The sequence below is a fragment of the Arctopsyche grandis genome, chromosome 6 (genome assembly GCF_051622035.1).
Source record: "Arctopsyche grandis isolate Sample6627 chromosome 6, ASM5162203v2, whole genome shotgun sequence".
Taxonomy (NCBI): domain Eukaryota; kingdom Metazoa; phylum Arthropoda; class Insecta; order Trichoptera; family Hydropsychidae; genus Arctopsyche; species Arctopsyche grandis.
In genome coordinates this window covers 16,386,208-16,530,386 of record NC_135360.1, presented here as the reverse complement: position 1 = coordinate 16,530,386, position 144,179 = coordinate 16,386,208, and the positions used below count along the sequence as shown (strand labels likewise).

General features: G+C 34.2%; 5 protein-coding genes across 10 annotated transcripts; 3 read left to right on the top strand and 2 right to left on the bottom strand.

Moving 5' to 3' along the window:
* Positions 1 to 847: 847 nt before the first annotated feature.
* Positions 848 to 31,824, top strand: Dmtn (transmembrane and coiled-coil domain 2 protein Dmtn). Of its 5 annotated transcripts, none has more exons than XM_077431777.1 (16): positions 852 to 1,019; positions 20,735 to 22,093; positions 22,446 to 22,573; positions 22,672 to 22,835; positions 23,115 to 23,195; positions 23,650 to 23,784; positions 23,861 to 24,021; positions 24,093 to 24,169; positions 24,243 to 24,373; positions 24,557 to 24,731; positions 27,512 to 27,629; positions 27,707 to 27,817; positions 27,896 to 28,003; positions 28,085 to 28,266; positions 28,587 to 28,661; positions 29,296 to 31,824. In XM_077431777.1, the coding sequence occupies exons 2-16, from the start codon at positions 21,797 to 21,799 to the stop codon at positions 29,435 to 29,437; spliced, it is 2,085 nt and encodes a 694-aa protein (XP_077287903.1). In that variant the 5' UTR covers positions 852 to 1,019; positions 20,735 to 21,796; the 3' UTR covers positions 29,438 to 31,824. The 5 variants fall into 5 exon arrangements, with proteins under 5 accessions (XP_077287907.1, XP_077287903.1, XP_077287902.1 ...); XM_077431776.1 differs by having other exon boundaries at positions 27,686 to 27,817; XM_077431778.1 differs by lacking the exon at positions 28,587 to 28,661.
* On the top strand, positions 18,681 to 21,442 carry LOC143912617 (uncharacterized). Its single transcript, XM_077431911.1, has 2 exons — positions 18,681 to 18,818; positions 20,735 to 21,442. Exons 1-2 carry the CDS (start codon positions 18,681 to 18,683, stop codon positions 21,440 to 21,442), a joined length of 846 nt encoding a protein of 281 aa, XP_077288037.1.
* Positions 31,825 to 35,328: 3,504 nt separating the features above from the next.
* On the bottom strand, positions 35,329 to 42,075 carry LOC143912616 (calsyntenin-1-like). The gene is made up of 18 exons (XM_077431910.1): positions 42,028 to 42,075; positions 41,801 to 41,922; positions 41,513 to 41,721; positions 41,289 to 41,435; positions 40,922 to 41,218; positions 40,654 to 40,836; positions 40,450 to 40,577; positions 40,193 to 40,370; positions 39,978 to 40,115; positions 39,772 to 39,904; positions 39,485 to 39,693; positions 39,240 to 39,415; positions 39,045 to 39,161; positions 38,739 to 38,879; positions 38,504 to 38,660; positions 38,226 to 38,422; positions 38,041 to 38,146; positions 35,329 to 37,946 (listed from the first exon to the last, which is right to left on the bottom strand). The coding sequence occupies exons 1-18, from the start codon at positions 42,073 to 42,075 to the stop codon at positions 37,879 to 37,881; spliced, it is 2,754 nt and encodes a 917-aa protein (XP_077288036.1). The 3' UTR covers positions 35,329 to 37,878.
* A 4,825-nt stretch (positions 42,076 to 46,900) lies between these two features.
* On the bottom strand, positions 46,901 to 127,089 carry LOC143913417 (calsyntenin-1-like). The gene is made up of 19 exons (XM_077433172.1): positions 126,929 to 127,089; positions 54,530 to 54,687; positions 52,130 to 52,251; positions 51,842 to 52,050; positions 51,618 to 51,764; positions 51,251 to 51,547; positions 50,983 to 51,165; positions 50,779 to 50,906; positions 50,522 to 50,699; positions 50,307 to 50,444; positions 50,101 to 50,233; positions 49,829 to 50,022; positions 49,569 to 49,750; positions 49,374 to 49,490; positions 49,068 to 49,208; positions 48,833 to 48,989; positions 48,555 to 48,751; positions 48,370 to 48,475; positions 46,901 to 48,275 (listed from the first exon to the last, which is right to left on the bottom strand). Exons 1-19 carry the CDS (start codon positions 127,005 to 127,007, stop codon positions 48,208 to 48,210), a joined length of 2,934 nt encoding a protein of 977 aa, XP_077289298.1. The 5' UTR covers positions 127,008 to 127,089; the 3' UTR covers positions 46,901 to 48,207.
* A 3,206-nt stretch (positions 127,090 to 130,295) lies between these two features.
* Positions 130,296 to 143,461, top strand: LOC143913412 (lysine-specific demethylase 5A-like). 2 transcript variants are annotated; one of them, XM_077433166.1, is made up of 31 exons: positions 130,296 to 130,723; positions 134,023 to 134,100; positions 134,194 to 134,332; positions 134,417 to 134,571; positions 134,650 to 134,787; positions 134,861 to 134,975; positions 135,084 to 135,292; positions 135,370 to 135,531; positions 135,606 to 135,716; positions 137,040 to 137,151; positions 137,288 to 137,424; positions 137,509 to 137,615; positions 137,694 to 137,846; positions 137,921 to 138,032; positions 138,113 to 138,307; positions 138,386 to 138,564; positions 138,668 to 138,839; positions 138,950 to 139,151; positions 139,234 to 139,424; positions 139,497 to 139,649; positions 139,736 to 139,906; positions 139,994 to 140,196; positions 140,290 to 140,526; positions 140,612 to 140,730; positions 140,802 to 141,157; positions 141,240 to 141,497; positions 141,585 to 141,807; positions 141,880 to 142,010; positions 142,124 to 142,250; positions 142,335 to 142,490; positions 142,566 to 143,461. In XM_077433166.1, the coding sequence occupies exons 1-31, from the start codon at positions 130,502 to 130,504 to the stop codon at positions 142,994 to 142,996; spliced, it is 5,454 nt and encodes a 1,817-aa protein (XP_077289292.1). In that variant the 5' UTR covers positions 130,296 to 130,501; the 3' UTR covers positions 142,997 to 143,461. The 2 variants fall into 2 exon arrangements, with proteins under 2 accessions (XP_077289292.1, XP_077289291.1); XM_077433165.1 differs by having other exon boundaries at positions 135,606 to 135,722.
* Positions 143,462 to 144,179: the final 718 nt, after the last annotated feature.

Below are 144,179 nucleotides of genomic sequence, written 5' to 3'. Positions count from 1 at the left end.
TGTCAATTGCCGATATTTAATATATTCCTATCAGTTCTAGTTAGTAATGATCAAGAGCACCCCCAAAGGGAAAAAGAATAGTTTTTTTAAATAAATTACTTTTCAATGATAAACAGATACACGACAATCGTTAGCACGAAAATCACGAATACGGAATATTTGGCACTCGAGTCCTTGTTAGTATGATGGACTTTTCGACTGCCAGATGTGCCGTTATAGAGATTTTAGTGACTTTTGGGCGAGCGCTTTGTGACCAAAAATCATCGAACCCGCATTTAATATTGTGTGCACATCTTTGACAGTAAACAAAAAAAAATTGTTCATTAAAATCTACATCACGTTCTTGTTGACAAAATACATCCATCCAAATATAATATAGAATATCAATATTTTGAACTGTACAAAAGCAGAATACCAAAATGTAAAAAACTCAGCGTTCGCTTGTATCAGGGAATAAGTAATAACACTTAGTCCAATTGCTGGGTTGAGTAAATGTTTTTAGAACCTTCTTTGACACCTAATAATTCTAAATTTGAGCATTTCACATCTGTACTATTCGAGATATCGTAGTTCCGTATTTTAATACATACTCATATAAAAAAGCATCGTTATTTCATTCCATCGATCCACTCTAAGAAAACAAAAAACAACCACCACGGGTTGCTTAAGTGAATAAAACAAACAATAGAAACTATAATAATCCTTTTTATATGTAATGTTTGTCGTATAAAATCAACAGATGAGGAGATAAGTTTAATCGAAAACATTTTATTTTGAATCGTATATGTGCGAGTGGACACTGCGTTTGGTAGTGACGATCAGCGCTGCCAACTTGTGCAATGCGAACACGAACAGATGAACGACGAACCGGCTCGGTAGTCCAGTCAGTAGCGGCCTGTCAGTGAGGCTGGTCGGTTATCGCGCGTGTGTTGCTCGTCAGCAGCTGAAGGCAGTGGAGCGGTGCGCCGACTACGGGCGCTCCGCCCCGCGCCCCCGTCCCCCGCACCCCCACCGCACACGTAAGCTCGCCCCCGTCCCATCCACCCATCCACCCACCCATCGTTCGTACCCCAACGGGACACCTCCAACGGAGAATACCTCAGTGAACCTCGTTCCAGACCACGGCGCCGGCGCCCTTCGTTTTTGTTTTGACATTACTTTTATTTTTGACAGACGAGATGGCCGCCGCCCACTTATTGCGTCAGTTCAGAACGAGGTGTGTCCATGTTTGTGTTCCCGATGTATCGTCCTATCCCTATGCCGGCTCTCCGCCGTTCGAATTCAATTCGATAATAGTGTACTTTGGTCGACCCTCTCATCTCGCCCGGTTCGAACCGACCGATCTGTGACATTTTCATTTATAAAACCGGGCTCGAAACCGGCGATGACCGATTTGACACATCGAACCGGTTCGCCAGGGCGCACGCCCCAAACTCCCCCCTGTTCGCCGGTACTAAATATAAAACAGGCTCCCTACCCTTATTCCAATTCACTTCTATTAAGTTCATTGCGATCAATTCATTCTATTTATATCCAGCCCAGTATTGTACAAATTCGACTGTTATGTTTTCATAATAATAATTAACACAATAAAGATCGCTTTTAATTATAGCCCAACTGTTCGCCTCATAGTAGGGTTGGGTCGCAAAAATTATATTAAAAAAATGTACCGAAAAAGTACGCTTATCATGTAATGTAATTACATTTGAAGTATTCTGGCTATATTTCGTGGCGTGTGATATAATCGTTAACCCATTGGCGCGCCGGTTTAATTTGGATAAGTAATTAGATTGGATGTGATCGATGATCCTTTAATTTCGACGTTCTAATTTTGAATAGGCAATGAATGTACAGTTGCTTCCGTACTAATATTTACTGTTGTGTACACGTTTGAAATTTTTGATTCATTAAATCGACTGTATAATCAACACTTGGTTCATTATGAATAATACGTGTGTGCAATACGTACTGAGTTCTCGTCAAATATTGATCACAATCTGGTGGTGATATTCGTGTATAACAGGGTCAAATCTGTCCGTGTGTGTATTACAATGTAATCAATCATAATATAAACATAATTGGGGAAAAAATTCGATAGTGTGTCGATAAAGTTTTTATATAAAACTAATTTCAACGTTTTTTTTAGGAAATGTTGGAAAATTGTCTTTTCAATTCGAATTACATTTGTGGATAATCTCAGACAGCATTACTCGTACCAATGTACGTACCGCTTACTCATGTTTTTTTATTGTAAATATTAGTTCTTTAGTCTGTCATTATAATAATCTTTGATTTGATGTCGTATTCATATACACGATTATTATTTTCAAGTCACTCGGCAACAGTCAGTCGCCGAATCTAAACGTACATACAAGAAGATGGAGTAAAATCTGTAGGATTTTAATAGCTTGTAAGTTTTTAAATATTTTTAATATTGTTTACTAATATCAAATTAACTTGAAGAAACAAGCCCTTAAGAAAACTTCATCATATTATGTATAAAAGTATGCAAATTTTAGCCCTTTCCACTTTTGAGTGTGTATAGTCGGCAGATAGTCCACTTACATCTTTATTTATATCTATTTAGAAAAGTTTGCTTTTTCATTGTAGATTTACAAAGTTAAAATGACTTATATAGATTAGATATTTGTAGAATGAAACATAGATATCGCGTTAAGTCAATCATGTAAGAACTGCTAAATCGTCAGGTAGATTAGTAGTGGTGTAATAGACTGAAATCATCGAAAATGTGTTTAATGGTACCTTTATATTATCTGTTGTGAAAATTCTCAGCGTTTTCACGTATGAATTGTTTCGAAATTTCATCAGTATTTTGTGAAATGTAAATTTAATGTATGAAACTTGAAATCTGAGGTTGTATATGTAGAATTTAAGTCGGATATTTTGCCTCAAAGTACATATAATACATATGTATATACAGGTGGTTCTTAAGCTTCGATTTTAGACCGAATTGAAAATTTTACTGTATCAGTTGTATACAATCTTCACTGTGCATTTGTCTGAATCAACTCGGTTTAGATTGGCCATGCCAACTTCGGTGCACGCGCACTTAACAACATAGTACTTTTGCACCGACACAGGGGCGTAGCCCCATCGAATCGACACCACTGATATTATATCATTTTGTATGTATTCAACCCGGTTTGTCGTCTCATGTCCTTGATTCGTTTGAAACTACAATTTTGTGGACCTTGGCTTTACATGCTTCAGTCTCGTGTGTGTACAAACGAGAGCTTGTATATTTGCGGATATGAAATAAATGCAATTGAAATTGTAAATGTTCATTGAGTTTGTGCTCGAGACAACCACACCCAAGTATGGGTTGTAGTGTGCGTATTCACTCGTTCGCTTTGTCTTGCATCAACAATGTGATAATTTAATTAATGTATGCGTTTCATTCTTAAATTGACCTCAAAAGGGTTGACGTCGCATATAACCACTAGTGGCTATTTTCGTTCTGGATTCTTTGAAGTCTAAAAACGTCTTGTTTGTTGACATTGTCCGATTACGAAGGATTAAATCCTCCGACTGTTTAAGTTCGGAGATATTATACAACTTAATCTCTTAAGAGGATGTTGATATCGTTTATTTGATTTGTGTTAACGTATTTTTGATACTTGGTCGACAGATTGCGATTAATAATAGACGACCCGTACGGTTCTGATCCTATCGCTACTTGACCCATAAAAGAAGGGAATTTTCGCAATGACTGGTCTGATATAATCAACCCTTTGCACTCTGATTTCGTTCAAGTTGAGATATTTCTAATTAGAGAGATTTTAGAATTTAATTTTCAATTAAAAAATGAAAATTATTTTTTACTACACCATAGGTGATTTACCGGTAATTCGAGTTTTTTTTTACCAATTACCGGATCACAAAAATAAACTAGTCGTTTTTACCAAATATATATAACCAATCGCCAGTAAACAATTTTTTTTTTGATATACTAAGATATATTTCCCAAAAAAGGAAATGAGTTATTTAGAAATTTATATTTTAAAGGACTCAAAAATAATTATTTTTTTATTCATCGTATAAAAAAATAACAGCGAAGAAAACAGTAGAATTAGTAGCCTTTTCCGTTTTATTACATTTCATCAAAAAAGTTATTTTCTTTCTCACATCTACTTAATTATTATTTTCTTCTGGGTAGGTTCCTTTCCCAAACTGACTTTTATTTCTTATTGCCAACTGAAACCTTTTGTTTACTGATACCGTGAACCGTGATAACGTGCTTTTTCCAGGAATCAGGGTGGTTTGGCTCTATTTACAAAGCTAGAGTACAAAAAAAAGGTTGGGCGAACCTTACAACAATTGAATAATAGCATTTACAACAATTGAATAATAAACGGCGCGCTGTGGATCCGGCCACTACTGATAACTAGAGGTAGGATAACCAAGGTGCCGTGTATTGTTCAAATGTTGTAAATGCATTGTTAAAGGTTTGCCGAACCTTTTTTACATGGGATTTACAACAATTGAACAATGAGCGGCACCTTGGCTATCCTACCTCTACTGATAACACACATTCAGTCGTAGACGGAACTACTGCAATATCATCATCGGAATCAGAAACTGATAGATTTACTACATCTACCCTGTAAATCTGTTCTACATATAACTTCTACTATTATTTTCATTATTGTATATTTTTTTTCCTAGATGAAGCACTGGGTCGGACCAGTGTTGTCTGAACATAAATAAAGGAGAGGAATGCAATAAAGCGCAGCGAATATATTTTGTTGATTTACTGGTAATAAAATACCCAGCTATTGTTTTGGGCCATTAACCGATTTATCGGTAATGGACTCCCTAGTACACAGTATTGATGTTGTACTTACATATATACGGAACAACAATGTTTCTATTGATATTATCAATATTTAAATACATCTGTATTTCGGCTATATGAATTTGTACACGAATTTATGGTGGGTTCAAAACATTAGAAAAATTAAATGTAATTTTAAAGCATTGGGTGAAAAATGATTGTTTACGAAAGACCGCATGCGGTTTCGGAGCCAATTTTTAGCCACTAATTTCTGAGCCACCCTCTACTTGTGCAGGTATTCCGAAATTGATATGTTGCAATCTTACGAAGGCAATTAACTTTTCTGGGAATACTAGTGCCCATGATTAGATTAGCAGGTCATTCCGGAAATTATGATTAAAATATGGAATATTTACATGCTAAAAATCAATTGTATAAATGTTGGTAAAATCAAGGACACCTTAAGAGTGCAGAGGGTTAAACCTTACGTATTGTGAAAGATTTAGAACGAGATTAGAACTGCGATTATTCCGGCAATTTTAAAACCTTGAGAGCTTTACTATATATAATATGTAGGTACGTGTGCTTGAAGTATTTTCACTATAATATTGTAGTATGTACTTAATGACTCGGTAGATTGTCAAGGGTATGTGCTCAATGAAGACCAGAGCTATTTTTTTTTATTTTCGACAATTACCTATACCGCACACATATTATTCACACGCGAACTTGATTACATATATATATATAATACCGTGCAATATAAGTATTAGCAATTTTGTAAGTTGTCAAATAGTGTGACGTGTCATCTCTTGGTTAAATCGATATGCGTGCCCCGTCACGTTATATTTCAACGTATTTCATGCACGACATATCTGAAGAGTAGGCATGTGGGATGTTCAATAAGAAAGCTCTTCATGAAGTATTTATTTGCCGTAGTTAAACAATCCTTCAACCTGTATGTGGTCTCTCCAAATTCGAAAATATCGTTTGGCTGTTCAACCGTGTGTTAGATTATACCTAACCCTCGTGTCCCAGATACGGAGCTTAGTTTGCTGAAACCAGAACAGATTGCGCTGAGCGAGGGGAATGTAATACAAATATTCTCGTCGCCACATTTTTTTCATTTACATTTACAGCCATTCACCATCCACTGCTGGATGAAGGTCTCTCCAATAAGCTTCCGTCGTCTCTGTTTGCGCAACTCTCCTCCATCTCACCTCATATTTTTTCTAATTCTATCCATCCAACTTCCTTGCGGCCTGTCTTTCACCATTTTACATTCTCTCGGGTACCATTCCAGCACTTCATCTGCCAAATTTTCGTCCATTCTTCTAGCTACATGACTTGCCCATTGCCATTTCAATCTCTTCACTCTCTCCACCACATCAACTACCCTTGTTATACTATCGATTCAAAATATACGTTCACTTTATCTACATACATATGTATGTATGTACGTAATAACAATAGATGAAGTTTTGTGATCATGCGAAAATTTGAAATCGAGATTTTGACTGATTCGAACTCAGAATCGATCACTGATCACGTATTCATGGTCTGGAAAAAATGTGTTTTGGAGATTTTTTTAACAATGTTAGTCCTATCGAACTGAAAGTATCAGTCACTGAAGTTAGTCTTATCGATACGACGTAATTTTTAGGTTGACCGGAAGTGGTACCTCCTATTATTTGTAGATGTCCTCTTTTTTAAGTTTTTGGATCCAATTATCTCGTAAGTTTCTCAACGGATAAGACTTAAATTATTTTACATGTAATAGAAATGATAAATTCCATACACTAATATTTTTTAAATATTTTTACCTCAACTGGAATTTTTACCTCAACTCAACTTTTACTCGAGAGAATCGAAGTTTTTATGTTTTTCTCAGAAACCTTTCAGTATATTAAATTGAAATTTCGGTAGTTAATATATAACAGTACAATTCAAATATGTACGTACATATGTATATAAAAATTCAGAAAGAGATTCATTTCATATAATTTATTTAGAAAGCAAATTAAATTGGCTGGGCCAGGTTCTACGAATGCATCATAAAGGCTTACAAAGATAATTTTGAAGAAATCAGATGAAGAAAACAGTAAATAGTATAAGGAGACGAAAAATAGCGGATACCAAATTTAAAAATGGTTAATTTGAAATGATAATTTCAATTTTAGCCGATCATTTAAAGATAACCGGTTATTGAACACCCTGGTAAAATTCTTCAGTCAATAATTTCGTAGCGGTCATTGAGATAGATTGATTTGTTATCAAAATCCTCGGCTGCGACACTACGTGCTACTAATATCTGCTAGGAAGTTGTCGCATCACGTTTTCCGGATAAATTCCATTTCCTTGAACTGCCTCGACTTCGATTCGTCATTATCAAAGATTGTCAACCGTGAATCACCGCTGTGTTATCGTATTTCTTTTTAGGTGGAAGTCCTCTCCATGGCACAATTCTTTTTTCGTCTGAGTGAATCAGGAATACTTACGAAGTTCCTGGAAGCTCATCTTCTTTGAGCAAGTTGAATAGTATGTATGTTCGTAGGATGAAAGACACTGGCTATTGATTCTGAAAATGAGTGTTTTAGCATTTTACTATGTATTATATTGTTATGGAATGGCTAATTTTTCATTAGAATTCTTATCTTATTTTACCGTGTATGGTATATCATTTATAGCATAGCCTCGTTATCGTTTTTACACGTAATGTATGTATGTATGTATTCATGTTAAATTTTTAACGATCAATACTTTTCCGTTTCCACAGGCCGCAAGAGTAGTAGCTATTCTTTGCTGCTTCAGCTGATGCATCTTGACGTAAATTAATGATGATATTATTGCCTTCTTTTGTCGAATTTAAAAAAGAAACGGATTTTTAAGTTGTAAGCTGTTATTAGTTTAGCAGATTAACTTATAGTTTCCAGGAGTTTTTTTGTTTGTGCAGATTAATTGACTCAAAGATTTTATCATACATATTTATTTTCATCTAAAAAAATTCAACTTATTAACAGTTTTGTCTAGGTGAAGTAATGATATTTAAAAACCTGTTTCTTAATAATGTAAAAAAACTCGCTGTTTTTGCATATTAGAATGACTTAAAAATATTAAATGGACTATAGATGTACAGTATTTTTATCTCACTAAGGCTCCTTTCTGTTGGACAAATTCTAAGACTAGACTAGTGTCCAATGATTTTAAAATATATAATATATTCGGTACTTTAATCCAGTCTTTTCAAGGGGCGAAATTACGCATTTTTTACCATTGCACTAAGCAGTATAGTATAAAACAGGAAAAGGAAAATTAAAAAAACAACATTTTTTGGAAATTAGCTCTTGGTATTCGGCTCAGTATAGGCTTCGAATATTTACAATTGAGGAAAACAGATAACTCTATTGTAAATTACGCACACATTTAGATAAAATTTTAAGCGTTAACTTAGTACTTACTTCATATACAATACATACATACCAAATACCAAATAATTGGTTTTATTTATTGTATCAGGTATAATCATATCTATATAAGTGTGTATGTGCCTTATTCACGATTTTATCTTATCGAATGGCACTATTTATACACCTCTCAACCTGTCACCCAAGTCAGTTTACCCTTTTTTTTCATTTCCATTGTGATGTAATATGTATGTAGATATGTACATATGTGTGGATTGGTTGTGCCGCACTCAATACTCCAAATAAGTCAATATGTATATGTACATATAACTTATCATGATGTATGAGGTGTGAGCTTTACACCGGTAAGATCCTGAACCGATAATATCGATAGGGCAAACATGCACTTGACAAAGTTTTGTTTTTGTTTTTTTTTTGTTTGGCAATTTATGTCGGATGCAATGCCCAAGCGTTTTCGTTTACATCGGATTATATCGAGCTGGTTTTTTCTTGGCTTTGCTCTGATAAACATCAGCCAAAAAGAGACGATAAGTACGGCGATGCACGATTGTGTATTTTGTAGGTCTCTTTTCTTCACCTACGTGCGGTTTTTCTACTACTTTCGTTTTGCTCGTTTTTGTAACGGAAGGACTTTAGTTCGAACTCAATTAGTCCAGCATCGGCTGCTATTTACATACATATACATATATATTCGTGTCATATTTTCTTTTTTGTTTCTGTTGCGACTTTTTCTGCAGTGAAAAATGCCACTCATCGACTCGACGAAACGTATAGAGATGAATTTATGTGTGCCACTGGCTATAGTTCAAGTTTTTCTAATTCGAACTGCGGAGAGAATGAAGCAGGAAAAATATCACACTAATAATAGAGTTAGTTGTCTCTTTGCGCAATCTTCTTAACATTTACAAATTTAGTTCCAATACTGTTTTTCTTATCTTGCTAACTTAAATTGTTAACGTCGCTAATGCAATGACCGATTATGATTGTAGAGTTTCGTACTTCTATTCAGCTCAGTAGTTCGTAACTTATGATAAAATCATACATTTTCGTCATTGGTATTATTAACAATTTGTTTAAATTTTATGATTTTTTTTTTACATATCCATTTGCCTTTGGGTACGATTTAACGGTACATTTAAAAAATAGCTTTGCTCTTTAGAACGAATCATTTGAGCATTAGAATAAAAGAAATTGCGCATTAAATAAATATATTTCTGTTAAATAAAAAATGTTACATTGAACAATGTTTTATTTGTGTATGAAATAAAAAAAATATTTTGATCATTTAAAAATGAAAAAGTGCGCAGTTAAAAGTAGACTTGGAAAAATCCCATGATTTCAACTACAAAATTTTGCAGTTTAATTCATTAATACTTAACTTGCTAATTATTAAGATTAAACACCTTATACAAAGTGGGTCAACTTAGACAATTACCGGTTGAGACATTGCCGATCCTATTGGCGAGATCTTTAATGCTCAGCGTTAATGCGAATTTCATTCATTTTTGGTTGCATTATTTTTTTCTATTGTTAAAGTAACTTAAAATTCTGACCTAATTAAAACACTGGATTTGTAATTTTTCAAATGAAAGAATTTTTTAATTTTGTATTTATTTATTAGAGATTTTTTTAGTCTTATAGCTTATTTTTGTACAAATATTATGTTAAAGGAATATAAGACTTTTGTGTGTTCTTTTGTTTTATAATCAAATTATAATGTTTTTCTGTTATTATATTTTTAAATAATATAATATTATTTTCCGCACAAATTTTATGAAATGCTTAAGATAAATATGAATTTGTTTTATAAAATGCTCATTTAAATTTTCCCCTTTGCCTTTTATTAAACTTTGAATTTATTCAAAAAATTGTCGCCAATTGTTCATTTTCTAAGAATGAATGAAAGTTGTATAGGTATAATCGATTTGTAATCCAATTTTTTTAGTGGATGTTCATTAAATGGAAAAGGTTATGTAGCACTGTCCTAGTTCGTTTTTCGACCTTCATACAAAGCATTTGTGTTCATGCTGTCGCAATTTCTGTCCGCTTTTCCCTCAACAAAAGTGACATATCCGCTCTCAGAATTAGCATTGTAAAAATAATCTTTAGTGTCACGTAAACCGAGTACAATAGCGACACGATTCCACTTAAAAAGTTGCCTAATTAGAACCATTTTTAAATCAAGTTTGCACATATGCACAATTTTTTAACACTCTTATATTAATACCTAGTTGAATTATACACGTTCATGTATGTAAATAGCCAAACTTTTAGCCTAGTATACACATAATCAACCCCAATCCCCTTCAAATTAATAATAAAAATAATCAACCACACGCTTCGTCGCGGACATTTATAAACACACCCTCGCGTCGGCGCTAACATTTCGGTACTATGCACCGATAGCGTATTTACGACTTGGCCCACTTTTAAGTGTTTTCCACTAATATATTATGACAAGGATTATATGAACCACACACATCTATTAAAATTACTCTACTTTTCATCAGAATTTTACTTAAATTGCATTTTTTTTTGGTACATTTTGTGGCAAAGTGTCAGATTTACCGGTCTACATTCCTCATATTTCACCTCGTTTCTTAGCTCACAAATCACATCCAAATTGTTCCAAATCCGTGTTACAACAACAACCGTTCTGTTCCACACATCTTGCAATTTAATAACCATTTTTTATATAAGGTTTATGCGTAAGCAATTTTGATCTGTTTATTTTTTGAGTCTGATAAATGCAACATAAGCAATAAATATTTACAATACAGCACAGGTGCCATTAATCTACTGAACAGTCTACTATGATTTTCTATATTCCGATTTGGAAATTCAATATAATATAATTACTGTTTGGATGCATTTGTGCAAAAGTGATTCAACTTAACCAGCAGCATAGACATATAATGCTTTCGAATAAAGTGGTTACGAGTTTGATCCCACTGGTTGCTGCTGGCCAGACTTTGGATATGTGACTCCTATCAGAGTTTGCCAATTTATCTGATTTTCATTGAAACGGTTCAATAAAAATTGGCATCCTGTCTTATCCCTCGAAAAATGCGAGTTATTCAGCATCTCGAATTTTCGCTGATTTAAATAAATACTGCAAATTTGTCCATAAATGTCGTGTATAATGTAAAATGCATATTAATAATTATCTATTTATAATTGATAATTCTTATCAGTATAGTACACTATTCGCATTGGAGCGATCTGTAAAATGAGTGTGCATGACTGGTTGAATAAAAAAATTAAATAAAACATACGAGTAGTGAATTTGTATTATATTTTGACTACAAAAGTAATCAATTGTATATTGCTGCATTTTTTCTTACTATATATTATATTAGTGGTGCTACCCGGCTTCGCTCGGTAAATGGAAAGTAAATGAAAACCACGAAAAAAATGTTTATTTGTTTTTTTTTTTTTTTTACCAAATTGATATATATTTGAATCGACAAAAAAAAATTTAACGACCGACCAAATCACAAACGTATTTGACCAATCCAGCCAATCAGAAATGACTTTGACGAGCGCCAATCAGAAACGAATTACAGACCATTTCAGTTTTATATATCAGAAGAATGGTTTTTTCACTCATTTTTTATTGCACAAAAAATATATGTATATATAGAAGTTGTAGTAATCGAAATAATATTACTCATGTGGATTGAATTCTTTTTATTACAAGGTTTTATTATACTTATTGTAGAGATGCAATCTTCATACTTTACAATACATTCACTCCTACATGCATACTTGCAGCTGCATCCTTTGGCTCTTATGACTAGTCCTTCAATTGAGTCATTTACTCCTACTCTTTTGTCGACTTGTGCAAATATAATCCGACTGGGGTGTTCTTGTAGCAAAACGGAGCTTTTGCGTCGTTTGAAAGTGTTCAAAAAAAAAAATTCCATAGAAGTATTTTCGTAGTAGTGAAAGTGCTACGAGCCGTTGACTGCTTTATAAATCGACTTGCTTTGTGAGTCACACACAGTGACATTTATATCTTACGAAGTTATCAGATTCGTAAATGCATTCGTATGTACATACATTAGTGGCTACTGGTGACACAACGGATGCACTTTTAGCTTAACGATATTTGCATTGTTTACTGTAAACAAGCGCGTGTCATATGATACGACGACGACCTCGGTGGATTGGAAGATCATGGTCGAAGTCGACTGCGATGGCTGATGATGAAGACGATCATATCGATGGATGGATGGATGGATGGTTGTCGGTGTGACCGAATATGTCACAATGCGTACCAGGAACGGACGAGGACGAGCCTCGTCTTCGATTCTGAACGCGCGCGCGTCGCAATAATATGCATACTTTGGCTTCCCTTTTGTTCTACGTTTCGTAAGTGGTTTGTGTTTGTATCTATATATGTATGTATGTATGCGCGTGTTGCCTTTTGTTCTCGTATGTTTTTTCTTCCGTTTAGAATTGTATTTATGTACATTTTCAACTGTGGCAACTTGTCGTTTTGTGTAAATTGCCTTGCGTTGAGTGTCGGTTAACTGTGTTGTGTTACTCCAATGAGTGGTGTATGTGTGTGTATGAACGCAATGGGTGATTGCCAAGGGCTTGACTCCTGCTGACATGTTAAATTCTATGTACCGAGGCTGATTTTACATTGAAGCCATTGCTGGAGCGGATATGAGCATCCAAAATCCGCGCGTTGACAGCCGACGTTCGTTCGCATGGAAAAGGTTTTAGTGTTGTCTTGTTGATAAAATTTGAGGTAATATTTCATTTCAAGTATTGCGTCTATCTTTCTGAAAACACGGAATCGTATGGCACGGCGTGCCTAGGTAGACTCCAGTTGTGAATGGGCGTGTCTTCATGTCATTGCTAATTCGTACGATCTTATTATTTCGACAAGTTTCTGTTACATTTCTTCAAAAAGCCATAGCTTAGCGCACTGGTAAAGCTATTGCATACCAGTAGATAGGTCGTGGGCTCAAGTCCCGGCCAAATACGCAGCAGGCGAGGTCTTGTGGTTATTAAAAAAAACACAGCTCGACCGTCTTCTGCTAAAATTTTCCGATTTTTCAAGCTTAATTGTTGTGGCGTATCCAATATACCCTCCTCCTCTTAGCATCTCGGATTTTTTGAATCTTATAAAAAAAGCTACCTGCGTAATGTATTTATCGCAAATTTATCTATTTATTTTTTTTTACTCAATAGATGTCTATTTATATTCTATGTACCGCTATATTTGAAAAATTGTTTGTATTTATATACAAAAAATTAAGCCGTAAAAAATATCTAAATCAATTTTATCGACCACTGTCAAACATATGTCAATACATGGATAAAATATCACTAAAAACACTTCTGAGGGTGTGTTTTGGCATGGATCGCCATAGCATAGATCAGGCGTGCTAACGGTGCAAAACTATTTAAAAAAACGCCGCATTACAACTATGTACATATGTGTCTGCACCCTTATGGTAAGAATACACTTTCAAGTGCGGCATTAGATGCGCTCGTAGTTTCTAGCTGTGATGGTTGTATCTTCATATCATTGTTAATTCGTACAATTTTATCAGTTTCTCTTATATATCTTCAAATATGGGAATCACCATTATCGATTACTGTAAAAACCTATGTCAATACAATGATAAAATATCACCGTAAATACTACAGAGGTTGAGGTTTGCGAAGAGGCGCGACAATACAGATTTGACCTAGCAGCGGTTTTTTTGTATATTATGTGCAAAACTATAAAAAAAGCACGTTCAGCGTACCACTCTGTGTCTACATATTTATGTAACTGTCAGTCACCTCTGTTGACCTCTGAAGGAAGTAGATAAGAGAGGAAAATGCTTTTAATACAACATTTTCGATAATTTTAAAAAGGTGGTAATTACAGAGTACTATCAGTTTTTTTATATCGCCGTGAAGTTATATAGCGAGGTTCAATTTGTGGACGTAGTTTTGTAAAAAAGTTTTAACAATTACAACTTTTTGTGCGATTACAAAAAAAAACAATCTTTTTGTACAGCTTGGTAATAGTTGGCAACAGTGAGAAATATAACAATGTTGCGTTATATTGCAAATTTTGTCAACTTTCTCAGTCTTTTTCTTTAGTTGGCACCAACTTCCTCTTCTTTTTGGGCCACTCGAGCCAAGTTCTCCGTCCACGCGAAATGCTCGTGCTACTTGAACTTCGCCCATCTTGCACTGTTTCGAATGTCTGTGAGATAAAGATCCCTTGACCCCTGGACCCAGTATTATTTCCCGTCCTAGGCTGTGCCATCCATCGACCAGAGCGAAAGTCAATGGAACATCTGTCAAAATTACATGTAGACTTTGCAGCTGCGATTTGGCCCGCGGCACACTTTCGCTGTCGTTTAGTCACTTTTCTCTAAACCAGATAATGTGGCGTGTAATGATTTTTTTAATGTAGACGAATTTTTAGGCAAAATGATTACCGACGGTTTTTCTATTAAGCAAATGTGTGCTCAATTCGAGCCACGAACGATATTACTTTTGACAGCTAAGGTGTTGGTAGCAAAGTTTATACATGCTATATTCGTCAGTTGTATTCTAGAATGTTTGTTCCATGTTTGAACGTATTATATGTATGCATAGAATTATAAATGTATTGCATACGACTTTGTGTTAATCCAACTGTACATATATGTACGTACAACGTAAGCAAACTGAAACTCAGTTTTTCAACTATACATTCATAAGTTACTTGGCTCTCGCATTCACCTGATCCAATGACCTTTTACTTCCATATTTGTTTACTACTGTATGCATCTATGATATTATGCTCACAGCGTATGAGTCATAGTCCAGTTTACTCTACTGTTTGATGCAAATGCTCCCGAGTTACTTTCTCATCTCATCTTTACTCCCTCCTCTCCATTTTAATTTGGATCGGAATTACAATACTATTTCTCAATCCGAATCTTTGGCCAATTAGGAAACAATTCCATTCGAGTTGAAGTTTTGTATTCAAACAATCTGCCAATCCTATACTCTTCACCTTAAAGGTAAAACACACGGAGAGGTAGGTACTTTTTTGGCTAGTTTTTCTCAACAAAAAAGCTGCTACTTCAAATCTATACCTTCGCATCTCTAAGCAAACCTCACCCCCTGGAGTGTTTTTGGTGATTTTTTATCTTTGTATTGACAAAGGTTTGACAAGTGCCGGCTGGTCAGATGTTGTATCTCTATCGCACAGTCCATAATTGCATGTGCGTGAGCAGTGTTTCCGAAAAGCGTTGGCGCTCCTACGAAACACTCCTCGCACACATAAGAACGACTTTGTGGAGGAGAAAGACAACATCTGACGAGCCACCACTGTCTTTGACAGTGATCGATGATTTCCATATTTTAATAAATGTAGGAGAAACTTGTCGAACTAATAGTTTTGTACGAATTAATAATGAGACGGAAGGCTCGCTTATCGCAGCTACGCATCCCGTGCCATATTTTTGAGCGTGTTCTTACCATTAGTCTTTACTTAGATATTTCATAGAGTACTTTTAGAATGGTTCCACGACAAAACTTCTACGGACAAAATGTCCATTTTGTCGTAGACGTTGTGTCGTTAGACGTTTTGTCGTAACACCTTTTAGAATACGCTGTGTGTTCTTAAAGGCACGTTCTATTCATATTAATTTTTTTATTTTATTTTTCATAATAATACATATGTGAATCTATGTATGAAAAAAACTTTAATAAAAAAAACGTCTTGAATTAATTTTACATATTACAAATTATAATAAGTGCTCATATTTTATTCATTAATAATAATCAATTTATATCAGAATCTCATATATGTACGTACATACAGACATAAATACACTATTCTCAATATTGTATGTAAAAACACAATAGAACAAAGGAGTTCACATACATAATATGCAAAACTATTTTGTCCCGTCATAGTTTCATATATGCATGTAAATTGATTTTTACAGATGAAACTTTGCTATGAAAATCCAATCATACATCTATGTACATAAGTGGTAATAGAATTAGAGTTGCTTTAGATCTGGTGTATTTAATACACTCTTGCGGATTCCAAGAAGCCAGTCTCTGCACTTATTATTAAACTCAATATTGAAACTTGTACAATACATAAACAATGGTCTACACGTATCTGTTTGCTCCAACTTTCTCGCCCAAGAATAAGAAGATATTACTTTGTTGGAGTCCCTTCGAAGCTCTCGCATATATGTACATATTTATGCATGCACCATGTCCATATGCAGCTACATACATACATATAAAATAATGCGTCACAGTTGAACGGAACGGCATAATTTGAACCAGTTGTGTAGGCGTACTACGACGTATGCCCTTCGCGGTCTCGACCCAGGTCACGGCCCTGGTCATACATTCTTCGAATCGATCAAAATCGAATTGATGATTGTCCATATGAGAGCGTGATTTGAACTCATGATTTGTTCGGAATCGTGGGGTGTCGGAGCCACACTAATCTTATCGATTGTTAGTGCCGGCAGGGTCGTACACATAACCGTACCCACGTTCAATATATATAATATTTTGTGAACAATATCCTTCCCTATTTCAAACTGTAGTAATCTGAAGTAGTCGCCACGTGTGAAAATCCCTTATTTATAAGTGGATTTGGCGTGTTTGTAATTAATTTTGCAATGTTATTAATCGACAGCGATTGGAGATTAGTTTGTGACGTGTTTTCGTTAATCCAGATCTATGTACATATACTATGTATGTAGATGTGACAAAATATGTTGTAATTTTTATGGGTGTTGTGAGACTGTCCCGCAGAGTGAACAAGGCTTTATTGGCTTTTTTAAATTTAATAAAAAGTAATATGTACATGTTTGGTTTTGGATTTTCTTTTGCAGAAAGTGTGTTTCTTTAAAAGCATTGAAACATTTTTTCTCTGAAGTATTTTGTATGTATAACTTTGCTTAAAAGTTTTGTTCGGGTTACAACTCCTACCTTCCAATCTCATCCTCTTCTACCCATAATAAATTTCATTCGCATATCATCATCAGATTTTTTTTATCAACAGCTGGATAAAAGTCTCCGATTTTTTTCTCGCCTATTTTATTAGTCTATTAATAATTCATTCACCTAACGATTAATCGACCTTCCTCGCTTTCTTCTGCGTCCTCTTAAATACCATTCAAACACTTCCTTTGTCCATTTACCACCCACTGCCACTTCATTATATCATACTTTTTCAACTTTTCCATTTTCAATACATTTTATTAGCCTAATTGCTCATTGTTACTCCGATCTCTTTCAACTAGCAGCATAGATCAATAGTTAGCATGTAACGCTTTCAATTGTGTGGTCACGGGTTCTATCCCTGGTGTGTGCTGCTGGCCAGATAGAACCATATCTTGATATGTGACTCCAAGGTCGATCGTTTCCTATTGGAGTTTGCCAATTTGTCTAATATCATTGAAACGGTCCCAACCAATTGCCATCCCTCTCCTATTTCTCGCGTAAAAATTCGAGTTATTCAGCGTTTTGACTTTCGCTGATTTGTATAAATGCTGCAAATTTGTCCATACAATATTTGACTATAGATGTCCTGTTTAATGTAAATATATCTAATATATAATTTCGAAAGAGACTTGTTTGTTTGGTTCGTAGAATCCGTGACATTCAATGTAATAGAAAAACAAATGAATATTCAAATTAATTTAAATAAAATAAAACTATTCAAATAAATTTAATAAAATGTTAACTATTATATTGGTCATGTTTAAGCGGTTTATAAATACCGAGCGAAGACGGGTAAAAACACTAGAAATTAATAATTATTAATCTGTATAGCACACTCGTCGCATTGTGCATGATTGATTGAATAGAATAAAATAAAATGTCTGCTGTCTAAATTAAAATACCTTACAATTTTGTGGTTCTAAATTGGAAACTGTAGATTTGCATAACGAACAAACATTCATCCCAATGTACATACATATATAAATAGTAGAATTTAACATTTTAAGCAATCTCTGAATTATAGATAGAAAACGTTGGAGAAAACGGAAAAGTTAGCTCTGAATAAAAAATAAAAAGAGAATACGATGTTCTCTAAAGTCTAAGGGCTCTATATGAGTGTTTTCATACTATGTATTATATGTATGTAGGTATATGTATACCGATGCGGGCTGGTGACTAATGCTCGGCTTAATTCGAATCAAATGACTCCGGAATGAGACGCTCTCGGGATCGTTTGTTGGATCACCGGGACCGCTGATGTGTGTCAGGTTAACGAGTGGATGGATCCCGAGGAGATAGACGTCCCACACCACTGACCTTATTCAATTACGCTATTTATTTATGCTAAACCTATGTATGTACATATGGATGTATAGTCGTCATAGGCTCGCTCGCTGCTGTAATGCGGTGTGATTGAACGCAGAGGTCAATACAAGTCTGCGTGTTGTAAAATGAAATTGGGTAACATTGACCCAATGTGCGAGATCGTCAATTTCGCGTCCTTCCTCAAATTGGAGCTCGAATTATCAATTGGTGATCCTTTTGCATGGCTCCGATATGTGCGTGAAATTCAGAAAATTGTAAACGGTGAGTCACAATCGGTGACATTAAATGTGAGAAAATGCGAGATTTCGAATGATTCACACTATGATTATATGAAGTACGCTGTGTACTTTATTTCAAAGGTCGCATCTTTTTTTTATTATTGTATTATATTTCCATTAGGAAGAAAGCTTGCGTTCAGAATAATGAAATCTTTAAGATTTTTTTTTAATTCATATTGCTAAAGAGTGCAAATAAAAATGCACTGCAAATATTTTTTTTATTGAAACCAGCGGATTTTCCGTCTTTCAAGGTCATCTCTAGAAACAAAAATTGCGCCAAGACAACATTTTTTTTGTCGATTCATAAATTTATAAAATTTGACTAGTAAGCAATGGTTTATTATTGCTTACTAATAAATTGTTTCATAAATTGGTTTTTAAATATAGTACTTACGAAGTTGCAGCTGTTATGTATGGCTAGTGGGTGTTTAATTCTTTTTGCTACATCTGGTTAAAGTTTGAAATAGTCTTCCCAACAATGTAGCAAATTCTGAAAACCTTAATATTTTTCAAAACAAGCTACATGTTTTTCTTAATCTTAAAAGGTTTTTTATAATTCTTCTTTTCGAATATCTTCATTTCTTTCTATATTTTCGTTTTCTTTTAGTTATCATTTTACTGTTCTATTTTTATCTTTTTGTATTTTCTTTTATTTCGTTATTTCTTTTTCTTGTTTACTTTTTCCTCTCTTATTTTTATTTCATTATTGTTATCTTGAATTTTTTTATCATTTAATTTAGATATACATTCATACATATAAATTATTTTAAATAAATAAACAAAAAATCCATATACACATGTATTTGTGTACACAGGCCCGGCCCGAGGGTATATGGCGCCCCCAGGACAGTTTGGTTTTCAGCGCCCCCATTTTTTTTAAATTATATAAAAGGTTTTTTATAAAAATAAACTTTCATTAAATGTTAAAAGTTAATGAAAGTTTATTTAAAAATTAATGAAAGTGTATTTAAAAGTTAATGAAAGTGTATTTAGTTGAAAGTTACGTTTCAGAAATATTTTATTGAAATGCAATTACAAGCAACCATTTATACCGACGACAGATTATTGCCAGGCATATTTTATTCGTGAGTAGTTGATATTTGACGGTCAACCTCATGCGTTCCTTGTAAATTATAATATTGTTACTTAAAGTTGAATTTAAAATGTTTTATCTTCAAGTTAAAGAGGAGCTTTTTTTTCAATATTATAGTAAAAAAAATGAGGACATCTCACTGTGCCCTAGGCCTAAGCCTTAGGTGCTGCCCCATAGAGCCAGCCGTGTAGTATACACATTGTTATTTCAGAGTCAATAATATTAATATAGACATTTTTAATAGTAAATTAAATAACTGGATGTTCATTCATATTATTCCCAACTAAAAAGTTTAATAAAAAATGACCCACCTGATCAATGCGAGTTAGATAAGTGTTCATTAAAAAATGGTAACCCTATGCGACTAATGATAATGATCATATCATGTGAAATGTGACTGTGTGCGCAAATAAATTACACAATTAAAAACGATTTTCTGTCAGTAACATACATATGAACATGTACCTATTGACTGGCCTCACATGTTAATTTGTCTCCTTGACCAGGGATCAAGTTTCATGTTTGGTTCACCTGCGTCGTAGATATTTGAACAGGTCACTATATCATATCTTTCCTTCAAAAGTTTGCACAAATTACATGGTCAATTTTACAACTGCAGAATTTTACATTCTCTCTGATAGTATTGCAAGGAAGAGTTTCAATGCAATATTTTGCATAATTATGTATGTTTGTATATGAGGGTTATCTGAGGTTTTTCTGACCTCAGTTATTCGTTTTATGATCTTTTAATGAGTCACTTGTGTGACTTGTATGAGTCACAATTTGCATTACTGATATAATTATTCATGGATTATTTCTTTATTATTTGCAGAATCAGCAATCGTCAGCAAAGTCTGATTCGGCGTCAAAACAGACTGTGCGCAAACAAAACGCAGGCATCCACTCTGGTGAATTTGTAAACACAAGAAACAAGTGTATATTTGAGCCGAGACCTGAGCTGACGTATAACGACATAAATAATCTGTACAAACCTACCAACTCGAGTGCTAAGAGTTCTCGTGCACCCGTACGATACATCGGAGCCAATACTGACAGTCAATTGAATTACACCGAGAGCGATTCTCGCCAGCCGCCGAAAGAACAGAAGCTGTTCCGTAGGGAATCGATCATAGCCAGCTGGCAGTATCTGAAGAAGGAGCAAGAGCGAGCTCTTGGCGGTCAAAAGTCCGTTCAGACCTTCGCTCCGACTGCCAGGCGCGGTCGAAAAGTGACGAGGAGTCACAGTGCCAAAGAAAACGCTACAAATTTGAGAAGATTTTCGTCAAAACGCAAAAGTGTCATCTACAGCTTCGACCCGACCAAGCAAGTTTTGAATGAAGAGTACACATTTGCCTCGGACGAGTCCGAAGTCTGCGACAGTGATCAAGAATCGTTCACCGAACGAGGATCTAAGATTCGCTCTAATTTATGTCTGAGGCATATTGATGGAGAGTTGTACCCGTGTCAGAAATCATCCTCATTTGATAAAATAAAATGTTTGTTGTTGCGCGTCTTCACCAATAATAATAAAACACAATAAAAATTTATTCACATTTATTCATTAGTAATATCATTATTAATAATTGACCAATAATATATACTGATTTTTTCCCCCTTTATAAAATAATTCCAATTTAAATTTAATTCATATTTTAATATTGATTGTGATATATATGTTTAATGACACTAAATTAAAATTATTTTAATTTAAATCTATACTTAATGGTTCATATGTGTTTGTACTACGGTTCAATTGTGTGATGTTTGAAAAGTGAAAGTTTTTGACAATGAAACTAATTAAAATATTCTGTTATCATCGAGAAAAATTCAAATTTAATTCACCCCATTGATTGCGAATAAAGCCGCCAAAATTCCTTCCAAACTCAAATCGAAAATGAAGGCGGCGGGAGAGAGGGAGGGAGAAGGGAGTGGTAAGGAGAGTCAAAGGGATAAAGAAAACAATGGTGCGAGAGAAAGAAGTAAGGACAGTGCCGGAGACAGAAAGGAAGGTAGCCGAGAGAAGGATAATGATCGCAACAAAGACAACTCGAAGGACAAAGAATCCGACAACACCAAAGACAACAAAAAAGAAAGTTTACAAGTAATCACCAGCGGTAAACTTCCCAGTAGGAGCCAATCTCCAGCATTGACAGATTTGCGTGTGGACCAAATACAATCTGCAGTCTATCAAGTACGTATTCATTACTTAATACGCGAGATTTTTTGATAGCGATGTGAAATACTTTAAACTGAATCAAACTATTATAAGATTATTTATATAAACTACATCCCGTCCATGTTGCAACTGTTTATTATATTTCTCTTCGGTGTGAAAAACATCTACGAATCTATTTATTTTTCTTGTTCTCTAACTAAACATGTCAGAATTTTAATCCAAATCGTAATGTATGTTTATTCACCGTTGTATATATTATAATGGTGTTTTATAAAACATAAAAATCAATAAACTGATTTTTTACATTCGTTGAATGCCACCGATATGAATAATATTGTGCAGATTTTAATCATAAATCATATTATAGGAGCCTACTTCTGCATCAACATCGTCAAAACACAGCAGTGAAAAAAGTCATCATTCTAAGAGTCATTCTAAGGATCTCGGATCTAGTCCTGGAGTGGTGACAATGCAACCTATTCAACCAGCTAGATCGTAAGTTATATTATTATAGACATGTAATATAAATTAAATAAAAAATGTAAATGTGTATATTTCAAAATATATTATATTTATTAAACATTTAATTTCAGTATGGAGGATTCTCCCCAAAAACAATTGCTCACTAATTTGTCAGCGTTGGCTGAATATGGAGGAATTATTAGTTCTCCTGGTCTGCCGTCCGGTTATCAGAGTGCCAATATATCTTATGTACTTTCCGGAGATGAGTATTCATCTCTCCAACCTGGATTTAGAGGTAAACATAGCTGCATTCGCTGCATGCTATTCTTATAAATCATTAGAAACATTTTAGACGAGTGACAGTTATATACAAAATTACATTGAAGATGTTATATTAAATGAAAAAGTAAAGCATGAAGTAGGATATTTATATTGTTTGTTTAAACGTAGGCCGTTTATGGTTTGTTTCTAATGGTGGTGTTGATATATTATTCGAAATATATACTTTATATTATTTTAGATTGAAATGAACGTATAGGTGTAAAAGTAGTTTAATTTTTACTTTGGTGTTTAGATCATCTCGAGTATCATCCAGCTCTCTTATCCAGTTTAGCTCAACAGGGTCAATTCATTTCCGAAGATGATCATTTTCAAGGTTGAATCTCTACTAATAGAAATTCTTTAATAGTTTTTCTAGTAAAAGTAGTGTTTTTAAGTTATAGCTTATACAATAATCGTACTAATTTAAAACTGCATCCAAACTTGTACTTTGATTTTTATTTTACTAACAAAAACTTTATGCTGTGTAGCTTTTATCACTATTGATAACCATATAACATAAAAATATAATCATATTTAAATTACACTGCTTGAATATATTTAAATCTTGAAAATTTCAACTATGGTATTCTCCAGTGGTTTTCAAGGATATTTTTAATTTTCCATAAATTTATTAATCCATAACCCATATGCTGTTTTTCTCTTGCATGCATTTTAATCTGTAACTAAATTTATATATATAAATATGCATGAAATTTAACTTATCTGTTACATTGTATTTTAAATAATCTATTAATTTATTTTTGCTAATGAATAAATATTTTATTTAGGTGGTCCACAAACCGACGAAGGTGATGGAGCTGGTAGTAGTGGATCATCGCGTGCTGCAAACGCTATAACTCATTTAAACAATAAAGTAGAGCGTACAAAAGATCTCATAAAATTAGAACAAACCTTTAGAGACGGTACTAGAATTCACCCATAATATTGAATTTTTTTTTAAATCACTCTAAATTCTAATGCTGATTTTTTAATGTGTAGATAATGTAAACGAATATTTGAAACTAGCTGCCAATGCTGATAAACAACAATTGCAAAGAATAAAGGCTGTGTTTGAAAAGAAGAACCAAAAATCTGCTCATTCAATAGCGCAATTGCAGAAGAAACTCGACGGTTATCATAAAAAAATAAAAAATTGGGAGGTATGTATCAATGCATCGTATTGTATATGATTTAAATTGTGCGTTTAAATTAATAATATGTATATTATCAGACGCATGGATCGAGTTGCGGTCAAGGTTCGCATAGACAACCCAGAGAGATGCTACGAGACATGGGGCAGGGACTCAAGTATGTGTAAATACGATTGCTTAATATTTTTCCGGTAGTTGAATTATCTCTAAGATTATATTTTGTCATGTAGGAATGTAGGCGGCAATATACGTGACGGCATAACTGGATTAGGAGGATCTGTGATGTCTAAGCCTAGGGAATTCGCTCACCTTATTAAGAACAAATTTGGTTCCGCCGATAACATCAATCAAATGGCAGCTCGTAAGTATCAAAATATTCTAGTTATGTAGTGAATTGAACATTCGCCTATGTTACCGTTGTGTTTTATTTGTTTACAAGCACCTCATCCAGAGTTACGGGGTAAAATAGTCTATCAATGTACTTGAATATTTATGATGTGTATATTGTCTTCAGGTGTGTGTTGATGTTTTGTTGAATTTGTAGGTAACAATTGGGCTGAAGGTAGACGTATCGAGGGTGAGAGTGGTGGAGCTCATACATTGCCGGGTGCGTTGAGAGCCGATCAGTCAACACCTGCAGCACCGCATCCTTCCCAAAATAAATTGACTTCGGAAGAGGGCAGCGAGTGTTCATCTGTTACCAGTGAAAGTATACCTGGGTAAGTTGCATTATGATCATTACAATCTTTAGAGACTGGAGACTATTTTTTATTTGTAAAGGAGAGACTGGAATCATTAAGATGTCCCGATAAAAATTCTTCAAAATAGTTTTTAATATGCATTTTCTGATATTTTAAATATTATATTATATCAAAAGTTCATCATATGTATTTCAACAATTCAATAAAAACTGTTGTCATGTCAACATTATTTTTTAGTTTAGCGTTTCTTAATAAAATATTTCATTTTCATTTGGTTTTATGTAAATTTAGATAATAGTAGAATTATAATTCAGTTCGATTTAATTTAATAATAATCAAAGAAAACAATAAAAAATAGGTTTTATTACTCTGTCAAACAGACCTTGGTTTTCTCAAATGAAAAAAATACCCTTTTTTTTACAAAATATTTCATCGAAATATACGTGCTTATATAAGTGTACAATTCTAGTGAGCATACTAGTTTGTTCATACACGAACCAATCTGGCCAGTTATAGGGTACACAAAGGAATTAGTTTGTTCATGCACAAACTATTAGGCATAAGTTTCAAGTATTCTCAATTGTTTGACCCATCCTCTTTGTATGTATGTATTACGGAAATTAATGGGCAACAAATTATTTGGTTAGTTTATAATTCCAAAAGTGGTCAGTAAAAAATGAAATTAGTTAAAAACTTGATCAGTAACTTATTATAAATAATCAGTAGAATATAATAAACGATCAGTAAATTATTCATTTTTGTTCAGTAAATAATTCTTTTTTTATCAGTAAATAAATCCTTTTTGTGATATTATAATTTTTGACAGTTGGCTGATAGTGCGTCGCCCCGCTACTGTCCATTCCCACTCTTCTCATGGTCCACACACTGTAATATCCATCTAAACACATCGTAATATCTTTTTTTTAAGTTTTATTTCATCAATATTTTCACAAAAAAAAACATCTGAGCAGCCAACACTTATATATTTAAAGGTCAGATTAGTTTAGTTTAAGTTAGGATTGGGCCTATTCATTTAAGATTAGATTGTTAGGGTCGGTATTTATTCATTTAAGATTATGTTAGGTTAGGTAAACGTCAACAGACACGCGAGAATCTGGAGCGAGGGGCGAGGACCGAGGGGGTTGAAAACGGAGAGGGGGGGAGATTATTAAAAGAATGTTGCTAAGTGGCAAAATTCATCAGGATTTTTTATACTAGGAGCCATAATGCGATATAGCAACACTGACGATTTTCTGGTTGTCAAAACGAAATGATCATTTTTAAATGATATTACTGATCATCATATAATAATCATCGACCATTTCATTATATTATCCGATCATTTTGATTTAACAGCTGATTATTTAGTTTAACCCTTTGACTGCTACAACAACGATAAATCGTTGTTTTGAAATCGGCGAAGATTGCTACGACGATCGTTGTTGACGTCATTAATTGTCGTATTTCAATACTTTCTTTGAGCCACCAGCGCATCAGTGGCACGAAACATTTTTTTTATATACGTATTTATATTTATTTTTCAATCAAGCTTTATAAATATTTATCAATTTTTTAAATAAAAGCTCTTCAATTTCGGGTTCATCATCAAAGTAAATTTCGGGTTCGTTGTCAATGTCATATAAGGAGTTATTACTTGGGAATTGATTATTATCGATAAATTCATTTTCAGAATCAGTAGAGCTGCTGATTTTTGTCGAGTTCCTCGGCGAGGTGCTATTATTTCGCTTTCATCACTTTCACTGTCCGATATCATTTTGCAGAGTTAAAATAAATGGCAAAAAACAATAGAAATCCGCTTTCAATTATATAGGTCACGAATTCATGCAATCAATCAAATGCAACTGAAATGCATACAAAATGTTTATGATACATGTTGAAAAATTATTTGATTATTAGAAACTTCGCATCCTTGTGTGTCTCGCTCATACGTACACAATTAAAACCAAGAAAGAAAGAGAGAGAGACCGCTACCTGTTTCGAATATATCGCATGTTGTAAGGATACATCGATATCTAAAAATAAATTATTGAAAAGAATAAAGCCTCGGAAAACAATCGTCAAAACTTATTTAGTGTATATATGTAGGTATCTCTTTCGCACGCACGCATGTAAAAGCAAGACAGAAAGAGAGAGCACGAGTCCACGACTGCTTCTTAAAAATGTATATAAAGTATTATAAAAATTACGAGTGTTCGGCGAAGTAAGTATGTAAAAAAAAATATTATATTTATTTTTTTTCAAAATAATTACAAATGTTAGCATTTTTCGCTTGGACATTGAAAAACCTCGTAGCAGCCAAAGGGTTAATAACTGAGTATATGAAAACTGATCATTTAGAATACTCACTGATAATTTCGAAATGTTTACTGACAATTTAGTTATTTTTGTTAATCAAAAGCTGAATAAATTACTGATCAATTAATAAATACACGCCGAATTAATTTAATGTGGTTTCCATAGGATTTCCCTTTTAAATACTTGGCCTTTTTGAGAGTTAAAAGTTTCATGCGACAACCGGTAAGTACTGTTAGCACTTAAACTAAAACCAATAGTTCGTGTATGAATAAACTAGTATGTTCATGAACGAACCGGAGTGAACACTTGGACTGTAACATATATTATATTTGTACAAAAAGATCGACCACCTGATAATTATTAGAAAAATAAATTGCTTTAAAGGTTAATTTAGATATGTGTTTGCTGATTACGTGAACCGTGAATTGTTTAAATATAAGAATGTGTTGTATTGTATGTAAATAAACAATTTTCGTTTCAAGGTATCAAAATCAAAGCGGTTCAAATAATCTAGCTGAAGGAGTGTTCACCGTTAAACCAATTTTAGCCGAATTACAAGACAGAAGAGTGGACGTAGAAAATCTTTTCGAAAAGATGAAGGTTCTTATTTTAAAATGAATATTAAATAAGAATTTAAATTATTTTATATTATCCAGCTGGTTTTTTTATATTTACAGACTATAACTCAAGAGGTGTCGTATTTATCGTCTGCTTTGCAAGAAGAGCGTTTTCGATGTGAAAGGCTCGAAGAACAAATTAATGATCTCACTGAATTACACCAAAACGAGGTACATACATATTATTTAAAAAAAAAAAATCTGTTTGAATTTGCTGTATATTTTAACTTTTTTTTTTTGTTACTTTAGGTGGAAAATTTAAAGCAAGCTCTCGCTGATGTGGAAGAGAAAGTACAGTATCAAAGTGAAGAAAGAGTGCGTGATATACACGAAATGTTAGAATTATGTCAAACTAAGGTATTCATCAAATCGTATATGCTTATTTTTTGTATTGAAAATATTCATATTATTTATTGTTTTTTAATTTTTTTATTATAGATTAGTAAAATGGAGCATCAAGCGATGCAACAACAACAGTATGTGAATTTAGAAGGAATAGAAGGATTTAATGCGAGAGTTTTAGCTGTAAAATTAATAAATGTAGTGTTGACCGTGCTGCAAGTGGTTCTGTTGTTAGTGGCTACAGCTGCTGGGATTCTGATGCCATTCTTAAGAACCAGGTTACTTGAATCAATATTGATAGTGTTCATTTTCACAATGGATCGATGTATTTTCATAATCATTCCAATTAATCATCAAACCTCACTTTTGTTGTTATATTATTTGCATACATACATTAATAATTTTGTATATGTTTAGTTACGTGAGCCGGTGATAGAATAATGTAATATAAATTTACCGATCGTCCATTATAAAAGCATGCTGCTTGTGTTGTTTTTAATGATACGATTCCTTTTTTAGTTTATTTTAATTAAATCATCACAAATCTTTCAGTTTTTTTTGTTTTCTTTTATTATTATTTAATTATTCAATTATACAGGGACGAAATGAAACCTAGATACTATAACAACAACAATGGCCAGAATCATCAATCCGAGTCCCTATTTTTGCACACGTAAGTGCCCATTTTTGTTCAAAATATCATACAATCTTGAAAAAATTATTACAGCTGTATTTTACAGTAACTTTCCATTGTGGTTCAATCATAATTTAATAACAATGCAATTAAAAATTGCATTCAAAGTCGATCGTATTTTAGATTCTTATTTTGTCGAGCGGTTTTTTTTTTGTAACCTTGTGCACGTTCAATTTTATTTGTTTCTTCTTTTGCATCATATTGTTGTCGTTAAATCATCTTTATTGTTTTACTAATGTTTGTGTTATAATGATGTGCATTGTCTTTTGTATTTTGTCAGTATTCAAAAAAAAATAGGACGTCAAAACAATTCGTATTACATTTAAAAACAAACGCTTTAACCAGAAGAGAACGGAATTAATCTATGACACATTGGATATGAAGATTTACATATATTTAGAATTAAAAAATATTTAATCATGTTCTAACACACCGCTAGTCACAAAAGTAAACTGGAAAATTAATTGTGTACAATAATCGATTAAACAAGCTGTACAAACTTTTGACACTTTTGCTGTGAATTACATAATATTTACTCTTGTGACCGATTTAGACTTAGTGCGATTTATTTATATGACTTTTTAATTCATGAATGAAATTTAATTATTTTCAGAGTTCGTATTTTAACTACATCTATGGTTGTGATCGGTGCTGTGTTTATTTTGAAACAGTGGCCGGAAGTATGGGAAATATCAACGCATCTGATGGAGAAGCTGCGGAAGACAGTGGTCAACAATGAAAACATCAACAGATAGAACTTTGTCTCTTTTCGTATACCAAAATTTACTAGGTCTTCTTGTTGTAACACTCTTTCCCATTTATGTTACTTTATGTGATATTTTTGAACGCTGTGTTTTCTATGAAATTTTTCACTACCTGTATAAATACTGTGTGATACTGTTTTAAAGTTTTCTATGTGCATTTTTAAATTAATCATTGTTTAGGGCCAGTATTTATGTTTTAATTTATATGTATATTTATTGTACTACGTACTTGACTTATTGTTAGTCGATCATTTTCCAGTGAAATTCTAGATAATATTCATACAGTGCTTAATTTCATACGTTTTCTACGATCCGTAATTAAAACTTGGACAATAATTGTGATATTCACGCACCATTAGAAAGATATTTAAATTATTTTCCTTTTATTATAGGGAGAGATGATATCAATCTTATGTTTATGATTTATTACATTTGATTCTTTGATGAATTGTTGTGAAGTATTTATTTTGACAAAAAAAAAAAAAACAAAGGAAGATCAATTTACAATTCTGCGATTTAGGGTATAAAGAAGCAATTAATTAACAAATTGAGGCCTCATAGCAAAAAATTAAAAAGATAAAAACTAGTAAATAAAATGATATTGGGTGTGTATATTTCACATATACACGAATATATAAAATGTATGTATATTTTCTGAAAATTATTATTATGTATATGTATTTATACATACGGCTTTTAATAAATTATTTTGCGATTCAGCAGAGGTACACTATATAAATATATGTGCTTGTAATGACTTGATATTCGTCCAATTTTTCTATGAACGTAATTAGTTCCATCCATAAATCATGTCATCCTTCCTTAACTAGTTGGCGTCAAAGACTTGAGTAAACTCATTTGTAACAAATTAATCTGACGCTCATCCATACATTTTTCATTTCGTAATGAACAAAACTACTGCCAAAAATAATACCGTAGTGTTATCAAAAGTCTTTGACGGTATTTAGGAGTATCCAAAATTTTATCGTAGTGAAATAGAACGTTATTTAAAACATTTTATGCTGAAAGTTTAACGTTTTTAGCATATTCACACACACACACACACACACGAATGTAGACAGTTTCAATTACACTCGCTTTATACTCATATTTCGACAAAGGTCTACATTTTAACCCCCCTACCGTGTAACGTAGATGATTAGTTCAACTAAACATATCTTTGCTAATCTCAAGTTTTATTATTGATTATTTCAATGAATCTAGGACGTAGTAATGGCTGTCACATGGTTTTGGGAACATAATGCATATTTAAGCTAAAAGTCGACGAATGTATAATCAAACATACCATTTTCATCACCTCGTAGTTCAGTCGTGGTTTGCAATTAGACTTCTGTGATAATTTTCGACATGTACGAATGTGAAAAATACAGCTTTCAGCATAATCTGTTAACTTTAAATCAGTGTCGGCTTACTTATATGCATTATGTAGTGAATCGTAGTATGCAAACACTAAACTTACAATGTTCAATTACATAAATATCGATACGCATATACATTTATGTATACATATTGTAATGAGATAAATGAAAAATTGTCATATTTTTGAAATTCACTTGTGAAATCCAGTATCAAAGCCAATGAAGAGTCTGTAAGTATTGTATTGTATGGGTAGTGTCCGCTGTGATGCTGTAAGTGTCCAATCTCGTGACAGACTCGCTCACATTTGTGATGAACGAATGCCTAGTTATTGGTTTAGACGTGTGAAATTTTTGGCTCAAATAGTTCTCTAAGATAATTTCAAATTTAATTTGAAATCCAATATGTTCATTTGTAATGAACACATTTTTTTTTATTTAATCACTATTTATTTATTATTTCGCAATTCAATAGATAATATGATGTGTATATTAAGTTTATCGTATTTATTATTTATGTATTAAAGTTTTTATACTGCATTTTTACAAGTGAAAATTATTTTTAATGATTAATATATTATTGTGGAAGCTATTTGAATTGTAAGCAATTTTTATTAAAATTGGAAAGTGTTGAAAAAATGTCACATTTTCTACATTCCTTTGTGATTCTATTTATTAATGTTTCTCGGTGTTAAATTGGTGTAATTTACTCCCATGGTTTCTGGTTAGCTTCCACACTGTTTTAGTTTCTTGGCACGCATTCGTTGCAGATAAGGTCTCGGCATCCAAAGATTATTTATGATAATAATGTAATTAAAGTGTATTAATTTTTTTGTAAGCAACCAGGGTATTGCCCAAATTATGTTTTCCAATTTTTTTTTACAATTAATATTAAAATTCCAATTATTTATGATGATTTTCAAAAACGATCCCGATTAATTTGTTTAAATGTAAGTTATTTGTAAATATTATTGAATAATGAATTTAAATAAAATTATATGATTGCTACTACATGTGTTTCTATTGCCCGTTATCATACAACTCGACTATACCAGCACATAACAATCTAGTTGGGATAGATTGAATAAAATGCTTGTAATCTGGTTATATAATTGTACAATCTATATAATTATACTCACGCTCCGGTCCGCTGAGAGGAATACTGAGCCCTGGAAAAACATAAATATCCTGAGACTATAAAAATCTCATGTCTTCAACTGTATGCCTCTACTAAAAAATCTATACAATAAATTAAAATAAAAGTGCAAATTTTAATAGATTCTTCCTAAGATACCGCAAGTACGAGAACTAAATCGATTTTTTTTCATTTATTGAAATGTTTTCTAATCAGACGTAAACCAGAAAATACACTTTTGTATAATTATAATTATGTCACATAATTTCGGCATTTATGTATGTATGTATATATGTAGGACTGCATAAAATCACCACACCACAAATTTTTCTAAATATGTATACACTAGTTGTTTTACCCGGCTTCGCTCAGTATTTGTAATATAAACAGCGTAAACATGGTGAATCTAATAGTAAATATTAATTTCTTTTTTTATTTAAATTTATTTGAATCGAAAAAAATATAATATTCAACCAATTGAATTGTCGTCATAGAAACTTTGTATTGTTTACGAAGTTCCCAACCATATATATATATATATACATATACTTACATACAAAGTCTCTTTCGAAATTATATATGGTTGTGGCTATTTGCAGGTACTATATCTGCAAACTATTGGCTATTTGCAGGTACTATATCTGCGTCAGGCGCAAAGCCTTCTGCGCATGCGCGTAAGCTATCACTGTCGGCGTGTTTACTGTTAAAATTTTGTTTTAAACCTCTTATAATTTAGTTCGAACTCGTTAAGTGACGTAGAGTAAAAAATATAATCCAAATTAGTTAATATTATTAATTGTTGGAAAATTATTATCATATACAACGTATAATACCTACATATAAGTACAAGCCGCGAACTAGCTAAATGATATAAATCTATTATAATAACGTGCGAAATTTATTTACCTCATGTATAATGAACGATTGATTAAACAAGTCTAGCATACATTAAATGTAAGAAATTATAATCGGATTATAAGTTTAGGCGCATGCGCAGAAGGCTTTGCGCCTGTCGCAGATATAGTACCTGCAAATAGCCAAATAATTCGCATATATAGTACCTGCAAATAGCCAATAATTCGCAGATATAGTACCTGCAAATAGCCACAACCATTATATATAAGATTATTGCTGATTTTCGCTGGAATTCCATTGGACTTCCCGACACGGGGACTTAGAACTTATCCCTCTCTTAGCTCTCCCCCCCTATCTTGCCAGGCCGGCTCATGCGGAACAAGAACTAAAAATTCGCAATGTCAAAATAAAAGTGAAAATCTTAATAATTAATTTATTAATATATTCACCACCATTCTTTCTATACAGCCAGATGTTTACTATTACATGCTGTTTGAATATTTTATTACTAAGTAATACTAAAATATATTGTGTTATTGTTATTATTAACTTTCATTTACACAAATATGCTTACAAAACATAAGAAGAGCTTCCCACAAATAAATTTTTATGTATATGTTATATTTATACACATATATAAATGTAACGATGTGAGGAAGAAAACGGTGAAACATTGAATACATGTGTAATTTTTTTTCTTAAATCTTTCATTAATTTGTGTGGAATATTATACAAACTATTCATACGTAATAATAAATTTAGACAAGTTTTATTCTCAAATTTTGCATATATAACAAATTAATTAGTGCACAAGAGTTGAAACGAAACATAGCTCAATGTATAAAATTTTGCAATGGTATGATTTACGTTCAAATACGATATGTACTGTGTTTTAATCATGGGCATCTGGGACGATTTATTGTATAATATAATGTTATTGTAAAAATTACAATGATTATTTGCACATTCGGTGATATTTATTCTATATATGTATACGGCCTTTTTTTTTTTAATAATGTCTTTATATTATATTTTACAATAACCGTCGAGTGTTTTAGAATCCAAACAAAGCAAAAAGAAATGCACCTACAGAAAAATAAAATAAAATACACAAAGATAAAGCGCATTATATAAAGTGTACATGTTTGATATTTGGTTCAGTGAAATGGACAGAGTTCGATAGCTGGTTTAAAATTGGAAAATAAAAAACTTTTGTATTGCTCGTAAATAACTGTATTGAAATGAACCGTATTAAAACACATTTTCAATATAATAAGCTGATGCCCCGAAGTAAATATGTCATTCAGATATGTAGTTTACTTAGTTTCATACATTTTTCATCACACTAATGCGTCTAACGTCTTTATTGCTATAACAATTCACCACACTTAAAAGTGGATAAAATATTTTGTGAAATACAAACAGTCCAATTTGTTCTGATCATATAAAAGAAAAAGAACTACCATTAATATATATATATACCAAACATTTAGCATGGATACGCATCAGTGGAGATTCACAATCTGAGTACAAAATATAAGAAACTGCTCTCCGAACATCGATTATTACCTCATTGATATCATATTTTAAACTAGGCGTTTTTTAAGATTATTTTCACAATATATATTTTTTTTTTGATAGGTTTATTATCCATACCAGACACATATGTATATCGAATTACGCGTAACACATAGTAAAAAGATATGTAGAAGGCTCGATTTATTTAGACGTAACAATGATATCGACCGGTTGATACGTTCACGTACACCACACGAGAGTCGATTTGAAAACAAAAAATAAACAAAAGAAGATATGTAAACAAGTGATGAAGATGCGCATATATAAATAAAATAAAGGACAAGTCAATAAACTCGGCCGCACATTACATTTTAACCATCATATATATAATAAATATATATAATGCTAAAACACAGCTTTACAAGTGCATCAATCATTTAATACAATTTTTTTTAAATTATCTCTAATATATCTTATCTTACATGGACAGGGTTTTAAACTTAAATCTATGTATATTTACTATATATATTTATAATTTTATAAGTGACGTACGCGGATATCATCATTGTCATTATTGTGAGGATGGCGATGATGGTACGCGCGTACTACGTAACTATAGTGTACTTTTTGCAGCTCGATTAATTCATTTATTGTTAAAATAGTCGAAAGAAATCAACAATGATTATACGGTTAACATATTATAATAAAAAAATAAGTATATAATAAAATCAATATGAAACGCCCACACCCTGAAATATGCAAATTTGGCAACATAAAATATAATTCCGTACAAGGTAGACTTATGTATGTATGTAAATGCCGAAAATAGGCATCGAATATTTATTATTCATGAATGTCTGCTGAAGGTCTTTTGTCGATAGTTTCTTTACTAATAACATTTGGTCTTGTAGGAGTGTACTTTATATTTGAAACGATGTTCAGAGACTGGTTTGGTAAACGTTGCTAAACTACGCAAAAAAATAAAAAATAATCATGGCTGAAAATATTTATTTCGTTCAGCGAATAGCCTCGCTTGAAAATACAGATTTTAAAACATATTAATAACAGGTAAAATAATAAAAAGCACTTGATATGTCATTATTCGAGTTAATGAACGGTATAAGAAATTAATTACAGATGGGTTAATAAACGTTTAAAAATATGCATAAAAATGAAAAATAATATCATAAAAGTAAAAAGTATAAATAAATATAATACTATAATCAGTAAAGAGGAAGAATGAAAAAAATTTGTGAATTCGACAATTTGTTCTCGTTGAAGATGTTCGACATAATATGTGTATGTAAAATTTAAGGAATGTTTTGGGTTGACATGACTTATCAATTAGGCAAGATGGTTCTTCATCACACAAAAACAAAATCAATCATGTATGACATGATCCGAGAGGCAAAATTCTTTTACAAAAAAAAAAAAAAAAATTTCAAAGCTTTGTGCATATGTGAGACATTGATGCGAAAGTAAAAATAATACAATATAATACATACACACAGTTATATGTAACATCTACGAATAAGAAAAAATGATTTTATAAAAACGTGTTAATAATAATAAAAATAATACATATATATAAAATAAAATTCATTATGTAAAAGGAATACATACATAGGCAAAAATTAATCTAATATGGCATTTGTAAAAGAGGGAGGGAAAATTCTAAGGAAATAAGTCGCTACATATGTACGTGTACGTACATAGAGAAATGCAATAATAATTGAATTCGTGTTGAGACACGTTTTGACAGTTAGACAGTTTCAATACACAACTCAAAATATCAAATGTGAGACACTATTAAAATAGATTACCTATGTAATTATATAAACACATATGTATATATATACACAGATATATACTTAAAAACATGTACACGACATGTATAGTATGCGCATGTGTGAAATGAAAAGGATGATTGTGAATACGATGACGACGACGACGACGAAGACAATGACGATGATGGTGAAAAGGCGAAATATTTGATAGGACACCGAAGCTTACTACTTTTTAAACCGATTTCTGATCCTGACCTTATCATTATTACACGTATAAATCTTTCACATCTGATATTAAATGCTATATATTGGAAACATTGCCTATTTATGCTACTAGAGTACAAAAACTTGCTTAGCTAACAGCAATACGCTCTCAATAAAAATTGATATGAAATTTTAAATTGTCAATAGTTACTAACAATAATAATATGTAAATGTGAACCACAATATTAATGAAATGTCAAATTGTTTTTAAAATAAATCAATAAAAAATAGCAAATGTATACATATGTAACGTCAATACATACATATATGTATATGAATACTTTATAATATTTAGAGCACAGTGATACGAATCTCAATAAAGGTCAATCGGATTAGGAATTGTGGAATGGCGATCGATACTCCTTTTGTACAATAGAAAAATATACTATTGGAGTGAGGAGATGTTGTTCCCGTGATACTATAGAGATAAATCACTCACGAGATATACGTGTGCGGAAACACTCTTGTGATTGAAATCATCGTTGATGCATATTTTCAACAAATTCAAAATTCGCATACAAAAACAAACGCGTTAAATAAATTCAACACATAACCAAATGATTTTAGCGATTCAACAGACAAGCAATACCTATTAATAACTATTAAAAAAAAATGCTCTTGTACAATCTAATCCGATTGAATTATTAACCGCATAACAAATCAATAAGAACAATGATAAAGACACTAAAAGTAGATAATTCACTACGTTTGAATATAAGAAACATACAAAAACACTGGAAAATATTTTTCTTTATATAAAAAACCTTACGTACAAGAATGGTGAAAGTGTGTAATCAATGCATATGTATACATAGATAGATCACTCGCACGCTCGCACAAATGCATGTGCAAATATACTCACGTGCGAGTGCACGTTAGTGTGTGCAAGTTGGTGATTATGTATTATCCACCCTAAACACCAAGACATTTGAAAAACTGATCAACGAGAAACTCTCGATAAATACAAAACAGAAATACAGCCTATTTTTTTTTTTATTATACACAATTAAATATTTTCAGATTTTTAATGAATTAACGACATTAATGATTCCCTATAACAAGCGTATATCAAAAATTTATATGGCTGAATTTAACAAAAATAAGATTACGACATTACTATTTCTGTTTTTAATTTACAACAGTTTCGCTCCTAATATAAATATGTATGTATAATATATATGCTAACAATGATATCAACCACAATTCTGACTCGTACGTCTTGTGAGTTAAGTTTCATTTGCGCTTCGTATATACATAGGAAAGAAATAATAAACGATCATTATTACTATAATAATTAAACAAAAAAAAGGATAGAAGAACGTAATAATTAATAAGCAAATTAAGCAACATTATGAAACATAATTCACGAGACCGTCAGATATACTATTATTGTAAATTTTAAGTACACAACATTCACAACAAAAGATTTCCATCTATCCCTTCACGATCTTTAACCAACACTAGCTGCCGCTCCATTCATTTAATTTTGAGACACTTTTACATTGTGGAGTTGTCCCATTCAAGTTGATTTACATTCTTGTATTTGTTGCGATTTTTGATAATTACTGAAAAAAATCTTTCCATTAGATATATTTCATAATGCATGCTACTAACATACATATACCTATAATATGTCATATGATAATGTCATCAACTAACCATCATTATCTTCATCATCTGAAGAATCATGTTGACAGTCAGAATCGGAATCTGAGCAACTGTCTCCATCTGAACTGTCTAGCACTTCACGACTATCATCCTCATTCTATATAACAACATATTTATTAAAATAAAACTGTCACATTCATATATCAAATATATTAATCAATATATACAATACATACAGTCTCCATAGGATTGACGGTTATTGTGAGAGCAGAATCGTCCCAAGCCATCTCAGCTTCTTGATTGACAGGCTGTGTGGGTTGACCGCCTCCATCGCCTTGTGAACCGAATGAACGTCTAGCTCTCACGGCTCCGACAACAACACCCAAGACCAGGAAGCCAACACAAACAACACCAATCAAAAGTGCTACATGATCTGTAAATTTAAATGCACATATGTATAGTAAAAAAAACGCACACAGATTGTAATTATTTTATATATTAAATATAACTTTACTATTTTGTTTGATATTTGCGTCGGTCACTCTTGGTGCAAGCATATCAACATTATGCGAGTTGGCCTGTGCATGAGCAACATACTGCCTTTGAGGCAATGAGTGCCGTTCAGCTGGGTGTCTGTCTGAATGGCTGTCCGACAATCGACCATGACTTTCCTATAAAAAAAAATGAACAGATTGTTAAAACAACGAACTAGATTTTGTACAATCAATTATATTTGTTAAAATAATTACAGTATTCAGGATGCGATCAACAGGATCCAATTTATCAGCAATTCCTGTATGTAACTCGGTGTGATGGCTCATAGCTGCAGGAATGTGTGCTTCTTTAGAAGGATGTTCAGCGCCTTTCAAATGTGGATGGATGACTGTTAGCTATAAATACAAATAAATAATTAATTAAAATAAATATAATAAAAAATGCAAAGTATGTAACTTGAGATATAAGCTCTAAATCTCGATCAAAATAAATTTTTATTATATCAAGTGATATATCTAATTTGAAATATGTATATTTTGGCTTTTTTTCTTATTCTTTACCGTTTGTACGTATTCGTTGCTTGTGAAACGTCCATTCAATTCAGAGCAAGTCAGCTTGAAAACTCTGTTCAAATAGTAAGCAGGTTTCTTGTTTGTATAATCGATTTGATGTAAAACCTATAAGAATAAGAGAGAAACAAATGAAATATAATTTGCAAAATCAATTGTAGTTTTTACAAGTAGAATTTAATAAACCTTTTGATAGCTATCGACAGAATCCGCTCCGCCTAAAATGACACCATCGCGAGACACAGTGGCTCGGATATCATAGTGCAGAGGCAATTCAGCAGCTCCTCGGATCGCCAAAGCTTCATGGTCGGGATTGAGCGCTGGATATACTGACACAACACATGAGTCCAATTTTTGTGCAGCTTTATCTGTTGAAACAGAAATAAATATTTTAAACGAAACTGTTACACTTAAATGAAAATAATCAAAACCCGATAAGAGGTTACCTTTAGGTGCAGTTCCGTCAGAATTTAAAACACTGACGCTTACATCTGAAAAGACACCGACGCTCGCTCTGAAGTGTGAATAGTCGCAAGGAGTGTTTGTTGTTCCGTTGATGAGGATGGTCGGCGTCTGAGGCTGCATCACCATAATGTAGGATTCGGCAGGACGGACTTTGACGTTGCGGCCATTATCACAACTGAACAAAAATATTCAAAATAAAAATCGAACTTCAAAAATATTATTTTAAAATCAAAGTATGTAATATATAACTGACGTTATCGATGTAGCAATATGTACGTTTCGTCGACCTGGAGTAGGGAACATTCTCGAGTTTGTATATGTTACTTTGTGCAATAAGTTTTCTAAATCTTGTACACTACCACCTTCGACAACTACTGAATTAAGATCTGAAATGTAAAATCTCATTAGAATAACAATGAATCCAAACAAATCATTGTTACATTAAGTTATGCAACTTACATAGTTCAGGAGCAAGACTGAGTCCTTCTCGGCATTGTGCCAAGCATTTGAGTTGCTGGTGACCTTCTACAGCGTTCAATAAAACGTTCAATCCAGCAAGCGATCCTTTCATGTAATGTTTCATCTTTCCATCAGATCCTATAATGTTACAAATACATAATTAATAATGAAACTATTAAAAAGGGAAGCTTACACAATTGATTAATGTATGTTACCTTGCCAGCAGCCTCCTACGGTCAGAGTTGTTGTGATGTCTTTAGTAGGATGAAGAGGCCAATCATCAATAACTTCAGGATTTTTAGGTTCGGCATGGTGAAGTCGACCATCGACATATAATTCAACGTTGGGGAAACGCATATTAACGGAATAATGATGCCATTCGTTGTCGCACACCTTAATGATATCAATATAATAAATAAGAACAATGTTGTTAAATTTCATTATAATTTTAATGCATTAAGATAATAAAAACCTGAGGGATCTTCCATCTCCACTCGGCAGGACGGAATATATTCAAATCACCTTCGGTGAAGTCTCGTCTAAGCAATAAAATAAGACGACAGTTGCGAACGAACAATGCATAATGATGACGATTCATTTCTATAAAAAAATAGATGCATTAGAATTCTATGCAGAATAAATTTAAATAAATACAATATATAAATTTTATACGAACTGTGATCATCGGCCAAACAGATTATATGTTCTTTCCTGTGTTTGTCCATTTCTGGATGATCGGCGTGCTTCATCCAAGTAGATATTGAGAATGTGCTCGCGAGGCTGTGATTCAAGACAGACTCGGGAATAATAGCAGCAGTGGTCATACCGTCGAATGAGAATATTTGATCTGATTCGTGACCTGAAATTAGTCATATCATTAATGCTCATCTTTTAATCTATGATAAAAACGACAAAATGCATAATTAATTCCATTCGAGGACTACCTTCATCAGTCTTCAGTGTTTTGGTCCATTCAGATCCGACACCAGGACTGGGGAGAAGATCTATCGACTGAGAACTAGCTCCGCATATTCTGCGTTGGCTGTGAACTGAATAAGTATCTCTATCGCATCCTTTGCCGATGTGAGAGCTACGTAGTGTTACAGTAGCACGAAGTTTTTGCACAGCTCCACCGCCTTCTCCCTCGGCGCATCTCCTTGTTGTACATTCTTCCAAAGCCGCCGATGGGAATAATGACAAAGCTCCACCACCAGGAGGATAGTCGACACGTTCAGCAACGCCTAATTGAAATATACATTATTAACATCAACATTATAAAAACAATTATTTTATAAATGAATGAATGAATACCTGTCCATCCCATATTACATAAGCGGTTAACTTTTATCGTTACCATTACCGGCACAGATTGTCTCATTCCACAGTCATAAGCAACGACGGAAAGAATGTGATTGTGAGATCTTTCATAATCTAAAGGCTCTGTATTTCTAATGACACCTATAATATCAATAAAAAATATTATAATACAAATATAATGAAAATAGTAGGTTTATTTATATTACATCATTGTTTACCTTCATTATCTATGAGGAAAGGTTGATCGGCTGTCAAAATTTCATATTTGCATACGTCTCCGTATTTAGGAGTGCAATCTCTATCTGTAGCTTTTACACGGACGATTTCTTTGTACAATCGTCCTTCTTCGACTTCTCGAACGTACGACGACTCTTCGAATACGGGGAGGTATTCGTTGATGTCCATTACTGTTATGTGAACCACGGCACTAAAATACCAACGTATATTATATTATTATACAACAATTAAATAGAAACCGAAAAACGAGCAAAGGAAAATGTATTTACGTGTCTGAATATCGGCCATCGCATCCAACGGCCGCAATATCAAACTTGTAGTTACGTCTCTTCTCACAGTTGAGACTGTGTCGTACGTGCAACGTCGCTTCATTTAAATTCGTTACGACTACCTGAAATTTCAATGAAATTCTGTTGTATTTAAACATGGAATGAAAATATCTTTAATCCTCATCCAATCCCCGTCATCCGTCCAGTGTTCTTTCACCCTTCTTTGCCTTCGTCTGAATCCTCTTGGATAACATCCAAGTATTTCTTTTGTTCATCTGCTAACCATTCGTCTAGTTAAATAGCTTACACTTTAATCTTTTTAGTTTCTTAGCTATATCTATCACTTTGGTCATACTACTTACTCACTTACATGTAAAAATATATTTATTTTTAGGTACATACATATCTTCTTATCATTCTAAGAATGTCTTTCTATATTTCTGTGTACACCTTGCATAACGTTTTATGCCAGGGCTGGTCGAGTCTCTTCAAAATTCACTGACGATTTTAATAAGATCGACTTTTCGAGCCAACATATAAAATTATTTATCGTATATATCCCATTTGAACCCACGCGGTCAGTTATGAACTTACACGATGTATGCCAGCGCGGTCATTCACGGCATTTTACAATTTTGCGTCGTAAAATAAAGGGATCACTCAGGCCGGCCGTAAAACCTTTCGTTACGCTTGGTTAGATGTTGGTGATGAATTTTAAGAAAGTCACACGAAATTAAATCAGTTCCTTTTGGAGTTTTGAGGGAATAACATCGAGCGCTTTTCGACTTGCAGATATGTCGAAGAGAATTTTTTATTTTTACATATTTTTTATTTATCTTTATGTTTCTAATACAGTAGGACTTATTGTATAATATGCATAAGAGAAATTGCGTTTATATATCTCATATTCCTGAAAAAAAAAAAAAAAAAAAAAAAAAAAAAAAAATCAAAAGTCGACGGAGTCGTATATGACTCCTTGGGATAATGACACATATTTTTTTCCAGAGAATGCAATTTTACTACTGCAGAGATACGGGAAGAAATTGATAATTGGGACGAGTCTCAACTTCCGGATTCCACATACATACATATTACCACCCCTGGAAACTGATATTCGGTTAAAGAAAAAAGTACGGTGGAAATCAATCAACCATTTAGTATAAATATGTATAATAAATATATGGGTGGGGTTGATCAAATGGATAACCATATTTCTAACTATAATATAAGTATTAGAGGGAAAAAATGGTACATGCCTATTCTGTTTTGGAACATCGATGTAGCTGTGAATAACGCTTGGATTCTAAGCAAAAGTTTTGGTTGTAAATTTGATAAATTAGGATTTATCAGACAGGTAACAGAGACGTTGTGCAAGTGTTGTGGTCAAAAACGAAAACAATTGGTCCCATTCAGACCCGGCAAAGTTAATCAAAATCAAAAGGAAGTTGGAAGACATTTGATATTGGTCAAACAGAAAAGGAGAAATTGTGGACACTGTAAAAATAAAACGTTTTCCGCTTGTGATAACTGTGAAATTCCATTGCATGACAAATGTTTTGTACCGTATCATAATAATTAATTATTTTGTCTTCATGTATTTTGTTTTTACGACTTTTGAACCCAAAATCTCGTTTATGACATTTCTTCTTTTAAAAGGGTGCACCCTTTTTTTTGTTGACGATGTGTATGTCACAATATATGTACCTACGTGTGTTATGTTATGCGATTTGAAAATATCATTTTATCGAAGAGATGCGTGTTTGTTATTTTTAAAATCAATAACAATAAAATTACAAATAACCAGTGAGAAAGTATTATAACTGATTATGTGACTCCATTGTGATTTTTATTCGTTATTGTTATTATTAACTCCGTTATTGTTATTATTAACTTTCATTTACACAAATATGCTTACAAAACATAAGAAGAGCTTCCCACAAATAAATTTTTATGTATATGTTATATTTATACACATATATAAATGTAACGATGTGAGGAAGAAAACGGTGAAACATTGAATACATGTGTAATTTTTTTTCTTAAATCTTTCATTAATTTGTGTGGAATATTATACAAACTATTCATACGTAATAATAAATTTAGACAAGTTTTATTCTCAAATTTTGCATATATAACAAATTAATTAGTGCACAAGAGTTGAAACGAAACATAGCTCAATGTATAAAATTTTGCAATGGTATGATTTACGTTCAAATACGATATGTACTGTGTTTTAATCATGGGCATCTGGGACGATTTATTGTATAATATAATGTTATTGTAAAAATTACAATGATTATTTGCACATTCGGTGATATTTATTCTATATATGTATACGGCCTTTTTTTTTTTAATAATGTCTTTATATTATATTTTACAATAACCGTCGAGTGTTTTAGAATCCAAACAAAGCAAAAAGAAATGCACCTACAGAAAAATAAAATAAAATACACAAAGATAAAGCGCATTATATAAAGTGTACATGTTTGATATTTGGTTCAGTGAAATGGACAGAGTTCGATAGCTGGTTTAAAATTGGAAAATAAAAAACTTTTGTATTGCTCGTAAATAACTGTATTGAAATGAACCGTATTAAAACACATTTTCAATATAATAAGCTGATGCCCCGAAGTAAATATGTCATTCAGATATGTAGTTTACTTAGTTTCATACATTTTTCATCACACTAATGCGTCTAACGTCTTTATTGCTATAACAATTCACCACACTTAAAAGTGGATAAAATATTTTGTGAAATACAAACAGTCCAATTTGTTCTGATCATATAAAAGAAAAAGAACTACCATTAATATATATATATACCAAACATTTAGCATGGATACGCATCAGTGGAGATTCACAATCTGAGTACAAAATATAAGAAACTGCTCTCCGAACATCGATTATTACCTCATTGATATCATATTTTAAACTAGGCGTTTTTTAAGATTATTTTCACAATATATATTTTTTTTTTGATAGGTTTATTATCCATACCAGACACATATGTATATCGAATTACGCGTAACACATAGTAAAAAGATATGTAGAAGGCTCGATTTATTTAGACGTAACAATGATATCGACCGGTTGATACGTTCACGTACACCACACGAGAGTCGATTTGAAAACAAAAAATAAACAAAAGAAGATATGTAAACAAGTGATGAAGATGCGCATATATAAATAAAATAAAGGACAAGTCAATAAACTCGGCCGCACATTACATTTTAACCATCATATATATAATAAATATATATAATGCTAAAACACAGCTTTACAAGTGCATCAATCATTTAATACAATTTTTTTTAAATTATCTCTAATATATCTTATCTTACATGGACAGGGTTTTAAACTTAAATCTATGTATATTTACTATATATATTTATAATTTTATAAGTGACGTACGCGGATATCATCATTGTCATTATTGTGAGGATGGCGATGATGGTACGCGCGTACTACGTAACTATAGTGTACTTTTTGCAGCTCGATTAATTCATTTATTGTTAAAATAGTCGAAAGAAATCAACAATGATTATACGGTTAACATATTATAATAAAAAAATAAGTATATAATAAAATCAATATGAAACGCCCACACCCTGAAATATGCAAATTTGGCAACATAAAATATAATTCCGTACAAGGTAGACTTATGTATGTATGTAAATGCCGAAAATAGGCATCGAATATTTATTATTCATGAATGTCTGCTGAAGGTCTTTTGTCGATAGTTTCTTTACTAATAACATTTGGTCTTGTAGGAGTGTACTTTATATTTGAAACGATGTTCAGAGACTGGTTTGGTAAACGTTGCTAAACTACGCAAAAAAATAAAAAATAATCATGGCTGAAAATATTTATTTCGTTCAGCGAATAGCCTCGCTTGAAAATACAGATTTTAAAACATATTAATAACAGGTAAAATAATAAAAAGCACTTGATATGTCATTATTCGAGTTAATGAACGGTATAAGAAATTAATTACAGATGGGTTAATAAACGTTTAAAAATATGCATAAAAATGAAAAATAATATCATAAAAGTAAAAAGTATAAATAAATATAATACTATAATCAGTAAAGAGGAAGAATGAAAAAAATTTGTGAATTCGACAATTTGTTCTCGTTGAAGATGTTCGACATAATATGTGTATGTAAAATTTAAGGAATGTTTTGGGTTGACATGACTTATCAATTAGGCAAGATGGTTCTTCATCACACAAAAACAAAATCAATCATGTATGACATGATCCGAGAGGCAAAATTCTTTTACAAAAAAAAAAAAAAAAATTTCAAAGCTTTGTGCATATGTGAGACATTGATGCGAAAGTAAAAATAATACAATATAATACATACACACAGTTATATGTAACATCTACGAATAAGAAAAAATGATTTTATAAAAACGTGTTAATAATAATAAAAATAATACATATATATAAAATAAAATTCATTATGTAAAAGGAATACATACATAGGCAAAAATTAATCTAATATGGCATTTGTAAAAGAGGGAGGGAAAATTCTAAGGAAATAAGTCGCTACATATGTACGTGTACGTACATAGAGAAATGCAATAATAATTGAATTCGTGTTGAGACACGTTTTGACAGTTAGACAGTTTCAATACACAACTCAAAATATCAAATGTGAGACACTATTAAAATAGATTACCTATGTAATTATATAAACACATATGTATATATATACACAGATATATACTTAAAAACATGTACACGACATGTATAGTATGCGCATGTGTGAAATGAAAAGGATGATTGTGAATACGATGACGACGACGACGACGAAGACAATGACGATGATGGTGAAAAGGCGAAATATTTGATAGGACACCGAAGCTTACTACTTTTTAAACCGATTTCTGATCCTGACCTTATCATTATTACACGTATAAATCTTTCACATCTGATATTAAATGCTATATATTGGAAACATTGCCTATTTATGCTACTAGAGTACAAAAACTTGCTTAGCTAACAGCAATACGCTCTCAATAAAAATTGATATGAAATTTTAAATTGTCAATAGTTACTAACAATAATAATATGTAAATGTGAACCACAATATTAATGAAATGTCAAATTGTTTTTAAAATAAATCAATAAAAAATAGCAAATGTATACATATGTAACGTCAATACATACATATATGTATATGAATACTTTATAATATTTAGAGCACAGTGATACGAATCTCAATAAAGGTCAATCGGATTAGGAATTGTGGAATGGCGATCGATACTCCTTTTGTACAATAGAAAAATATACTATTGGAGTGAGGAGATGTTGTTCCCGTGATACTATAGAGATAAATCACTCACGAGATATACGTGTGCGGAAACACTCTTGTGATTGAAATCATCGTTGATGCATATTTTCAACAAATTCAAAATTCGCATACAAAAACAAACGCGTTAAATAAATTCAACACATAACCAAATGATTTTAGCGATTCAACAGACAAGCAATACCTATTAATAACTATTAAAAAAAAATGCTCTTGTACAATCTAATCCGATTGAATTATTAACCGCATAACAAATCAATAAGAACAATGATAAAGACACTAAAAGTAGATAATTCACTACGTTTGAATATAAGAAACATACAAAAACACTGGAAAATATTTTTCTTTATATAAAAAACCTTACGTACAAGAATGGTGAAAGTGTGTAATCAATGCATATGTATACATAGATAGATCACTCGCACGCTCGCACAAATGCATGTGCAAATATACTCACGTGCGAGTGCACGTTAGTGTGTGCAAGTTGGTGATTATGTATTATCCACCCTAAACACCAAGACATTTGAAAAACTGATCAACGAGAAACTCTCGATAAATACAAAACAGAAATACAGCCTATTTTTTTTTTTATTATACACAATTAAATATTTTCAGATTTTTAATGAATTAACGACATTAATGATTCCCTATAACAAGCGTATATCAAAAATTTATATGGCTGAATTTAACAAAAATAAGATTACGACATTACTATTTCTGTTTTTAATTTACAACAGTTTCGCTCCTAATATAAATATGTATGTATAATATATATGCTAACAATGATATCAACCACAATTCTGACTCGTACGTCTTGTGAGTTAAGTTTCATTTGCGCTTCGTATATACATAGGAAAGAAATAATAAACGATCATTATTACTATAATAATTAAACAAAAAAAAGGATAGAAGAACGTAATAATTAATAAGCAAATTAAGCAACATTATGAAACATAATTCACGAGACCGTCAGATATACTATTATTGTAAATTTTAAGTACACAACATTCACAACAAAAGATTTCCATCTATCCCTTCACGATCTTTAACCAACACTAGCTGCCGCTCCATTCATTTAATTTTGAGACACTTTTACATTGTGGAGTTGTCCCATTCAAGTTGATTTACATTCTTGTATTTGTTGCGATTTTTGATAATTACTGAAAAAAATCTTTCCATTAGATATATTTCATAATGCATGCTACTAACATACATATACCTATAATATGTCATATGATAATGTCATCAACTAACCATCATTATCTTCATCATCTGAAGAATCATGTTGACAGTCAGAATCGGAATCTGAGCAACTGTCTCCATCTGAACTGTCTAGCACTTCACGACTATCATCCTCATTCTATATAACAACATATTTATTAAAATAAAACTGTCACATTCATATATCAAATATATTAATCAATATATACAATACATACAGTCTCCATAGGATTGACGGTTATTGTGAGAGCAGAATCGTCCCAAGCCATCTCAGCTTCTTGATTGACAGGCTGTGTGGGTTGACCGCCTCCATCGCCTTGTGAACCGAATGAACGTCTAGCTCTCACGGCTCCGACAACAACACCCAAGACCAGGAAGCCAACACAAACAACACCAATCAAAAGTGCTACATGATCTGTAAATTTAAATGCACATATGTATAGTAAAAAAAACGCACACAGATTGTAATTATTTTATATATTAAATATAACTTTACTATTTTGTTTGATATTTGCGTCGGTCACTCTTGGTGCAAGCATATCAACATTATGCGAGTTGGCCTGTGCATGAGCAACATACTGCCTTTGAGGCAATGAGTGCCGTTCAGCTGGGTGTCTGTCTGAATGGCTGTCCGACAATCGACCATGACTTTCCTATAAAAAAAAATGAACAGATTGTTAAAACAACGAACTAGATTTTGTACAATCAATTATATTTGTTAAAATAATTACAGTATTCAGGATGCGATCAACAGGATCCAATTTATCAGCAATTCCTGTATGTAACTCGGTGTGATGGCTCATAGCTGCAGGAATGTGTGCTTCTTTAGAAGGATGTTCAGCGCCTTTCAAATGTGGATGGATGACTGTTAGCTATAAATACAAATAAATAATTAATTAAAATAAATATAATAAAAAATGCAAAGTATGTAACTTGAGATATAAGCTCTAAATCTCGATCAAAATAAATTTTTATTATATCAAGTGATATATCTAATTTGAAATATGTATATTTTGGCTTTTTTTCTTATTCTTTACCGTTTGTACGTATTCGTTGCTTGTGAAACGTCCATTCAATTCAGAGCAAGTCAGCTTGAAAACTCTGTTCAAATAGTAAGCAGGTTTCTTGTTTGTATAATCGATTTGATGTAAAACCTATAAGAATAAGAGAGAAACAAATGAAATATAATTTGCAAAATCAATTGTAGTTTTTACAAGTAGAATTTAATAAACCTTTTGATAGCTATCGACAGAATCCGCTCCGCCTAAAATGACACCATCGCGAGACACAGTGGCTCGGATATCATAGTGCAGAGGCAATTCAGCAGCTCCTCGGATCGCCAAAGCTTCATGGTCGGGATTGAGCGCTGGATATACTGACACAACACATGAGTCCAATTTTTGTGCAGCTTTATCTGTTGAAACAGAAATAAATATTTTAAACGAAACTGTTACACTTAAATGAAAATAATCAAAACCCGATAAGAGGTTACCTTTAGGTGCAGTTCCGTCAGAATTTAAAACACTGACGCTTACATCTGAAAAGACACCGACGCTCGCTCTGAAGTGTGAATAGTCGCAAGGAGTGTTTGTTGTTCCGTTGATGAGGATGGTCGGCGTCTGAGGCTGCATCACCATAATGTAGGATTCGGCAGGACGGACTTTGACGTTGCGGCCATTATCACAACTGAACAAAAATATTCAAAATAAAAATCGAACTTCAAAAATATTATTTTAAAATCAAAGTATGTAATATATAACTGACGTTATCGATGTAGCAATATGTACGTTTCGTCGACCTGGAGTAGGGAACATTCTCGAGTTTGTATATGTTACTTTGTGCAATAAGTTTTCTAAATCTTGTACACTACCACCTTCGACAACTACTGAATTAAGATCTGAAATGTAAAATCTCATTAGAATAACAATGAATCCAAACAAATCATTGTTACATTAAGTTATGCAACTTACATAGTTCAGGAGCAAGACTGAGTCCTTCTCGGCATTGTGCCAAGCATTTGAGTTGCTGGTGACCTTCTACAGCGTTCAATAAAACGTTCAATCCAGCAAGCGATCCTTTCATGTAATGTTTCATCTTTCCATCAGATCCTATAATGTTACAAATACATAATTAATAATGAAACTATTAAAAAGGGAAGCTTACACAATTGATTAATGTATGTTACCTTGCCAGCAGCCTCCTACGGTCAGAGTTGTTGTGATGTCTTTAGTAGGATGAAGAGGCCAATCATCAATAACTTCAGGATTTTTAGGTTCGGCATGGTGAAGTCGACCATCGACATATAATTCAACGTTGGGGAAACGCATATTAACGGAATAATGATGCCATTCGTTGTCGCACACCTTAATGATATCAATATAATAAATAAGAACAATGTTGTTAAATTTCATTATAATTTTAATGCATTAAGATAATAAAAACCTGAGGGATCTTCCATCTCCACTCGGCAGGACGGAATATATTCAAATCACCTTCGGTGAAGTCTCGTCTAAGCAATAAAATAAGACGACAGTTGCGAACGAACAATGCATAATGATGACGATTCATTTCTATAAAAAAATAGATGCATTAGAATTCTATGCAGAATAAATTTAAATAAATACAATATATAAATTTTATACGAACTGTGATCATCGGCCAAACAGATTATATGTTCTTTCCTGTGTTTGTCCATTTCTGGATGATCGGCGTGCTTCATCCAAGTAGATATTGAGAATGTGCTCGCGAGGCTGTGATTCAAGACAGACTCGGGAATAATAGCAGCAGTGGTCATACCGTCGAATGAGAATATTTGATCTGATTCGTGACCTGAAATTAGTCATATCATTAATGCTCATCTTTTAATCTATGATAAAAACGACAAAATGCATAATTAATTCCATTCGAGGACTACCTTCATCAGTCTTCAGTGTTTTGGTCCATTCAGATCCGACACCAGGACTGGGGAGAAGATCTATCGACTGAGAACTAGCTCCGCATATTCTGCGTTGGCTGTGAACTGAATAAGTATCTCTATCGCATCCTTTGCCGATGTGAGAGCTACGTAGTGTTACAGTAGCACGAAGTTTTTGCACAGCTCCACCGCCTTCTCCCTCGGCGCATCTCCTTGTTGTACATTCTTCCAAAGCCGCCGATGGGAATAATGACAAAGCTCCACCACCAGGAGGATAGTCGACACGTTCAGCAACGCCTAATTGAAATATACATTATTAACATCAACATTATAAAAACAATTATTTTATAAATGAATGAATGAATACCTGTCCATCCCATATTACATAAGCGGTTAACTTTTATCGTTACCATTACCGGCACAGATTGTCTCATTCCACAGTCATAAGCAACGACGGAAAGAATGTGATTGTGAGATCTTTCATAATCTAAAGGCTCTGTATTTCTAATGACACCTATAATATCAATAAAAAATATTATAATACAAATATAATGAAAATAGTAGGTTTATTTATATTACATCATTGTTTACCTTCATTATCTATGAGGAAAGGTTGATCGGCTGTCAAAATTTCATATTTGCATACGTCTCCGTATTTAGGAGTGCAATCTCTATCTGTAGCTTTTACACGGACGATTTCTTTGTACAATCGTCCTTCTTCGACTTCTCGAACGTACGACGACTCTTCGAATACGGGGAGGTATTCGTTGATGTCCATTACTGTTATGTGAACCACGGCACTAAAATACCAACGTATATTATATTATTATACAACAATTAAATAGAAACCGAAAAACGAGCAAAGGAAAATGTATTTACGTGTCTGAATATCGGCCATCGCATCCAACGGCCGCAATATCAAACTTGTAGTTACGTCTCTTCTCACAGTTGAGACTGTGTCGTACGTGCAACGTCGCTTCATTTAAATTCGTTACGACTACCTGAAATTTCAATGAAATTCTGTTGTATTTAAACATGGAATGAAAATATCTTTAATCCTCATCCAATCCCCGTCATCCGTCCAGTGTTCTTTCACCCTTCTTTGCCTTCGTCTGAATCCTCTTGGATAACATCCAAGTATTTCTTTTGTTCATCTGCTAACCATTCGTCTAGTTAAATAGCTTACACTTTAATCTTTTTAGTTTCTTAGCTATATCTATCACTTTGGTCATACTACTTACTCACTTACATGTAAAAATATATTTATTTTTAGGTACATACATATCTTCTTATCATTCTAAGAATGTCTTTCTATATTTCTGTGTACACCTTGCATAACGTTTTATGCCAGGGCTGGTCGAGTCTCTTCAAAATTCACTGACGATTTTAATAAGATCGACTTTTCGAGCCAACATATAAAATTATTTATCGTATATATCCCATTTGAACCCACGCGGTCAGTTATGAACTTACACGATGTATGCCAGCGCGGTCATTCACGGCATTTTACAATTTTGCGTCGTAAAATAAAGGGATCACTCAGGCCGGCCGTAAAACCTTTCGTTACGCTTGGTTAGATGTTGGTGATGAATTTTAAGAAAGTCACACGAAATTAAATCAGTTCCTTTTGGAGTTTTGAGGGAATAACATCGAGCGCTTTTCGACTTGCAGATATGTCGAAGAGAATTTTTTATTTTTACATATTTTTTATTTATCTTTATGTTTCTAATACAGTAGGACTTATTGTATAATATGCATAAGAGAAATTGCGTTTATATATCTCATATTCCTGAAAAAAAAAAAAAAAAAAAAAAAAAAAAAAAAATCAAAAGTCGACGGAGTCGTATATGACTCCTTGGGATAATGACACATATTTTTTTCCAGAGAATGCAATTTTACTACTGCAGAGATACGGGAAGAAATTGATAATTGGGACGAGTCTCAACTTCCGGATTCCACATACATACATATTACCACCCCTGGAAACTGATATTCGGTTAAAGAAAAAAGTACGGTGGAAATCAATCAACCATTTAGTATAAATATGTATAATAAATATATGGGTGGGGTTGATCAAATGGATAACCATATTTCTAACTATAATATAAGTATTAGAGGGAAAAAATGGTACATGCCTATTCTGTTTTGGAACATCGATGTAGCTGTGAATAACGCTTGGATTCTAAGCAAAAGTTTTGGTTGTAAATTTGATAAATTAGGATTTATCAGACAGGTAACAGAGACGTTGTGCAAGTGTTGTGGTCAAAAACGAAAACAATTGGTCCCATTCAGACCCGGCAAAGTTAATCAAAATCAAAAGGAAGTTGGAAGACATTTGATATTGGTCAAACAGAAAAGGAGAAATTGTGGACACTGTAAAAATAAAACGTTTTCCGCTTGTGATAACTGTGAAATTCCATTGCATGACAAATGTTTTGTACCGTATCATAATAATTAATTATTTTGTCTTCATGTATTTTGTTTTTACGACTTTTGAACCCAAAATCTCGTTTATGACATTTCTTCTTTTAAAAGGGTGCACCCTTTTTTTTGTTGACGATGTGTATGTCACAATATATGTACCTACGTGTGTTATGTTATGCGATTTGAAAATATCATTTTATCGAAGAGATGCGTGTTTGTTATTTTTAAAATCAATAACAATAAAATTACAAATAACCAGTGAGAAAGTATTATAACTGATTATGTGACTCCATTGTGATTTTTGTTTTATTTTAAAAAACATGTTTCATTAGCCCCAAAGGTCATTCACGACACCACCTTGAAAAAAATTAAAAATGTTGAAAAATCAATTAATTATCCATCCCTATCCTATAAAAAATATTTCCCATGAAATAACTCAAAGATTTTGGAAAATAAACGAAAAAATAGTCCTGGGCACATGGGACATGTGTTTTCACGCGAGCTCTGGGTTCAAATGGGATATAATAGCGCTATTGCCAACAAAACGTACGAATATAATACTGTCCCGTGACCAATTTATCTGTGATTGTAATTTCCGTGAGCGATTTATCGCGTGAGTGAAATGTTGTGCAAGTTATGTCGTTGAGTGTAAGGTCCGTGAGCGATTTGTCTTGACCCCGTTTTATACTGTACTTTGTACGCATTGGTCAAAATCTTTCTAATCAAACAAACAACATACATTTTCGTCTTATTCCATACATACCACTTGTCTTAAATGTATGTACAAATAATAGATAAATGATTGATTACTTTTCATCAGTGAATAGTCGGAATTTTAAGTAAAAAAGATCTTACCTCAAAGGGTGCTTCTCCGTGGTGTTTGTTGTTGAGGATGAGAAACGAGCAGATCTTTCCTTTAGCTCTAATAGGCGGTCTCACTTCGACGATCGTTTCATTCTCTTTGATGAGACCGTGATATCCTTCGTCCAAATCTTCCAAATCGAGATAAGGTACTGCTGAAACAAACAACAAACCACTATTGAAATGACGTACATATAAAATGATAATAACAGCATAAATGAATTTCCATTCACATATTATAATACGAGGGGGAAATTATCGTGCAAAGTTTTAATATATGATTTCATACACCGAACAAACACAAGAAAGTTGATTTCATTAAGCAATGTCTAATAAACTTAAAGAGAGGGCATTACAAATTCACAAACTTCGCAAATGTCATTTGCGTAGAGCACGTTATCTCCCACTCAACGACACTCCCATCCATCATTTCAAATGAGAGTTTATTCATGTCGATAATTCGCATTTGAATAATTTAATCAACAACAATTTTTCAACACGAAGTAAAAAATAATTATTTTTATTTTTTAATTTACATTTTACCTCAACGGGTTTTGCTGCAAGGTAAAATGTAAATTTCCAAATTTGTACATACATATTTTATTATTATAAATTAAAAATAACATTCAATTACTGGTGACCAGGGGCCGATCGTGACTTTAAAAATGGCTGGGGCAGGAGGAAGCTAAAGCATATATTATACATATATTGTAAAAAATCGATTTGAATATAATTGTTAGTAACATTTTATGCAAGCAAAATGTCTTTTTTAAAGCATATTACCGACTTCGTTCATTGTGTGTTCTGAAAAAGCAAAAATGTAATTAATAAAAAAATATTTAATGATAAAAATGAAATAATTGCGGTATTGTGATTAACAATTTAACCATAACTTGCAATATGTAGTTGAAATGTCGAAAAACATTGAAGATGTCGTGTATTTTTTGAATCGTATAAAAAATATAGACAACCGGGGCTGGTGCATTCTGTCCCAAAGAGACTAACGCAAATTTTCTTCTATATACGGAAATACGAAGCGTTTTTATCTGCCTCGACTGATTGTCTACAATCTACATACAGTATCACTCGCAAATGCCAGAGTAGCAGGTAAACCGAAGCTGGCGACCACGGGACCACGGCAAATAAACGATTGCCCCGAACTGAATTACAAACCGGTTCTACTCACTGCGTGATGAGCGGTATAAAGAAACACATGTTGACTCTTGACGAGTCACAAAAAATATACAAAATTTATTTTATTTTTTGGTTAGGAGAAATGTGAGTGGCCCCGGTTGCCCTTAAAGACGAGCCACCCCCGATGGTGACAAATGAGTATAGGTTGACAATTTATTTATTTATTATATATGTATACCAGGAAGGCTTGACCGGAAGACCCCAATGCACCTTTCCTATACAATTAATTACAAACAATGCAACATTTTTTTAAATAAATCACTGTATTTCGAGAAGCCGAAGAACACAAAATTAACAATTAATTAATTAATCCATTGAGACATCTATGGATTTTAGATTTGTATATAATTTTTACAAATTGTACATACATTAAATATAGAAGATTTCTGACAGCAGGAGGGATGATTTTTTTTCCAATTTGGAGGAACCGTTTCAACAATGATCAGATACAATTGGCAAACTCTGATAACAAACGATCGACTTGGAGTCACAAATATCCAAGTCTAACCAGCAGTATAGCGGGATCGAACCCGATAATCACTTGGTGCTAAACATAAACGCCACCACTACTGGCTATATATCCGAGTCATACAGCTGGCTAAATATATAAGGTCTGACCAGCCCCCTTAAGTTGATTATACGCTAACCACTGAGCAATGTTCCTGGTTAATGTATAATACACATTTGTACAAATAGGCATGGAGCTTTTAAAATAACGCAAGTTCGGAAACCCTCCGAGTGTATGTATTTTTTTTTTTAACTTGTATGGGGTTTCTCTCGCTGTGGGTAAACCGCCACCCCTCTGCATTTATGGGCTTTATGGTAGTGATATTTTCTTTCCCCGAGGAAATTCAAAACGTCTCGCTTATATGAATACGGTTTTTACGCAAAGAGCGTCAATGAACGTTCCGGGCACGCTTTACGGTCAGGTCCCATGGGTTTTCGAGCGTCCTATATATTAATTATACAATAATCACACGTTACGTGTCCTTTGTATATATTAAGGCCGTCACCCTGCCCACCCTTACCCCCGCCTTTATACCCAAGTTACATTATTTAATCGCATTTTACGGAGAATTATCGTCGTTTTTTACACTAACAATTAAAATTAATAATTCACGCTGTTTGAGGTTTTTCTTTTTTTTTTTGTTACTTTATTTCTTTTTTTTTTTGGTTAAACAGACGACGACGGTGACACAATGTAATTTTCATCGCATTGTTTGCGTTCGAGAGTGGTCTTTCATTTTAATATTACGGCTCCACCTTTGACGGGGTGGGATGCCCTCGAAACGTCCACCACGAAGACGGCAAAGAGTAAAAAAAATATACAAAAACCCTCCCACCCACTTCCCAAGGGTGTATATACACAAAAAGCGATTAAGCATTCAGATTTTCCATTGTCTTAAATAGGCGCTTTTATTATAATCGTCAATTTTTTTTCGCATTAAATTAAAATACGAACGTCCATCAAACATGCGTGTTATTATAATAAACAGTGATGCATTCAGTACGAATACGACTTTGCATAAATTAACCCTTAGATAACCTGCGCGCGTGAGAGAACGGCGGGGTTGGTTTTGGGTGGGCGGCAGGTTGTCTTCGAGCACGGGTAAAATTCGCGAGGACCGCTATTGCATATTTCATGGGATACTACGAAAAAATAGACCCAAAATTCATAAATAAACATCTTTATTTTGAAGTTCTCTATAAGGGGATGAAGCGTTTCTCGTTACGATAGCAGAGCGTGTTACGATTTCGTATAAAAAAAATAAAAACAATTCGCCCAACGGTTAGAACAATAAAGCGCTCTAGATATGTATTTAATGCTTTGTACAAATCTATTTCGTCGTATGCATCTGCAATACTATGAGGTTCGTTCGTTAACAACTCGGCACAACACAGCTCGGAAATGAATACTTCTATTCATACTATACGGCACCGCCCGTTTTGAGCACGTACATGTTTGTTTTGAACGAGTGCAGGGAAAAATCGGCTTACATATTTTATTTTATTTTACATAGATATATACTAGTAAAGCCTAACAGGTAGACCCCAATGCGCTTTCCTAGACAATTAATTACAAATATTTCAGCATTTTTTTATTACATAAATCGCTGTATTTCGCGAGGCTGAAGACCACAAAATTAACAATTAATTAATCCATAGAGACATCTATGGATTAATTAATTTAGATTTTTACCTCAATTTTTATGGATTAAGACTAGTACATCAATTTTTACATATTGTACATAAATCAAATTCAGATATTTGTGACAGCGGGTAGGATGATTTTTGCCAATCGTTTCAACAATGAAATCAGATAAATTGGAAAACTCTGATATCCAAATATCCAACTCTGACCAGCAATATTAAAGATTAGCACGGGGTCAAACCCGGTAGCCTCTCGGTACTAAACATACACGCAACCATCGAGCCATACTGCTGGCTATATTCAGAGCGCGACGATGTGGGACAATATTGCTTGCTTCGTATCGTCTAATCAACGTTGTCACAATATGACGTTTCCGAAAATATTCATATGTACATGCCAGCCCTTTCTAATATGACATACATGGCATGCACTCGCTACTATGACGTCACGTCATGCGTGAATATTTCCACAAAGAAAACCGGTTCTGCTTGATTCGAATAGGTGACGAGTACTGCTGTATAATATGAATAGACCGTATCGGTTGCTGCTGTTAAACGACGTACACATTACGGAAAATATGAATGTGTCAATATAGGATGTACATATTAAAGAATATATTTGGTAGTGCTGTTTATGTGGAGTTGCCGGCTCGAACTGTATTGGTGGTATACGATGAAAATAATTTAGACTGAAACTCGCCGTTGTATTAGAACGAAGGTGTGACTACTTTGTGAATTCGCTCCGTACATTTGCTAAGTGTATACGATTTGTACACATCGCTCAAACGACATGGCTTTTCCTAAAGCTAGAGTCACACTGGTGCAGATGCTACGCCGATTTTGCGTTGAGTAATATCTTTCACATGTGACGTTCGTAGTATACGTACAAACATAAAATGTGTATGTAAACGCTGAACACATTGGCTTACATTCTGTTCTCAACATTATTGCTATGTATTGTGTTTTCCACGTACATACATATATATATATATATATATATATATATATATATATATATATATATATATATATATATATATATATATATATATATATATATATATATATATATATGTAAGTACTATGTACTAAAAGATGCGTGGATTCGCTAAACATGAATAAAATATTTTATACGCATTTGTTATGCCGTCTATAATGCTGGGCACACATCTGGCGATACGAACTTAAGCTTAAAACAGATATATTTATTGAAAATTTTATAGATTTCAGAGTTTGAAAGATTCATCTTGTGAGCAACTGTTAACAAGATTATTATAAATAATTTTGTTAATTAGATTTGCCGGAAAATTGTTAGCATTACGTTCGCCACAGCCTAGGTGGAAAATGTTTCCATTGCCACACACACTCTAATAGAGTGTGAGAGAAGGGAAATAAGCCTCTTTAAACCAATCTGACAAACGTACATTTGGGATTTAATATTGTATGTCATCGCGCCGGCACTAATTGTATGTGAAATTTTAAGTTATATATTTATTTATTTATACAGGTATACACCCATTTATTTGGTATTTTATTTATTTTACACGACATTGTACATTTGGTCAAGTATTGTGAGTATTATTCAAGGTCAATTACAAACATGCAAACATATATAGATAAATTTGCAGCATATTATAACTCGACAAATTCGAGATGTCGTAAACTTGAATTTTGCGAGAAATATAAAAGGGTTGCCAATTTGTTGGAACAGTTACAATGAAATCAGATAAATTGGTAAACTCTGATAGGAAACGATCGCCTTTGTAGTCACATATAAAAAGTCTGGTCAGTAGCACAAAGCCAGGGATTGAACCCGTGACCACACAGTTGAAAACATTACACGCTAACCACAGATTTATACTCCTTGTTCATATATATAATAAGTATCGATATTTTAAAATGTTCCTATTTGATATATGTACATACATATGTAATGATTGGGTACGATTCAGTCCCATACATAAACTATAATTTCTATATTGAAGTGATACCTTCTGGCAATGTTTCTGTTCTGGATTTTTTTACTGTTTTCTATATTATTATCATAATCTACAGTTACTCGCCATCCACTGCTGGGTGCAGGGTACCTCTCCAATGCGCTTCCATTCGTCTCTGTTTCGCGAAACTGTTTCTATTCACCATTTTACATTCTCTCGGGTACCATTCTAGCACTTATTTTGTCCACCCTTCGTTCATTCTTCTACGTGAGCCGCCCATTGCCACTTCAATTATTTCACTCTATACACTATTTCGTGTCCTATCGCTCCTTGTTGTGCCGAGTATACAGCGTTCCATACTTTTTCAATGCGTTGGACTTTGTGTAGCATCTTGGTGTTCAATTTCTTCATCCATTATTTTCTATATAATATATACAAATAAGGTATCAGGCAATAAACGCAACATCCGCTTTATGTAAGAAAAGTCGACCAGACGAATATTTTCAATGTCCACACAATATGAAATTTTCCTCTCGGAAGGGTGTGAAAATTTAACGGTGGAAATTTCCCTGGAAAAAGGTCTCTTATCGGGTCGCCGCTAGCCCAAAGATAAATATCATATTAGTTAACTAACCATTTTGCTCTCGGGCCAAGTTTCGGATCCCCGAGAAGTTTACATAAACGTGCGAGGCAAAAATCGCACAAACTGGGTCAGCAAAAGATCTTACCAAAACGCCAAAGATAAGAAACTTGTTACATTACATAGACTCGGCAAACTAGATGCAGTGCCATTCGACACGTTCAGAATTGGTGTGAATTTCGTGTGTTTACCAACTACTATAAATTTCATACGACTGCGTAATAAAATTGCAAAAACCAAAGGGTCAAATCCTATATGTGCTATAAATTCGATTTAACGCTAGCCCATAAACCCCCTCTCTTTCTCTCTTTCTATCAGTTTTTATTTTAAATATTGACCACCTGAGGAGTTCAATTTCGAAACGAGAATAAATATACACGGAAACTCATTAAATTGGCATGGGTTACCAGGAAAAATATCGTTCGCTGTATTTTTTTTTTTGCACCATAATAAGTTTAAGAAAGTCTAGTAATTTTAAAAATACTGGCAATATAAATTATGAAACTGAAGGAGACTCGTTCAAAAGCATTTGAATTATTTAATACGGACAGACAGTTATTGCGAAAGCGTCCAACAAAAAGGTCAAACGTATCCAGTTACAAAAAAAAAAAAAAAAATCAATCAAAAAAAGTAAAATGAGAAAAATATTTATATAATATAGCAGAAAATCTAAAATTTAAAGCAATTTTCAATTTCTCTCCGAGATTACGCATTGATAAAACAGGATTACCATAGGTTTTTAGAACGTTTATGGGTAATTAGCAATAAAAAGGAGCGTTTATACGCGTCCATTTGAATCCTGTGGATTTCAGTATTCTGCGGTGGAAAATATGAAAAGGATCCGGGCTCATTTAGATATACATTTCAGACAAGTAAAAGTGGAAGGGAGCGAGTGGGATAAGGGAATCACAATAAATAACGTACCGACAAATAAAATCTGCAGATTTCCTCGGACGCATATAAGGAATTGCCCTTATTTATCAAAGGGACCCCTCGTTAAGGATAGATTGCGGACATATATTCAACTTTTCGTGAGCGCTGTACACACAATACGTACGTCGACGGTTTACGACCGGATTTTCCTCGTTTTCTTCCCATTTTCCTACTTCTTCTTTTTACTTTGAGCACTGCTTAAAGGAATCATACGCGACTTTTCCGAGACGGTGACGTGCAATATGGAAACACGCTGGAAGATACCGCGTACACTTAAAAAGTTACGAGATCTAATACCGTCTAATAGCCACGCCACGTGCAAAAGTACTCTCGTACTATCAGTATACATAAACGCAGTAGTATAATACTAACGTACATAAAATGTCAATAACCCTCTATAAAATTTAATTTCGCTCTATGCTCGTTTATAATAATAATATAAAGTTGATTGAACTGAAGTGACATTCTCAGGTGAACGCCACTTGAACGAGTTATACTCATATCTTCGATCATTGCAGATATTCCGCCAATAAAGTCAAATAATTACAGGTGATTTCAGAATATCATCGGAATACATATTTTTGAATTTAAATAAAACATTCATAAACAAAAGAAGTCAAGTTACATGGTATGAATTATTTAATTCAAAACAAAAGTTGGCTCATTTAAATAATTCTCATCAAACAAGGCAAAAAAATATTCAATTTTATTTTTATTTAAATATCAATCTATGGTTTGTATAAGAATACATTTTGAATTACGTAGTAGATTTTTATAAAAAAAGTGAGATTAAAAAACATTAATTGTCAACATTATTTTCTATTTCATACTGAATATAGATCTATTGTTTCTGATCTGCAATAAAACAATTGCGAGCATTATTTCAAATTAACCTCCTCAGACCCTGTGCACATTGCAATGTATGTACTATTTGATTTTGATATCTATATTTGATTTATTTTCACCGTGGCTTTTTGTATACCACAGTGTATATGCACCATATTATTTCATATTGCATACGTGCAAAATGTCGCCGCTCGGTCACGCCACTCCAGGTATGCAATGTTTATTTTCGTTGTTTTGTATGAAAAAGACAATTATAAAACATGCCGAATTTTCCACAAATAAATTCAGAAAAATCATGCCTCCATGTACACAAATAAAATAATTCTAAGTCAGAACCGAGGAATCTCATGGAATGCTGTATATATTTTATGAAATTAAAGTTCATACTTGTATCTCCACATTTTAAAATTATAGTTTGTAGATGTGCTCCATATTATGTAGTACCTGTACATATAGTTGAAATACCTATATTGTTGATAATGATATTAATGCTGCCATAGAGGAGTAGGATACTACAATATATTAAATATATAGAAAAATACGTTATACATTCATTGTAAAAAAATAAAAACAATATCAATTTATGAATATAATACGTGAAGGGTGCTCGAGCCTGAAAAAAGCCACTTGACCTAAGGGATAACCCAACTCGGTCTCTTACACTGTAGGATCATTAATTTATATGTTCTAAAATAAATAAAAAATGAAAAAGAAAAACGACACATGGGCTTTAATAATTCCTCGTATGATTTATAATTCAACAGTACGTGTACAAAATTCATTTCTACACAATATTATTACGTCACATTGTAAGATTTGAAAAAGGTTTAATTCTGTCGTAAAATAATATCCCAGAGAGTCACGATCGCCAACTTTTTTTCGGGGAGATAACTCGCACGGTCTAGTCACTTTATTGTCGTGCCCCCGACACGTAAAAAAGTTGATCGAAAAGTGGTACGTGTGGCTCGCAAAAACGGTAAACAAAATGCGAGGCGGGCAACTTGTATCAGCCGATGGTGGCTCATATTTCACTCTGAAACTTTCCTTCAACGCTAATCTCATCTGGTGAGGGGTGGAAAGAAGAAAAAGCCCACCGAAAGCCTTCACTTCGCACACACAAACACACCCCCGCACACACCCATATATCATCAATTCGCGGGTAGAGATCAAGCGAGGCTTCGATTTATAAGAGCAAGGAAATTTTTTGACAAGTGAACGTATTACAGTACCTTACTTTGCGCGGTGGAACTGTCAGCGAAAGCGAACGTTCAGGTGTTATTTATTCACTGTGTTTTATTTCGGGATAAGGGGGGGTTAGATGTGGATTGCGCGATAAATAGAATTGGGAAACACTGTATTAGATGCGAGTACCTTCGGTAGTGTCAGCTTAGAGACGAGATTAGATTGTTACGCGGTCGAATGGCCGGCTAAAGAAGCCGACCATTTTGTACTAACAGACTCGACAGAGTATCTTCTATGAAACAAAAGGTTCATGAATATTTGATATGTTCGCATAAAATATTGCGTCAGACGAAATTGAACAGTGAATTTATCAAGCGAGTGCACTTTTTATTGAAACTGAGGAAAATTGCGTCGTCACTTTTTCGGTTAAGTTTACTTATAAAGAATGCTTATATAGTAGTTTTCATTGCTTTTTACGAACAATGTGATTTTATTTGCATAAAAATAGTTAATGGGATGAGTTTTCACATTTTTAAGACTTGATTATATTGCAAATTGTTTTTTTTTAATATTGTTAGCATAGTTCATTTATACTTGTAAATTTAAGCAATGAAACATGCTTACTTTAAAGCATAAACCTAGTTTGCATTTATGACTATGAAAACCATTTTGAACCTTTGATTAGGCATAAAATTACTCAATTTATCCACATATAATTGATATTTAATATGTAAATTTATTATTACGAATGGAAAACTCAAAACTGCGCAAAGAAATAATTAAAAATATGGTAATAAGTAAATTTTTTTTTTTCATTGCAAGAAATTAAATGCAAATTTACAATTTAATTGCGTACTTTGAAAGTATTCAAATAATAAAATGAATTCTTGTTCGCTATCATGTACATATGTATGTATGTATGAAGTTATAGAAAATATTTTATCAACCTCAATTTCATGAATATTTTTTGTATAAGCTAAAAAGCAACAAAAGTATACAGTAAATTATTTAACACTTTTATTATCACTATTACGTATCAGTGTGCAGTACGGAATCGGGTCACGAAAGACAATATAATCACCTTACTTCGAATGTACATACATACATACATATATGCAATTCAAAATCAAGTTACGTATTAAGGTTCATTTATACCAGCGCAAATATTCGTTCGTTTAAACGGTAGTACGAAAAATATTCTTTAGTACATTCTATATGGACACATTCGTACCTTCCGTAAAGTGTATGTGACGTACCGAAACAGCATCAACCGACACAATCTATTCATATAAGCAGACCGGGTCTCTTTAGCCACTGTGATAATGTTCACGCACGACGTAATGTCATAGCAGCGATTGCACCCGTACTAACGAAAGTGCTGCCACATGCATATGAATATTTTCGGAAACGTGATATTATGACAATATTATATATACCGGACGATTGTATCGTCGCATTCCATAATGTATATGTAAGCCGATTTTATTTTGCACTCGCCCAAAACAAGTAAGAAAGAGCAGAAAATGAGCGATGCTGTATAGCTTGAATAAAAGTACTGTTATTCTGAGCTGTTATTATGCAGGGTTAGATAAAATAAACGGACCTTTAATCGATCCCCACCCCTCCTTCATTCAATTGATCGTAAAAAAAATTACCAAGATCATGGACAAGTTTTTATTGATTTTAGTTAATAATATGTACTTAGTGAATTACATAGAACAATTTGTCACTCATTTGAGAGAATTTTGAACTAATTATTATAAAAATTAAAAACCGCAAATTAAACAATACGATGATGGAATAAAAACGATGACGGTAGCGACGAGCTCATCGCGAATTGGAGTGGTGGAGTTCGCCGTATTGAAAAACGCTGACACGACGGAGACGAATTTATAATTGTGTCAGCATAAGCATCCTCATAGTGAACAATCGCGAAACTCCCCACGCGCGCGAAACCGATGACACAAACGACGCGAGGCGGGAGAAAATTACGAATTTCGCGAAAATCCAATTTTCGAATTTCGATTATCTCAATATGAGGCCGTTGAGCGGGTGAAACGCGCCGGCTAATGAACGGTTAGCGGCGGGTATTTATTGGACGCGTTCGAGCATCCCACATACCATCCCTCATTTGGGGGAGATAGTCATGGGGTAAGTCGCCCGGCGCACTATGACGAAAACGACAATGTCATAAACATAATTTTCTGCATGCGATACACGCTGTGGAAAATCTGCGAGGCCCTTCTGCGAATAATAAAAATTTATTTTCGCGTAAATTCCCGCCTTATAGCCGACGAGCGGATAGTGTGTGGTGAAAAGCGTATAGCCGTATTATAATATAATACGTACATCTATACGCATATACGTTCACGTATGATATGCATAAGTTTACTGTTATGAAATATTAATTTAGATTCAAATTTCATTATTCAAAAGTGGTTAATTTGTAGCACTGTATTAAATTCTCGTTTCAGATTTATAGCGTATTAGCCCTGTCCATTCTGATAAAGGGTAGGTAATGTAGGATGCGTTGCGTAAAGTTATATGGGTATTTCTGATCTAAAATAGTACCCATGTATGCGTGTCTAATTTTATACACCCGTGTGATTAATTAAATGTGTCATGTGAAATATTAATCACTTCAGAATTGTCAGTGCAAAGCACTGGTATTAGCAAATTTGAGTAAAAACTGTTTATAACTAAAAACAAAAAAAATCATACGTGACTAAATCGATACTATAGTGATACAGAATTAAATTCAGTTCTACAAATATAACTATCATCGCGAAGACTCATCGCAAAGAAGAAATAAATTAATTCATAAATAAATAAATAAATGGAAAATTTAACTGAATTACAAAACACGGAAAGTAAATAATTGAAAGGGAAACATAATGTATGTACACCTAAAATTAATGAATGAACTCATTTTGACAGTTCAATTTAATTGAAAGCCGAAAGATATTTTAGCTCCAAAAGAACGTCAACTATTTTTATGAACTTGATAAAAATTAAATCGAAACGTTTGATAAATTATTTAAGTGAAATACAAGAGAAAATTGGTTACTTGAAAATATACAGTTGTCTTTCACATTCATATATAACGGGTGGTTAAAAACTTATTTGACTTACACTTATAGAATCAGTAGAAAGATACAGACTACTTACTAAAAATATTCATGACAAATATCATTTTCATAAAACGAACAAGGGTGTTGGGAAATTTAGCTAACGTTATTATTTATACCATTTGATTTAGGTTGACTTGTTTGTTCGGGTCAAATACTGTAATCAAATTTTGAACGACTTTTTTTACTAAGCTAATTTTAAGACAATACAATATTCTATCAAAATTTGAGTCGACTCCTTCAAGATTCAATAAAAAAATTAAACCGAGGACGTAAATAAATTCAAATGGCAATGGGCGGGTCATGTAGCTAGAAGAACGAACGATAGATGGACGAAATAAGTGCTTTAATGGTACCTGAAAGAATGTAAAAGTGTGCCAGAAAGGCAACAGGGTGAATGAAATCAGAAAAATGTGCGAGATGAGATGGATGAGAATTGCTCAAAACAAAGACGAATCGAAGCGTGCTGGAGAGGCCTTTATCCAGCAGTGGATGACGAATGTGAATGATGATGATGATGATAAATGGTATATCGTTACTTGAAAACAATTAATCAACACTCAATATTTGCATTACAAAAGTGTACCGAGAGTGTAGTCGAGAGACCGAAAATAAAACTTAATAAAATTGTATAAATTAAAAATTGTTTTATTCTTGTAAGCAATGGCGGCTCGCACATTTTTTCGTAATTTTTCTGGGGGGCTGCAGCCCTGCAGTTCTTAGGGCGAAAACACACTGAAATTTTAAACATTCGAAAAAAACGCAGCACCCCTAGCTCATATACATACATGGTAAATAGTCCCAAAAATCACCCCCTGATTAGTGTTTCCGGTGATATTGTATCCTTGATCGACAGTGAACGATAAAGGTGAATCCCATATTTGAAGAAATGCAGGGGAAACATATGCACTCTGCACCAAAGTTCCGCACCACTCAGTGTACATTAAAAAAATAGAGCATTAATTTGTTTTTGATTAACTTTCGAATTCCATTTTTCAACGTAAGTTGCAACGCTGAAACATAGCACGAAAGTGTGACGAAGGGGAAGGCACTCCATCACCCCTCCCTTCACCTTACCTCGCGTGTATGTAATAAAGTTTTAATGTGCGCATATGATCAAAATATAATATCCAATGTAAAATAAATTAAATTATTAAATATTAATAATGACAATTTTTATTGTAAGCGAGCTGATGTGCGCGAACCCCATGAAATGTTTCTACAAACTCCCGAGAGCCAGACAATAATCATAACTTACACGACTTCTGTTTTAAAATTTGAGACAAGACTAAAACAATAACACGTCCGACCTTTTACTAAAATGACCTTGCAAGACTCACTTTACAAATCCTCTCAACAAGAAGAGCCAACCCCAACTATGTAGTGCGTATGTCCAGTTTTAATGTGCGCGTGTCGCTCACGCTCCATTACTGCAGGGCAACTTCATCACTTAAAACGTGGGTAATGTATGACGCACACACAGCACGCTCGATTTAATCCTTTGTGGGGGTGAAAAAAAAGGAAAATACTAAAAAAGAGTACGCTACGCACAATTCCATTACAATTCCAAATTGGCGAGCGAACAAGAAGTTTATCCGCGCTCCCGGTGAATAATACATGGCCGCTCCTCGTCGTAATCGCTACGGATGAATAATTCGCGGCTGGGACTTTTTTGTCCCGCGCCACAATGGAACGAGACGAGACAGTCGTATCCTGCTACTGCTGCTGCGACGTCTCTCCAGAGGGGATCGTCTTCCCGGATAATGACTCGGGAAGTCACGTATTTTGAATGCGTCGTTGTCGTCGTCGACTTCGAATTTCTTCGAAATTGTCACCTTTGCAGAAAGTCAACTCGAGCGAAACTAACGCTTGCAGCACTGTAATCTCATTTGTATGTATGTACCTATGTACGTTCTATTTGCATGTTTCGGACATTCATGTAACACGCTCGACATGCTAATTTTCAATACAATTCAAAAATACACGTGCGACGATATAGAAAATGTTTTGATTACATGCAAGGAAGATTTAAATTCTTATATATGTAAAAAGATTATCTCATGTATAGAATAAATATTACTGAATAGAACAAGAGCGACGTTTAATAACACTGAGCAACAAAAAATCACGTTTTTTACTTACCGGAGCGGAGACTAATCAATCTTTACTAAGTTTGACCAGTTGAATGCGAATATGACAATTATTCTCATTATTATAGAGATATGAACGTTTCAAAAAATGTGCAATTTTTACAGATTTTTGAATTTTTCCGTTTTTAATTCAAAATTTAGTGTTGCTGAACCAAAAGTGAGTATTGGAATCAATAATCAAATGTTTTTTCGATTGATTGTGATTTTTTTTTTGTTTTGAAATACTCAAAATTTTTAAAGTAAAAAACTCATACCTGTTAAGAAAGAAAGCCAACAAAAATTAATGTCATATTCGAATTCAGTGGGTCAAACTTAGTAAAGATTGATTAGTTTCAGTTCCGTTAATTATTTTTGTTGCTCAGTGTAATTAGGTGGCCTGGTGACTTACTAACAGTCCGTAATATTTCGTCATGTTGAAAGAAATGAATGTTTGCAAAACAATAACTCTAGAATGATTTTAATAATAAAAAAACCATAGTGCTATTACAGGTTGCTCCAAAGCAACATCTATGGGTTTTTAACTTGTACATACATATATAAATTTATAGATTATAAATTTGAAATTTTATTCAAATATTGGTGACAAATAGTATGTAGGTTGGTTGCCAATTTGGGAGGAACCGTATCAATAATGAAACTGCAAATAAATTGGCAAACTCGGATAGGAAATGATTATATCCAAATCTGACCGGAAGCACTGCAGAAATACGGATAAATTCTTTTCAATCGAGGCAAACTACAGCTCGAAGCCGGAACCTCGCGTTGGTTAGCATTTACATTTCTGCATAAAATTCATAATTATGGCGTAAATAGCTCCATGTGTAAAAAAGCAAAGGTTGAATCCACTTCAGCTCTAATATTTTTTCCTTACTATTGAAATAAAATAAAATAAAATGCAACGGAGGCTTTAACACCAAACTTCAATTGAAACGTTGACATTTGATATAAGCAAAGTTTTTCATATCCAGTGGATTCCGTTTACTTGGGACAAATTAGTTGTAACATTTTGTCCCAAATACCCGACTAATTCTAATAAGCGAAGCTAAAGGATCACTTTTAATAGTTTTCGTTCCTTGGGATTCGTCACTAACAACTGGCTGATCCGATTAATTGACGTCACAATAACATACATTATGTTTATCATATATAATACATACATAAAGGAGCGGCAAATGACGTGTATTGTCAATTAATAAAAAACAAAAAAACAGTTTTTCAAATGAATTATAGCATTAGCTAATGCGAGTCATATACCTATAGTAAAGTATGCGACTTAGATATTGTTCAATATACTAATCCAAACATTACGCTGATTGCCTATGAATAATATAGTATTTTATTTATCATTATTGTACCTTTATATATTGATGTAGTATGTATAACTAAAAGTTGGTTCAATGCCTACGAGCGGATAAAAAAATGTGCATAATCATTTGTACCCAACGAAATTCCAAAGTATTGAGCCATTAAATGAAAAAGAGAGAAACTTTTTGTTTATTATGACAACGTTGAAAATCCTCCTGGCAACGTCTGTACAAAATGCAAACGAACCCGTCTAAAGATCAATAACACGGATCGGCGTATGTTACGCCGCGTACAAGTGTACGTTTTAATTGTCGGACATTCAATTTCGAGGAAACTACAATTTTTACGAACCCTAAAAGAAAAAGAGCCGATGCGAATACATTTTCTTTTTTCTACAAGAGAAAAATAGTTGCCTGTAACGGTTACCTTAACCCGAAGTTAATTATCCCCAGTGGAGTAATTTAGCACGTTTTAAGGGAGAGAAACGGAAGGGAAAGAGGAAGGAAAGAATTGTAAGTGAGTTTCGCTGCAATAAAAATACCTTCATATAAAAATGCACATAAATTATATAGAAAAATGTGAATCTTTAAACATGTTTTTTTTTTAATTTAACTCACATACATACCATATACGCGTACAATGTGTACGTACAGAGTTTGAGCAAAGTTGAGAGATTCATATTTGACTTGGCTGCGGAAAAAAATCACGGAGAGAAAATTTTGGCGACGTGCGAAAAACAAACATTCGCTTTCGTGGCTTGTTTTTATTACATCAGCGATAAGCAAACGTTAAATTTACCGAATTGATATAACGATGACACGCTATTTTTTTACCCGGCTTGTACACCCATCATCAACGCGCATACAAAAAAGTTAAATTTGCATAAGCGATCGCATATCGAGTTAATTGTCGACTGGGCAATCATGTATCGAATTTATTGTGATCACTCCGAAATCGTATGCTACGATTTATGAGTTAATCTCTGCCTCATGTGAGGATGCAAATTGACTTACGTGCCACACTCTATTCAGATATAGTCCGCCATAATGGTCATGTGTCATCTTTGCGAAGCAGGAACTGAGAAACGCGAGGTGAATACCATTAGGAGAAGACATGCAACGCGACTTTATTGCGAATATCCTGTAGTTTTTTTTTTCACTATTTTTTTCTATTCCAGAGACGGATTTATAGTGTGTAGGTTCAGTATTTCGCTTATTTATTCTGTTGAATCTCGACTCGGTGTAAATATTTGTTCGATTTTCGCAGCAAAAGCGAATATACGCTCGTAACGTTAACGTACAAAAAGCGCAAAATAAAGAAAACGTTAAGCTAACGCGATTAACGTTTCAGTGCAAACATACACACACACACACACGTTATTATTAATGTTACTAATAAAATAAAATATTACATCGTCATCGATCGAATTAATTGCCGAATTGAATATGTAAGCTCCTGCGGGTCCACTTTGTTTCAGGTATTGACCTATTTTGGCCCTTCTATTAATTTCCTTAATCGTCTGGCTTACCGAATGGATCGATCGATCCCCCTACTGCCGCGGACCTCGTTTGTTGGCCATATTTTACAAATTTCGAAACGTATAAAACTAGAATCGAGAGACGGCGCAACGTTAACACAAAATAAAATAAATAAGGAAAGGGATTCTGCGAGGGCGTTATTATTTTCGGGGGCGAAATGTCTGGCGAAGGGCGCCTTGGGCAATTTCCTGGATCGCACGTAACTAGGGACGGCACTGCGTTGTATTTATGTATGTATGTGGGTGTGTGTGTGTGTGTGTGTGTGTGTGTGTGTGTGTGTGTGTGTGTGTGTGTGTGTGTGTATTTGCTGTGTATCTCTAAATTAATTCCGTTTCAGTAGCGAAGAACTGAAGGAGTGACTCGTTACAAGGGCTCAATACGAGTTGACGAGCCGGAAGGACTTGTCCATGGTAGAGAGGATAATATTTATTTATTTATTATTTCTATACGAACGAATTATCTGAAAGGCTAAAGAAACCTTTTAGAACAATGACGTACATCATGTAACTACATACATACAAACATACACAATTCTTGTTAAAATAGAAAATGATTGATTGTCAAAAGTGAAATTATTAGGCTTGTGACAACACTCAAATATAATAAAAGTGGAAAACATGACAAAAAAATGGGGTTATTGATTTTTCACACGCAAATAATTTAATTTATATTGAAAATGACGCCCGGCATTGTTTGAGTAAATGGAAATTGGAAAAAAATCCTTAAAAGGTAATGGTAGAACTTAAGTTTAAGTTAAGGTACCATGAGATTTTTGTAAAAATTTCTAGTCTTTCATAGGTTGTGGGGAAGGAGAGGGGAACAGCATCCCCCTTTGGGTGCGGCAATGATATATATTAATACAGAATAAAATTTGTATATAATGTTTATGAATATGAAATGCACCGTGATCATTATCATTTGATACACTTTGACTCGTGAATATATTTAAAAAGGTTAATTTATATTGTGAAAAAACATGATTATTGGAAATACATATAAATGGAGGATTTCTCTGTGGATTTTATCGCAAACGTTCTATTGCGAAATTTATTTCAGAAACTTTTAGTATTCTATCAAAGCTTTATTGCAGGGAATTGAAGCTAAATCTGGAATTGGAACGGAACAAAAGCTCTGTAAATCAACAATTACATTTTTTCCGTCACAACCCATAATTATTATTATAACCGGCAGTATAGACTAATGGTTACAAGAGCATACAGTGCTTTCGAACAAAGTGGTTACGGGTTCAATCCCACCGGTTGCTTCTGGCCAGACCTTGGATATGTTACTCCAGGTCGATCGTTTCCTACCAAATTTGCCAATTTATCTGATTTTAAATATAACGGTTGCAACAAATTGGCAACCTTTACTGAATTTTCGAGTTTTGCAGCACCTCGAATTTTGAATAATTAATAATTCTTAATCTGTATACCACACTTGTCACTTTGGAGCGATCTGTTGTGAAGACGAATGTGCATGATTGATTGAAATAAAATAAAATGAAACCAGGTTAAAACATATTTCACACTTAAAATTTCACTTGTGTTGTGGAAAATTCGGTAATTTTTCACGGAAATTTAAATTTTCTTGCAATGAGCGTTAGAAAAGCAAAACTAGGTATCACCCGTATACAATTTGTGTATTATTTTACTTTTATGGAATATTGATGGATATGGATTAACTGTTGCCGAGTTACCTTGATGACATATCGCATCGCGTCGCGTCGTATCTGTAGTGTCATACGGTACATATCCTAAACATAATTAGCTCTTCGCTTCACACTAACTATCCTGACGCAAAGCGACGAAGGATCTCGTACCGAGATCTCAGATATGATAATATAATTTAAACGTATGCAGGTAATTGGTAGCACACGATCAATATTTTTTGACGGCTTACACAAACGAATGAACTAATTTCACAATGAATAAAATTTTTCAAGTACGAGCGACTGCTCCAAAGCCCCGCTTCCTTACAAATACACAGCTCGTTCAGCCTACGTAAGGTACTAAAAACTGAGCACGTACACTGCACAGCACTCGATCAATTTCTTCGACAATAAAAATGTCGAAGTTTCACCTTCGATGGATTTTCAACGTCCGAAGTGCGCGTTACGACTACGCTTATTGCATATATTCGAGCCGAGTCGCAAAGTGCGCATTGTTATTTTAGATTTTTATCGGTCGATTTCGTGTTATTGGACCGTTACATATTTTATGAAAAAGCTTAAATACCGGCGCGGTCCCACCAGAGTCGACCCATCTCGGCAAAATATGCTCGCAATAAAAACCGAAAACAACAAATTGAGCTAATAACGACCGAATACGACTGTTCGACAAAAACGAGAGAAACCTTTAACGCGCAAAAAACATACATAAGTTATATGTACAGTGTGCGGAGACGTGTCGTTACGCTATCGCGCTTCAAAACTAACCCAGAGACAAACCGCTGAGCCGTTCGCTTCGTGAGAGGAAATTAGAAGATGAAACGATTACGATGACAGTATGGATGGTTGTTAACAGTGCAAAGTCGAGGCGAAGCGAGCGAGAGCGAAAAAAAGGAAGATAAAAATAAGAAGTAAAAGGAAAAAGGAAGCGCAGTCAACGTCCTAAAAGGAGATGCCGGTAAAATGGTATTCTCAGAAGTAGCGCGCTATCGCTAAAAAGGTGCATTAATGATGTTCCTTTTAAATTTGATACCGTATTTACAGTACGAGTCGTAAAGCATAAAAGTGAACTTTAAAATTAAGCTGAAATCCGAAGAGGAAGAACATCACAGAAAATGCTTGCTTGGAAATTAAAAAAAATAATTAACAATGAGAAAAGTAGACGGTATGTTTATGCAAAGCTGGAACCACACTAGGGTATAATCTCCGCCCCATAAAAAATACCATTAACTTTTATTATAATAAAGGCGTTTTTCGCCCAAAAAAAAAATATATAACCGAGTTAAACTAATCCCCATTTTGTAAAAAGAGGCTATCATGTCTTTAAAATAAGAAGTAACGGTCGGTGCTCTGAACTGGGATGAGCCAGGAATAGTCGAAAACGAAAGGCTAACTAATGGATCACCGTCAATCCATTGAGTCGAACTTTCACTTTTGATTATTCCTATCTTATCTCATTGGTGTGCATCCAACTTTAAAATCAACTACAACTATCTACTGAAATATACAATAAGTGATAACAATTTAGGTACAATCAATGCTTGATCTTATACGTTTTTACATCGTAAAATACCAAAGGGTAAATTTTACCTTGGCGTTGTAATATTTAAGTAATCGATACGGATTGTTAATTTCACCCCCGACAATTTAGAGACCCACCCAGCTTTCCCGAGAGTTTCGTATCCCCAGAGCCTCTTCTTCGAGCCCTCTTGTTTCTAAGGAAGGTGCCGACGATCCGAGGGAAGACTAATGGCATAAGTTGCAAGTAAATGAATAGAAGAGGAAATTGTCACGAAACCACACGCGCAGGCAAACCGCGCGTAAGGAGATCGATCAACACCGATATTGCGAGAAACAACGGAAACGAGCCTACATAGTTGGGGTAGTATCCGAGCTTCCCGACACTCGATCGACCAAGGTTGGGTAAACAAATATAAACAATAATACATACATACAAACGTATATGTACTAGATTTTTATTTAGCTTCTTGCTCGTAAGATACTCGCTTACCTACCGAGTGGGGGGACGTTGCTTTCGCGTCGAAGTACATCTACATAAATTATGGAGAATAAGAAAGGTGAAAATTCTCTCGGAGAAACAAAGATCGCAAATTTCACAGGTGAGACAGGGGAATACGTACGCCCCGAGGTATCTCGAACAACATCGGAACTATTTACATTTGTTATGCTCTGTATATCGGACCAAGTGCGGTTCGGCCTAAAATATCACTTTGGAAAGGGGGAACCTCCGAGACAAAAATGGAAACACGTGAAGATAGACGTTACCCAACTAGATATATAAAAGACACGTTCTTCTCATTCGATAGAATCAACGAGCTGTGTATAACGTTAACCCTTTCGTCGACATGGAACAATGTCACAATTTTGCATTCTATCAAAACAAAATAAAGAATTAAATATATCTATTTAATACTTCTCTGAATGGTTTTACATAGTACGTAGTTGTCCAACTTCATTCAACAAAGGATTAAAATATAGAACAGATAGAACACCAAATTTTTAGTGTATGCTTATATTGAATTATAAATTTAATACTTGGGAAAGGCGGCATAGCCGATGGACCCAATTTTTTTATATATTTTCTTATGCCATATTCCGGTTGCCCCTGAGCGACCTCTATGGTATTAAACTTGTATATAAATAAATTTGAAATCATATTCAAATAGTGGTGACATAGTGGGTAGGATGGTTTTGATAATTTGTTTGAGGAACTGTTTCAACAATGAAATCAGATTAACTGACACACTCTGATGGGAAACGATCGACTTGGAATCACAAATATTCAATTCTGACCAGCAGCACTACAAAAATACTTGGAATAAATAATTTTCAATCGAGATCGATCCACGGGATCGAACCTGGCAACCTTTGGACGGTTAGCATTAACGCAACTACCAAGCTATGCTGCTAACAATAGTTAGATTATTTCTAAAAATATCATTGACCAAAAGTGGGTTTACAAACGTTTACAAATATCGATGGCAATCCGTTTTTGTGAGGGAAATAATTTAGAAGATACGTGTTGCTTCGGAGTATCTTTATATTGTAGAAAAATCTAGATTAAAAATCAACCGGGGATGTTATATAATTCAATAGATTATTGACACACAGATGACATCTGTCAATGACGAGTATTGCTTTACACATCTTCGCTGTCAGTGAGTTCAAAGCAGCCAAAAAGCCTACGATCGAATCTTAGCAGAAGCCAGATATCCCCCGACACGGTTTCAGTACAGTCTCCCTATCACAATCATATTACACAATTTAGAGAAAGGAATAGTACGCCTCGAATCGTAAACCCACTACCTACAATGCAAACAGTAGTAAACAGACGAGATGTTGCGTTGATTGCATTTTGTACATACAATATAAGTCGTTAACGTGGTACGTGAACATTAAGGACGTTGTCATAGGAAACATATTGCATATGACATATGTTCACGAATATATACATATTTCCAATTATCAGACAATTGAGCAATATCTGTGCCGTATTGTATTTTATATGACAGAGAACAAATCTGCAATTTTGATGCACAACTTAACTCAGCGAAATATAATGTATAGTGTCAACTTGAAATCTCAAGAGCATTCATTAAAAACGTAAAAAAAATCAAGGCCTCTTCGCTTGGATATACATACAATGAACGTTCATTAAGCGACGAAAAAACCGAAAAACATATGTACATACTCGTACATTGCAGGATGAAAACGCGTTTTAATATCGCTAGCAGTCGTCGACGATAGCAACACATATGCAAATATGTGCGATGCTAAAAGGCCATTATCTCGAAAAGCACTAGTGAGATTTATCAGATAAAATTGACGAGCACCAGCGACAGTCGACGAAATCGCGATAATGAATAAAAACACGAAAAAATATACATGTATACACATAAAATAAAATAAAATAGCGACCGTGCTCCCAGTTCCGTGCGCTATTATCTAGCCGTGAGACTGGAGCAATTTTTCCCCCGGTAGAAATACATAGTAAAAAATAAACTAAACGACCTCGCGACACGCATTATCTTGACATTTTCATAAACGGAGTGTGAAAATGGCAGGTCCCTCTTGTTATCCGATGTGGAACAACGGGAACCGCCTAGCACATAAACAGTGGGAAACCCGACGAGAAACAGTTTAATATTTGCAAAAGCCCTGTCTATGCAAAAAAAAAAAAAGAATAACATAGACACGGTACGTCCCGCAACACGTACGAATCATTCCCCCCCCCCCCCTTTTAATATAAATACATACACACATACATGGATATTATTTTACACGAGTACGCAAGTCGGATAAAAAATGTTTGCTCAGGGCGAAAATATCTTTTATCATCAAATCCCGTTCATGCGGCTAATGCGGCCGTTTCATAATTCACCTACGAAAACAAATTTTATTTTTCTTCAATTTTGGCAGTATCACACGGGGCGGGACGAAAACGTGATGAAAAGCGAGCTGAGGGGGAAACTCAGCGGAAAAACAACCAGAACAATCGGAAAAAACGAGAAATATTCGTGCGAAGGTGAGAAGTCAATAGGGAAACGAAAGCTATCCAAACTAAACTCCGCAAAAGACGAAAGCCTAAAAGTGTACTTAAACTTTGACATCCAATTAATGGAATGTTTATCTGACTATTCTCCGACAAATAATGTAAGACTTCGCGATTAAAACGTTCATTTTGTCTATTGCGATGGCATCTATAAATATTCCGTACATCTTATCAGAAGCTTGCTATAAAGACAACGTCAGTTGCTATCTGATCTAAATGTTACTCATTACTCATTAGTTACGACGGGCAATACGATCTCCCTTCATTAATTCGTTTATTCGAAAATCTCATGCAGACTTACCAGAATTTTGCAGAAGACGAAATACAGTGTAATCTCGATTACCCGGGCTGATGCTGGGGAGTACGGGACCAGATAATCCGAACTATCAATTTTTAATATCGTTTCTATTTCCGATTTATCACCTATTCGATAAATCTATTTCCACGTTAGAAATAATCTTTCTCAATGGTCAAATCAGTATTATTGGTTTTACTTTGTACTAAGATTTTGCTATTCCGTGAGTAGCATCCAGTATATGTACACATTTTCTTTCCAGCAATTGATCATAATCTTCCTCAGCAAATTTTGAGAATGTCAGCACAGTAAAGCCGTTTCATTAATGATATGAAAATTGGTTCATAGGTTGAATTAGGCGGTAAAAATTTAGTTATCATATGACCATAAATCATATATTTCAATGTAATACACATCTAACAAAAGCATAATGCTTTGCATAGAATAAAAAAAATATACATTGGGTCTTACATTTTGCTCTAACTACATATATTTACAAAACTTCACTTACATATTTCACTTGTGTCGAATGCTTATGTATTTTTTTTAATTTGATTCTCCCGAGTGATCGAATTACTGAGTTTCGCTCACACTTCGCAGATAATGCTGAATAGTATTGCGTAATGGATGCGATCTTTGCTTCAGCACTACGAGGTAATATAATACGACCACTCCAATTATTTTCTATTAATTACTTAGAGCATCCATCTCGATTCAAAGTTTCGCAGAAGGTCCAAACAAACACACGTGAAATGAAAATCCATGTACACAGTGGAAATCGGCATTCATCAATTACGAATATCTCAAATTTAACCCTTTTATGCTTGAACAAAACACCGTTTACCATGGCTGCAAGGGTTCGTTGCATATTCTCCCGCAAGGGTTATTCTCGTTGATACAGCCTTAATGTATTATTAGATATCGCCGAATCGGGCTTTGACTAAAGTTGACCTTTACGTTAACACTAGAAAGGACATTCTTAACGTTTGAACTGACCCTAGCGAGAATATGTACACATACGTAGGTACATGCATGATATATTTATTAATCGACCGCCTATCGGTCACACATCGTTCGTTTGATGGCGTAATATAAGCCTCCCAACGGGAATAATTTCTATTAAATTTGCCCGCTTCTGGGCGACGGGTTTTCATTAATTTTATTAGCACGGCGAAACAGGGAGCGGATGGCGCGAAAAGGCGTAAAATCGCGCGTCAAAACCCCAAGAGCGGTGGGCGGAAGGGGAGGGATGGGCGCGAAAATTCGGTGTTAATAAACACAACGAAAAAATAAATATAAATAAAAAAAATAAAACGAGAAGTTAAATCGGGGATGGGGGGGGGGGACAAGGGTGGCGGTAAGTATCAATCATCTCGGCGAGATCTGGCATGAGATGAAAACGCGTCAGCCCCTAACAAAGAAAATGAGACACATTAGCCTCCCGCGCGGTCCCGTCCCGAAACCATCCCCTCATTCCACGCCACCCACTTTGATATTAACGGCTCATTGTTTAGGTTTTCGGTAGGAGGTTTATATCTACGTCTGTCATTTCTCCCACCCCCGGATAAGCCTCAACGGGATACCCAGGGTCCAGCGGGCGTGTATAGTTGTTTTATCAATCTACCGCAAATTACGCGTTCACTCATTTGCATTTTTATGGGTTTCCATGAAAATGAAAACGCGAAAGCAACAGAGGCCGCTCTCGGAGCAGAAGAGGACGGCCGCAAATTATCTCCGAGCGTTGTGCAAGATATATGTATGACGGGAGGGGGTAAGTTACGCTGCGTTGCGTACGTTACGATAAAATCGTAACACCACTGACAAGTAATTTCGTGATAGCTTTCGATACACTCTGTGATTTATTTCTCCCGAATGAACCGAAACGACCAACCCTCATAGAAAAAACATGCCATATACATTCTAATTCGGAACATATGTACATATCTACATACAAATAATACTTTCTCGTCCGTATTCTGGAGAAGGCCCATCCTTAAAAACGGTCTGTTTATTTTAATCCTAAATATACACGGACGAGTGAAGAGGTTAAATTGGAAAAGGACAGGTCATATAGCGAAGGGCCGGAGTTCGCCAATTTGGTCACTCCTATCTGGGTTCACGATTCTAAGAACGTCTTTTTGACAATCTAACTATAGATAAAGGTGAACACCTGTATGATTTTTGACTTTGCATGAAACAGTATAAAAATTCAAAACAATATATCACTATACATATAACAGTGTATCATCTCTGTTTTTCGGTCAGCGCCTTGCATCTTCGTGTTCGGCAAGAGATGAAACGCTTGTGTCTCGGTCTGCGTCAATGTGTCTTCGTGTCCTAATTTAGATATAATTTTACGAATCCATCCGATATTTCCATAAAAAGCTTAAACGATTCTGTGCGACAGCTGATGGTCACAAACGCAAATGCTGTTTGATTAGTAGAAAGCGTACGAGATGTCTTGGCCGAGAGTAACAGTCCTGAATGATAGATGTGATAAATATGCATGCATGATGGATACGAGAAGTATTCGAATGGTACAATGAAGTAGAAAGAGGTTTTTGTCAAATGAAACAAACCGTCTGTCGGGGATGGTTTAAAACGGAACAGATAAAAAAAAATACATTCGATATAACGATGTGAATGCACAGCAGGGATGAAATTTTTATCACAGGTATGTGTATAATAGTAAAAAAAAATAGCACTCACCATTTACATATGTGTAGGTATATTTATGATACAATACACGTATGTAACAGTCAATTCGATTTTGTCAATGGTTTGGATTCAATGCATTTGATTTGCCATTGTTTTGCTGCACATTTGTATCTCGGAAATCAATTGTGATTTACAAAGGGTTATCGCCACGGTGATTGACCCATTACATAATCAACAACCGTATCAGTAAGTTTAATTTGAACATTAATGGTTGATGCCTATATTACAAGCATAGCACGCATGATTATATTAAATTTGACACTACATATGTATGTAGATATGTACATACATAGTCAACTTTTGATTCGCTCACATATTATTATACGGAACATCTCTATTATACGATATCAAATTTCAGGGGCCGATAGCTAATGTATTGTAATGTGGAATATAATATGTACTACATGAAAGAGTCTATTGTTAAACACTTTTGATCTACTTTAGGACTAAAAACTTGAACGGACTAAATCACATGTGACAGGACAGAATCTTAATAACTCATTGAGAACATAAATAAAAACGCTCGCGAAGAAAAGTCTATTAAAATTATAATCGCAAAAAAAATGCATTATTTGACTATTGATTACTAAGCTGTAAAATACAATTACTATTCACTCTGAAATAAAAAGTTGTTATATTATATTAGTTTTTCACATACTAGACATTCAAACGATTAAATTATAAAATGTATTTAGTTGACTTTTTGACGTCAGGCGTCAAAAAAGTATTAGATTGTGTTAGATATATCCTACTCGATATTGATTTTAAATTTATAATTTTTTCCCTCCGTGTAAGAAGCCTGTTTAAGAAGTTAGCGTTTTTAAAATACTTGACCCATAATTTTCAAGCATTTTCCCTTCTCAAGGAAAAAATATTTCACGGCTGGAAAAATTAATAAAAATAAAACTAGAACAAACTGACAGTGAAAGTAAATTGAAAAACGCGTTCAGAGCATTCAAGAACACAAATAATAAAAAAAAGAGGACACGTCCAAAAAAAAAAAAATTAATAATAAAAAAATCTGTTCTAAAATTCACCATAAATTTCGAGCCCGAGCGAGTGACGGAAAAATGAAAGATTCAACTTCAAATGACGCCGAGCGGAAATAAATAAATTAAATCGCGTTTATTTCGAGAATCACAATGTAAATTTACATAATTAGACAACAAATTTGAAGTAATTCATCGAATTTGCCCTGATTGAACATCTTAGTGAAATTGAGCCACAAACAATGCACATAATTGTAAATTGAGCTTAGACCAAGCATCCTAACAGCTTTGAGCCAAAGCCGAAAAATGCTTTGATTTTTCAATCGACCACATTTTCAAAAGCTTCCCCCCCCCCCCATCACTGACGATTTCGATTACGGACGACCGCAAAAATTCGAACCGGAATTACAAACAAACCAAGATAAATAATACGAGCGTTATGAGCTCACAGACGCGCATGCAAACATATTTGAGTTTCGTTTTATTGCGAATACTCACTCACTCAGTCGGTCGGCATTTTGCATAAAACATCGAAATCAAACATGAAAGTCGCGTATGAAATAATATTAAATGAAATTACCGAGGGTAGAAACGACCTTAATGAATACATAGACGAATACCGAAAAGGTGGATACGTTCAAAATAATATTACAATGTACATATGTATATACGAAAGCTTTCAGTTAATAATACATAAATGTTATACGGTAAAATTTCAGTAATTGTGTTATATTTTTTTTGGCTTGAATCCATTTTAAATCCACTGTCGATTTAATGACGGAAATTTCCGATACAAAAATGGAAACGATATATGTATGTATGTGCAAAGAAATATGTACGACTATTGAGTCGACAAATTGCCAGTGGGTCCACAGTGCACACATATATGAAAGTAGTCTGAAACACTCGTTCTGTGCATATTTCATTCAGCGTAAAATATAAGCGGTTTCGCGATAAATTGCAAAGGCGACCCCCTTAATCCAAAGACACGAAACGACTCTTCCTTTACAAAACGAAATACATTAAACGAGACTTACTCGTAGATACTTAGATACACGTCTACGGTGCACAGTAAGTATTTCATAAATAATACAAATATTCGTGGCGAACGCATTCAAAGGAAGTATCATTTTTGAAAGGTAGAATATTATGAAGACGTTATCAATCAAGGCGGCCAACACCGAAGTTATAAATATTAAGTTTTTGTTTGATGCAATTAATGGCTTCTGAGATGTGAAAGAATCATATGTGTATGTACATAGGTGTCTATACACGTAGGTATGTATGTATCGACAAAACTATGTATAGGTGGGAGCAAACCGGATCAGATGCCGGGAAATAGCATTTTCAGTAAAGGTTTATTGAAAAGTTCACATCTTGTAATTGAGATGTTTCTACTTTTTAACTTCCCCATCTAGAGAGAAATCTCGTGAAAAACAAATTAAAAAATCTTGGTTCTTTCTGTTTGAGTAGTTCATTTATAAGTGCAATCCTGTGATTTTTTCTCTTGGTTTGTTTCATACTAATTTGAGAGTTTTGAATATTAATGAGACGAAAACCGTGTCACGCATGACAAATATTATATTAAAATGATGCAGTAGAAGAAAAAAGAAGCGTTTAGGAAAATTTCAGCAGTTGTCGTTATCCTTATTCAATAAGTTACAGGCAATAAATACTATATAAAGAACGAAAAACGAGAATTTCGCATTTCCATAGATAGACCCAAAGGAAAACTTGCTTAGTATCATGAAAACGTTAAATAAAAAAAATCATCGATTTTAAACCATGTCCTGTGCGACTCCAACCAATCGATTGATTATCTCGACAAAAAATCTAAAAAGTGGATTTTTTTTTCATATTTTGTTTTTTAGAATGGTTTTTAACCATTTAAAAAAAATAAACGGTCAATATTAACCTATTGCAATTTAATTGGGTATAATTATGATAAGTTTTGACTGGTTGAAAAGAATTGAAAGTCGCCGTTTCGCCCAAAAGTGCCCATACAAAGTATGGGGGAAGCGTTCTTTTAAGAAAATCGTCATTTTTTTTCTATATTCCCGTCCTTATTCTGAAAATATAAGTTCCTTGGGCATTTGAACACAAAAAATTGTCAAATTTTAGAAAAGTAAGTAGGCCAAAATGTCAAGCTATATTCCAAAAAGAGCTATATGAAAAAAAAACCTACTCTTTCGAAATTTTTGTTCCGATAAATCGATTTGTTGGGAGGCAAATGACATTGCTTAAAATCGATGATTTTTTTTGACGTTCTTTGATACGACAGAAGTTTTCCACTGGGTCCATTAGTGGATTTTTCGCATTTTCCGCTCCGGCCTAACATATATATTTACATATGTAGATGAATCTTTTCAATGAAAATTCTACTTTTATAAGATTGCTCAAATTAAATCGACACGCTTTGGATTTTTTCTAAATAGAATATTTCTTGGAATTTTGTCTTAAAAAAAAGCCAATAAGAAATCACTATATAATATAGTATATGAAATCCTTTCATTGATAGTAGTAGTAGTAGTAGGTACTTGAGATATCTGATAAGAATAATCGAATTATACATACTTTTTGATTTCATAAAACAACAATAATCACACTGCGGACAAATTGAATCATATTTGGCCGAAAGCTTAAAAGTTAATCGAAATTTACGACACCGACGGAAAATAGCAACAAATAAAAACAACTATTTAATCAATATTACGTAAATACATACATACATACACAGTACGGGTAGTAGGAACAATGTCATTTTTAAATGTCAAAGATTCACAGATACACACACATATAGCCAGCAGCATAGCTCGGACGTTAAGCTTCTGCTTACCGTCAAGAAGGTGCCGGGTTCTATCCCTGAATGAAAATGAATTTTTCAGAGTATGCTGTTGGTCAGACCTGGATTTGTGACTCCAGGTTGATCGTTTCCTATCAGAGTTTGCCAATTTTCTCTGATTTCATTGTTGAAACGGTTCCCGGAAAAAAAAATTGGCTAAAAAAATCCTTCCTACCTACTATGTCACCACTATTTGAAATTTGATGGATGTACAATAAGAATTTATGTACAATTCATAGATGTCTCGTTAATTTGCGAGTTTTTTCAGTGTCTCGCAATTCAACGAATTATAATAAAAAATGCTGCATTTGTATTTGTAATTGGCCAGGAAGGCGCATTGGGATTTTCCTGTAAGGCCTTCCTGGTATATATGTAAAATAAAAATAAAAAATAAAAATAAAAATAAAATAAAATAAATATAAAATTCACTTACACGAAAAATATTTCGTTTGTCCGCGAAGAATTTATAAGCAGCGAGCTTCAGGTTAACCCAAAGCCGAAAAGTCGCTTTGAAAAAAAAAGAAAAGAATTTGTTTGGAAAATAAAAAATAAACAGAAGAATTTCATTTGAATTTCAAAAACAAAAAAAAAAAGTACACACATACTTAAAACATTTTAATAGGAAAATTAAAAATAAAAAGCAGACGGACCGTTGCGTAATTTGTGCGATTGTCTGTGGCAGTTCGTTTTATTTATTTTTTTAAACCTGGGTAACCCTGTATAAATTCGTATGTACCTACGAAAGTGGAGCGGGATAAGGGAGGGGTTTTGTACACCCAAACACCTGACCACTCCGTGTGTCCTATGAAAATAACGACAGTTGGGCCCGTCTTTTTACGTTATTGGCGTAATCCGAAAGGACGCGGGTCACCCACACCCCACTTTACACAGCCGCCTTCTACCCGTCATTGTTTTCCTTTTCCGAGAAAGTTTCTTGAGAGACTTTCATCCCTGCGCCTCCCAAACACACACACACACACACAAAAACATATATATGTGCGTGCCATTTGTTCCGCCAGCGCCCTAAAGTTTTTTCGTTTAATATAATTAGCGAGTGGGGGTCGGTAGAGTGGGTGGGTTGAAAAAGCTCTCTTTTCTGTTGGATGTAGGGGGGTGTGGTAGGTACCTTCAATAGGTGAGTGGGTGGTGCCGGGTGGCCGCAATGTAACAGTGTAATTTATTATAGCGCCGATAGTGGAAGGGAAAGCGGTGTCCGTAACGGCGACAAGCGTTGCTCGGATTAACCCGTTCGGCGGTTCCATTGTCGGCCGGCGTTCAACGGGTTAGAAAATTTTTAGGCCATTTAGCAGGTAAGCGCCCGGTCGTAGCTTTTGTATATAGTTCGCGGAAACTGCCGTGAACGCAAACGGCTCGAGATTAAATCTCTAAAGCTCACTCACTCTGCGCTACCCCACAGACCACCCCATCGCGTCGAGTTTTTTTTTTTCAGTCTAATTGACCGGATGAACGAAGCGATAACTTCAGACCGGAATCTCGACATCAACAGCAGCCTGAAAAGGCACTACAGGCGGCGATCGATACGATCGTAAAAAAAGAACGAACATCTAAATTAGGGTACGTTCAGACGTGGGTAATTTTGATGAGCAACTCGAAGTGATTGCAAGCTGCAGATTTCAGTGATTTATGCCAGGTTGGATTTTGCTTGCAGAGCGTTGAAACTTTGATCGCCCCGCTTTTATATATTTCTTCCTATTTCGTTTGAAAATATTCGAGTCAATGAAAAAAGCTTTTACAATTTATATTGGTAATAAATAGTAGGTAGTATGAAAAGGTTTTTGAATAACATATTTTTATGTTATTCAAAAGAGCTTTTTTAATGCCATTATAGGTTACCTCAAGGCGACACTTATGACCAAAGTTACTTACATACTTATAAGTACTTATAGAGGGTAGGTGGCCAATTTGGCGAAGAACTGTTTTCAACAATAAAATTACATAAATTGTGATAGGAAAAGATCGACTTGGAGTCACAATTATCTAAGTCTGATCAGCAGCACTGCATAAATCTTCCTCAATCGAGGTCAACCCAGGGCTTAAGCCCGGGAACCTCTCGGTGGTTAGTATTAACGCAACCAGTCACATATATCCAAGGTTTGATCGAAACCGTGACCCCTCAGCTGTTCCTATTTTACTTTATTTATTTAAAATTAGACCACAGTGACGTAATAGGTAGCTTCAATATGTCACTATGACCAGATAAATTATAAAGTGAACTTTTAAAAAAAAAGAAGCAATAATAGTATATAATAAATTTTTCAATCGTAACATAATTGGCAATAAAAATGACAACATATACCAATAGAACGTTGAGAAGATCAAATGACTTAGGCAGAAACGAATTTATGAGTATATTAATTAGTACAGACAGTAAAAGAATCAGAAGCGATATTCCCTATCGCACTCCCCTAAAATAGAAAGATTGAATGCGATATACATAATTAGCTGGCTAATGAATTAGCTTCGAACTCTTTTTTTTTTAGTTCCGAAAAATTAACCTGGTCGGTTTAATATTAATTTTGTTTTGAATACACATAATGTCTCTCAATTTTTGTATTCTTCTAATACCAAATTAAAACCTCAGAAATGAATCGTAAATTTATGTTACTAAATAAAATAAATTTTGTGCGAACGCTTATTTATGTTGTAAAACAGTTACACGCAGCGTACAGTGCGTCTCAAAACATTAATTACAATATTGACAGTTCTACCAATTAGTGTGTACGAGTTGTTCCAAGTCGAATAATAATTAATATTATTTTTAAATTAAATTGATAATTAGTACAGACGTGCGGCGATTAATACGCGGGACGCGTTCGGAAAGTTAGCGTTCGTATTCCAGAACTTTCTCGTAACAAGCTCTATAATATTACATACATACATACATACATACGTATACCCGTCTTATCAAATATACTTATTATTATATACGTATTATATTACATACGTGAAGTGAGAGAAGAATGTGTTCTAACTGCCGACGAGTATTATATAACTTTTCAAGTGAAAATAAAACGGAAAAAAGTTAAAATTAGCATCAAATATAATTATAAGGGATGTGTTTTTGGCGGCGAAGCACGTTCGTGCTGATTCATCGTTGACCCAATAAACGTTTTAAATATCATCCCCTAAAATTTAAAACGGCGTAAAATCGCATGATTAACGATTTCCCAGCTCGTACATTTTTCGCCATGTGTGAATATGGAAACGTGTGATAACATATATTTGTAATTTTAGAGCGCGCTGATTCTGAGTAATTTCTCATAGGATTTAATAATTCAAAGACGTAAAGGATAATATTGTAACATAGAGATTACGTGATTGGTGCTCGTCGACAACTGGTTTACCATCGCCGATCACCTGATGTCACGTTTGCGCCAAAAAGGCCTCAGCGTATAAACAAGCTGTATACAACAACCAATAAGGTCTCGCGACCCATCGATCAATGATCCCTTTATATTGAGTTCACACGCTTGGGTATAAATACTAGGCAGTTTTGGTCCGTGCTTCATTTGGAGATGGCAGGCCGTCGTATCAAGAAGAATAAAAATTACTGTGGGGTTTTTCACTTCGACCTTTGAAACCTCTCTACACGTCCAAGCTACAATATGAAGAATTATGTAATTGCCTTAGTGGAAGTCAAAATACATGTATGAAAGAAAATGGCTATCCGTAAAACTTACTTTTTTGACATTTTTCCAGTCGGTTAAATCTAAAAGTCCGAAAAGCTATACGTCGACGACATTAGCACACGTTTCGCTTTATGGCACACATTCACCTACAAACGCCCTAAAACAAATTAACTCATTTCGGTTAATGATTTTTGCGGCTTTGGCGAATACTTTGCCGACTTTGATAGATAGATAGATTGCGTTCGTGAAGGGGATTTCAATATTCCGAGCGAGTTTCGGAGAGGTTTCTCCTCAAAACTTCCAAGCTCATCCCCTTCGCTCGAGCCCGATGAAATTTCACATGCTAATAAAGTCGAAAATCACACCTTGCAGATGCGAATTTCGAAATCTAAAATTCTAAAATCGTACACTAGTCCGAGAGCGCGTAAGCGGGCACGTTTCGAATGACTAAAAATCAATATGTATTGCACATACGGACAGGTGATTCACTGCCTATACGATACCTTTTATAAGGGCTGATGGGGGAGCTTGTTCAGAGAAAAAAAGTAATACAAACAGTGGTCCGGAAATTGACCGTCATCAGGTTACACACCTACACATTGGAATATTCGAGATTATTTACTCAATGAACCAATACGTTCAGACTAAAAAGGTCGACACCGAAAACCAAGGATTTTGAATACACTTGGGAAAAATTGCAAAATCATCCAATTTAATACATGCAGAGTGGCTTTCTATACATACACTTTTTTTTTATCAAATTGCCCCTTATTGATTATATTGCAACATGACACTTTTGTTCCAAAACTGAAGATGAGACTGTTTCTAATTAAACGAAATCTCCTTGTTATAAAAAAAATATATTAAAATAAAAAAAAACAATTCCTATATACATATACGAAAACTTATAACTTGCGTCAACTAGTAAGCTTTCCAGAGTCGAAAAATCGTATAGTATATATATGTATCCACTAATGGAAACTTCTTGAGCGGCACGTTGCAATGGTTACAGTCCATGACAGGGTCATATTCGCAAATCTGACAAACGTTCACTTCCTACATTTGAATACATACACATCCTGCAATTGACGTTTCCAACGATCTCATCATAGAAGACGTATATTTAGTACATATATTTACTAATCTGAATTTAGCGTTCACAGCGTATAAATGATTTTGTAATGACGTCGAATCGTATTCTACTACAGAGCGCGAACAACAATTACGAATCAATAGAGCCGGTGCGAAGATTAAAACGCCGTTAGGGGAAAGAAATGTGCCGACAGTCGGAGTCGTAAAAGGACCGTTTGCGTGTTCGATTGAGAGGACACTTGACGAATGCGAGAGTTCCCCAATGGCCGATATTGGATTCCAGACGCGGCGACAGGTTCCGGGGAGATATCGCCACTCTTGGGTCCTGCGGGTCCGACTAGCATTGCGAGCGTATGAGTTTTTCTGATGGAAGGCAGGGACGGATTGAGGACATCCTACAGGAACGAGAAAATTTTGTATCTGACAGTCAGACAAATTTCAAAGTTATGTAGGTTGGATTTAAATTATGATATTGGATTTGTAGCTATGAATACCTTTTACATACATATAACGCATGTAGAACTAACTCAGTAATAACATGAGCAATAAAAAAATACCACAGCGGAGCTAAATCCAACTTTACTAAGCTAGACTCACTGAATTGGAATATTATAATGATTTTTGTTGGTTCACTCTCGTCTATAAAACATGAACGTTTAAAAAATGTGCTATGTATTCAGTTTTTTGGCTTTTGCAGTATTTTGCTCAACATCTACTATTGCTGTGTTCGAAGTGAGTATTGGAATCAATAGTTAGATGTTTTTTTCTATTTTTGATTTTATTGATTTAAAATACTTATCTAGCCAATTTTAAAAATCAAAAATATTTTTTCCGTGCTATTTGCGTATATTTAGGCAGTTTTAAATTTCACCATTGGATTTCTATGAGAACATTTTTTTATCTAAATGTACAAATTCGAGCCATAAATGAAAGTACATATTGTTAACTCATAAAGATATTAGTGACGAAATAAATAAGTATTTTTATAAAGCTTTTTGTTAGGTATATTAATACAGTAACTCATTACCGCAATAAATTATAATTAAGTAATCCTACATTTAAATACAGCGTTTCCACTTCGTCATAAATGTTTTTCCAAGTTGAGAGTTCGATACAAAAATTATTTATTTAAAATATCATTTTTATTAAAATTAATATTTATCATTGTGCCATTACGGATTTTGCCCCCAAGGTTTTGTACTTTATATAAATTTATAAAATTATTTTAAACCAGTGGTTTTACCCGGCTTCGCTCGGTATTTGTAATATAAACAGCTTAAACATGACAAAACAATCTAATAGAAAAAATTAATTTGTTTTTTTATTAAATTTATTTGAATCGAAAAAAAATTATATTCAACGATGTCGATATCGTCGTCATAGAAATTTTGATTTGTTTTCGATGTTCCCAACAAACCTTACATAGTCTCTTTCGAAATTATAAATTAGATTTGAAATTATATTCAAATAATGGTGACAAATGAGAATAAGTCTCCAATTTGTTTGAAACTGTTTCAACAATGAAATCATATATATTGACACACACTGATAGGAAACGACCGATATGGTGTCACATACATACACATATACCATAGTGACGACTTGGAGATAATCAGTAATGTCAATATGGCGGAATTGTAAATAAATAAATAAATACCAAGGTCAGGCCAGCAACACCGGGCCAGTTATTCAACCCATGACCCCTCAGTTAATAGCATTATGCGCTAATCACTGAGCTGTGTTGCTGGTCATTTCAATATTCACCCTAAAATTCAGTTTGTGTAAAACATATATATTAATGTATTTCTATAGTTATTTAATCGAATACCACTAAATTACAAATTTAGAGGGCACAAAACTATTTACTAAGGTATTTCGAACAAAAACAAATGCTTACGCCTTATCTACAGAAATGTATTATAATTACAAGTAGTACTCGATTACACTTATCTGTACATATTTAAGTACGATTTAATGGCGTTTTGGCTTCGTGTAGACTAAGTTTCCACGATGCATATCATTTAGTCCCGAAAACTGCTAAATATTATCACTAATTCGCAGGCAATCGACCGATCAGCCCATTGGGACTAGTCCCGGAGTCCTGTCGCCTTGTCCGCCCCTGATGAGAGGACCGAGGGGTGGTTGGGAGGATATTTCTGCACAATTTTCTGCCCACCCGGTGCCAGTCGTAGTAGCACGGTCAATTTACCTTTTTATAACCGAATTACGCCGGGCGTGCCACTACACAACCCTTATCCGAACGACGAGCCTTACTGCCCCGTTAAAAACGCCCACTAAATTCATATTAACCAGACCGACGCCCGGCAAATTTAATATTTGCGAATATTTTGCGGTCGCCGAGGACCGGTTTCGCTTTATAAAAACGAACGACTATTATCGATACCGGAATTCGGGAAAAGCGACCGAGCGCGAGAAATGTTTTCCTCGTTGTAAGGGCTTGTGGATTATTAGCGTTTATGAGGGACTTGTAATATCTCGGCAGCCATTATGATACACTTTCGCTAAAAGAAACTTTGAAGTTTTCACAGAGGAGGAGCATTAAGACCGCCGCTAAGCGCACAATTCTGGTATGGAATTATACAGAATTGTGGTCCAAATATGTATTCTTCCAGTTCATTCGCATCTCTGATTTTATTTAATATGCATCGAGTCAATGAATTGACAAATTATTATTGTCCTCAAATTTGGATCTGCGCAATTTGTAAAGATGATGTAAAGCTTAGACCGCACTAGGCGGCACTGCACTGCAGCGACGCAGCGCGGTCAAAAATTGTTTGTGTGAAATTGTATGAGATAGAACGCACTACGAGTGGCGCGACACTGCGCGTCAGAGTTGCCTTTTGTACCAAGTCTCATCGTTATCCATTACTGTCATCTCATTGTCAACATGGACGTAAAATATCGCGTAAAGATAGGTTAAAACGATACTGATGCAACGTCATCTACGAATGACGTTCAGTTTCCCAAATCGCAAAACTATATAAAAATAAAGCGATGCAAACGTCGATTCCTATTTGTGTTTGTCCTTTAAATCGACTTCCTCTTCGCGTTTGTGAAGATATATGATGAAGGTTGTTAAATTTATTGTCGAGGACGTAACCACATTACCTGTTTCAAAATAAATTCGGTTGGTTTGGCTTGTCAGAGATCTGTATCAGAAGATAGTCCATTATAAATACATATTTATGGCCCAGGATACATTAACCTGTGTTTTAGTGGATTGCGGCCATCCATCAAACCGATGTTAAGTTTAATTATTGAACATATGAATGGCATAAGCATACATACGCACATTCATTGTAGAAACAATAGATATGAAACACACGTAGAAGTTTAGATGTACATATTGAGAATCACTGACATCGGATGTGACGCTTTCGGCGAAGGGAAATAAATGTTTACTTCGAGTGTTTGCCGTTCAATGGATCTGTACATGCAGTTATGTGCAGGATGGCTAAATATTTGCATAACCTTGTTGGTAGGAGAAAAGTCCATATCGGTAACTTTATGTTGGTTATATGTATTTTAATATAATGCAAATGTTTATGCTTTCTAAACCTTTTGAAAAAAATATCAAAGTCCTAACCTAACAAGAGTGAGCAAACATTTAGCAATCTTACACAGCATCACAACACGAAAGAAAATCTAAAACTGGTGAAAAATTGGTACGTTCATGTATGTCAAATCTTTTTCAAAAGTTACGTCTACGCATAATACATGCATATATGTATTGAAAATATGTTTTCAGCATCCTTTTAAATTACAAGGATATTCACATGGAAAGGAAAATAAAGGGGTGAGAAAATGCCGCAAGGGATACGCAACCCTTATGTTACGTTGATAGTTCAGAGAAATAAATATTAAGAAAAAATACAATTCCTAAATTTTACAAGCCTCAATTCACACACATCCACATACTTATACCTAAATCCATCGACAGAATCTATAATAAATATTCATAACAATGATAAAACGGGACACATTTAAAAAAATAAAGTATAGCATCCTGCATATTAAGATCCAACTCCTGTTTGGAATTTGTAAGCTCGTAGACGAATATTATACATACATATGCACACACTATGGATGTATAGCACTAGATATCAGCTAGAAAACTGGTCACGCTGGTTCACTACGAAACCAACATACCCAAGACGCACACATAGTGCTTATATGAATGTAGAATGATATAAAGGTAAAAAGAAGAAGAATAAGAGTCAACCCAGAGCTGGCTCATAGTGTGTGACTAGAGATAGAATATAACAAGGACATTCTAAAAGCCAACAATAGATCTGCGCATGAATAGCTCGATCAGCTTTCAACGAGAGGTGATTGGGTACATAAAGAGTTCACCGTTTGAGGAGCGCTGACGCAAAACGGCAGACATAAAAAAGAATATATTAAATCCCTAAAATTTATTTTGACATTCGAAGAGCTTTTAGGTCCATGGTGGATTCAATTGAAAATTTTAAACGATCAAAGTTTTCCCCTTAGCGATCTGGCGCGAAAGAACGAACGGGTTTCATATTCATTCATGATGCATGCACAGCAACGTCTGAAAGTCACGCGAGCGAAACATTTGCGAGCTTTTTTATTGTTCCTTTGAACGTAATTTGTTTGGATATATGCAGGCTAAGTATATACATATTGTCGATTAGATATGCAGTATGCGAACGATAAACGAAAATAAAAATCGCCTCAACATCTAACGATTAACATTTTTAGACAGTTTAATTTTGATTGCGCATTCAATGCGATGCATCCACGGTATACTAATGCTTATTAGTATTTACCATTATGATGATTATTTAACCTTCACACATTCCTTGTGTCCTATTCGTACATCTACTAAAATAAAATATGTAAATGTTTACATGACAGATACTTGAATAGAAAAAATAAATAAAACATATTTAACCTATAGCCAAAAATAAAAAAAATGCATTTCCAACCAAAGTGTTTTATTGACATGTTCAGCTTTCAGATATTATATCCAAGTATATATAGACATTGTAACGTGTATAAACACCAATCGTCTAATGACGATTGGTGTTTATCGATCACTGGTTTACCAGCACTGATTGAAAAAGTCATCGACGAGTGAGCTAGCTGTATAACAGCCAATAAGGTCTCTCGACTAGGGATCCCAATCGAATATTCGAGTATTCGAATTATTTGTCTGATTTTTCAGCCATTCGTTATTCGAATAATTCATCAACTATTCGAATATTATTCGTGTATATATATTTTTTATAAACTTAAATAAACAAAATCAACATGAAAAGAGTGATAACGAAGAAGCCGATGATTATGAAGAAAATGAAATATATAATGGGGATAATTGTGATAATAAAGGAGGTTTGTAAAAATGAAGATAATGAAGAAGATGAAATGTCTACATGTGAAGAAACGGATTTTTATTTATACGGAAAAATTGAAGAAAATCCCTTTCGATAGATAATAATCTCAACGAAATTTTAGAAAACATCAGAAAAATAATACGAATATTTAAGAAGTCACCGGCGAAATATACATTTTGACAAGAAATCATAATGAAAAAAGAAAATTGGCTGTAAAAACGAGATGGAATTCAATGGCAACTATGATAAGACGATTCATTCAAATTTATGCTTGGTACATATGTAATTACCTTTTTTTTAATTTTCGAATATATTCGAATAGCTCTTGATTTACTATTCGATATTCGAATAGTTGAAGTCTACGAATATTTGGGATCCCTACTCGCAACCCATCGACCAATGATATCTCTGTGCTGAGAGTACACCTGTATTTGTTCCGTGATTCATTTAAAGCTGGCTGGTTGACGGATCAACATGAAACTTCTTCACTACATGGTTCATTTCGATCTATGGCAACCTTTCCATACGTCCAAGTTAAATTTGTTTTATTTTAAGGTTAAATCAATAACTTTAATACAACAAAAAAACTAATATTGACCCAAACTTCCGAGTTTCATTCCAGAGGAATAGATTTTTTTTTAAATATGCAGAGTATTTAAAAAAATGTTTTTCAATGTCTTTAGGAGTGGATGAGATGAACAGAAAGTTTTTTTGATTTGGCGGGAAGAACAAAAATTTTGTTATGCCAATTTTTAAATGGAACTATGCCTGTAATAAACAAAATCAAGAATGTATACAACTTATTTAACCGAATGAATTTTAGCACCAAAATAGTTGACAATTTGGATCACATGTGAAATAACGAGTTAAATTACGAGGGGAGGGAATTGGAAGGCGAAGGGGTAAAAATTTCATTGATCAAATCGAGTTATGCCACTGAAAAATACACTCGATATTTCTATATATATGCTCCCATTGCGTGAGTGGTGCCGCCAACTGCTAATTTACATAATTAGTCGAAACCAAAAACGGTAAATATAATCATCAATTGCGAGATTGATTACGCCGTAGGTAAATAGCCTACATAGAAAATTTCAGATGGAAACGAGACTCCTGAAACGTGCGGCAAACCCCTTCAATCAATCAATCCAATGAATTTCCAATCCAATCAACAAATTTTCTCCAGTTATAATTGGAATTAATACAAAATTTGAGGGTAGAGTTTTCGCTCCAGTTAATGCTTTATATATTAAAGATAAAGTAACTTGGGTAAAAAAAGGTTTTAGCTTTTATAATTTTTTTAAAATTACAATAGCGTTATAAATTTCAGTAAAAATGAGCTTTCAAGAATTCTTAATTAAGCTTGTAGAATTAATTATGATATTTTTCGCGAATAAAAAAGATCTGTAATAATAAAGGTCAAGAAATAATTAAGTTTCGCATAATAAAAAAATCGGCCTATTTTGGGGGCCAAAACTTTTCATCCTCATTCTGCGTTAATTTGAATATTTGAGGTAGTTAAGAAATTTGAGGTAGTTAAGTTCAATGAACTGATGTTTATTTATTTACTTTTTGCGAGTTGAATCGCTCGTTACAATCCCACACACATTTCAAAACCCTATTACCGGAATCGATCGATACAAGCAAAATTACGTTAGATAGTCGACTGGCGACAAAGTAAACCTTTCGAGCGCAATTACGCATCCACATTGCGACATTTGAACCGCGACGACTCGTGCAAATTTCACGGCTCGTTTACACCGACTTACATCTGCCGAGACGAACCAAATGGCTAAACTGCATCGTTTCGGAGACGCATTCGGATGACGCAAACGGCCCGAAACGACGCGGTTCCGAGAAATCCGCCACATCTCCGCCAGGTGCCCGGTGCTGCCCGCGGCCGGGGTTAAATCAACCCAAAACGGGTGGCAGCGGGTGTTTGGTTTTTATCGCGGAGCATTAATTTGGCTATTGTTCCCGGCGGCCATTGTTGCGTGTCCGCGAAGAAACACAAGTGTGACCTCCATCGAGTGATGTATGCGCGCCGCAACGGGCCTCGTATCCAGGTTACTGCTCCCCTACAAACATCCGCCATTGTTCGATACACAGGGTTAACGCTAAGCCGTGTCCGAATAATATACATTCATATGTGACCACTCACTCGTGTGCTATGTGCGAGCTGGTGACGAACGCTTTCTGCTCGTTCTTGGGTTCATTTCGAAGGAAAATAAACAAAAGTGCGAGAGAGTGAGTAATTGCGAAATACATATGTATGTATATGTATGCACTTGAATCATAATTGAAATTTAAAGTACAACAAATTTAAAGTACAAAAAAGTAAAGCTACCTGTGTGTACATTCAAACAAAAGCCTCAACGTATGTATGCTTGCAACAATCAACAAATTTGGACTTTAATGGAACCGTCACAAACTGTTAAATATATTGACCAACTCTAACATTAGACTGTTGATTTGGATTTAATTAAACATCAGTGACCTTACCAACAGCGGTAGATGTGCTCCTAATCATCGAAAAAATCGAATACATTTTTCGATTCCGGCCGGGATTTAAGCCCGCTAATTTGTAACCAACTTAGCGGACTCGGTCTGAGTGCACTCTTATTGTGTCAACCAGGTATTAACTAGTGAGCTAGGTCAACACTTGCCGCACTGTGATAGATAGTGAGTGACCAGGACTTATATATATTTTATTTCCTCTATAAAAACCTCTACGATTCGAATTATGCAATTAGGAAATAAAAGCATTGATCAATAACAACAGGAATAATAATTATTTGCCTCTTGTACACGTGCGAGAGGAAGGGGGAATTTAGCATGCACCAAACTCAGCGGCCAGTGTTAGAATGATATCCGCCTTGGAATGACGTTTCTGTCTTAGCAGTCTTTTTTATTTCTTGCACTTATTTATTTTATAAGTTTAATACTTGGTAAAATGATATTTATAGCTAATAACAATAATTAATCTCGCAGATTTTGCATTATTTTGACTTGAACCACACATTTATAAATGAACGCCTGGAGTCTAGCATAGTGGCTAGCGAATTCTTTTTAGCACAGTGAGAGAAGTGTTTTTTTTTTGCATTAATTTCGATATACCTGAGCTACTTTAAATAATTAATTTCGCCAAATTCCACAGAATAGAATTATTTAGTCTAAACTAGTGGTAGTCTTAGTAGTTATGTTGTGTATGGCAGTTTTCAAATTCCGTTGGAGTTTCGTGCGGAGAAGAAGTCGAAAATTACTGCAATCTTGTCATCCATTTTGTACACGGATAAAAGAAAGAAGTATAAATTAAGATAACTCAAATAAAGCGTAATTTTGCTTAATGGAAACCATTCACGAGTAATCTTCTAACCTTGTGAATCTTTTTCTACATTTAAAATAAAAACAACTTGAAACGTTCATAATAGTATAATTAATGCTTTTTGCTGCAATGACAACGGTATATTATTAATATTGTATATTTTTTTTTACAGATTGCAAACTTTAAAAAAATCCTCGAGAACGCAGCATCGTAATATATAATTAAAACATTTATAAAAATAATGAAATACGATGATTATAAATTGAAATATTCACAATACAAAAGAAAACCTTAAGATTTTATTGATTTTTATACAACTTGTATGAACATGGAGGTACAATACATACATATTTATATTAAATAGTTAAACTAATACACAATATTATATAATGGGTACAATTTCGCTAAAGTACCGCAGCACTGCGTGACATCAATATCATACAAAAGCTCCAAATATTCAAGTGTATTTATCTGTAGGTCGTGAATGTATACGTAGGCACTATGCGGTAGACAATTTACTAAATTTAACTGTATTAGTATATCTCGTATATAAAGATTATTTTGGTTTCATGCGAATAATAATATTATACATATACATACATACGATTGTTTACGTTCGGTAGATAAACGTAAACTACTCATAAACGCGGTAAGAGTCGTTCAGGCTTAAATCTATCCCATACATACTTATGCAATTGTGATTACATAAATGTGAACGAAAGCGAAATCAAAATCATGTACTACCTAAAATATTGTGAATTTTTTTACACAATTACAGTTTCATTTTCATTCGATGTTTTCAAATAGGCGCATCATGATTTAATGAGCACTATTATAGCACTTGAGAGTCGAACTGTTGAAACTGAAAACGGAATAGCTCGGCTTTGTCGAATACTCGTAACGTTTTGAATAATCGAATTCGAACAACCCGAGCTTGAATGCCGAATTTCTAACAAATCCATAGATAAACTTTTTCCAATGCATATTTTGTATTTGAAACCCATGCATCATTGAACGATTTCGAACTATTTCATTATAAATTATAATATATGCATACATATATGACATTAAAAACTTATATGTTCGATAATCCAGGGTTGGTCAACATGTGGCCCTGTTTAGAAAATATATAACTTAAGCCGACTAGTTGAACAAGTATGATATGTAGCCCACTGCCAAATATGAACAGTTGGCTTAATATGTTTTCTATAAAATTGAAACTTTCGACCAATTAAAGCAAAATTTTAAAAACTTTATTTATACACCATGTTTATTTGTTTAATATTCCATGAAAATCTCGTAGCCTTCAACGCGATACCCTATACTTTCGGAAACTTAATCCTAAAAACCATACAAAGCCTGGTAAAAGCTACGTACTTAGCTGCACGTTACAGAGGGTTTTGGGATATTGTTCTACTCTAATCTTTAGCCAGTGTAATCAATAAACAGAGAGAACATGCAGACATAAAATTTCACAAATTTACCAAAAAAACTAACAAACACAAGTCGAAAAATGTATTCGATGAATTTCCACTACTAGAATAGTTAGCAAGATTTGAATTATATTAAATTCAGATAGGCCCGTATGCTGTCAAAATTTAGCCATTTATCTTAATCAATTTGGGTTAAATTTGCACCACATTTATCCTACCCACCAAATCATCGCCTCCTCCTTCATTCCAGTCCTATCCTATCTAGTAGACGTGAGACACCATTCCCGAGAGGCGTTACACGTTTCTCGCGAATAAACATCAGGGCTTTATATTAAAAAAAAATCAGAAATCGAAAATCCCTCCATACAATATGACATCAAAAGTATGTATATTGTTAAACCATTACAATAAAAAATTAATGAATTGGGTATTGCGGCACAATTCGATCGGAAGCGTAAAAGGGTTGAGAGGCCGGAATTAATCACGTAATCGCAAATCCAATCAACGAATTCGGAAGGGAGGTTTAGGAAGCTTTGGAGGGGGAGAGCAGGAGAGCGCTCATTGTAGAGGCGTTTAATCACCATAACAAAAATGTACGCGAATATGTGTCGATCCAATCAAGGGAACGTCTCTAGTACACATCTACATATACGTATAACTTATCGAGCATGGCTGCACGTGTCTGTCCATGTGTACACGTGTACCAAGAGTATACATGTGTGTGCGGTCGAGAAAACGTGTTTCGAATGCACAAAACGACCTGAATGATCAATACTTTCTTGTATGGCGAGTCGACGACGTACCCAATGGTAGTAGTACCTTATTTTTACTGCTCTGTAGGTACTACTTACTACTGGGGAGGATCGTGTAGTACGTGGGGTATTTAATACATTGTCTTTAACGGTGCTGAGGGTGGGTTATAACTCTGCGAACTGTAACCCTTTGGGCGAGAGCCATGAAACTGGGACGTCGCGTCACGACAAACTCTCGGCGATTTATGCGCACATAATGCGAAAAATATTCCTAAGGACATTTTTCAACTATGACACTCATGTGGTAGTAGTGGTGGTAGTCGCCGACGACTTTTGAGCCGCACTGTGCCGCAATAGGAGACTTCTGACCTTATACGGACATCTTTTACGAGCGACGCAAAGCAGTTGTTGGTCCTCGTTTATGTGAAAATGAATGATTATGTGTTTCATTTCGCAATATAATAATATAATATGTAATTTGAACGATTTATCACTGAAGCTGTTTAATCTACGGCAACGCTTCTCAAGATTGTTGTACAAGGTGAAAATCCTACAGATATGTACGTACAAACGTGTCAATATTGATTTGTTTCCGCCGAATGATGAGAAGTTTAGCATTATCGGTTGAAAGGAAATAAAATGACTGTATGTATATATAGGTGTATGTATATAACTACCTATATGAGGTGGTGGAATATATTAGGGCCGATTTTCAGAGGAATTATTTTTAGGGATTAAATTGACGAATTTCAAATGAAAATGAATAATTCGAACACAATCTACTTGAAAATATATAATATGTATTATATGAGCCTATATGAAAATATATTTTATATTTGAAGGTGGCCGAAGTCCAATTATATATCTGGACATATCGAATTAAAATTCGATATGTCCAGAATCTCAGAAAAACAGAATAAACGTATTACAGGTCACCAGTATTTTAAATATTACGCAAATATCATGTATTTCTCGAAATGAAGAAAAGTGGACTTTTAAATATAAAGGCCCATATAAGAATTTGAGGGGAAAAAAATGAATTAAGTATTCAGCCACATCGGAAATTCGAAATGAAATGTGCGAATCATGAATATCTTTTCATCTTTGTTTATCGAGTTAATGCTATGCGGTGGGTGGCGATTTTAAAACTCTGATTTAAATATGGAAAAAGATAAAATATTCACACATTTAAAAAGTTATGATAAATCGTAGGACTCACAACGAGCATTGCAGATGGACTTATTTGATGAGTCATAAAGACTAACGAATTAACGTTATTCACGATTAGGAAAGGGTTTTACGATACAAGACATTTTCTGGCGTAATCTTACACGAATACTTATGATTGCATGGGGTGAGATTTTAACGTTTGTTTCGAAACATCGAAGGTTTACTGAAACAAGGAAGCAACAAGAAATATATAATTTCATCAGTTTTCAGATAGGAATATAAATATAACCAGCAACAAATTATAACGAAACGCACCTCATAAACGTCGTTCATAGAAGCCTGAATTTTTTCACAACGAAGATCTCTTTCTCATAAGAAAAAAAAAAGATCAATTCACCGCGAATGACTTGTATTTGTAAGAAATGACAATTTTTACTGACTTTATAGTCTCAAATAGTACAGCAAAAACGTAGTTACATAAAAAACGTATACATAGTTACATAAAAAATTAAAATACATATTATTAGGCATTTCACATTTAGCGTATTTGAGGCTTTTAACCATTGAGTGGGTTCATAACGTCCCAAAACCCTTCGTAACGTTCGCTCGATATAATAATTTTTCGTACTAAAATTTAGCCTCACACAAAATATTAAAAAAATGCCGAAAAAAATATACCAAAAGCGAACATACGTAATTGAAATAAAAAAGTCAACTAAAAATGAACAGCGAAGCTCATCAACTATGCAAATAGCATCCCCCATTGAATACATACATACGTATATGTATGAATACCATTATGATATATAATTAAAAATGAACCATAAAAGATTCTCTCTCTACGAATGTGCGTTAAATTAACTACGTTTAAAGATTGTAAACGGGGCGCAACAAAGCGGCGGCACAACAAAAGAGGCAAGATGTATTATTATAATATAATAATATGAAGAGTTGGTTGACATCGTCTCAGCTTGAGCCTCGCACGTCAGGATAATATATTATTTACCATACTTTCAGCTTGGGCAACATGTTGAGGTGACGTCTGAAAGCGTTTGCCTTTCGGATATATCATGAATAAACTGAAGCCCAACAATACGCGTTAAATTTATACATATGTATGTATAAATGTAGGTACTAACTATATACTGGCAAAAATTTCAAAAGAAATGCAATGGATTGTGCAATGATGATAAATATTTGATGATTATTATTTTTATTATTTCTTAACGTTAACGGTACTGGGAGACGTCGCGCACGAGAACCGAGGTTTCGGTTTTGCGGTAAATTCGATTACAACTTTGACCTTCCGTTGGTTAAACATGTCGAATTTTATCCGCAAAAGGTTAAAACAACAATATGTACTAAAAATTACAAGTTTAATTTCGAGAGTGAGCATGGCGTGTGTACCGAAGTACCGTTAAAGTACATATCTACATATGTACATGCATATACAGATTGGGCAGTATTTAAATAATCAAAATATATTTAATTTATTAATTATTTCTGATTTTTATCCCAGTAAAGCGATATTTGAAAGACAATAAACTATAAAAAAAAATAATCAGAAAAAAGGGCTGTGGAGTCAAGAATATTTCAAGCGGAGTCGTATTCGTAAAAATTAATCGAATCAGACTCCCTTTTTTATAATTATTTTCTTTATTGCGGTATTCAAACACATACACCATGAATGTACTTACATTTTATTCATACCCATTTAATTACTAATCATTCAAAAAATTTTGTTATATATCTATTTTTAGTGATTTTTTTATTCCTTTATTTTTTTAAATTTTAAATATCGCTATTATTTTCATTACTAATAATTTTAAACGTTGGCAAGAAAAATTGATCTTAAATAAAATTGTTCAGGTTAGAGTCGATAAATTTTTAACCGATTCCACAGACCTGCTTAAAAGTGTACAATTTTCAATTAAATCAAATTGAACTTAAAGGATATTTAAAATGTATCTTACCGTATAAAGAGTGAAATATAAGTTCATATCAATTTCAAAAATGGTAACTAAAAATAGACGTCATACCGTCAAAAGGAAAAAAATATAGTAAAGTTTATACCATGCCATACCACCCAGGAATCACCGAATTTAATTGCAACGTAGCGGAGTCATTAGAAGTAAAGTCAATAAATTTGTCAATCAATATTCACAAAAAAAAAAAAAAAACTAAGCATAAATTGTTGCAATCACGATTGACTATTATTATGAGAAATGTACTAAAAATAGTGATCAAAACAAATAGTGACCGTTTTGGGTCAATATAAGTGTACCCTTCTACGACTTTCTAGAATCTAGAGGCAGGTGAGACTTTCTAAAGTTTTCATTTGAGTTCGTAATACAAAATATTCAATTTATCCAAAGAATAAACTAAAAGTCACACTATAAAAGTACATGGATATATGTACATATGTACCTATATAAAGATGTATTGGATAATTGCATAAGTTCATATTTATTTACGTTTACCGCTATCAATGAAAATCAGACACGAACTTAAGCAATCACCAATACAATATATCTGATGTTCTTAAATCAAATAGTTAAAAAATTGTCAAAGTAACAGATGTTCCAGTACACGGAATAGGTATAAATTTTAGTTATTTAGAAATGACCCAATAACAAAGTATGCAAAAAGAAAAACAGGTGAAAAGCCGCACGCGGAAAATTGATACACTTTACGGCCGTTTATGTCTTTTTAGTTCGAAATTATCCAAAGTTTACAACCGGGGTGTAACAGCTGAGAGTCCAATAAGAAACGAGGCGATTCAAACATAAAATTCTCAGGATGTGACACTGTATGAGAGAGAGGTTCATAAAACATCCGACACGTGTGGGTGTAAGTTACCTCACACAATTTTGCACGTGACAATAACTATGGTGGGAGATGCGTTCCGCGAAAACAGTCGCGACAGACAAAATCAGAATGACTCAATTCGGTCGCATCAGATTGTGCTGCGTTGAATTGAGCTATTCTGAGATATTTTCATTGTGATACATATAATATACTCGACATAATACAAGTTGACAAGCATTGTACACACAGAACCGACACGTAATAACATTTACCCTCAGGCAGAATCTTTTCACTAGTAAGCAACATGTTATGATTTTTAGGCCCTGCCGTGGCAAAAGTTTTGGTATAAGTATTTGTGGAAATTAAAAAAAATATATTTTGTAGTGAGTGATTAGTTGCCGGATTAGTTTACAATGGAAAAAATATAAAAAAAGCGTAGACGATAAAATTCATCATATTTTAAAAATAAAATGTACTGTACCTATATACATATTTGTATGTTTTCAATATTCTCTATACCAATACTGCCAAAGCTTTATATTGACAGCTCAATATATTTTTGATTGATGACAAAAAAAGTGCTTCATTTGTAGGCGAATACTTAATTGTTTCTTCGGATAAGTGGATAAGAGTTTCCTCGACGATTTTTTCAAGCATCGGGGACCGAATTTGAATTTGACTCGACGAATTGACCGAATTAATTTAATTCGAACGGGTGAATGTTGAAAGTTGGCGGCGAAAATCGACCAAGTTTCAGCAATTCTAAAATGGGAGAAGCTGTGAGATATTCACGGGGTTTGGAGGAAAGGAAGTGGGATGCCCAACGACATTTTCGAATTATACATTCATATTAGACCGTGCAGAAAGCGTTCCAGAGCAGAAAAGTGATATTCTTTTTTTCGACTTTTCTTCACAGCCGAAAGAAAAACTTCAGAACAATGCGAGAGAGTGAGAGGAGCGTCGTGCGAAATGCACGTTTGCGAAGGACTCAATGGTCGGAAAAACGGGTGGGGCTTGAGAAGAAAAACTTCGAGTGACGGTTTTGTACAATCTGAAAGTTTCAGACACTCAAGGTCGTTCATTATCCAGACGCCCCTATAACTTTCCTTCTTCTTATCGAGTTTTTAGTTTTTCCTGATGATATTTATGTTTGAACAGTACGGGGGGGGGGGGGGTACAAGCGACGTCGCTAGACAAACTCTAGATCTCGATTTCAACTGGGCGACTGTAAATACACCATTAAATAATTAAATATTGATCAGAACAAATTAGTTAACTAAGAAAAATAACACATTTTACTCCCTACTGCCATGTTAGCTGCTACGATGTAAGGTTTCAGAAGGAACTAAATCAGAACGTCGGATTCATACTTTTGATGGTCGATTTAACAATAAAACTGTAATATAATCTAATTATTTAACGATTATTTCACGAAAATACTTATTAAGCTTGATAATTCTGCTAGTGGAATAAGTAGGATTCTTGCAAAAGATTTTTAATCAAATTTGAAAATTTGCACATGTTACAGCAAGAATGTAAAGCTCACTGATGTATACATACATTGTTTAGTATGTGTTTGTATCTTCAAAATCATGTGGTATTTGTAACATTGTACACGGGAGAATAAATGAACACGTTTACTAGTAATTTCATACACTTGCCATATGTACAAGGTAAAAGTTTACGAAAGGAAACGTTCGAAATATAATCAGCCTATGACGTATTAAACTAAAAACTGAGAGAGTGCGACAATACATTGCATTGAAGAACATATTATTAATTATACAACTCCTATAACGAAACACGACTTTTGGCTTGCCTCCGTACATGCAGTTATTTCACATTAGAATACAACACGAGGTGTCATCCGACATTACCTTTCACTACATAACTTTACCCTAACCTAAAATCGTAGGTAATACGGATGCAGTTGTAAAACTTACACAGTAACAACTTATATCCAACAATAAATTGGTTCCTTTCTTAAACATTCATCGGAAGAGTAATGCCGAAACCAGCTAGTCTGTCAAACTTTGATCAGAAAATTTACTGGTGCACAGAGACAAGTGCATGAATTTGCAAGGCAATGTATACCTTGTCTAGTAAGAGATCTGTGAAATCTAGCGTTATTGGCTTTAAATAAAAATCAAAGCTAGTGAAGACACTCACTAGACAATGTATACATCTGATTTGTATTGACTTGACGCTTTCACTGTAAAACATATTATACACATACATTTCCGAACAATGTATGTTTTGTATTTACGTCTGGTTCTTATATAATATATTGGTGCTTGCTGTAAATTCAAGACATTCCATACTTATTCTGTTTATTTGATATTTTTATTGTACTACTATTATTATTAATGATTATTAATTAATGTATTTTTGTCAGAACTATTTTTTTTCTCTTCTCTATTATATTTCCGACCATTGTGGTACATTAGGGATTCCCGTAATGTCACAATGGTCCAAACTTAAATAAATAAATGACATTAAATTAGTTGATCCCCACCCAACACAGCTATTTATGAAGGCAGAATCCTCAGCGATAGTTAATACGTGCAAGCATGTTTAAACAACATTCAGTACATCCTTGCAGTTAGTATTCACACAGTTTTCCCGATAGTTGAAAGGATGAAAATTGAAACTGGATAAAACCATGCGAATTTTACAATATGGATTAATCAAAATTGATCATTTCAATATTATTTTTAATATACTAGTTTGCATTGACTGAAACGCTCTTCGGAACGTGCCGCCCCTAGCCGGCGCTTCGCTTTCCAGCCCCCACGCGACGTCTCTGCACGCAACGCAGGAAGAGGAAGAGAAATCGAGAGCGGAATTCTCCTCGATTGAAATTCGGAACTTGTGATGGACTCGATATATACTCCCCCTCGTCTGGTTTCGAATTAGCCGACGCGATCTCTCCGTTCTTTTGTCGTGGGCGTCGCGGAAACCACTTCGCATCCAATTTGCACTCCAATATTTCACTCATAAAACCCCATAAACGGCAATCGATTCGTCGGTCCACTCGGGTCGGGATTCCCGACGACGCAATCTGTCACCGCGGAGACGCCGTTATCCGGCTCGTTATCCCTCCAGCAGCCGACGAATTGTGTCGACCGCATTGTCTCCTCTATCCACTCCCACTACGCACTAACTACGGAAATATCGACCCGACGAGCTTTTGACAGCAGCCGACGTTGCTTTCCCGTGTGTTTGCAAACTGCCAATTCTCCAATATACCTAATAGGAATAATATGTAGGATTCGATTCGATAATGCGTCGATACGACACCCGAGAGTGAAGCATAATCACGTGAAAAGTAGCGAACCCGTTTCGGGTACGGAATGGGTTGTGGAGGGGGAGGGGGTGGAGATAATCCCCGTTTGCCATCAGAATCCCTAAGTCCCTGTTTAAAAGGATACGAAGCGAAGGAGCGAATATTATTATATTATTTCGAAACGGAAGATGGGGGAAGCGAGTCCGCTTTCACCCATTCAAATTGTGTCGTTATTGTGTGACCGCAAGGAGCAATCACGACCGAAAATTATTATGAAGAAGTTTAACTTTATCTTAACAGAATTTTCAGGAATTGCATTAACCCCGTGAAAACACTGTTAGATAATAACCATTTTGAGAATGTATCAGTGGTGAAAATATATAATGTAGTTTATATGTTGTTTAGCGCGCATGAATGTGACATATTTCCCATACATTGGCACACGTATAAAGTGGACATATTATAATGTAAAAAACCCCCTCTATGTCATTTTTTTGTGTCTGGTTAGTTTTATTTCTATAGATACATAATATTTACTACTTAATGGTGAGAGTTTCTATAGTAGATACATTGTATTTTCAAATGTGATCCCTTTGCGCTCTGAAAAAGGCTGAGTTGTGATGTCGTTAAAAATCCGACTTAAAATCCACGAATCTGTCTATGATAGTTGATTTCTAGACATTTCCGATTGAATTAATTCAATTTAATTTGTAGGTTTAAAAAACAACAGCACGCAAATATGTAGTTTCACAATTGCGTGTTTTTGACGACGGTCGGACAAGCTACAGCTCTTGCGAAGATATAGCGTGCCATAAATACGATTGACGAACTTCCGCAATGATATATGTATGTATTTGTTAGTAGGTATTAGTTAGTATGAAAGCACTTGAAAATATCACTTATATACATGTATATGAACGTCGAAATCAATCTACATACGTAGTTGCGGATAATATGTCATTGAAGCTGTATATTTTTCTGTGAACAAGGTGTAGTCAATTGTTTCTACATGATAAGATTATAAAGCGTGTATGTGTTTAAGTGAACCTGTATTCCCCAGTGAAATTATACTTTAATTAGTAGAAGAATACTTTTTCCAACTCAGTCAGTGAAACCATATCACTTAAATCAGGCCATTGAAAACATGCTGAAAACTTGTTAGATGCTAGATAACAGCGTAGTGCACTGGTAGACATATTGCATACCAGTAGATAGCATTCTAGTTTAATTGTTTGGATGGTTTTAATAAATCGGAATTTTTCTCCTCGGTTGCTCGCGAATTCGACTTATTAGCATCGCGAATTTGTTGAATCTTATAAAATAAATAACTACCTACAAAATATATTTTTCACAAATTTGCTGTGTATCAAGAAATTTGTTGATTGTCCATAAATAAATAAAATGTCTCTGTTTATATTATATGTACTGTTGTTTTAAAATTGTTAGTACTTTTGTTCAAAAATGAATCTAACCATATGTGTCGACTTGGGGTAAATCCTGTGATGGCACATATGATGTATGTACGTATGTAAAAAAAAAACCGCGCAAAATGGCAAAGTTTCAAACCGATCGGAAAAATGTAGGAATATTGCCTGAATCATTTGCTAAGTGAGAGATAGTAATAAAATAATAATAATAATAGCCTTGTAATAAAATAACAGACACGACTGAGGACTGTCCAATTTATGAAAAAGAGTAAATTCCATTCAGGAATCAAACGGTCCCCTTAGGAATCTGTATTTGGAAAAACTTCAAAAATGTTCTATCATCCAATTTGTCTCGTATAGAAAATTAAATAAGAAGATAATTTTTATCATAGAAAAATAATTTATTTGATTCGATACATCCAACGATGAATCGTTTTTATTCTTGATTAATACTAATCCGGTATTCATACATACGAACGAAATCCCTCGGGGAAATTTCTCATCAAATATTGAATTTAAACAGGAAATCGAAGGGAAATACGACGTTCTCACCTTTGGGAAACAAGCGTACCTATATATAAAATCGCTTTCGTCAGTTCGTTAACTGTCGTTGAAATTCATTTTTCGCTAACGGACGCATTTAATATTTTGCAATCTATAAATACGTACATATCTGAATATACATACATATATGTACTCTACTGAAAATAAGTCAAGGAGACCACATATCGATTCAATACACACTACGTAATTCAATATGCGATCCGCGAGAAGAGTCATACCAGGTATTGCAAAATATGTATGTGTGTATGTATGTACCCACACATAGCGACGATAAATTTAAACATAGCAAGTTGGAAAAGCGCACACCTCCTTCGAAAAAAAATATGTAAGTATATGATAATAATATAAAAAGATTGTTAAATTTTGCAATTAATATGCATACAAAAGAACGCGCGATAATAACAGCTCGTAAGGGACTCATAAATATATACCCCAATTCTGAAAGCGTTTTGTGGTTTTCAAATTTATATTATACGCGGCTGAATAGAGATTTAACGTGAGGCTCGCAATGAAATTCAGAATTCGTGCAAAAAATAAAAAGTAAATCAGTGACACATTTTCCATTTGCTCGTGTCTGAATATATACCTATATAAGTATAATAATACATATATTGTATGTATGAAAGCACCATAATGAGATTTCGAGGTCTGTTCTTGTATTCTTGATGAACTTAACAGATTCATATTCAGTACAGTACAACGTATCTTTCAACCGAGCAACCATGTGTTATATCCATTTTACATTATATGTAACATATATAAGATAATACTATATACAACCACATTCGAATTTCCCTTCTTCGTGCATTATTAATATTTACTTTGAGAGTAATTCACTCAGAGTATAATAAAAATACCCGGTTGGCAACCTGAAGGATACGGCGTAGATTGAAGGGGTTGAAAAATTTTCCGTCACAAAGAAAAATTGATCGTCGAGGGAAAAATACAACCTTGAGTTGGCCCCAAATTCTATCCGAGCCGGCACACAGAACGGCGAACGTACCAATTTATTTTAATTTATTCGAAAGCGAAATTAATTTATACTATGCCGAGAAAGAGGAGGGAAAAAAAGTAAATTCATAGATGTATACACAATAATAATACGAGGTAAATCTGGCGAATCAGTCACGACGTCGACGTTTTCTGCGAGGCTTTTGTGAATTAAACGCGAACGATTCGTTTTGTCGAGAAAGAGAAGAGGTGTGCTAGCGATTCGTGAGAAGGGATGAGGGAGTAAAATTTCAATACAAAAGAGATACGTAGGAAGAGGAGAAGAGATGAGGAAAGTCTGTCTTTGACGCATAAAAATAAAAAAAGAGCGAAAAGCAGCGAACGTAGTACGCTATCGCATAGTATGTCGACAAATGACAATAAAGCTGAAATTTTAACGATGAAAATTGGGGTAGGTGAAAAGCTCGTTTGCGGTCGACGAATTTTAATTTAATTCGTTCGATTTTTCAATACGCCAAAAGACAGGGACCGGAAGTGAGAGCAACGAGAAAAGAAAAACGAAATTAGGTATTGCGCGCCGAAAGAGTTATTACGCAACAAGTCGAACGGGGTGGGTTTCGCCATTTTAAACAACCAACTAACTAGGCTAAGCGAAAGCGGGGTTGCGGAAAAACATTATTCAATTTCAAATAAACTCAATTTAATTCAACAACGCATTAGAATTATAAAAGCAAAAAATAAATTTTTGGGTAGAATGAAATGTGAGGCAACGTTGACAGGCTAGAAAAACTACTAATTATATAGGTAGACTAAAGAGATAACGATATTACATATATGATAGTATTATAATATCAAATGCGTTTAGCCGCTTTTACGATAAGATAGCAAACGAATGATAAAAATGTAAGATAATTTCAATAGTAAAAGTTAACAAACACATTGAAATGCAAGTACTAGGGAGTCCATTAATGGCCCGAAAAATAGCTCGGTAATTTATCGGTAAATTATTACTTTTACCGGTAAATCGACAAAACATAATCGCTGTTTCATTAAATTCCACTTCTGTATTTTATCATGGGACAAAACTGGTCCGACCCAGTGCTTCACCCAGGAGAAAAAAATGTATACGACATTGAAAATAATAGTAGAAGTTATATGTACAACGGATTTACAAGTAAAATGTACATAGTACATCAGTATCAGATTCGGATGATGATGTTGCACTAGTTGCATCAACGACTAAAAGTGCGTTGTCAGTAAAAGAAAGGCTTCAGTTTACCGATTAGAAATAAAAATGTAGTCAGTCAGAAAAGGAACCTACCCAGAAGAAAAAAACGTGAGAAAGGAAATAAAACTGAAAAAAAAAATGCTGGAAAAATTAAATCACAATCGGAGGAGAGTGTGAATACATTATATTCTCGTCATTGCAGACATTACTAAAAAAACTCACCAGTAGATTATATGACAGAATCACTAATAACCTAACTAACACACTTGTGAAGAGTCTCGGTGATTACAACAAAATGTATATACCCTTCAGGCGTAAACACAGATTACCTAAAAACAATCTGCTTTAGGTCATCGACTTTAGAGAGTCTTTTAATATTATGCATTAGATGTATTACGAGCATTTATTTATAATAATTGTAAGTAGGTTTTTGAGCTCTTTTTCCTATTATGTTTTATATTAACATTAGAATAATATACACTAGGAAAATTTTAATTAAAATTATAAAATAGAAGTAGATCCAGTAGCTATTAAAATATAAGATGTATTGTGAACATAATTTCGTAATAATAAAAAGCATATAGCAACCAAAAAATATATAATATATTCTCGTCGTAATTTTTTAAACGACGAATAAAAAAATCCTTTATAAAATGTTAATTTTCAAAGAATTCATTACCACTCTTTAAACTACCCTTTTTGGGCAATATATCATAGTATATCTAATATATAATTTCGAAAGAGACTTTGTAACTACATATATATGTATGTATGTAATGTTTCTTGGTAACATCGAAAACAAATAATTAAGCTGTTTATATTACAAAGACCGAGCGACGCTGGGTAAAAACACTAGTATGTAATAAATAATGCTAATTAGCATTTGGTTTTATATGTAAATATATTTAGTAAAAAAAAGGAGCTCGTTTGAAATTGAAAAATCCGGTAATTTACCGGTATACCGGTAATTGATTAAAAAACATTTCGGATATTACGGTAAATTTATCGTAATATACTAGGGCCTAGTATATACATAGTTCTATTTAATGGATTTATATATTTAGCTTTTTGTATAGTATACAGCCAAACTTATTAAAGTTCGTATTTAAATTACTTATGGTAGAGATGAAAGAACTTGAGCAAACATTATCTATATAAATCCTAAAGGTATTTAATCAATTCAAAAACAGTTCAATTCCACATTTCTATCAGCCTCGACCGTCCGGGAGCACTTTCACCGATTAGCCGATTAACCAACCGTCACACATCAAACGACAAGCAAATCCCAAACGGTTCGTCCAAACAAAACAAACGAACCGTGAAAATTCGTGCAAAAACACGCCTACGGGGAAAAAAGTCCTGCGATTTTCAACGATAATAACAATTTAGGCACACCCGAAACTTGCACACAAAGAGTTCCTTCGGAGTGAAACTATAATTGAGACGCGAACTTATCTCAATGGCGGGAACCGGGGACGTGGGCGTGTAAGGGGAGGTGAGGGGGTGGTAGGGCGCGTGTGAAAGCATCGGCAACTTTTTAATTGGCGAAGGACTTTGACGAGCCGCGGAGGCAAAGTTTGAGGAGCGGCGATCGACAGGCCGAAGTTCGCGGAGTAGCGATCGATAGGCGAGAAGACGGTAACAAGTCTGACACCATTGGAGGGTGGTGCGGGTGGCGATTGATTTTCCCTCGGACAATTACGAGGCCACGTGGAGGGGTGTTCGCGTGGTCGTCGGCCATGGGTCGTCAATTCGACGCAGGTGTCGACAACCCCTCATCCGTTTGCGTAATCGTGACTAATTCGTGTCGAGCGAAGTTCGCCAGCGTTGGCAAAGGATAACCCGAGAATTGGGTCATCGCGCTAATACGCAACTCACGCGAAAAAATATAGATAAACCCATCGTCTGTCTGCTAGCTGAAGAGGGATTTTCTTTTAAAATTGAACGTTTAAATAGACACACAAATAAATTCCTTCCCCGAGAAATACCAATTAGTCGTAGTTCGGCCAAATACGAAAAAGAATCATCAAGTCAAAAAATATTTCAGCGAGGAAGTTTCAATATGCAGATCTTATTCGTCATCCTTTTCTTTTTACTGTGTTAAATTTGAAACTGTGAAAGTTGCGAGGCATTCAGACTGAATTATCAATAAAAATATAATATTAAATTATGGATAAATTGACTCTCCCTCCCCATTCATTAGCAAATTTTAATGACTAATGAAATTAATAGACAAACAATTTGATGTTTTTATTAATTATCAGCATCGTGAATTCCATAACGATATATTAATTAAAAAACTCGAGAACTTCTGAGAATCGGAAGTGAGGATTGCAATAAGTTGTAAACAGGTAGAAAATAATAATTCAATTACGTTTTAAAATAATTAAGAGAGTATATATATGTACATAAAATTTAAAATTAAGAGAAGACTGTTGTATAGTCACATGGCGCAATTTTCCACACAATTTTAACCAGAGCTCTGGAGTCGCTACAAAACTTACGCTTCGACCCCGACTCCGACTTGAACGATTTTAGTAACAACGACTTTAAACTTCGCCAACGTATAAAATTCTTGGTAATATAAATAATAGCGATTGTCAAAATGTAAAATATTAAAGCAATGTAATGTAAACCCACATTATTGAATTAATGGTTATGAAATATAATAGACATAAATAAAAAAAGTAAAAATGTTTATGAATTTCATACACAAACTAATCAATTAAATAAAAAAAATATGAGACGGAGGAAAAAATCGTTATGGCCACAACACTGTAATTTAAATTCAGGATTTTTATAAAGAAATTATTAAATTTATTAGTAGTTTACTTCAATAAAATTTGAGACTAGTTGACAAATACTGTAATACTATCTATTTAATAGAAAATAGCAACTATTTAAAGAATTAATAAATAAATAAAGGAGTCGCAGTCGGTTGAATTTTACGGCTCTGACTCTGAATCCGCTTGAAATGCCACGATTCCGCGACTTCGACTTCAACTCCGCAACCCTGATTTTATTTTAAACATTGAATCATCACCCGAAAAATTGATCGATAATGTAAAAAAAAAACGGAGGAATGTAAACAAATTTCGAACCAGATGAAGATCACACTTGACACATCAGCTTATTCCAAACGAGCAGCAATTATCGTTAACGAAAATAACTAATCATAAACATCATTTACGAAACAAAAATGTAGAAATCATTTAAATTTTATTTGGGTCACTCGAGTAATCGAATAAGCCAAGTAATAATTTTCATTTGAATCAGTCCATAATAGCCCACAACACAATAATTTTTGTATTACCAAATGTATACACATACGAGTCTTTCCTAATAGGGAAACAATTACTCCCTATAAGAAAACGAATAGATACTTCTATATATAGCGATTAATTCAAAAACAATTTAATAAATGCATATTCATATATGTTACGACTCCTTTTCAATTCAATAAAACACTGAATAATATAAAATTCAAACAAAAAGTAACTTTGGTACATAATTATATTTTAAATTTACAAAGTTTTAGATCCCTTTCAATATCTATAGAATTCATATTATATTTATTATGCAAAACATTATATATGTAATACATTCTGGTTAAAAATACACACATACATAATTGAGAAATGGTTGAAATTAACATATTCAAATGAAAGCCTTTAATCACACAAGTGACGAGGGTTAACCTTCGTTATTTTAAATAAGACAAAAACTATTTAGGTATACTTTTTCGACATAAACACGGACATAGTTATGTCTAATATTTAAAACTAGCCCATACGAGTAACTTTTGGCACCACGAGTCTCTTTTGTACGGTATAAAAAGCACACTCATGAAATTTAATCATAATAAACAACGCAAAATGTATACATATATACGAATGCTACCGTTTCCTACCTTCACAATTCTGCGATGTCAAAAATTACTGAAGTGGGTCAATTCTATTATCCAACAGCCTCATAACGTTGAAGTCAAATTTGAACAATCCATCTGAATTTTTTTTTAAATCCATTAAAATAAATCTGTTTATCTTTAGTCCCAAAATCGTCTTACCGAAATACCGAAGTAAATCTCACACGTAAAGGTGGGGCCGAGAAAGACAACCAAAAAAGCACGAAGCCTTCAAAAAATACAGGAATGAAATTGTAAGGGTCGATTTAAATCCACATCAAAGGCGGCCAAAAATACAACGCAAACAATATAGCGTATAGTATATAATACACGTAGGCAGTGTAAAAGGTTAATCAAGCCGCATTATATCATATACAAACAAACAAGCAACAACAACAACACACGGGACAGTGAATTACCGGAGACAAATCCGTGCAACACGTACTAGCACAACATTTTATCCTAATCTTGTACGCGCTGCGAGCGATATCGTTATGTTGTATCAAATGTATACAATACAATACAACAGCTCGAAATAAAATAATAAATAATAAAAAACCAAGCGGAGAGACAAATTCGGACAATATATAATAATGATAGTAATAATAATAAATCCGCGCAAACGACGTGAATCTTTGTCAAAGGCATAGACAACACGAAATGTATCATAATAAAATATTAAATAGTAATTTATAGCATTATAAAATCATTTGTATGTATTCAACGCACACTCTTAATGGGATCAAAATATATGTATATATAAATAAAAAATTAAACGTATCATAAAATGTCATAAAAAATAAAATAATGTGTATTAGAAAATCTTCGAGTCGTTTTATCGCGCCATAAAGAGGGGAAAATTGCTTGTTTTCCCTGCCGTTTATACGGCTTCATTTTTCTCGGATGCGAGGAAAGACGACCTCTTCCCGCCTGGTAAACAATGATGTAATTGGACTTATTCCCATTGTTTAGTTCGCTGGTCGCTCAAAAACAAAGACGACTCAATTCACCGTTCGAATTTCAATTGCTTTAATGCATTATACGGGGAGGTGGAGCGCGCGTGCTCGACCTAGGTAGGATGATGGGGTTAAAAAAACCCCAGCGACGATACATTTTTATACGCTATAAAACTCAGTCTCGACGGCTCGGCCATTATTTATGGCCAGTCCAAATAAAATCTGGGTGTATGTGTCGATATATTGAAAGGGAAAGCGATTCCGAAAAGTACTCCATCGATTCTTTTACGGTTGCCATTATTCAAAATATATACGCGATCCTTGAAAAGTCGTATTTAATTCATAGGAATCTAAGAAATGGCTTTTACAAAATGATTTTTTCAAATATAATAATATTTGACGTTAAGTTTTTTACTCCATATTATACCAATCTTTTCGATATAGTTACGTTTCAAAGACGATACATAATTCGAATACATCAACTGAAAATTGTTTCCACCTTTTTAAGTACTTAGTTCAAACCATATCAAATATATCGAACGTTTCGTCTTTTTATGACAAGCGTTCAATTTTGAAATTTTCCTCATTCGATATCTTATTTTGACAGTGCGACGAAATATTTCGAAAAACCGATTCCGAGAAAGCGAAACATTTATCTGAAGATTAATTGAAAATCTGATGTGACCGTGATACTTAATTGATTAATTAAAAATATCTATGTATAAAATCGATTTATAAAGCCACACGTCGCAACCGTTAACATTATCAACATATTTTATCTTTAAAAATACTAAAATATAATATTTTCAAGATGTGAAGCGATTTTGGGACCTGTTTAACTTCAATACAAGTAATTGACTTATTCGTTTGAAGAACTTATATTCATTTGAAGAACTTTGAAAGTCTACAGATGTTTCAAAACTATGAAGCGGATAAGAGCGAACTTGTTTATCTAATGATTGAATGGCATAAACGAACAACTAATCAATAGACTGAGGCGATTGACCGTTGCTTGTATACGAACTCAACATAGCTAGCTACCAACAGTGCGTATTATATGTAATTTTAAAACATATGTATTTATTTGATTAATCACGAAACAACGATAATCAAAATATAAAAAAAAAAGAAAAAAAACCCACATGAACAATATTTTGACATGGCCTATTTCTTTATATGCATATTATAACGTAGACATTAGGTGATTGGTGCTCGTCAACCACTGGTTTACTAGCAATAATCACCTGATCGCGGAAAAAATGCTTCGGCGTATTAGCGAGCAACAGCCAATAAGATCTCGCGACCCATCGACCAATGACCTATCTGTGCTGAGAGTACACGCTGTGTATAAATATTCAGCGGATTTGTTCGATGCTTCATTTGGAGCTGGCTCGTAGACGGAATAATGATAAACTACCTCCACTACCCCTCGCTGCGTCTTTCACTTCGATCACGTAAACCCCTCCTCACGTCCACGCTATAATATGGTACACCCCAATTTTGTAATTCCAATTAAATCTATTGTTTTGATTAAATAGTCGTTTTAAATCTACATAAAGCTATGACATTCACATATAGAAATGTCAGAATGATAGTGACTAATTTATAAAAAAAGCTACAGGCCTCCACAGTTCATGAATTGATCATTTTTTGACAATTTCAAGAAATGAGTAATTTATGTAAAAGCTGTCCTGTTTTGAGTTCTAGAAAATATTGTTAATACTACTTAAATGCAAATATTGCTGTACAAATTTTAAGTTTCGCTTAAAATTATGAATGTCGAAATATCACTCATTTAGATTGCACATCAAAAACATTCACCAATGACAAAAATATAATAGTATCGAAACTTGACCTTCTCTCATTCTGGACAAGGCTTTAGCATCATCATTACGACCGGAAGCAGGTCATAACTCACACATACAGCAATAAACCCTCCCCCTTTCATATATTAAATTCACCACACATCACAGAGAATACACAGTACATACGATAAATTTAATTTTTAAAACCATAATACGCAAACTTCGCATACCACATGTCGCGCCAACACAACAAAACACGCCCGCAGTATCCGATTACAAACAATATCAGAATTTTCCACAAAGTTTCTTTATTATTTTAAATTTTTTTCTAATATTTATTTTACGAGCGTCCAATCGACGTGAAACCAAGCGTGAAGATAGGCCGGTTTCAATTAAGATACCGATCAAAAAATAAATAACAACAAATAAAAATCGACTTTTCCAATTACACACAAACAACTACTACCCCTCCCTGCCCCTCAACCCCAAGTATCTACATCTACACAATGTCGGATTGATCAGTGACGCGTCGGAATTATTTCAACGATGCCTTGGTATTATTTAATATCATGAGAAAAATTCTAGTGGAATTTTTTAATATTTTCGCAATTTAACACGTACGTGCGATGTGTGGTTGGGTAGAACTACTAAACGACGCTCGCCTTTTTATTTACCCCCATTTACGCGAAAAATCAAACAACACGTCCATACTTTTAATTAACACGATGCATATAATTGTTTTTTACGAACGTGGAACCAATCGACGCTCTATCGACAGATATTTGTTGACGCAGTGCGGCGATTGCGCTAAACCAGTTTTTTATAATCATCAGCCGTGCACCATCCGTTATTAGATGAAGGCCTTCTCAACACAATTCCATTCTTCCCTATTCTAGAGGCGCACCTTTCTTTGCTCGGTTTGCCCAATGCACTCGCTTCTATCTTGCTTCCCTCTACATTCTAAAATAAAACTACAATTCATATTTGATTGAATACATACATATATGGAGAAAATATATACATCTAGTCTAGTCCCACAGATAAAAAAGGACTCGGTATGACGTCACCAAGTCCCTTATATGCTGCTAGCACACAGGTAAGTAAGGCTGTGCGATAAAAATAGGGAGATTTTTACGGCCCACCACTGACATACATATATGTATGTTAAGTATTCAATAAATATAAAAGCCTTTATTGCCTTCCAATATTTTCATTTTTGACCACTGAAGTAATTAACGCGATACGCGACAGCTGAGCCAAAAGCCCTACTGGACATGAGTCAAAGTAGACGACACGATATCTGGGCGATGCGATAAGTTGCAGAAGCACTGCTGAATAGTTGGTAATACTTCGTCCAACATTTCAATATCTTCGTTCACTCTGTATCAGCTACCTGCCTCTCTTCGTTGTAACAGGCATATTGTCGGAGGCAATACAATTTACACAGCATTTTATTATTCAGCGCTTCAGTTCCATTTATGTGCTTATATAATCAAGCGCTTTTTTATTTCTATTGTATAATTTGTCCCATTAGCTGCTCTTACTAGTTTATTTCTTATTATATGTAATCCGACTACTATCCGGCATGCGATATTTATTGTACATCATTTCAGTTTTACCTTTATTAATGTTAGTCCTATTTTTCCGCGTTTTCTCTTTTTATGATGTCGAACTTTTTTATTACTTTTTTTGTGTAATTTCATCTCAACCGGAATCCCCCGAGTCGGTCCAAATTGCTCGGCGAAAACCCTTTGAATACACATTTTATATGCAGACACTATTTACTGAAAAGCGTCTCGACGAGTCGAAACCGTCGTCTCGGAGAGAGAAAACCGCAATATTTCATACGTTCGATCGTTTGAAATCCTTCCCGTGTCGTATCAGGAGCTTTTTCTCCCATTTTTCAGCCCACAGAATACGTAATAAGCGTGCGTGTAGTATTTGTGTGCGTCTTATCGACATCACCTGTCCCAGTTTCTTAACGTGGTAAATTCGGTGTGACTGCTCCTACCTACCAACTCTCGCCGACTTCGTGTTCGAAGCGAGATAAACGCGATGAGACGAAACGTCAACAAACACAAGTGAATATTTAACTGTTATCTCACACACGACATGACGTGTCGACGACAGTCAAGGTGTTAACGAATTATCCTACCGATCACATGCTAGACTTTAGCGCACTTCCGTTCGTGCTAAAACGCAAATATGGAAATTGTAGCCTTGAAGTTTTTTTCGGTGTTTGACCGCTGTTATATTACTAAAGCGGACGAGACGCATTAATCTGTTCTATAAATTGTGAAAAACGATGGTAAATTCTTAAAGAATATGCTACGACAATCAAAAGGGAGGAGACAGTATTTTGTATCGTACAACGGAGACAAAATTGTACACCTACAAAACGAAACTGCGACGAAATAAAAGCAGTAAAGTAATTAGCGCCCCTGTGGAGCCTCAGAGAACACCTCTATAATTAAACTCGAAACATTTTATTATGAAAGTTATCTTTTTTAGCGTAAACGAAAATTGCATGTATGTTAAATGTCACCTAAAATATAATATAAAACTGTATTCACCAGTCACTTGAGACCCAGACAAATAAGTGCACTTATAATAATATTTTCACTAACGGCTTAGTATTATTTAAATTTAAATACAAAAATTTTCATCTATTGATTCTGACAAAAACATACATATGTACATATAGAGTAAAAAGAGACAAAGACAGATTTTAATACTGACACCTGATCCAAAAGTCCCAACGAGGTTGTCATGTTTGCTCCACGATGCTGTGATGACATTACTTGCGTTGAATAAAGCGTTCAAAATCGCGAAACAGGTTGCTTACAAGAAATCTCAGATGAAAGTAGTCTACGGAAGATTCAGATCAGACATAATCGTACAAACTATCCATGTACGTCGTGACTATCAAACTCAATAGCTCAAATATACAATTGTAATTATGCGTTGTAACATGCATCGCAAAGTAAAGGATTCTCTCGGACACACGAGACGTTATAGATCATATTAACTTGTCCAAAGCATGGAAATCGGACACGATAAGGCGACTGCAACTGCAATGCTGCAAATCAATTCAACGATGACTCACTCACAACCTCGAGGCATAGCTAACACCAGGACTTTGGAGTCCGAGCCGTGGATTCTTGGTATTTTGAGCGACGTCAAAATCTTAAACTCGAAAATTATGCTTGATGATATAATTAATAAAGGACGGCTACTGATGGGTCACAAAAAAAAGAGGCACTATTGTCAATTTCTTAGAAAAATCATTTCAAAGATGCTCAACGAGAACTAACGCAATAGAGTTCCATAAAAAAGCGACAAGGGGTATTTGTATGTTATCCGAGGGTGTTAACCTTGTTTTGTGGAATTCTATTGCGTAAGTTCTTCTTGACCGCCTTTGAAAATTAAGACTTCTCGAAACTGCGCTACAATTCAGTGCAATTTCATGCATTAGATTGAACAAATTCAAGTAAACAGAAATTTAGTTGAGGATCTTGATGCCCCTTGTAACAGGCGACATATATTGTCAACATTGTACATAGGTATTATTCAAGGCCAATTACAAACATCGATCATCAAACATTAAAATCATCATAGAGACATCTATGGACAAATTTTTGAAGCATTTTTAAACATCGACAAATAATGAGACCCTGTAAACTCAAATTTTGCGAGAAATAGGACAAAATTAGCAATTTGTTGGAACCGTTTCCAAGTAATAGCCCAGGTAAGGCCAACAACAAAGCCAGGGATAGCCACTCAAACGAAAGCACGCTAACTACTGATCTATTTTGCTGGATAAATTGGGACGTGCCACAGGAGAAAAAAACAAACTGCGGCATCTAATGTACCCGAGTTGGCTGGAAATATCGAAGCTCAATTCTGCGAGAATATGAGAATTGCTCACCCAAAACAACCAGTATCTTAAAAAATATTTCCCCAAATACACTTCACGTTGCAATAGGATAGCGACCGTAAACTATCACATATGTAAGTACATCACCGCGACACTGTCATAATAATTCGTATGGATCGGATTTTTTAACAACTCGACAGCCCTGATTAACAATATACAGTTGTTTGTTTATTGACAAACGTTAGCAAACGATGTATGTAGTTGGAAGCAGTTCAGCGACGTGCATATAATCAAGGAGAACAAGTTGAACACGAGGAATTATAGTATTTTGCACGTTCGTTGTAATGAAACACGATGGGTGCGGCTAAATTAGCAGAGAGCGTGACTCACATTAGGCACTCTCACGTAGAAGCAGTGTATATATGTACAAACATAGTATGTCCAGAAGTAGGATACACCCTGTATCGAAACCTACACACGGAACACTCCCATATGCACTCGACCAATGGTCAAACGGAACAATCGAACACACGCGCACTGCCCTAGTCGAGTTCCAAAAAATAAATGGCAGGCGTAGGGTAACCGGCGACGTCGTTTACCAAATTTAATGGTCAATTAAGGTGCGTGAGCACGTTGTCAATTAGGCGATGACCCTTGATATTAACCCTTCGGCTCCCGCGGGTCCGTTTTTCGACGGCAGGGGTTGAGAGACCTCCAACCCAACCCCCCGCGTTTACCATGAATCACTGAGTGACTAGGTGTCCAGGTGCTGTGAGGGCAGCAATAACTGTTATACACCGGTGAATTAATTCACAGTAGAGATTTATGTCGCGCTAAATGTATTTTCGCACTCAAAAAGTATCTATCCACTCTCATTATTCACCGCGGGTATATACATACATACATATGTACGTACGGTAAAAACGTACACGTAGAGCGCGAGGGCGAAAACTCGGCCTATTATTCACCCCCGGCGCGCTCTCAAATATATTATATAAATTATTTTTCGAGCGAATAAATCTTAGGGAGCACATCGAGCAGAAATGCCTTGCACCAATTAAGTAATTCGAGTCGAACGTTTCGGGGAGCGTTTGCGAAACTGTGTTCCGTCGAGTTTGTTTCGCACCCGAGAGCATCCATAACCGTAAAGGCTAATGTTAGTCAAGTTTAGTACATAATATTCGCATCCCGAACGGTTCGTTAAGAGCTCGTATATGGCATATTGTGGTGTTTGCTAACTTTGCACGCGAAACGAATATAAACAACGACACGTCGGGGTGTCGAGCGTCTTTTTGTCCTAGGGTCGTTTGGGGGTTGAAAGTTGCGCAATTTGGAGGTTTAAGCGATCGATTCGATTTTTCATCGTGTTTGTGTGTGTGTGTTTAGTTATTATTCGATTTGGCAACCCTGTGTCGCGAGAGCTGGTTATTTCGGCTACCGCTAACCACACGGGTCAATTATCCGAATTTTGCAAGATTTATTTTAAAAACTCCCTACTGACACGCAACGAGTCCAAAGTGGATGCGTGACTCATCGGCCCGTCGCATTGCACCTTGCTCTTCCTATGATCATATGTATGTGTGTGCAAAGTAAACAAAACTGTCGTTTTGCACGACTGTTAATTAAAGTGACTGTCAAAACTTGCACAATCCCAATTTCGAGAGTAAAATTATATGTAGAAATGCACTTGTGAACACGCGACCGTTTTTCTTTCATATCTTGTTTATTTCGTTTACAGGAATGATGCACAAACTGCGGCTCGTGGGCCGCATACGGCCTGAAGTGACCTGTTTTGCGGGCCATAATTTATTTGATATACTTCATCACCAAGTGTCTAATTGAATATGAAAAGTATCAACATATTTCAAAATCCAATAACGCATATACAAGTACGATATCCTACATCTAAATACATATAATTTTAGATGGATCTTATCAAAAAAAATCTTATCAAAGAATGAATTTTCTGAAAAAATTCTGCCTGCAGCGCAACCAAAAGATATTTAAATAGATTTTGACATGTAAAATAATATAGACATTAAGGGTAAAAAAATAATAATTTTTGACTGCGGCGCGTGCTCTTTTTGTAATAGTTATTTAATTTGTCAAAAGAGGGGAATATTGTATTTTCAGTCCTCCCCCCCCCCCCCCACCTACTGCAAAAAGGTGGTGCATCACTGGTTTAAAGTTTCCAAATACGTTAAGAAATTGAATTGATCAAATGAGTCGTCACGGTGCAAAAATGCGGTAAATATTCTTCGGGATTATAAAGAAAAATTCCGAAAATTCAGTAACAAAGCATCTCTCAACAGGTAGGTATAAATATGTAAATTTATTAAATATGAATTCAGTACTTTTCTCAACTTTTTATATTTTTTTTTAGTAAATTAGTCCTGTAGAAATGAAATGCAAATTTTGATGTTATTTAAGAAGCATAATAAAGGAAATAATAGAGTAAAGCATAAAATTAAATCAGATTTATGTTCTGAGATGGCTTCTGACATTTTAAATTATTAAAAAAAAAAAAACACATCGTAACTTTATATTATTTCATTTAACTTTTATGAAATTAATAAAAATATAAATTTATTTTGATTAAATACAAAAGATTTTGGGGTTTTTGACTAACGTATTTTTTTCTAGCGATGACGTAAGAGTGCCAAACTCGAGTATTGCATTGTCAAAATTTTGCATTAAGTCCAACGCATACAAAGAAGTATGGAACGTTATATGCTTGTTTTAACGAGAATACGGGAAACTCAACACTGTGAGACGTAAGTATGACTACAGGAGCAGGCACAGTGAAGTTTATACAGCAATGGGAAAGCCATTTGACCAGAAGAATGGACGCAAGAAGTTCTCAAATAGTACCCAAAAACTGTAAAAGGATGCAATCAAGACCACTATTAAAATGGACGGACAAAATACGGAAAATATGTGGCTAAGTCTTGCTCAAAGCAGATAAATGGAGAGACACTTTCATTGGTGAACGGCTGCAAACGACGATGAAGACGAAAGCTAGGTAGGATCTTCAACCGTCAGAGGAAAATAAAAGAAATTTTAAAAAATGTGAGCAATTTACTCATTTTTAAAAAAATCAGCTTTCACTCAAGAAGTCATTTACTTTGAGAAGCAATGTCGCGGTCAGGTATCCGCCAGGCTCTGTCTGTCTACCTGGCCAAGTTTCACAAGAGACAAGAAGTACATACATACATGTTTTAACGGTAGATGAACGAACCTCGGCAACTTCGACTCGTTCCATCTCCTCGCGACTAAAAGTAAAAACGATGACACAACGCAAGTTCGATAGTGAAAAGCTTCAAATTTTGTCAATCGTACAATTTTCATTTTAAGCGAATTGATTGATCGAGTGTTCGCGGCGGTGGTGATTTTCCCCAGTTTTCCCGCATACTCCCAATACAATATGTACGTATACGAAATTTGCCCCCGATTGATAAACACTCCAAAACCACAAATACAAACATGCAATTGCGATAAATATATCTATTGCAATTTAACTTATGAAAGTAATTACAATTAATTATACTTTGATCGATAAAGACGCAACACTCATAGGTATATGCGATATTGCACGTGCATTTCAATCGTAAGGCTTATCAATTCAATTGAATTTTCCATTTCCTCTAAAAATACCATTGTTTATTCATATATCGTACATATATACAGCATTTGAAACAAAAAGATGTTCTAATATTTTAATGACATATTTTGCTAGAATCTAATTTGGAGGAGAATGTTAAGAATTCGAGAAACGATTCGTTTGGAGGAAAATTTAAGGGTGTATGAACAATAAGTTATCTCAGTATTTTCTATCAAAAAGTTAATTGATAATGTTTTTGTTAGCCTTAAAACCAGAATATGAAAACAGTTATTTTAAACAGAAGTGCTGAATTACGTACAAATTTAATTGGATATTGAAAAGGCTTAGTTATCCTCATTCTAAGAACTCACCAATTCTAAGAAAAATAGCTAGGCAATTATCTCGAGTGAAAAGCCAACAAACATTCCAATTGGAATATAAATCAAATATTACATATTAAAATCCGAAATTGTTATATATCAAATTATTCCGCCCGAAATACATTTTCAAATAAGTACGTATTATTATAATATACGTAGTAGCATAGCAATAAATAAATATTTGTATCTTATATTCCAAATGATTCTTCTTCTAATTTAAGTAATAGATATATAACTTAATTTTATCCAAAAAATTGTAATCCTGCGTTCGGTTTTTTAAAAAGATTTACCGATCGATGGTTGCGCGTCCCGAATGCATTTTCACACAGGGCCGCCAACCTGAGAATTCTGATACATTCGAATTGAAGACGGTAAGAAATCTAGAAACGAATACATACAAGATATAACGAAAGGTGTGAAATAAAAACAAACACACCCGTCCAGGTAGATATGAGAAGAAAAACAAGCATGCAATGAGAGGAAGGAAGAAAAGCGAAGGTAGTAGAAGGTAGTGCTAGTGGCAGTAGTGAACGGCGTGCAGAATGGTAGTAGCGAGTGGAGCAGTGTATGGGTGGCTGTTGATGTGACGTTTGTGGCGGATCGATGTGGGACTGGACGGAGATGTGGGTGGAGAGTGGAGTGGAGTGGAGTGGAGTGGAGTGGAGACGAGGATGAAGACGAAGACGAAGACGAAGAGACAATAAATAAAAACTGACCTGCGAGGTGCGCAGGAGTGGGCGCGGGGGCGGCGGCGAGGAGCAGCGCGGCGGCCGCCAGAACCAGCCGCGGCACCATGGCGGGGCGGGGGGGCGGGAGGGGAGCGAAACGGACGACCAACACCAAACACTACCGACCCGGCGACAGCCGTTCCTCAAATGGCGTCCGTGATTTCATCGATTATGAGCGCTTCTCTGTGTTGGTGAGCGGCGACCGCCACTCACCGACGCGCACCTCTTCGCCACCGCTCTGCATCCCTTTGCTCGCGGTCAAATTTTGCCATTTTGAACCACGCCTTGAGTCATCTTGATAGAATCACTTTTTTATGTTTCAAAAATATTTCTGTCTCATTTTGGCCACTTTCATGGTTGCATTATTAAATTATTTATTTTTACCATTGTGCCCGAATTGATACTTAGGACCAAGCATGTTCATATTTACGCCGAATTTGAAAAATTCCCTATTGGCGCGCGGCACACAGTCAATAAAATCCACAGTATCACCCGTTATGAGGTCTGTTCATACCTATCCAGCACGACCCGTATCCTGCACGTGTCATGCAAGTGCGGATAGTATTCTTTGGTACATTATATGGACGTATTCATACTCCATTCGCGCAAGCGCATTTACGCATTAATGCGCGTCCATATAGAATGTACCAAAGAATACTATCCGCACTTGCATGACACCTGCAGGATACGGGTCGTGCTGAATAGGCATGAACAGACCTTTATGGGAGCTGGATACGGGTGATACTATGGATTTTATTGAGTGCGGTACACTATTGTGTACCGCGATACACTATTGGGTGCCACTGTAGTATGCAGTCTGCCTTCACATATCTACTTTAGTATGCGATATATCTTCACGATTTTACTTTAATATGCGGTCTCACTGTCTCAGTTCTCGCGTGTGACAGTGAGACTGAATAATACCGACCCTAACAACCTAATCTTAAATGAATAGCGACCCTAACAACTTAACCTAACCTGAATCTTAAATAAATAGGTGTTGGCTGCTAAGATGTTTTTTTTTGTTGAAAATATTGATGAAATAAAACTAAAAAAAAACGTATCTTAGCAGCCAAACACCTATTTTATTAAGGATCAGGTTAGGTTAGGTTAAGTTAGAGTTGGCCCTATTCATTTAAGATTAGGTTGTTAGAGTCAGTATTTTCTTAGCTGCTGACGATATTTTGATAGAAATGCTTCGAAAACATTATGGGGCGGCAGGAAAAAACAAAAAGTATAATAATCAGGTCGTTGTTACGATACAAATAAAAAAAGTCAACTGCGATTCAAAGGAAGATCGCATGCTAAGGTGGCATGCGGTCAGACCGCATACTTAAGTAGCACCCACTATTGTGTACCGCGCGCCATCATGTCTATGTAAAAGGCGAAACATTGGCTAATACATACAATGTAAGCCCGTTGCTTAATTCATGAATTAGGCATGTGCACACCGTCAATCTTTCCGCTTGTAAAATTATAAGTATTTTATTATTAAATCAGTACCTCCATCAGATCTGGAAAAAAATATAATAATATAATTTTACTAATACGTCTACAGTAGAAAAATGATTAGTTGAAATATTTTAATCAATAAGAAAGAGTATTTTGAGGTTCACCATGATATGGGTTCTCTAAGTTGCGACGAGTGCCGCGTGACATTGCAACCTACTCGCATAAATGTATATTTTTGCACGAGATATTTGACACGAATTGCAGCCAAAGTTAACATCAATAACATTTGTTTTCGTCCAATAATAATCGAGATGTAGTGTGTTTACTATGAAGTCCACTGAATTCGATTGCGGTGGCAGCTCTGACGGGTAGTTGAGTTGGCAACTCCACTGACGTTTACCGACAGTCCACTGACAGTGCGCAATGGCGCCGTCCACACACACGATATCTACGTACGATATTTCCATATCCAGTTTTCATATTGCAACCTGTGGCTGCTATTTAGGAACTGGATATGGAAAATATTGCAAATATCGGTAGTAGATAACGTGTGTATGTACAGCGCCAATCCGAACTTTGGGGTCTGATCGCATTAGTTGACAGTGCGCTGCAGCTACGCAGTGCAATTTCGCCTAGTGCGGTCAGGACTTAACTGTCATAATTAATTCTCGGTATCAAATCAATTCGAATATAAAATTTTAAAATATATAAAATAAAATGAATAACTTGTTTTAAAATATTATGATTAACACAATCTTCAAATGAAATAAAGAAGGTATTTTTCCATATACATATGTATATATGTAGTGGCTTGCGGTGAAATTCTCTTTATTTTGTCGCACAGCGTGTGGGAATAAAATACAAGAGGACTCGGTATGATGTCACCTAGTCCCCTTGTATCCTGCGACAAAAACAGGGAGAATTTTATGGAACGCCACTGATACATACTTTTACAATGAATCTTTTCACAAATGTATCAATAAGTTTATCGTGGAATATCCAACAAATAAATTTTCCGCTTCGGTCTAATATGTAATGCATACATTCGACATTACGATGCTCATTTATATATTTTATTTTTACATAGATATGTACAATATACCAGGAAGGCTTGACAGGAAGACCTCAATGCGCCTTCCTGGCTTTCCTCCCGTATTCTGCGCGTGCACATTAATACGGGAGGAAAAGCCTGTTCCTGTTGTATCCTGCTCGCGCAAATTAAGTGAGTATGTACGTGAGTATGTACCGTTTACTATGCACCTTTTTTTTTTTGATCTTTCGACTTAAGATCTTTCGATTTTCGATCTTTGCCTTCCGAAATTGGCGTTTTCTGTCGTTTAACATTCTGTCTCGTCACGGAGACCGAGTATTACCATATATAGTACCGCTTACCATGCATACATTATTTTCTATCTTTCGGCTTTCGACTTTCGATGCAGTGACCCAGAGACCCATGTTTTAATACTTGGATCAAAAAGTTTAAAAATATCAATATTTGCTATACTCGCGTTTAACTTCAACATAATTGTAATTTCAAACCAATTTGTAATAATATCAATATTGATTTCAACCATAGTCACTCATTTTTTTTTACTTTATGTCATAGCGACGAATTGGGGATACCTGTCATGTCGCGATGACCCAATATATGATATATGATATAATAAAATAAACTCGAGCGGGTAGCTGCCAACACAAGGAAAACGACATACAAATTCCCTAAATTGGGGATATTTAAATTGAAAAAAATCACACCTATCTCGTCAAAGATATACGCAAAGTGACCAAATATCCGTCAGTACACGAGCGACGTAGAGGAGGAGTCCGCGTACGCTTTCCGCGGCTCTGAAAACGAGGTGCGTATATTTCGGGCGTGCGGATTATTTTAGCGGGGTGGCAACCCGAGTGGAAAGAGTGGCATACGTGTGGCAAGCGTCGTGCGCAGTGTGTCGAGGGCGAGCGAGGGGTCGGCCGTGGATCCGTCGTCGCACGGAGCGGCCGCCCGGCCCATTTCTCTCCCAGTAAGATTTGTCGCGCTCGCGCTCGCGCTCGCGTTCCGCTTCCGCTCCCGCTTCCGCCCCGGCCGGTCGGACTTCCGGTCGGACCGCGATGGGTCGTTGCGAGGAGGCGACGGTGACGCCCGAGGGCGGAGCGCCGGCCGCGGCCACGGCTGCGGGCGCTCCGGGCGGCGCCCCCTTCGCCTTCACGGTGCCCCCCGAGGCGCCCGTCTTCGCCCCCTCCGTCGAGGAGTTCCGCGATCCGCTCGCCTACATCAACAAGATCCGCCCCGTGGCCGAGAAGTCGGGCATCTGCAAGATCAAGCCTCCCGCGGTGAGTAACCACTACGATGGCTTCGTTGGCTTCGTTGGCTTCGTTGGCTTCGTCGCATTCCTCGCATTCGTCGCATTCCTCGCATTCCTCGCACTCGCATCCCCATCCGCCATCCGCCATCCGCCATCTGCCCTCTTCCTCGCCCCTCCTCCCCGAGCGCGTTCGTGCTCTCCCAGGAACGCTGCCCGGATTCCCGTTCCCGTTTTTGCGCTGCGCTTCCCGAAAAGGCACGCATGTTTTCAAGTGTCGTTTGTCGTTTGTCGTTTGTCGAACGTCGACGACATCGGACCCGAGATTCGTGCGACGACATTTGCTATACGATTGCCCTCTGCTTACGCTCGCCACACATGCATACAAACACACATACGTAATACGCGCACTGTGTGATTATTGTGTCAGATGGATTATGGTGGGATTCCGAACTAGTGTGTGTTTTCGTTTCTATCGATTTTCTTTTGTTTTCGATCCAAATTCGAATTTCAATATGTATATTTTAACATAGGCACTCCCCCTCCCCGCCTCGTTTCCGCCATTTTTGTACACAAAGAATTATCAAAAAATAACGGAAATTCATTTGTTTCACACTTTTTCGAATAAAATTCTCAATTGTTTTAATCCACACATGATCGACCCGCGTTTCCTACAATATTTGTAACAAATTTTCACACGATAACATGATGAAATTCTTCCGAGTGCGAACTCTGATGAGGCATCGTCTCGTCAGAATCAGTTTTTAAAACGATTATATAAAATTAAAGATTTACCAACTATATAAAACACGTGTATAAAAAAAATGTAATCGATAAAACGCAAGTGACAAATATCTCAACGATACGGAATGGTGAAAAGTGCGCGTATAAAATGTGCCAATATTAAAAAAAAAGTGTAAACTAAATTTTGTTTGGCATCATTTTCGACGTGTAACAGTGTTATTAGTGAGAAATTTCATCAGTTGTCAATCCATCCGATCGAATCGCTTTTCGATTTTGTTAATGTTGTTGCTTTATTATATGATGGATTGTAAAATTATATTTTTGTTCGGGTTGTGTGAAATCTAGCAATGCTCGAGTTATATAAATGAAACGTGTGTGTGTGTGTGTGTGCGTGTTAAAAGAATAATTAATTATGTTTGAAGTGCATCGAAGTTTATGTTACGTTGTGTATGTGTCAAATTTTTCATATTGCAACGATTTATTTGTCAAAACTTGTGAAAGTGCCTTATCTACTCTGTTGGTTGATTGTTTTTTGGTTCAAACGTATATTGTTAAAAGTGCGTTGCAATATTGTATTTCTTACCTACTTATTAGCGTGAACATTAATTTCGTTAGTTCAATGTAAATATTTGAAATGTGGACTATTTGTTGTCGATGTCATTTACTACATACAATGTAATTTTACCCAGTAGTGTTATACGTGTCTATTGTCTACACTCATTTATTACTCGTTATGATCTAAAAGTATGAAGTTTTTCCGTTATGTCACTGAGCTCAATAAGTTTTCTTATAAAATACATATTTTTATCATATTAATTGATTAGTTTTTGTAAACAGTATTTCAACATATGGAACGCATTACATGGTGACTTTTGTCCTTTCTATGAATTCATTCAACAAAAAAAAAAAGTTTTTGTGTTCGTAAGATTGCATAAATATCGCCATTAATTTCTATTCATACTACATATTGTTGATATTCATTGTTTACATTGAATTCGGAATTATTTATTTATTTTATTAATTGAAAAATCAACAGACAGGATGTACAGAGATAGGTATAAAAAAAACAAAAAGTAAATAAATAATATATGTAACATCCGAGTCCAATAATAGATTTTTACAAAAATGAAAAAGATAAATATAAGGAAAACAAATTAAAAAGTAAAGAATAAAGGCATGACAAAATATGTAGTACATTGCATAATTAAACTATAGTATTAAAATATTTGGAAAAGGTTATAAGATAGAATATAAGAAGAAATTGAAATTTACAAATATAAAACAAATGAAAAAGGTAAATACAAAATAAACAAATGAAATGGAAAAGAATGAAAGCTATAATATGATTAAATAGCACATTACATAACTAAACTAAAGTATAAAAATAATGGAAATATTGGAAAAATAGAATAGGAGAAAAAATGAATCAATCGGTCAAGATTCTCTTGATGTTAGACCTGAATTGATGTAGGGAAATACCAAACAGATCAACCTCATTCAGCTCTCCGTTAAACATACGATAAACGCGCTGCAGATAAAAATATTTTTGGGAATTAGTATTGAAAGGATCAAGTGAAAAGAGTGCAACGCGTCTAGAGTATCGAACTGGGATTCTGAAATTAACCTTATTCAGTAAATCAGAACAATCAAGGAAACCATTTATGAGCTTAAAGAAGAATATAGCATCAGTATGTCGTCGCCTGACAGAAAGATTGTTAAAAGAAAGGATTTTTAAAATGTCGGAAACAGTAGAATGGGTATAGGTAGGAAAAAGGTAGCGTAAGGATTTAATAAATTTAAGTTGAACTTTCTCAATACAATTAATATGGGATAAATAAAAAGGTGACCAGATAATTGAGGCAAATTCAAGGTGAGACCTTACAAAGGAAAAATAAAGTAATTTTAGTACATAAGGATCATTAAAGGGTTTTGTTGAGCGGAGTAGGAATCCAAGAGATTTAAATGCTTTGTCGGTAATAAAAGAAATATGTTCAGAGAAATCTAGTTTATTATTGAGTATTACACCAAGATCTTTAATAGAAGATGACGTGTTAAGGATTGAATGATTTAATTGATATTGATTAGTAATAATTGACTTATTTCTAGTGAAATTTAAAATAGAGCATTTTTCTAGATTAATAAAAAGATCATTATTTAAACAATATATAGAGAATCTATCTAGATCTTCTTGTATCTTATGACAATCGTCTATGGTGTATATAGGTTTGTAAATTTTTAAATCATCAGCGTAAAGAAGTATAAAGGAATGTTTGAAGATGTATGAGATATCATTAATATAGAGTAAAAAGAATAAGGGACCTAAACGCGACCCTTGTGGGACACCGGAAGGAATATGTCTAAGTGATGATCTAAAACCATTGAGAATTATGATTTGGTGACGATTTAGTATATACAAAGAGATCCAACGAAATAAATTATGAACTGATCTTGTTGTATTCATTGTATTATTTGTTTTTGAATTTTAATCGAACTATTTTTCGTTCATATTTATATTTCGACAGTATATATATGTACATGTATGTAGAATCAAAAAAATAAATATATAATTTAATTATTTTTTAATAGAATTGGCGACCTCCATTTGCTGTTGATGTCGATAGACTGAGATTTACACCAAGAATTCAACGATTGAATGAGTTAGAGGTGAATGATAATTTTAATTGTTTTGATTATACCATAAGTATTATTGTCATCAAGGTTTAAGCATTACTTATCTGCATTTGAATATTTTTACAGGCGATCACTCGTGTCAAATTGAACTTTTTAGATCAAATTGTCAAGTTTTGGGAATTGCAAGGTTCTTTATTGAAAATTCCCACTGTTGAAAGAAAACCACTTGATTTATATGCTTTGCATAGAATTGTTAAGGAAGCAGGTATTTAATTATATATTTAATTTTTATGCAATCCAAAAATGTCATTATTGGATATTTAATTTTTAATGTGTGTATGTTTTGAAGGTGGTTTTGAAGTTTGTACTACGGAAAGAAAATGGTCGAAAATTGCTGTTCGTATGGGTCACCCCCAAGGAAAAGGTGTTGGTTCTATTCTGAAAAATCATTATGAAAGAATTTTATATCCCTATGATTTGTTCAGGAAACGGGAAGATAACGATGTTAGTATAATTTTATTTTATAAATGCGGCTTCATTATTTTTAGAAAAAGCATTTCTATTTTAATTTTTATGTTTTAGAAACCGGAGTGTAAAGTTGATGTCACCCCTGAAAAGGCGAATATTTCAAATTGTAAAGGACGCGGATCAGCACAGAAAAGTACTCCACCCTCACCGGCTATTGATAATAAGCCACCCACCCGGCGCTGGAAGAAATATGTAATTAATTTATTGATTCATTTTTTTATTTGTATTTTATTTATGCATTTTTTTGATCAATATTTATATTTAGAGTGAACAAGAAAATGATCCAGATACGGAGACAAATATAGAGGGAAATGAAAAGAAAAAGGAAACTCGTAAACAGGCTGCATCGAAAGCTTCTTCCGAAGTAGAAGATAAGAAATGTAAATTTATTTTGCAATTATACGCATGTGTTTTGTTTGCTTTTTTATTATCATTATTTATATAATTATTACTAATTTATGTATATTTAATTTATTTTATGCCATCAGTGGTGCTTCGGGATTCACCAAGTAAACGACGAGCTGCAGCATTAGCTGCAAACTATCCTAGAATCGCTTCATGCCCAAGCGCCATCAGTTTGAGACCTATGCGCTCTACGCCCATGAAAACATCTTCATTGCAAGTTAAACGTCAAGTTAGCATGACTGTCAATGTTGTACCTGCTGCTCCCGATACTGACCAGTGTGCTGTTGATCCTGTAAATATTTATTCTTCGTTTTCTTCTCACAGCATTCAAATTATTATTGTCTCTTATTATATTTTTTATTTCGTCAGCTTGCAAAATATATATGTCACAACTGTGGTAGAGGTGACGTGGAAGAGCAGATGTTATTATGTGACGGTTGTGATGATTCGTATCACACATTTTGTCTGATGCCACCGCTTGAGAGTATTCCTAAAGGCGATTGGAGATGTCCTCGTTGTATTGCACAGGAGGTGAATATCATTCGCATATTTCTTTGAAATATCATTATCTATGATGACTTTCATTTGTGTAATATTTATTATAGGTATCGAAGCCAACAGAAGCGTTTGGATTTGAACAGGCTCAACGAGAATATACTCTTCAACAGTTCGGAGAGATGGCCGATCAATTCAAGTCTGAATACTTCAATATGCCGGTACATGTGAGTTTTTTATTATGTCTCTGTTGTGTCTATGTATTGTGTATGTTACTGTCTAAGTGTATATTTTGTTCGTTCATAAACATACTAGTTTGTTCATACAAACCAATCTGGTCAGCTATAGTGTACACAAAAGAACAAATTGAGAAATTGACTGAAGAATAATTAAACTATTAAGCATAAGTTTAATTATTCTCAATCGTTTGCTCCATCCTTCTCTCTGTCTTCTAAGTAAGTCTACTCTGCTGTTAATAACACTAATGCGGTTTCCACAGAATTTACCATTTTATTTGAAGAATAGCTTTTGACTTTTAACACTTTAACTAAAACTTATAGTTCATGTTGGTGAACAAAATAGTACGTTTACGAATGAACCAGAGTGAACATTTGGATTGTAACATACGTATACATTTACGGGGTTAATTCATTATTCGTTATTTTTTGTTCTTCTAATTCATATTAACTGATGGTGTTGTGGTCTCTTCTTTTATTTATTTTTTTCCTTTATGCTTCTATGCTTACGTAATTTTATATTTTAAGTATAGAACTAGTTCAGTTTGCAATACTTGCAATGTTTTTCACAATGATATTTGCATTAGGATTAATATGAAAAATCGTTTAACGCGAAATAATATTTTGGTCTTGACGAGATTCAATTTAATTTTATATATTTATTGTCTGAACACAAAGCCAAAAACGTATAACCCGAAAATATTTCGCATTTTAACCCTTTGAAGCATAGCGGTATCAAAATTGGCCCATCTTTTTTTTTATCTTTTGCTGCATGGTGGGATGTAATTTTTACCACTTCGAAAAATTAAGACTATTTGAAGCACAAAGGTTTATATTATGTCCCACTAACTAAAAAACTTTTTTTTTTCTGTGCAACATGTGCATTTTTTTTTTGTTTCAAATCTCGGGCCGCAAAGGGTTAAAAGGACAAAAATGTATACCATTCACCAAATGACTTACAGTTTATGACTCTTAATGACATTTATAGTCTATCCTTGATGACGCATCTAAAGTGATAAATTTCGCGTTTGTAAAATTATCTCTATTAAAAAGTGCAATGGTATAATAAATAAGGTCATAAACAAAGCGCTAATTCGCTTGAAGTAACTTGTTATGGTAATAGATGTAGTATGTAGATATACATTCATAGAGCATTCTTACTATGGTGGCAGACGTAAGCATTCTTTGAAAACAGACATTTGGTTTAGAGTCAAGTATGTCTTGTATTATTTTGTTACTAATTCTGAAGCCATTTTATTTTCATTTAATGTGTATATAATATATGTTATATATTGCATCGCTTTGTAGTTGGTGCCAACTGATACGGTTGAAAAAGAATTTTGGAGAATCGTGTCTTCGATTGATGAAGATGTTACCGTCGAATATGGTGCTGATCTTCATTCAATGGATCATGGATCAGGTTAGTGTACAATAAATAGTTACGTGCATTTAAACATATGTGCATATTTATTTATAATATATGTAATATATGTATGTATGTATGTATCTTGTTTTCCAATTTTATGTTAAATGCAATTTTACATTTATCTATTTAGGTTTTCCTACTAAATCCAGTATTCAAATGTATCCTGGAGATCAAGAGTATGCTGATTCTAGTTGGAATTTAAATAATCTTCCAGTTTTAGAGGGTAGTGTGCTTGGCCATATTAATGCTGATATCTCTGGAATGAAGGTTTAAAAATACAGATGTTTTTTGAAATATTTTAATTTTAATGAGAATATTTCCAATAAACTTATTCTATATAAAAAATTTCAGGTACCTTGGATGTACGTAGGGATGTGTTTTGCCACGTTTTGTTGGCATATTGAGGATCACTGGAGCTACTCTATCAACTATATGCACTGGGGTGAACCAAAAACATGGTTTGTTTGTTTGAATACTACAATATGTTTACATTGATGAAGAAAAAAACATGTGTATGCTTAAATTTTTATTTTTAGGTATGGTGTACCTGGTTCTAAGGCTGAATTGTTTGAAACGACTATGCGATCTGCTGCACCAGAATTGTTCCAATGGCAACCGGATCTTTTACATCAACTTGTTACCATCATGAATCCAAATATTTTAATGCAGGCTGGAGTTCCAGTATATAGGTATGGCAAAGTTACATATTTTAAAATGGTTACAAAATTAATATTTGAATACATTCATACATTTCATTTTTTAGAACTGATCAAAATGCTGGAGAATTTGTTATTACTTTTCCAAGAGCATATCATGCCGGTTTCAATCAAGGATACAATTTCGCAGAAGCTGTTAATTTTACACCTGCTGATTGGGTTAATAAACTTTTAAACTTACTTTTATAATTTTTTAATTTGTTTATATCCCACTAAATAATTTGTTTCTAAATTTTTAGCTTAAAATTGGGCGAGAATGCATTGCACATTATTCTAATCTACGTCGATTTTGTGTTTTTTCACATGACGAACTTGTATGTAAAATGGCTTTGGAAGCTGAAACCCTGGAAGCAACTGTGGCTCTTGGTACTTACCAAGATATGAGAAATATGTTAAGTGATGAAAGAAAATTGCGAAAAAGTCTTTTGGAATGGGTGAGTTTTATTTTTATTGATTTTCATTTAAATCTCAATTAAATTCTCAATATTTATGGAATTTCAACAATTGATTAGGGTGTAACGGAAGCAGAACGTGAAGCTTTTGAATTGATCCCCGACGATGAAAGGCAATGTTCAATGTGTAAAACAACATGTTTCCTTTCTGCTGTAACTTGTTCTTGCACTGTGAATCTCGTTTGTCTCCGTCATTATACATCGCTTTGTGATTGCGCTCCACAAAATCACAGATTAAGGTTAGTTGTTTTGATATATGCTATCTAACCATTAAGTTATTTTTTACTTGCAATATTTTTAATAATTTTATTATTTAATTTGTTAATAATATTTATTTTATAGATATCGTTACACACTGGATGAGCTTCCATTGATGTTGGAAAAATTGAAAAGTCGATCAGAAATATTCCGTGAATGGGCAGATTCTGTTTCTAATGCCCTCGATCCTGATACACCAAAAAGTTATGATCTTGATGGACTACGTTTACTATATAAAAGAGCTCTAGATCTAAAAGTATATCTATTTAATATTATTATGTTTTTGGCATCTTTTGTAATATTTGTTGTCATAAGTTTTGGTTTTCTTTAAATATAAGATTTTCTAACATTAAGTTTCATTTTTAGATGCATAAATCTGATCTAATGCGAGCTCTTGAAATCGCCATTGAGGATGCAGATAAGTGTGCGTCTGTTATACACCAATTGGATTTAAACAAAATGAGGACTAGAACTCGTCACAGTGCTGATTTAAAATACCGTCTTACAGTAGAGGAATTGACTTTATTTTGCGAAGAAATTGATGGTTTGGCTTGCGTTTTGCCTGAAGGTATAAAATTATGCAGTTGGTAACATATATTTTTGATTTTTTTTTTAACATTCCATAACATTGTTGCATATAAACGTTTCAGGTTCAGCTGTTAAAGAAGTTTTACGTCAAACTATAGAATTAGAAAAATCAGCTGAAGCATTATTAGCAATTGAGCCTGGTTCATCTGGTGCTCCAGCTCGAATCAAAGAATTGGAGGCATGTGCTGACAAAGGTTCAACTCTTTGCATACAGTTGCCATGTTTGCCACACGTTGTGAATAGATTGCAACAGGTTTGTTTTCTTCTAGTAATATATTTTGAGATATTTATTTGAAATACTTATCGACAAAAAAAAATTCTGTAGGAAAAATTCTTGGAAGAGGTAAAAATACACCGTGAAGACTATGAATCTCTTAGTCTTGAAGAAATCAACAGATTGTTAGACCACGGTGTAAAGATTCAACCACATTTTCGTGCTGAGGTGCAATTAGCATATCTTCAGAGTTTAAAAAATGAAGTGAGCATTCTTTCCATAATATTAAGTCAAAATAATTTTCAATTTTCCAATTTTACTAATATATATATATATATAATGTAATACAGGTTGAAAAATGGGAGAAAAAAGCCAAAGAGATTTTATCAGTTGATTCAGGACATCAATCTCTCGAAGAAACTGAAACACTTTTACAAGAAACTGAATCTGTCGAGGCTTACTTACCTAGTAAGCAGCCACTAACTAATGCTATCAACCAAGCAAAAGATTGGCTTCAAAAGGTATCAATTTAAACATTTGTAACATCAATTTAAAGTTATAATGAATGATTTTTGTAATTTGTATTTATCGAAACTTCGTGATTTTAGGTTGATGAAATGCAATCCAAAGAATCTTATCCATATTTTAGTACTTTAGAAACTCTCGTTAAAAAAGGAACTGCGATTCCTATCAATTTATGTGAGAAAGACACACTCTCAACTGCCCTTGATTCTGCTAAGCAGTGGAAGGAAAGAACAGCTAGAACGTTTTTGAGAAAAAATTGGAATCACGGTCTCATGGAAGCATTGAGGTACATTTATATGAATTTTTATTAAAATTTGATCCAAGTATTAAATATAATACGGAGATATGACGAAAACCACAATGGAATTTTTTATTTTAGTCCACGTACCGATATTCTAAGTAGTACTCGTCGTCCAGTCAATAATCAAATGAGTCGTCAGACTCCTAATTCTAAAAATACCAATGTATCTGCCGGCAGTCCTGTAGTTGGAGTTCCTTCTACACTTGAAGCTGAAAATTTTATGAAAAATTTTAGTGAAGACCATAGCCCAACACAAATTGTCGGTGCTTTCAAGACAGCGGAAGAAAATGAATTATCTAATATGAGAGAACTTCGGTAGTTATAAATGATTTAAATAAAAGAAAACTTATGAATTTTTGTTATATTTTGTGTATATGTAATAAGAAAATATTATTTTTAGAGCTCGTAATTTACGTAAAGATATTCGAGTGCAACAACCAGGTGTTACTTATTGTCATTGTCAAAAGCGACAATACGGTCTTATGACTCAATGTCAATTGTGTAAAGAATGGTTCCATGGTAATTTTTATTTTATTTTTTATTTTAGTTTGTGTTATTGTCGAACGATTCAAAACTTTTTGTTTTTATAGCTCCATGCATCAATAACAGAAATACAGTTAATGGGCCACCTTCTCCACCAACTTCATCTGGATCTATGTCTCCAGATCAAGAGCCTTTGTCACCGGGTACGCCAAGTGTCAATGGTCCTGGTTCTAGTCGTTATCTTTGCAGTTGTTGCTTGCGTACTAGGCGACCTCGTTTGGATACAATTCTAGGATTATTGGTTTCTTTACAAAATTTGCCAGTACGGTTGTGTGAAGGTGAAGCTTTACAGTGCCTCACAGAAAGGGCTATGGCATGGCAAGATAAAGCTCGGGCTTTAATGCGAAATAAGGAGGCGGCACGTGCCCTCGCATCAATTTCGCATACAGATCTTGCGTCACAGGTAGTCTTGAAAAACAATTGCGTGTGTATGTGCTATATTGTAAATACATATTTGATTATTTTAAATTACTCTATTTTTACAGCCGACTCCTCGTGATAAACAAGAAAAAAATGTTCCAAAACCTGCGAAGAATGCTGATCCTCAACAAAAACCAATAGTTGAGGAGAATCCAGCCATTGAAACGACACCAAACAGAAATAGTTCAGCCTCGGAGCATGCTTATTCTGCATCACCTCAAACATTACCAAGAAACACTTCCCCACATCCAAATCGTTTACGTTTACCACTGAATTTGTTACATCGATTTGAGGATCTTTTAATGGAGGGTGATTTACTTGAGGTCAGTCAACGATTGCAAATGATTCAAATATATTATTTATCAATGAGTGTGGTTTACACTTAATTTATAATTTATTATCTCTTGTAGGTATGTTTGAAAGAGACAAGTCTCCTATGGAATGTTGTGAAGGCAGCTCGGGATAGTCGTGAATTGTGTGGTGTGTGGAATGAACGAATAAGTCGTACACCTGGTTCTGCATCTGGTCGCTCTCCTGGCTCTCTTCCTGTGTCTTTGAAGAGGTCTGCACAAGTAGCCGTATCTTCGATTCATCGTCGAAATCACTTAAAAAGACCACGTAGAAATAAAGACGGTGTGTATATAAATCAGTCAAAATATTCACTGTAAATGTGGTGAAATCGTCTTATACGTTTTGTTTTTTTAGGTATTCACCCTAGTAAAGTATTACCAGTGAAAAAACCTCGTAAATCTCCTCCGCCAACTAACACACCTGTTGCACGTCGTGGTTTATCCAATTCTGCATCTAATTACCTTAACAGGAAACAGAATTTGCAGGTAATGTATCATGATTCACTATCTTGTAATGTTAATAAAAATATTTCCCTTAAAACAATATTTAACTACAATTATATGATTAAAGATTTATCTTAAATTATTATGTTTTATAGAGTGTGTCAAGTGGAAGTAGCTTGATGATGAAAAAACATTATTTAGCAAAGCAAGAACGAAGGCGACGAAGTTTAGCAGCTAAATCCACAGGCTCTCCTGAGAAACCAATGGGAAGAGGACGCAGAGGTAATAAAATTTATACTTGAATGTTTAAATATGTAATTCTGTATGTATGTATGTAAATATATAAATATATATTTTTTATTTAAGGTTTACACAAGATTAAAAAGGAAAAAACTGGTGAAGTTGAAGGAGATAAGAGTGGTGTTACTGTTTCACCTACTTCAGAAGACTCAAGTTCTGGCAATATGAGCTCTAATGATGATGATGAGGATTGCGCTGCACATACTTGTCTTCGACCAACGGGTAATTTTATTATGCAGTAATTTTATAATTGCTTTTTTATGTTTGTTTTCCTCACAATTTCAATTTATTTAACAGGTAAAGAAGTTGACTGGGTACAATGTGACGGTGGCTGTGAAAAATGGTTCCACCTTCATTGTGTAGGTTTGTCGAAGAATTCCTTAAAGGACGATGAAGATTATTACTGCTTAATCTGCTCTGGTCCAAATGGTAGAACTCGAAGTCGAGACGAAAATGGTACGACAACACGTGAATATTTTAAAAAAGAACCAAAAGGAACAATAAAACGTGGTAGTACCGATGATAAGCAGTCTCTGTTTGACATGAAAGAGTCATTAAAATTGGAGTTGACATCAAAATCATTGAACGGTGAAAGTGGTGATTCAACTAAAGCCAGTCCAGTGTTAGACAGCATCTCAAGAACTGATGAGAATTTTAAAATGGATTTAAGTGAGGAAGAAAAAATTAAGGACGAAATTGAACCAGTTAAACAAACGAACAAACTTTAGTTTATTTAGTGTAAATGCTTGTATGTTTGTGTTATATAAGAAAAATCCTTGAATGTGTAAGCTTTAAAACTTGCTTATTAAGTAAATGTATTTACTTATGAGCTATTTTCATAATAGTGTAAGTTGTATAATAAATTAAATATATATATATATATATATACTCTGTGAATTATTATGATGAGTAGTATACATATTCGATTAGTTTGATATCTATGTATGTATATTGAAATTTATGTTTAACTTTCAATAATTTCATCTTAGTTCAATTCCACTCGTAATATTTCATTATAAAAGTTCCGTGTGATTTAGTCTGAATTTCTTTGACTCATCTTAAGTGCTCGGATAATAATTATAAATTAATGTACATACCACATGGATCCATTAAAAAAAAACAACTCGATGTCCATGCTTGTTATTATCCTCTTCATTTGGAGGTAATGTTTTCAATAAAATGAAAAATTGATTAAAAAAATAAAAAATAAATATAAAAGTAAAAAATAATTAGAAACATTTTTTATTAATTTATCTTGAATGTCCTATCATGAATGATGTTTAAATGATAATTTTTGTTTCTAAAAATTATTTTTATAGATCTCAAACTTTTTTAAAGTTACCAAATTAACATCATTGCATGATTGAAGTTTACATTGAGATACTATAATGAAAGGTTTGAATTTGCACATATCTTCGATATCTTTATGCGAGCAAACATTGAATGTCACATTAGTACATATACATACAATATTAGTTGTGCAATAATCATATTAATATTTATACAAATCTATATTGACTGACATTGAGAGCCACATATTTCCTAAATTCAGTTTTAAATTGGCAACATCTGTAATTCTGTCAAATCAATTTCTGCCTTATCCATTTGAACTCGTACACAAAAAATTTAAACTACTATCATTTCAATTCGTTAAATTACTTTTGGAAGATTTATTGAAACACTATCAATTGTTAATCAAAAATTTTAATGCAAGTATGTTTGCTTAGTGAACATCATACTTTTTAATTGTAAGACCTATAGTTGCCTCTTTGTCATACCCAGTGACATAATATATATATATATGTATGTATATTATATGATGTATATTGTTTATAGGTTAATTTCAGCGCTATGCGAAAAGGTTCATGTTAAGTATGTATATTTGTGTCTGGGCCGAGGTACAACGCTATT

Coding starts and splice junctions, on each gene's coding strand:
- LOC143912617 (XM_077431911.1), top strand. CDS start 18,681: ATGTGCGAGATCGTCAATTTCGCGTCCTTCCTCAAATTGGAGCTCGAA. Junction 18,819..20,734: donor CACAATCGGTGACATTAAAT/GTGAGAAAATGC, acceptor TATTATTTGCAG/AATCAGCAATCGTCAGCAAA.
- Dmtn (XM_077431776.1), top strand. CDS start 21,797: ATGAAGGCGGCGGGAGAGAGGGAGGGAGAAGGGAGTGGTAAGGAGAGT. Junction 22,574..22,671: donor CCTATTCAACCAGCTAGATC/GTAAGTTATATT, acceptor ATTTAATTTCAG/TATGGAGGATTCTCCCCAAA. Junction 28,662..29,295: donor GAGTCCCTATTTTTGCACAC/GTAAGTGCCCAT, acceptor AATTATTTTCAG/AGTTCGTATTTTAACTACAT.
- LOC143912616 (XM_077431910.1), bottom strand. CDS start 42,075: ATGAACAAAAGAAATACTTGGATGTTATCCAAGAGGATTCAGACGAAG. Junction 40,371..40,449: donor GGAGATGGAAGATCCCTCAG/GTTTTTATTATC, acceptor GATATCATTAAG/GTGTGCGACAACGAATGGCA. Junction 37,947..38,040: donor AGATGATGAAGATAATGATG/GTTAGTTGATGA, acceptor GATTTTTTTCAG/TAATTATCAAAAATCGCAAC.
- LOC143913417 (XM_077433172.1), bottom strand. CDS start 127,007: ATGGTGCCGCGGCTGGTTCTGGCGGCCGCCGCGCTGCTCCTCGCCGCC. Junction 48,476..48,554: donor CCGTCAATCCTATGGAGACT/GTATGTATTGTA, acceptor GTTGTTATATAG/AATGAGGATGATAGTCGTGA. Junction 48,276..48,369: donor AGATGATGAAGATAATGATG/GTTAGTTGATGA, acceptor GATTTTTTTCAG/TAATTATCAAAAATCGCAAC.
- LOC143913412 (XM_077433165.1), top strand. CDS start 130,502: ATGGGTCGTTGCGAGGAGGCGACGGTGACGCCCGAGGGCGGAGCGCCG. Junction 130,724..134,022: donor GCAAGATCAAGCCTCCCGCG/GTGAGTAACCAC, acceptor ATTTTTTAATAG/AATTGGCGACCTCCATTTGC. Junction 137,152..137,287: donor TTCAATGGATCATGGATCAG/GTTAGTGTACAA, acceptor TTATCTATTTAG/GTTTTCCTACTAAATCCAGT.